The sequence below is a fragment of the Lethenteron reissneri genome, chromosome 17 (assembly GCF_015708825.2).
Source record: "Lethenteron reissneri isolate LAM-NWPU_2019-01 chromosome 17, ASM1570882v1, whole genome shotgun sequence".
NCBI classification, from domain to species: Eukaryota; Metazoa; Chordata; class Hyperoartia; order Petromyzontiformes; family Petromyzontidae; genus Lethenteron; species Lethenteron reissneri.
The window spans coordinates 12,387,298-12,531,476 of record NC_083795.1 but is presented as its reverse complement, the minus strand read 5'-3'; the positions used below and the strand labels follow the sequence as shown (position 1 = coordinate 12,531,476).

The 144,179-nt window shown below is 51.6% G+C and overlaps 3 protein-coding genes across 3 annotated transcripts; 1 reads left to right on the top strand and 2 right to left on the bottom strand.

Moving 5' to 3' along the window:
* The first annotated feature begins 43,939 nt into the window (after positions 1-43,939).
* On the top strand, positions 43,940-50,203 carry LOC133343503 (early growth response protein 1-like). Its single transcript, XM_061553163.1, has 2 exons — positions 43,940-44,664; positions 46,387-50,203. Exons 1-2 carry the CDS (start codon positions 44,487-44,489, stop codon positions 48,147-48,149), a joined length of 1,941 nt encoding a protein of 646 aa, XP_061409147.1. The 5' UTR covers positions 43,940-44,486; the 3' UTR covers positions 48,150-50,203.
* A 20,649-nt stretch (positions 50,204-70,852) lies between these two features.
* Positions 70,853-140,599, bottom strand: FBXO41 (F-box protein 41). Its single transcript, XM_061552680.1, has 19 exons — positions 140,563-140,599; positions 139,830-139,877; positions 138,431-138,470; positions 138,237-138,253; positions 136,963-137,615; positions 136,184-136,224; positions 135,069-135,512; positions 113,907-114,162; positions 112,779-112,879; positions 103,521-103,903; positions 103,054-103,175; positions 100,986-101,078; positions 100,341-100,456; positions 100,063-100,215; positions 85,736-85,831; positions 81,315-81,433; positions 78,357-78,518; positions 76,793-76,908; positions 70,853-75,374 (listed from the first exon to the last, which is right to left on the bottom strand). The coding sequence occupies exons 1-19, from the start codon at positions 140,597-140,599 to the stop codon at positions 75,315-75,317; spliced, it is 3,057 nt and encodes a 1,018-aa protein (XP_061408664.1). The 3' UTR covers positions 70,853-75,314.
* On the bottom strand, positions 90,617-96,565 carry LOC133343502 (uncharacterized). The gene is made up of 2 exons (XM_061553162.1): positions 94,704-96,565; positions 90,617-90,897 (listed from the first exon to the last, which is right to left on the bottom strand). The coding sequence occupies exons 1-2, from the start codon at positions 96,003-96,005 to the stop codon at positions 90,883-90,885; spliced, it is 1,317 nt and encodes a 438-aa protein (XP_061409146.1). The 5' UTR covers positions 96,006-96,565; the 3' UTR covers positions 90,617-90,882.
* Positions 140,600-144,179: the final 3,580 nt, after the last annotated feature.

Sequence of the window (144,179 nt, the reverse complement as noted above, 5' to 3'; positions counted from 1 at the left end):
CCCTCACGACCCGTCTCGAATGACGCCACGGGATCATCAGAGTCCGCTCGTGAAGCAGACGACGCGTAGTGCGGGGAGGCTTTTTCAGTGATCATACACCCGTGGTAAAATACTAAAAGCGAAACTTAACGATGTTGTTTTTTTTATATTTCCCCAGGTAAGGTCCACTGAGCAATATAAGTAAATTTTCATCAGCGACCTGGCGATCACAAATGATAGCTCCACCAAGTGGCTTCGAGTGTGGAAGTTTATTGCGGCCAAATACTCGAAGCGCGTGATGTTGATTCTAAATGCGGAGGGGGAAAAGACCCCGAAGAAATCCACGCGACCACGAGGAGACAGAGACACGCAAACTCCAAGTATACAAGGGTTAGGGTCGGGATCAAACCCACGAACTCCTATATACCAGGCGGGGTAGTTAACATCTCGACACCTGTAGCGCCCTGTGACCAGGGCGGCCTGCCGTGTTCGAACCGCGAGCCTCTGCATGGAGCAGCGAACTCGCTACGGCGAGGTCACATTACCGACCCCCGCCCTCGCCACGAACACACACAACCCCAGCGCGTTTTAAATTCCAAAGCGTCATATCTCGGACGACAAATCAATGGCCATTGACATGCAGGCTGCGTTGAAGGGTGCGAGAAGAGAACGGATCCAGCGCCGGGCAATTCTCGCCGTTCAACGGTCAATTGCCGCGTGCAACCGTGCACGCGCCTCTATACACGTGCGCACGAAATGGGGAAGTATGGCGAAAATCGTCCGTGACCTCTCAGTTGTGTTTTGCGGGCCGCTGCAATGCGTCACGTTTAGCATGCGCGGCGATGAAAGCGTGGATGTTGGTGGACGGAGGGGGGCTGGGGTGGGGGTGATGATGGAGCAAGCGAATGTTTCTCTAGCAACGGATCACGTGTTCGTGCCCCCCCTCTCTCTCTCGACAGATCCCTGCTACCCCCCCTCTACAACCCCTCCCCTAATCCTCCCTCACCCCCGCGCAGCCCCTCCCCTCGGTCGTAAATACAGCGCAGGAGCAGGAGTCCTCCCGGGGGCAGTCCGCCCGCGCACGCATGCGCAGTAGCGAAAGGGCTTTCCCGTGGATTCAATAATAAAATAATTTACAAAGACAAAGGTGCCCCGTATAGCCTTGCTCCGCAACGCGCTGCTGCTGCTGTTGTTTTTTTCTGGGGCAAGTCGCTGTTCGCGAGCGCCTATGAAGGCCGGCACGGCGGGGGCGCAGCGTCGGTGTTGCGGTGGTCAGGGCACTGCGCTCCCAACCCGGCTGCACCCAAGTTCGATTCCAGGCTCATGACCGACAATAATTAACGGTCGGCACAAAAGTGCCCGTGGCGTCACCACGGCGCTTGTGCCAGGCTAGGTGCACCTTGAGGTCACGTGAAGTGTCGAAGGCTCCGCTGCTGGTAGGGGGTCATTGGACAGAGCCCAGGTATCAAGGGTTGACTGACCGAGATGACTGGCAGATTAAATAATATACACGCACACATGCAGTACACATACACACACTCACACACGTACCGTATACCCAACCCACACATATCGGGGCACGTACGATGATTTATACTTAAAATGTTGCTATTACTGTTATTACACACATGCGCATATGTACATGCGCGCAGATCCACGCATATGGGTACATATTCTGCGGCGCATGTGTCTGTACAAATGTCATGTATACACATAAAACACAAAGAATGCCACATGGCTATACCGGGGAACACAACCCCGCGTGGGAGGCGAGTACCACACCGTTGTCTCTCCCGTGCTGATGTTTACACACCGTAGCAGGTACTCATTTTAAGGCCGAGTAGACCCAGGGGAGACCCAGCACCGATTCAAATATTCGTCAACTGAAATTGGCCGTTCGCGTGAAATGGAACCCGGGTCGCCGGGTTCGTAGTGCAGCGCGCTAACCACTGCGCCACCGCTCCCCACATGACAAATACCAAAAAATCCCATTCAGCCTCAACAGGCTTTTTGGGCAAGTGCTGTTTGCGAGCACATATGCAGTTCGGTATGGCACACGAGTGGGTGGGTGGGTGGCCAGCACCACGCCCGACCTCCTCTATCTCCCCAGTGGCGATGTTTACACACCGCAACATATACTCGATTTAAGGCTGAGTCGACTTAGCGGAGGCCCATGACCAGGATCGGTTCAGATAATTGTCAAATGATATTGGCCGTGTGCGGGAATGGAACTCGGGTCGGCGGGTTCGTAGCGCAGCGCGCAAACCACTGCGCCACCGCTCCCCACTACGGTGCACGTACGCATAGACACGCGCACACGAAAGCCTTGCCCTGTGGTGCTGCTGCTGCTACTGCTGCTGCGGATGTTCTTCCAATGAGAGCAGAGCGCGCGTGTTCCCCCTATTGCTCATCGCGGACGGGACGTGATTGGGTTATGAATGACGCGCGCGCGTTGTAACCGCACTCCACACGCTCAGGTCGCTGCTTTACAAATTGAGCCGGGTCATTGACAGTCATTGATCATGCTCAGCGATTACCGTCGAATGTGGTAAAATCATTCAAAACAAAAATTTAATTCTCGAATGTAAGAATTGTTCGCGCACCGTGTGCAATGCAGTCAGAACTGCAAACGAGCGCGCGTGCCGGGGTTTCGTGTGATTATATTTATATACAACCAGCGTTCACTCAGGATGACTCATTGAAATATTGAAATGTCAATGCGACCACCGCGTACTGCGTGAGTTTAAGATAATGGCGATGCAAGTGGATGCTATTTGATGGTGATGCAATTAATGATGATGATGATGGATCAATGTATGAGGATGTCGATGGTTGTCGTGGTAGTGGTGGTGGTGATGATGATGCAGTGAATAATTATGAATTACACGATTATGTAAAATTGCACGATGTGTCATTGAAATTTTATCATCATTCTCATCATCTGCTGCGGTATCATCTGCATCATTATGAGCAAACATCGTCAACATATACTTGATACACATCATGAATACAAATTTTATATGAAGATAACGCGGTGCACTTTTGAGATGGTGATCTGTAATGTATTTATTTATTGTGATTATCATAATAAATAAGGCATATAACGTCGCAGCAGATGAATATGATGATGACAATGATGCTGATCGTGAGTCGCAACCGAGGCTTTCCCAAATCAATAACTCAATAAATAAACCACGGTGATTCCAATTAACACGATAAATAATTTATATAACTCCTAATTACCATTACAGTGAATTCCAGGCAATCTCGAGAGGGTATGAGACCTCCTCCTCCTCCGCTTCCCCGTGCATTCCCTCACCAGCAACTTCCACCTTCGGGACTTGGCAACCCTAAACAAAAATCCATCGCTCCATTCTGCCGCACTCCCACTCACGTCTCCCATCACCACCACTGCCACCACCCACCTTCCTCGCCACGTCCCGCCGCCATCAGCAGAAAAAGAAAACGGGAAATAATAAATAAAGCAATGCAATTCACCGACCACGCAAAACACAACCGGGCGGACAGACAGACAAACACAACAATAACATTCGCCGGTGCGTCGCCCTCTTTTTTGTTTTGTTTTAAGCTAAAGGGCCTCAATGACATTCATACACCCACACAATTTCTGCCTTCGGAGTTTCCACGCGATTCTGTGCAGGGCCCGGGGGTGGCGCTTTGTTCATCACCACCCCGCCACCACCACCACCACCACCCCGCTCCCCACCAACCCCCCCCCCCCGCGGCCCACGCTGCCCATTAATCAAGAGGCTACGCTAGGGGTCCTGACAGCTCGAAAACAATAGTTTCGCGGCGAGGCGCGTGTGGGTGGCTGCCGTGGCTTGCTGGCTCGCTCGCTGCTGCTGCTGCTGCTGTTTGCAAGGTGCTCGGCGTACAAATCCCACGGCGGCAGCGTGAACACCCTCGCTCGCTTTGATCTCTCGGCTCGATTACTCTGATGGATAGTTGGTACATTTAACGGTTTTAGTGAACAGCTCCCCCCTCCCCTCCCCAACCTGATAGCCGTGGCTCTAATTGTTCATTGATCAATTGATCGAATGTGTTGCCAAAGAATGCGTGAGAGAGAAATACAAAATTATGTTGGTGTATTCTGTAAGTTTTGGAGCGTTAAAATGTGTACGCGTTGGAAGTTTAGCCATGGCTTTGCTGCCCCCCCCCCCTCCCCCGAGCTCTCTCACGTCCCTTCATCTCTCTCCGGGGTCGATAAATTGAATATCACTTAGTGAGTACACTAGTCAATAGCAGTTGTCCTACGGATTAACGCACTCTGGGCATAGGAATGTGGAATTGCCAACCACTTGTTTAGAGTTGGAAACGGGAGGCCAGCCTCCACCGCATATCTGGTTTGATATATATAACTATAAATTGTGTTTGAGTGTACGCAAAATATTGTCGTGGAATTGCCACCATGGCGAGCACCGTCCCGTGTTTGATTGAGTAGAGAGACTCTGAGTGTTGAGTTTGATGCGAAATCCACATTTACACCCCCCCCCCCCCAGCGCTTCTAAAGACGTTATTATTGGCGTGTCACGGTTACAATTTAACTTATGATGAGAACATGAATACATAAAAATACACAAGCATATGTATTCCGTAAGTATAGACATTTTAACATGTTGACGCTGAGTCTAAAACATTAACTGTACGCAGCATCACATATATTACTAATACAAATCCGATAAGCAAATTTTAATTTTTTTAAGTGTGCACTGTTACTTGTCTCTATGCAATGCACTGCATGTGTTGTTTAAATAATTCTGCAATTTGAATAAAATTCATTATCGGATAATGATTTGTCCAGCCCATTTCTCCCCGATCGCGTGCGGTGTCTGTGTGTGTCTGCTCTGTTGAAGAGCCACACACGCGAACGGAGGGATCCTACTGGTGGTGATGGTGGTTGTGGTGATGGTGGTATTGGTGGCAGTGGGCAGCGGTGGTGCAGCGGTTAGCGCGCTGCCCTACGAACCCGGCGATAGTGGGTTCGATTCTCGCTCACGGTCAACGCCAGTGACGATTATTTGAACCGGTCCCCGAGGACAAATCAACATAAAATGTAGTACCTGGTGCGGTGTGTGAACATCGCCAATCGGGAGACAAAAGCGGCCGGGCGTGGTGCTGCCAACCAACCCCCTCGTGTACCGTGCCGGCCTTCATAGGTCCTCGCTAGCAGCATTTTCTCCTACAGTCTGTTCAGGCTAAACGGATGATCTTAGTTTTTTTGATGGTGGTGGTGATGATGATTCGTGGTGTTGTGTGGATGGTAGTGGTTGCGGTGATGGAATTGGTGGCGGCGGTGGTGGTGAATGTGGTTCAATGAAGGACAGCTGTCACATGTGACACTTAGTGGGAGGGCGGAAAGGGGGTGAGACGATGGGTAGGGGGGGGATGGGGGGGGAGGGTGCGTCCGTCAATCGGGAGATGCGGACCCCACGGACTGCGCCCGGAGGCCACTAACGCTGCCGATGTCTCTCTCCCCAAAGCCGTCACTCACGCACCCTTTAATTAATCTGAGCGGAGCCCATAAACTCCGCAGTGCCACACAGTAACCTGCAGCTGCAGCGTCTCAATCCCGTCTCTCCCCCTCTCTCACCGCTCGTGTCTGCCGACTCAGTCAACATCTTCTTCACATACACAGCCACTCTCTGGACTAGATGGCGTCTGACTCTTGGCCCACAGCCATAGTCAACTGGATGTGGTGTGCCGCGCGCGGAAACAATATCCGGGCCGCCAACGCAGACAGCCCCGGGCTAAAATGAAGGTCCGGTGACCGCCACGCACAATAACGCAGACGCGCAGACAATGTCTCATTCACACATTCGTCTCCCCACGTGGATAACGAAACAAGACATTACGCAACCCATCAGCGCCGCACCGCCTTCTTCCGGGAGCGCGCAATACCAGCAGAATTCGCTCAAGACAAGCAACAAACTCTGAGTCGATATCGTCATACCGTGCAGAGGCAGCAGCAGCAGCAGAGCCATGCTCCATTGAATCATTGCTGGTGAACTGCCGATTTTAACAGGCAAGGGGGGGGGGCCTCTCTGTACAATACAGGTGCTGACATTATTGATGCACAGCGGATTGTTATAGGCTGCCGCAGGGCTATGTGGAAGGCAGTGCAGCACACGCTGACGTGATGGTTGTACCGCTGTGAAGCCCCTGTACGTCTATGCGGTGACACTGGCACCTCGCTAGCGCGTTCGACGCCTGTTTTGCAGAGGTTCGCGGTTCGAGCCCGGTGGAGCACCCTGGTTAACACTGCGGTGTGTGTGCCAACCATGAACGTACTGCTGCCACGCGCCGTCTGCTTCGCTCACAGCGGACGTCAGAGATCTCGTGGCGTCATTCGCAAGAGTCAGGCAATCGTGTGCCGGCGTGGTCGTCTGAAATTTGGCACATTTGAAAGATGACTCCGCAAATGACTCGGTTGGCAGCGACCATCGACATCCCGACTGCGACATTAGTTTAGTTTTAGTTTGGTTATTCATTTCTAGTAATTTACTCACCTTTCCTATATCATTCGTTCTCATCGTTTGTGTTGCCTTGTTTGTTGCTGAAACTTTCTGACTCGCCCCGACTCGACATCTGTGAAAAAGAGCTGCATAGCTCATCGGATTTCTCCAGGATAAATAACGAATCTGATCCTAAAAACCAGGTCGGACCCTCCTGGAAACGAAAGCTTCATCTGTCTTAGCGACCACTGAACTCCAGTCGACGGGGACACAGTGAGACTCAGTGAGACACAGTGAGACGCAGTGAGACACAGTGAGACTCAGTCCTGTCTCCTGGGACACAGTGAGACTCAGTGCTGTGTGCTGGGACACAGTGAGACACCGTGAGACACAGTGAGACACAGTGAGACTCAGTGCTGTGTGCTGAGACACAGTGAGATAAGTGAGACACAGTGAGACTCAGTGATGTGTGCTGGGACACAGTGAGACACCTTGAGACACAGTGAGACACAGTGAGACTCCATGCTGTGTGCTGAGACACAATGAGATAAGTGAGACACAGTGAGACTCAGTGCTGTGTGCTGGGACACAGTGAGACACCGTGAGACACAGTGAGACACAGTGAGACTCAGTGCTGTGTGCTGAGACACAGTGAGATAAGTGAGACACAGTGAGACTCAGTGCTGTGTGCTGAGACACAGTGAGACACCGTGAGACTCCGTGCTGTGTGCTGAGACACAGTGAGATAAGTGAGACACAGTGAGACACAGTGAGACTCAGTGCTGTGTGCTGAGACACAGTGAGATAAGTGAGACACAGTGAGACTCAGTGCTGTGTGCTGAGACACAGTGAGACACCGTGAGACTCAGTGCGACGCTCCAACTTCTGTATTGGCGACCGGTGACAGATGTCCGGACTGACCAAGGCGAGCGACCCGCGCCCTGGCTTCACCCTCCCAGCTTGCCCGCCACTCACCCCGCCACTCACCCCGCCACTCACCCTCCCAGCTTGCCCGCCACTCACCCCGCCACTCACCCCGCCTCTCACCCCGCCACTCACCCCGCCTCTCACCCCGCCACTCACCCTCCCAGCTTGCCCGCCACTCACCCCGCCACTCACCCCGCCACTCACCCTCCCAGCTTGCCCGCCACTCACCCCGCCACTCACCCCGCCACTCACCCCGCCACTCACCCTCCCAGCTTGCCCGCCACTCACCCCGCCACTCACCCCGCCACTCACCCTCCCAGCTTGCCCGCCACTCACCCCGCCACTCACCCCGCCACTCACCCCGCCACTCACCCTCCCAGCTTGCCCGCCACTCACCCGCCACTCACCCGCCACTCACCCGCCACTCACCCCGCCACGCTCCTCGCTGGGAGCCCCCCGAGGTGGAATCGCCACAGTCGGGGCACCCATCGCTCACTCCGCCGCCCCCCCCCCCCCCAATCTAATTACAATTTAATTACGAGCCCAAAGCCGCGCCCACGTGGTTCGCCAATAACCGCCGAGTCTCGATGTGGCCGCGTTAAATCAGCGGCGCCCCTCGGGACGGTTGAACCCAATTAGGCCCCGGAGCAACGTTGAGACGACGTTCATCTCTCCCTCCTGGGTTGGTTTACACGCGCCACTCAGTCGCGTTGGTTTTAATGGGGGCTCGTGGCTCAGGGGAATTCGTAATGGCCGTGCCAGAGACACTGAACCAGGACCTCGGGGTTCCGAGATTCAAGCCCCCAATTTGGGTATCGGAGGATTCATGTTGGCCGTGTCAGAGGCATTGCGCCAGGACCGTGGAGATTCCGGGCTGAAACCCTGGATCTGGGTGTGTGTGTGTCTCTCTCAGATGATTCATATTGGCCATATTAGAGACATTAGCCAGCACCGCTGAGAATCTGCGCTTGACTCTGGGTTAGAATCTGCGTTTGGGCTGCCCGTGCTTAAATCAAATTGATGGTTCAGGCCGGGTCACCAGTGACTGTAGAGACACAATAAATATTTTTTTTTATTAGATTTTGATGCGATTACTACTTTTGGCTGAGAACATAAATCGTCTTCCTATAGTTTGCATTCAAATGCCACTTAAAGGGAAGTCGGAAGTAATTCTGTGTTCACATCTTCTGGGGCCCTTGTCCAGTACAAATTCACGAAACAGCTCCATAAACTATAAAATACAAATTTTTATTTTACCAAATAAGGCCGATTGAGACATACATAGCTCTTTTTCAGAAGCGATCTGGCTATAAATTATAGCTCAACGCGTGGACATTTATAGCAGCCAAATACTCTAACGCGTGCTGGTTATACACGTGGAGGAAAGCAGAGGATCCGGAGAAAAATCCACACGACCACGAGGAGAGAGACTCGCAAACTCCACATATACAGAAGCAGCAGCAGGCGTCAGGGTCGGGATCGAACCCACGACCTCCTGTAGACCAGGTGAGGTAGTTAACATCTCCTAGCCACCGTGGCGCGATAATTATGAAGGGAATTTGTTGAAATCTCACGATAACACGACGCCAAACCATCACGGGGGGGGGGGGTGGTGGGATAACGTATCGGAATTACTGTGGTATCGAAAATCATATTTGTTCAAATATTTATGAAATGTTCAATAATGTTGGGGCTTTTTAAAATATAAAATCAGTTTACGAGCACAGGTGCAAAGGCCTCAAACGCTAAACGGTCAGCAACAAACGAGAGTTGTAATCGATCAGCGTGTAACAAACACGTTTACTGAACTGAGCACGGTTTTTGTAAGAACTTTGGAAAGACACGATGAGAGGTAATCCCATAAAGGAAGCATTGCGAGTGAACACATAAATCATTACATTCTTGGAGGTTAAATAAACTGTGCTGCGTTAAACTGACGTTGATACAAACATTACAATCATGTTATTTATTACTGTCTAAAGAGAGTGCAAGTGGTGTGAATACGACTACAGTGGAGATGGAGCGATAGAATCAGCTCGTGCACAGGAGGCTCGCGGGGAGTGGCGACGGCATGGGGAAGGCCTTCATCCAGCGGTGGATGGACCATGACCCATGATGTTGTGATGATCACCATGAGCGGGATAGTCCACACCTATACAATTTATGTCGGGGGGAACTAAAGCCTGCCGAAGATTATCGACTTAATTCTCGCCCCGTCTGTCTGTCTGTGTGCGTCTGCTTGCTCGTCTGTCGGTCTGTGTGGGTATCTGTCTGACTGCCTGCCTGCCTTCCAGCGTGTCTGTCCATCTCTCGACCTGTCTGCCTCTCTGCCTGTACGTATGTCTGCTTGCTACCTCTCTGTCTCCCTCTCTGTCTTGTCTGTCTGTATGTTTGTCTGTCTGTTTGTATGTCTGTATGTCTATCTCGCTGTCTGCCTGTCTTATCTCTCTGTCTGTCTTGTCTGTCTGTCTCTCTGTCTGTCTCTCTGCTGGCCAGCTGCTACAACTGCTTATGTATTCGCAGTTTGCTGTCCTTCCCCCCCTCCCCCCTCCACACCTCCGATTGGCACGGTTGGCTACGTAAGGCGCGAAGGAAGTTCAACATATTGTACTGTACATACAGCTGGTGTGTATGCTTCTCTGCATGTCTATCAGCTTGTCAGCCTGCCTGTCTGTCTGCCTGTCACTCATCTCTCGCTCTCTACCTCTCCAAACTGCCTCGTCGCCCATCACGGATCATCGTGGAGGTGTCCATACGCAACAGATGGACAAAGGCGGCTCACATAATCGAGTTGTCGGGACGACATGACAGACTGAAAATGTGCTTCTCGTGGTGATGGTAATGTGATGAGCGTGGTGGGTGGAGGGCTGCACATAGGGGGAGAGGGGCTGAGTCATTCATCTTTATTTCTGCAACACCAGCACTTCTTCTCTGCCAAAGTGACAACGCGTAACTACTGCGGTTTGTTGCTCTTACTTTAAAAAAAATTGGTAATGAAAACCAAAACACATATAGTATTAAAATAAACCGCGACCTGCATGAAAGCAATGAATACATTTGATATTGATATCATCATCATCACGATCATCAGCAACATTATCATCATCAGCAGCATCAGCAATCAATAGCAGCAGCAATAATAGCAGCATCGACATCCGCAGTCGTTCGCATCGTCATGGCCAGAAGCAGCAGCAGCCGCCACCGCCACCGCATCCTCCACTCAGGGTAGGCGTGGGGCGCTCACGGGGTTAATCCCGCTCGCTGTCGGCAGGGGCGATCTCCACAGACCGCACCGCCCAGTTCGCGCCCGGCCACTGGGTTCTGCTGGTCGCGACATTTATTTTGAACACTTTGTCCGATATAAGCAGCCTTGTCTCTCGCTGTCTCTCAATGTGTCCCAGCACACATCACTGAGTCTCACTGTGTCCCAGCAGACAACACTGTGTCTCACTGTCTCCATGCATTGTCGCAGCACACATCACTGAGTCTCACTGTGTCCCAGCAGACAGCACCGTGTCTCACTGTGTCTCACTGTGTCCCAGCACACATCACTGAGTCTCACTGTGTCCCAGCAGACAACACTGTGTCTCACTGTCTCCATGCAGTGTCGCAGCACACATCACTGAGTCTCACTGTGTCCCAGCAGACAGCACCGTGTCTCACTGTGTCTCACTGTGTCCCAGCACACAGCTCTGAGTCTCACGGTGTCCCAGCTAAGACAGATGAATCTCTCCCATTCCCCTTGGCTGTAGCTGGCATGTAAGCCGATTGCTCTGAGTAAGCATTGCCAGAATGAAATCTGGGGCCAGGTCCAGGGCAGGCAGCGTGTGTGCGCGCGCGTGTGTGCGTGATGAGCGGTGGCGCAGTGGTTAGCACGCTGTTCGAATCCCGCTCACGGCCGACATCGGTGACGGATGTCTGAACCGGTCCTGGGCCTCCCCTATGTCGACTCAGCCTTAAATGAATACCCGGTGCCTTGTGTGAACATCGGCATTTGGGAGATAAGGCGGCCGATAGATCTACCCCATTGGTATACCGTGCCGGCCTTCATAGGTGCTCGCTAACAGCACTTGCCCCAAAAGTCTGTTGAGGCTATACGGGCGTTCTTTGTGTTTGTTTCCGTGGGACACATGTGCCACACATACCACAGATACTGGAATGTCCTAATATTTTTCAAGGCCAGCATGAATGCAGTGCGGAGATGGAATGCGTGGGTCAGTAGCTGAATCAGCGGAGTAATTTACAATACAGTAGTAATCAGCTTGGGTTGTTACATTCAACTCATTGTCATTTATTGAATCAGAAAATATTATGAAATGTCATTTTATTAATCAGAAAATATAATAAAATGTCATGTATTGAATCAGGAAATATAATGACGTCATTTATTGAATTAGGAAATATGATTAGATGTCATTTATTAAATTAGGAAATATAATGACATGTCATTTATTGAATTAGGAAATGTGATGAAATGTCATTTATTGAATTAGGAAATGGGATGAAATGTCATTTATTGAATTAGGAAATATGATGAATTGTCATTTATTGAATTAGAAAATGTGATGAAATGTCTTTTATTGAATCAGAAAATATGATGAAATAGCATTTATTGAATCAGAAAAAATGCTGACACATCAACAAGCCGCACGCATTGACCAGTGTGGTGAAGTATGGTCAAACGACCCCCCCCCCATCGCCCCAACAAGTTGCTCGCTGGGCGGCCGTCATCCATCCAGCAGTGGACTGACACTGGGATAAAATGTACAGATGTAGCTCAGTGAAGAGTCAGCAGCTTCTTTACGACATAGTCAACGTTTCGGGTTATGGTCCCTCTGCTACAAACGTCGCCCCAAAAACGTCGCCCATGCTACATGTGTTCGTTTAAGCGCCGTGCTATTGACTCGCGTGTTGAGTTCATGTTCTTGTTTGCTATTCGCCAACGCTAAGTTTCGACGAGAGCACCACAGAGGGGCTTGAGTAGCACGAGATCTGTCTCGCGAGACACGTCCGTGCGTGCGGTTTATCTTGATGCTGCATTCACATCGCGTCAGCACGTTTCCCAGCTCAGAGTTAACACATATTCTTCAATCCACGCGCAGAGATCCACTGCTAATAATCAGAAGAACAATCTCAACTTGACACGTGGCACCAGCAGATAATTCGCTCACTCTCGACGATCGAACGAACGACCCCGAGGCGCGAGGAGGCGATGGCCCCTGCTTTGTGTATTGAAGAGGGGCCATTGGCCGAAACGTCGCGGATTATATTTATGTCTTTCGGTTTAGGCCACGGTATTGTTGACAAGTGTGTTGAGTTTGTTATTGTTGTTGTTGTCGGTATTCAGCGTCCTGATTTTTACAGTCCGCGATTGAGTGAAATCTATAAGCGGATTGTCGACTTTAAACTCTTTCCTTGAGTCCGTGTTCCCGGAGTCCCAAACGCATGTTCTTGTTGTTCTTGTTGTTGTTGTTTTACTGGACGTCGTAGAACGGACGTGCACGTGTTTACCCCTGTTCGCGAGTAGGATAACAAAACAATATACAGGGTGCTTCAAAACAATGTGAACACTTCCGATAATTTACAACAACACCACGAGAAATGTGCCGCCTCTGGGCTCTGGAGACCACCTGGAGAAGATTCCAGGCCACGCGCTGACAACGATGGCGAACGAGTGGAGACTCTTTGACTTCGTGAAGCTATTAACATTACATTTGTTATCACGTTACGATGTATTATGGGCTCTTCTTCCATTAAAAACGATAGTTCCATATAAGTTTTAAAACATATTTTGAAGCACCCTGTATATTGTTCGGAAGCATGTATAAATATAATTTATATCAGCCCTGTCGAGATCACAAACAACTGTTGTAGAAATAAATGGTTGTGGATGACGAGCCGTCCTGCGAAAGGCTTCATCGTCAGCCATTGGTCCATCCACTGCTGGATAGAAGGCTCTGCCCAAACCGTTGCCGCCTTTCGCGATCCCGCGATGGGACGACAATCCACCGATTTCATTGCTTCATCTCCTCGGTGGACGCGTTCCAGTAACTAATGTCATTAACTCCGCCGAATTCTGGCTTAAAACGCTAAAAGGATATTGAAGTAAACTTCATACGTATAGGTTTTCGAGGCCAGTATCATATTTGATTAATGTGTTTCTTTTTGCTGTAAATGGCGTGCATATAAAGTCCCATTTTGGAACAATCCTCCAGGTGTTCACACGAGAGAGCTGAACTTTTGTTAACGGCCTGATGAAGCTTGGTGTAATCTCCAGCGAATCGTTGGACAACAATCGGTTTTGCTGAAAAACCAAATAAATTGTCACATTTGCCCACGTGACGTGCCAAATTCATTTGATTGGCTCTGTCGGGTGGTGGAGGATTATTTAGTTAATTAACTTCACGTTGTACCGACACGATCCGACCCAAAATATACTAATTATGAATGGTAAAATATGTTTGAAAGTTGCTATGCAATAAGCCATAGGCAAGCAGAAGTAGACTTTAACATAACTTGTACTTATTCAAACATTCAAATATATCAGTTTAGTTTAAATGTTATGGGTTTACTCTTCAACACACCGGTGTGCTGTCCTAGTAATGAATTGACACGTTTTGTGTACGTGACAAACCTTACTAATTGGCTGTGTTTAGTGGTGGCGGGTTTAACGACACATTTATATTTACGCGACGTAACCCCCCCAAAAAAAACTCAATTATATGGATTCAAATACATATATCAATAGCTTCACACGCCAGCAATAGAGAGGAGATGTTACACAAACAGGAAACCCATTCGATGTTGCAAAACACCATTCACAAAACGCACACACGTGCACAACAAGTGAACGCGCCTTGACGACGTCAATTGGGAAAGTCCAGGTTCAGTGGTGGCCTGTGTATACCTCGTGACGGCTCCCCAACATGGGGCATCGAAATATTAACCCCCCCCGCCCGCCCGCCCGCCCACTCGCTCCTCTTCCTCCCCACAAAAAAAAAACCACCCCACAAACGTCCCAAAAATAAAATCCTGACGCTTAAAATAACCTCGAGGCAGCGTGGAAAATAGCCACCGCCTCCTGAAATAGCAGCTATTTCTGGCAACGAGCATCCAAAAATGAACTCGGGGCGGATATATATAAATAAAATAATTAAAAAAAACTATTTTTACCCTACCCCCCGTTCCCAAACCAACAGAACAAAAAAGTTGCGGCGAAACCAAAGAGGAAAAAAAAAATTCGCGTGGGTTTTAGTGACGTCACCCGCAAGGAAAGGGTTAACCAAGCACGCGGTGGGGGGTAGTGGTGGTGGGGGGGTAGTGGTGGCGATTGCCAGAGTTCAGTGGTTGGCCGGTCCCTCTCCGTGCCTTGCCAACGTCACCGTTTCCTCCTCTCTCTCGAAGTGAAACAGATCTTATCGGCATCTCTCTCTCTCTCACTCAACACTATGGCCGAGTTTTATGTTAAAAATGCACAGATCTACCGACACGAAACGTCGTACCCGTGCAGAAAAAAGGGCCGATTGTCGTGGGCGGATTGCGTCTGTCACACGTGGAGCCAGCAGCTTGCTCGCTGCTGCTGCTGCTGCTGGTGGTGGTGGTGGGGATGATTTTGATCCACAGAGACGACTGCGTGAAGAAAGAGGCGCGCCAGAGGAGGATTCGGCGATCTCGGTTGGGACGTTTTGCTGACTCTGTGTGTCGATCTCGCGAACCGTCTTCTCACGCAGGTCTGGGTGGGGTAGTAGTGCCAGCATGGGTCACAACGATTGTCCTGCCCCCGCACTTCTGATTAGCACGGTTGGCTGCGTACGGTGCGAATGAAATTCAACATGCATCCATAACAGGTGTTATAGGACTTCGGGGTTGGTGGTGGTGGTGGGGTCTACAGAGGACACTCCTGCAAAACGTATTGTTGTACTGCACGTACATGCCCCCGCGTGTATCATGTACCTCTCCGTCGATATCTGAACGAGTTTTAGAGGCCTCCCTTCAACCTGCACTGACCAGCGTGGTGAAGTATGGTCAAACAGGCCCTTATAACCGACACGGCGTGGGTGGGAGGCCTTCATCCAGCGGTGGACGGACGCGAGAGCGAGGCACGCGTGCTCTGTTTGATGAGCGAGCGAGAGTGATCTTTGTTTAAAAGCCTTGAGGAGCCCCCGTTGAGTCTCCGAGTCTCTCTCGACCTCACGGGAGTTCTGTGATGGCACACAATGTCCCTGCTGCTGCTGCTTCGTCGTTGGCAGTGGTGCACAGGCACAGTTCATAATCAACTCAACACAATCGTCAATAACGCTGCGACGGTTCAGGCAATGACCCTTCATACAAATGTTGCTTATAATACATGTGCTATTAAGAAGAGCCATTGCCAGAGGCGGCGCCTATTATATATATTTTTATTTGAATGATAATCATTTTTATATTTATATTTATTATTTATGCACGAGCGCCACGCTGAGTCGTACGACTCTTTTTCAGCGGGATTCTGAATTGGGTTTTTTTTTATTCTTTTAAGATGTTTGCAGTCAATTAATTGTGAGTTGTGAACACCCGGAGAAAACCCACCACGCGTGCGCGAGGGGGCAACACTCTATCCCCGTCCGTACAGATGGAAACAGATGGCGATGAATTCAATGTCTGTTTAACAGCGTAGTAATAGGGCTTTCGCGACCAATATTATCTATAGTAATGGGTTGTTTTGGGTTAGATCGCGTAAATATAACTGGGTCGTTAAACCCGCCACCACCCGATACGTAAACACAACGTGCCCATGAGTTGCGACTTCAACACATCCGTTGTGTGTTGGAGAGTAAACCCACGTCATTTAGAATTCGAGTCCGACGTTTCGCTGACGATTACAACAAGCTTAGTCGCGCAATGCAACTGTTGACGTGACGACCCCTTAATTAGTGGCTGTGTCGGGTGGTGGCGAGTTTGACGACGCATTTATTTTCACGCGATATAACCCCAACCCCCCCCCACTACCCGTACCCCCATACAACCCCCTTCATTGTGGATTCAATCTCCGTCCCAAGGGCCCACGCGAGGTGGTATTGAGGAACGCGTTGAGTTTGAAAACGAAGAACAGGTTTCGCCTATTCGCGTGTTGAGTTTGCGTCGAGTTTGTCGTTTGTTGTTGTTTTTGTTGTTGTTGTTGTTAATTTGGACCGGTGCAGAACGGCACGGCGTGCCACGCGAGACGCAACACCACGGGGTGGGGGGGGGGGGCACAGAATCATTAAGGACGAAGGAAGGCTTCGTCACACTCACGGACTCAACTGGGTCGCGATTGAACGTGAAGACGCAGAGGAGAGCGAGACATTTGCTCAAACGCCCGGTGATGCAGCAACAACAACAGCAACAACAGCAACAAGAACAAAAACAGCAACAACAGCAACAACAACGCAGCAGCAACAACAACAACAGCAGCAACAACAACAAAAACAGCAACAACAACAACAGCAGCAGCAACAACAACAGCAGCAGCAACAAAAATAGCAACAGCAACAACAGCAACAACATCAAGTGCTTTAGCACATTCCACAACCTGAGTTTGGATTGCCCGGCTAACGTCAGTGGCGGAGCGACGCGTCTGTCGACACCGGCGCTGAGCCTCCGCCAGGTCGACTCGGCCTCAATCCAGTCAGTGGCTGGAGCCGTGTGCAAAACAACAGCTCTGAAGAAGGTATATTGTCTGAAACGTCAGACAATTTCTGTCAGAAAGCAGCGTTGGCGTTGTGACGCTTGTTGTGTGATGTGCGTGCGTGTGTATATATTGCCGATAGTGTTTCGTAATAAACGTTTTCTTCGACGATCAACCTCAAGCTCATCATGCCTATGGCGGTCGATAAAATTACCTACCATTTTGTGGGATGTCAGCGGCGGTCGTGCTGTGGCCGGACTGGTCCTGCCATGGGAATGTGGAATTGTCACCAGGGAAGACGCTGTGTACTTGTGTACGCTTCACAATGACGATTATCTGAACCGGTCCCGGGCCTCCCCTAGGTCGACTCAGCCTCAAATGAGTACCCGGTGCGGTGTGTAAACATCGCCACTGGGGAGACAAAGGCGGTCGGGCGAGGTGTTGGCCACCCACCCCATCGTGTACCGTTCTGGCCTTCATAGGTGCTCGCTAACAGCACTTGCCCCTACAGTCTGTTAAGGCTATACAGGGGATCTTTGTCTTTGTATGTCACGTACGTCGTGTCGGCCTAAAGGCTTGAGCACAGTGAGCCAACCTATCCCCTTGTGGTGTGGTGGCCATGAACGTCAGCGCTTGGGGCCGGTGTTGGGGAGGGGACACGCAAAGACGTGCCTCGAACCGCAACTGCTTAACTACTTCCACTTCGCGTGAGTCGAGCCGAGCCTAAAATAGGTGCTCGCTAACATCATCTTTCCACCGGTCACAGCTTCTACGTAACGGGGGAATATTTGTCAACAACCAGCGTCGGGCGTGTGACTTATAATAGAACACCTCGTGCGGCCGACAGGGAAGCTGTTACGGCGTTTATAGCTGCTGCTGCTGCTGCTGTTGATGTTGCGTTATATATATAAAATTCCGTTTGCAATCATTTTCCCTTCTCGTTTTGCTGAGGAAGTTACGAATGAGCGACTGGACGCGCGCACCAAACGCCCGAAATGGTTCAGTTCCACGAACAAAGCCCCAGCGGGGACTTCTTCTTTTCGTGACGTTGTGACACGAGGCAAAGACAAAGATCCCCCCGTGTGTAGCCTTGGCATCATTTTGGGACAAGTGCTGTTAGCGAGTAGCAGCACCTATGAAGGCTGGCAGAGTACACGAGGGGGTGGGTGGCCAGCACCACGCCCGACTGTCTTTGTCTCCCCAGCGGCGATGATTTACACACCGCACCAGGTACTCATTTGAGGCTCATCCCTAGGGGGTGGCCCAGCACCGGCTTAAATAAATCGTCACTGGTGTTGGTGGCCGTGAGCGGGAATGGAAATGTAATCGCCGGATTTATAGCGCAACAACGCTAACCACTACACGACCACTCTCCACATTGCGACACAGACACGCAGCAAGACACCGAAAAAGATTTCGCAAGCCTCCAACCAGACTAGAAAGTTGCCATGACCACCTAAATATGTTGTTGTTGTTATTGGTAACCCGACGACCTCTGCACCAGTACTTGACTTCAGAAAGAACAAGTCCGGAACGCTTTTTCCTGCGACATCAACTCTCATCCTGTGTTGTCCTAAACCTGTTCATCGAATTATAAGAATATATTGTCCAACGGTAAATGATTATTATTCATCGGCGTGCCTTGTACTGTAGTGGTAGTGCCTTACGCTGATAGTCTCTTACTCGCAAACCAGCCAGGCAGTGAGGCAACGTTCCGGAAAATATCGAGTGAGACACGAAGCTTTGCTTCCATGACGTGTGGATCAGCAGTATTGCCACGAAAGGAGAAGGTGGAACAAAAACTGCAAAGGGTGTAAATCATCGATTTAGAGCTTTCGTGTTATGTTATTATTTTATTATTTCCCTTCTACGTGACTTTACCGAAAGAACCAATAAGATGAATCCCTGCAGTCACGAAAGCTTTAGAATGGAAATAATAAAATAATATAAATTAAACATAATACAATATTTTATTATGTTCAATTTTTATTATATTATTATTTCCATTCTACGTGACTTTACCGAAAGAACCAAGAAGGTGTAAATCATGTAAGCAGGAACGCATCCTTGGAATGATCTTGAGAGACGCATGGAGGAACACGTGGATTAGAGGACACGCGCAGGGTACAGGCACCGGCCGAACTGTTAGGAAACGCAAATGTGCTTTGGGGAGGACGTTAGTGATGCCACCGGATGGGACGATGAGCGATGGTCGAGGATAATCTATCGATCTTTATTACCTTTATGCGACCAGGTAAGGCCCACTAAGCTATAGAGATCTTTTTCAGAAGCGACCTGGCTATCACAAATGATAGCTCAACGAAGTGGCTTATCGTGTGGAAATGTATAGCAGCCAATAATCTAAACGCGTGTCGATTATAAATGTGGAGCGAAAAACCAGAGCACCCAGGGATAAACCCACGAGACCACGGGCAGAACATGCAAATTCCAAATATAAAGATGTCAGGCTCTGGATCGAACCTCACGACCTCCTGCATACCAGGCGAGGTAGTTAACATCTCGACACTGTGACGGCCTAGATGGCACGATGAGCGATGGCCGAGGACAATGACGGAGCGGGCAACAGAGGGTGGAACGCGCTTGAGAGGACGTCTTCTTGCGACGAGCGGTGAACAAGGGAATACAATCTCAACGTGTGTTATACAGACACATTGGCGATCCACTGCTGGATGAAGGCCTCCCTGTGTGGAGGCGTTGTCTGACCATGCATGTGGTGAGTGGGTGCTGGTGAACAGCGGGTGGGAAATCCAAGCCCAGTTCAGATGACACTCGCCGCCGATGTGAGCCGTGACCGGAATCCAACTTAGGAATCCAACTCCCGTTAGCTTTGTGCGCTAACCACTACGCCACTGCATCCCCTTAAAAGTAATGACGACGATGACGATGACGACGATAACATTAGCTTATCTAGGGAAGCCTCACTTCGTGTGAGGATTGTGTATCAGGAGCGCCCTGCTGCATGGCGATGCTTTTGTCCAATTCCTTTTCAAACAAAATCTTGTACTCAGCGTGGAGGGTAGAGAGCCATGAGACCCGGAGAAGCCCCAGTAAGCCCACGGGGGGGGGGGGGGGGGGAGTCATTCTTAGAGTTCCGTACGAACTAACTCGCTGTACCGCAGTCTCCTGACCGTTACCGCGACTCAGTGAGGTTTGGGAGTTTCACAAAATCACGACGGGACCCACCAAAGCCACCGCTCACAAAGCGCTCGGATCTGCCGCTGTCGCGCACGCCAACGCACGAATCGCCCGGCCCCATCGCGCGAGTCGTCGAGGGCCCCGCTGGGACTCATTACCTCCGTGCTCCGGTGATGTGCGAAGATGCCCTCGTTAAATTTTAGATTTGTAGTCGCAGCGTAATTGTCAAACTCACAGCTGGAGCGATGGCCTCTCTTGATAACGATGATGACTACAACAATGCGCTCCGTGAAATGCTTTGGCGATGAGGGTTCGCAATCACGTCGTAATTAACGATTCTCTGAAAATCTCTCTGGGATGCCGAGCTGGCACCAGGAGATGGTTTACCATATACACATCTACGTGGGGCTTTAAGCGTTACCTCTTGGTTTGTGTGCATCGTGGGGGGTGTGGGGTTCCTCCGGGTACTCCAAGACTCCAGCTTTCACCTCGCCTGGTATACAGGAGGTCGTGGGTTCGACCCCGACCCTGACGACTGCTGCTGTATATTTGGAGTTTGCATGTTCTCCTCGTGGTCACGTGGATTTTTCTCTGGGTCGTCCGGTTTTTCCCTCCACATTTAGAAACGTGCATTTCGAGTATTGGGCTGCTATAAATGTCAACACGATAATCCACTTCGTTGAGCTATCGTTTGTGGCCAAGTCGCTTCTGAAAAAGCGCTACATAGCTCAGTGGGCCTTACTTGGTAAAATAACAAATTGTTTGGTTTTGAGTTACAATTCTGCAGCTATTCACCAATACTAAATAACTACCAATAACAACAACCGCCATTCGCCACTAACTGGTGGTGACGTCACCACGACGCTTGTGCCAGGCTATGTGCACTTCGAGGCCACGTGAAGTGTCGAACGCCCGCTGGCAGGAGGTCACGGGGCAGGCCCAGCAGGTGCCACGGGTCGACTGACTGAGATGACCGAGATGACTGGCTGATGCACCACCTTTGCCCCCTACTGTGCCAGCTAACTACCAATGATCACTGTTCATCAGCCACTTCAGGACTAAATCAGGACTAATTCATCCACAACTGAATTCAAACCTTTATTAATTAAAATACGATGTCTATCAGGGACCCGCGGTGAATCCCGGGTGACTCTGCAGCCTCACAACAACAACTATTATTCGTCTTCACTCGAGGCCCCCGCATACCTCGTGGCGCCGCTCAGTTGCGCACAAAGACGCGCGAGTGAGCCGCTCGGCCCTGGCTCAGGCCCTGGCTCAGGCCCTGGCTCGAGATGCGCCTCGCGGGAGTCGCGAGCGCGGCTCGCAGCGCGCTCAGAGCCGGCTCGCTTGACGCCAGTCCGCAGCCTGAGCCGAGCCCGTGATTCAGAATACGGTGCTTCGATGCCTCTCTATTTCTCTGCTATGAAGAAAGGCAATTTGTCCGAAACGTCGCTTATTGTGTGTGTGTATATATATAGTTTTCCTTATCGGGTGCAGGGTTATTGACAAGTGAATATTGCTTCTTTTTTTCCAAAGAGTTTGTCCGAACCACCCGATGTGAGCAGCATCATCGTGGACGAGCGCCCTGGGGACTCGGCGAGGCTCTGCTGGACGAGAAAGCGACAACGACGACGCCGCCTCTGCTGCTGCTGCCGCTGCTCGTGAACCAGCCCCGGCACCGACAGCGCCGGGCAGCGGGCGCACCCCGCAGGGCACCGCTTGCAGCGACGAGGTCGTGGTGGTGGTGGTGATGGTGGTGGCGATGGTGGTGGTGGCGGTGTTGGTGGTGGTGGAGGTGGCGATGGTGGTGGAGGTGGTGGAGGTGGTGGTGGTGGTGGCGGTGTTGGTGGTGGAGGTGGTGGTGGTGATGGTGGTGGCGGTGGTGGTGGTGGTGGCGGTGTTAGTGGTGGAGGTGGCAGTGGTGGTGGTGGTGGAGGTGGCGATGGTAGTGGAGGTGGTGGAGGTGGTGTTGGTGGTGGCGATCCTAATTGTGGTGGTGCACTTGGAAACCGTGTAGAGAGCGTATCACTATGCGGCCAATTGGCTTGGCGAATGCCGACAATAATATAATCAATAAACCCGGTAAGTGACGACAAAAACCCATCGCAACAGAAACTCCAATTATAACCCATCAACAAAACTACGAAACGAAATTTTTATCTCACCAGGTTAGGCCCACTGAGCTATATCGCTCTTTGTCAGTCATTTAAGTTGGAGGTGGTGGTTAACGATGATGACTATGATGGAGTTTAGTAGCTGATGAGGAGATAACCCCGTGCTAATATGAAAATAACGGCGTGACCGGATTCCACGGGAGTGACGCAATCGTGTCACTCTGGTGATGACCTATTTCCTTAAATGTCAAGCTCTCACCACTACTTCTGCGTGAAACTTCAGATTCAACTTCTTGCATTTTTATTTTGTCTCTGTGCTTGTCACGATCATGACGAGGGTGTAGCGATTCAGACGACGTGAAAGCTCAGCGGGAGAATGGCCAAACATACGGACTGGCGAATAAACGGACAAGTGAACGGACTGGCGGGTGGATGGCTGAAAGGGCAGACAGATGGAATCGTTGGATTTTGAACGGATGGACAGTTCGCACGGAGAGACGAAGGGCGTATGGGCAATGCTCTGTGCCGTGTAACCCATCAAGTAGAGGCGAAGTCTTCATCCAGCAGAGGTGCTGTGATGTTGCCGTCTGCAGCGGTGCACGGGCACAAATAACAAACATTCGTCACATCCCTCAATAGCGCAGCACCTACGAGCAAACACGCAGAAATAGCGCGACGTTTCGTGCAATGGCCCGTCTTCATGGCTCTCTGCTAACTGCAGGCGACGTGTGTTGAGTTTGGGATAAGCCGTGGTCGCTGTGACCGGCAGCAGCAGCGGCTGCCGCAGCAGCAGCGGCTGCCACTATCTCGCCTCGTCTGACTTGAGTCACCCCCACCCCAACACCCACTCAGTCCTCGTGATATAAACCGAAGCGATAGTGACAACGCAGCTCTTCCCTTGCACGACAAGCTCGCCCGCTCGCCCGCTCGCTGCCCAGTGGAACGCGCGAAAGCAGCAAACCCGCGCATTAATCATCGCAGGAAAACACCATCGCCCCGCGCAGAATCGATGAGTGTGAAATGATGTGAGCCGCGTGACGCCACGGGTCTGGATGTGTCTCGCGACTCGTTCACTCGGCCGTTTCATTCATTCAGAGGCGGTTGTCTACAGCGGCTCGTGCCGCCGCCGCCGCTGTTGACGCCGGTGTTGTGCATCTGATGTGAATGTAAGTTGCTGCTGGAGGTGGTGGTGACGGTGGCGACGGCGGTGGTAGTGAAGGAGGTTTTGGTAATGGTATTGGTGGTGGTAGTTGAGGATTAGGTGGTGTTTTTTGTCGTGGTGGTGTTTAAAGTGCTGGTGGTGGTGGTGGTGTTTAGAGTGCTGGTGGTAGTGGTTGGTGTGCTTCTGATGATGATGATGATGATGGAGGGTTTTTTTGTGTGGTGGCGTTGGTTTTTGGGGCTGGCGGATGAGTTTGTGATGGTGGTGTCGGTTGCGCTGGAGAAGGAGTAGGTCGTGGTGGTGTGGTAGTGACGGTGGTGAAGGCAGCACTGCTAGTGGTAGTGCAGATGTTGTTGGAGGTAGTTCTCGCGGTAGCTGTGGGTGTGGTTGTAACGGTGCTACTCACGATGGCCAGGTGGGAAGGTGCTCGCTACCAGCACTGCGTCAGTAGTGTCCGTCAAAGGCGATAGGGAGATGTGTGTATTTTGTTGCTGTGGTGTTGTTGCCTCTGAACAAGACCAGGCCTTCAACACGGAAGAGATTCACGCTTTGACCGGGTCACGACACGAAAAAAGTCCACCACGGTGCTTGCGTAATAGTGGTGTGGGTGGTGGACCCTAGGTCGGCTCAGCCTCAAATGAGAACCTGGTGCGGTGTGTAAACATCGCCACTCGGGAGACAAAGGCAGTCGGGCGTGATGCTGGCCACCCACCCCCTCGTGTAGCGAACCGACCTTCGTAGGTGCTCGCTAACAGCACTTGCCCCAAGGTCTGTTCCAGGCTATACGGGTGATCTTTGTCTTTGGTGGTGGTTTGGTGGGTGGTGATGGTGGTGTGGGTGCAGAGAGAGAAAAAAACCGGGGGTGGGGGGTAGTTGGAGGGGGGGGGTAGGAGGGGGGGTGTGTGATAGAAACATCTCAAAAGTGTGCGCGCCTTTCTGGAGGATAATCACTCCCCGGCATAATCGTTCTCTCTCCCCCAGGGGCTCTCGCTCGAGCACCGCGCTCCAAGCAAGGCTCCTCCACCGCGCTCCGGTAAGGCGAGCCCCGTCCGTAGTGGCCAAGAACGTGGCTGAGGGCGGTGGCGTGGGGGTGGTCTCAAAACCCGCACTTATTTGACTGTGGCACGCCGCTCAAGCAGATTTCTTAGAAGCTGCGCCAGGGGATGGTGACGCGGCGTGCGAATTGTGTTCTTCTGCTTTTGGTTTTTTTTCCTGTTTGTTTAAGAAATCGTCCTCGAAGCCAATTCCGGAGGGCAACTAAAACTTGAGTTACGAAATCCGCGTTTGCAAGTGGTGACTTGAGATTAATTCCGCTGCTCGGTGCAGCTCTGCTCATTTCTTAAGGCGGGATCGTGCTGGATGATTGTATAATTTGCGGTGACTCGATTTCAACGTCGCTGCTGGGTGCAGTACCACTCATTTATTGGTATTATAATAATAATGATGACCATAACGATATTACAAGAATGTTTTTCCTAAGGATTGAATGCATTTCTGAGATCTTTGTTGTCGGCGTGCGACGAACGTCAAGGGTGACATTCTGGACGCAACCACAACGCGTGTTGTGTTTCTCTGCCTATACAACAACAACAATAATCACAGTACTCGTCGTCAATTCATATTTACTATGAACAAATCTATACGTGCACGTGACTTAATTTTTTTTAATGTACACATGCCGTGCGCGTGTGTGTGTACGATGGAAACACAAAGACAAAGCCGTACCCCCGTGTACAAACACAACTAGCGGTGAGCGCGCATCGCCGCACTGATATCACGCGCGGTATGATCTCGTGCTCGCGAGGATGTAAATGTACAACGGCTCGGCACGGCGCGGCGATTACTGGCATGAGGGGAAACAAAAAAGCCACGACCCCTCGCACTCCGCGTGTTGTAGACGTTGCTGGGCGTCGTAGGGACTCCTTCAGTCGTAGGGGACACGAGGTGGAAGCCATTAAACATGGACCCCAGCGCGGTCGGGGTGCAGCAGTGGGATTTTTTACTTTGCTAGACAATAGCCCCCCCGCCCGCCTCCTCCACTCGTCGCCATGTTCATCATCATGAGCAGCATCACCGTCATCATGAGCATCATCATGAGCATCATCATCATCATGAGCAGCCTCGTCATCATCATGAGCATCATCATCATCATGAGCATCATCATCAGAGCATCATCATCATCATGAGCATCATCATCATGAGCATCATCATCATGAGCAGCATCATCATGAGCAGCATCACCATCATCATGAGCATCATCATCATCATGAGCAACCTCATCATCATCATGAGCATCATCATCATGAGCATCATCATCATGAGCATCATCAGCATCATCATCATAAGCATCATCATCATCAATAGCAGCATCATCATCAATAGCAGCATCATCATCAATAGCAGAATCATCATCAATAGCAGCATCATCATCATCAATAGCAGCATCATCATCAATAGCAGCAGCATCATCAATAGCAGCATCATCATGAGCATCATCACGAGCAGCATCATCATCAGCACGACACGGTGTAAAAATGCGTCCGTGCGGTGTTTTTTTGTGAGCGAGCGATCCGAGCGCAGTGTTAACAAGTTTTGAACGCCTCTTCATGAGCAGCAGCCTCGCTCACATCCTGCAATTGATTATATTCCAGGTCCCGCGTCGTATGTATGTGTATTGAACTTTATTCGCACCATACGTAGCCAATCGTAATAATCGGAGGTGCGGGACGTATTATATCGTGTTATAGTGTACGTGTGTGTGTATAAATTAGATACTTGAAAGTGCGTGTGACGAAACGCTTTTTTATATATTTTCCTGTTGGTGTTTGTCGATGGTGATTATTTGTAGGCTTTGACGAACGCGTACACAGGCACGCAAACTGGTTTGGCTGGGCTCGTAGCCGGATGCTGCTGATGACGATGTTTAATTTCTTTTGATTGTGCGAAGTCGTTTCTGCCCCTTGGCTCAATGTGCTCATGGCTCATTCATAATGAGCACGGCGACTCACGGGTTCGCGCCGCTTAACAAGTTGAGCAGGCGGGGAGTTGTTGATTTAAAATATAAAAGGAGGGCAAAAGTGAATAATTATTATCAATGAATGCTGATGATTATTTTTTGTTGCCAGAGCAACAGTAAGAAACACGAACTGATTGTCAAAAAAGCGATCAGATTGGAAGTTGAATGTTCTAAATCGCGAGTGGTTAAACGTCTTCAATGCATCGCGCGGTGAACTCCCTTGTCAATGCTACCGGGATATCCAAAGGGAGATTGAATAGATGTTTGCACGCGATACGGATATTGTTATTTATATTCGCCGTACCCAACATGCAACATATGAGGCCGTGCAAAACCTTTGACCTGGTCTTTTTTTATATATATATTTTGAATGGCACATTTGTACAAGTGAAAAGTTAGAAGCAGCAATGTGACTCGAAAAAAATGTTGGATGGTTGTGAATTACCTGCTACACGTATGTGTGTTGAACTTCTATCTTACGTAGCCTACCGTGCTAATCGGAGGTGCGGGGGGACTGACAACAAACGAAAACACAAAAGTCGCTCTGGCGGCGTTATGAATCAGCAACTGGGACGGTGACATAGAGAGTTGAACATAAGTCGGGAAGGGTGCAACGGTGAGGCGTGGGGAGAGACTCTCCGTTAAAACGAGGAGCAGCGTGCATTCGAGAGCAGGTCAAATACGAAATGTGCGTAGGTATGTTCAACTTCTAATCGGAGCTTGCGGATGTTAACGTTGGGACACCGTAAATCGTGTTTTTTTTGGCGGTAACCCGTCGATAGCTAGCGGCGGGGAATGGTCGCCGGGGGTCGAGACGAACAGCGGAGTGTCGGCCAAGCGAGAGAACGCGTCCCACGATGACCCGACCGAGAGGTGGTCCACGCAGGAGAGAGAGAGCCAAGGGAGAGAGTTAGATGATTGCATCGCGTGAACCGCGAGAGATGGCGACGACTCGGGGAGGCATTCATCCAGCAGTGGATTGACCAATGGACGAGGGTGACGATGGTGATGGTGACGATGATGACCGGCCCGATCGCTCCCCGTGATTAGCGCGTCCCCCTCGCGTTCACGTGGTCGCCGCGTGAACGCGCCTTGTGTTGCAGTGCCCGTCGACTGCTGATAATTACAACATTAACAACAACAACTACAACAACAACAACAAATTACAATAACAACAACCAAAACAACAAAAACTAAAGATTACGGACAGGTCCAACAACTCTGACGCGTGTGGCGGGGCCTTGACATCCGTGCACAGATAATAATCATAATTTAAAATACTTATTAATTACGACCGCATATTTTTCAGGAAAATGTCCGGTGATAAAACATTTTTTTTTTATTATACAAAATATTTAATTTGCAACAAACATGTGTTTTTTTTCTATACACGCTCTATATGATACAAGGACAAAGATCCCCCGTGTAGCCTTCACAGACTGTTGGGGCAAGTGTTAGCGAACACGTGTGAAGGCCGACCCGCAGCCGTCTTTGTCTCCCGAGTGGCGATGTTTACACATCGCACGATTTACTAATTTGAGGCTGAGTCTACCTAGGGGAGGCCCAGGATCGAATCAGATATTCGTTACCGATATTGACCGTGGGCAGGAATCGAAAACTCGTACCACTCCCCACGTGTGAGTGTGTGTGAGAATATATTTATACACAAGACAAATATCCCCCCGCGCATAGCCTTAACAGACTGTTGGGGCAAGTGCTGATAGCGAGCGGCACCAATGAAGGCCGGCACGGCACGCACGTCCGCTTTCGTCTCCCTGAGCACTGACTCACTCACACACGCGCGCGTGTGTTTGTGTGTGAACCAATCCTGGGCGGCATTGTAGCGGTTAGCGCGTCGCGCTACGAATCCAGCGGCCCCAGTTCGATTCCTGATCACGGCCAACACCCAGTGACGATTATCTCAACCGGTCACGGGCTTCCCCTAGGTTGACTCGGCCTCAACTGAGTACCTGGTGCGGTGTGTAGACATCGCCACTGCAGAGACAAAGGCAGCCGGGCGTGGTGTTGGCCACCCACCCCCTCGTGTGCCGTGCCGGCCTTCATAGGCGCTCGCTAACAGCACTTGCCCCAACAGTCTATAGGCTATACGGGGGATCTTTGTGTTTGGTTCTCTTTGTGTTCTCATCACGTTACTGATATTGGGGCCGCAGGCTGGCTGGTGCTGTCAACGTCTCGCAACAAAGTAACCACCCCTCGTGGTGAATGGGACGCGCCTCCTCCGTGTTTTCAACACGTGTGCGTGTTGGCACTGCGTTGCCAGAGGAGCACACACACTAATGAATACTGTAATAAAACATCGCGACGGCATACGGATCATAAAAAATGGATGGTGACCAAACTAAAATATAGGGGGCTAAAAAGTTCCGAAAGAACTCAGAGGAGATGTTAACTACCTCGCCTGTTCTGCAGGAAGTCGTGGATTCGGTCCCGACCCTGAGGCCTGCTCTATATTTGGAGTTTGCGTGTCTCTCTCCCCGTGATCGCGTGGATTTTTCTCTGGGTCCCTCCACATTTAGAAACGTGCGTTTAGAGTATTTGGCTGCTATAAATGTCAACACGATAAGCCACTTCGTTGAGCTGTCTTTTGTGGCCTGGTCGCTTCTAAAAAAGAGCTGTATAGCTCAGTGGGACTTACCTGTTAAAATAGAATTCAACAAAAAATAGTTTAGCTTTAGAAGTAATGTTCCTGCTTAGATTTACACCGAGACAGAGACAGGAGGAACACGTGGATTAGAGAACTCGACATCAGCAAGGCCTTTGGCGAGACACGACCTCTATTATTATGCTGTACTACTGTGTCATTTTATGTTTCCTTTTAGGGCAATAAGTGTTATTGATGGACCTGTTGAGTCTCTGTCTATATTAACATTATTCATGTGTGCTTAGCTGAAGGAGCAATTCAATGCTTGCCAAATCTGCTGTACGCAAAGAAAGACAACGATGCCACACCCCCCGTAGCCTTTTTAAAAAGTGTGTGTTGAGCAAGGGCTGTTCGCGAGCGCCTATTAAGGCCCCAACGGCGCGCAGATGAGGTCCAGGGACACCTTCGGATATCACTCGTCGCTAATGTTAGCCGTGACCCCAGGAATCGAACTTCAGTGGCTGGGATCGTGGATGCGGTGCGCTAACCACTGCACCACCGCTCCCCATATGTACACACCGATTCACTGTGTAGATAATCGCTATCACTGGTGTTAGGCCATGAGCGGGAATCGAACTCGGGTCGCCGGATTCGTAGCGCAGCGCGCCAACCGCTACACCACCGCTCCCCACACACACAAAGACAAAGATCCCCGTATAGTCTTATCAGGCGGTTGGGGAAAGTGCATCCGTAAACTCACGCCCTCTATTTCTATTGACAATCTTTTTACAAAGTAAGGCTCACTGAACTATGAAGTTATTTTTCAGAAGCGACCCGGCCACAATTGATCAAAGCTCCACGTAGTGGCGTATCGCGTGGAAAGTTATCGCAGCCAAATACACTCAGCGGGCGGGAAATCGCTTTCGATTTAATGCACGACGGATTTTAATAGTTTTTGAACGTCAAAGTGATATAATGTCGAGCTAGATATAAATATTGTTTATGATATTTGACAAGCTATGATTGTTGTTTTTTTATCATGATTACTATGTTATTATATGACTATATTAAGAGTACGTCCCACAGAGGAGAGGGCGCGATAAAGGCCGTGTTACTCTGCAGGGCAGCGCGAGGCGGATCGCAGGGGAGGAGGAGGAGGAGACGGCGGCTTGGGGCATGAGGCTTTCATCCAGCAGTGGATTGTCGGTGGCTGGAATAGTGATGGTTGTGTCAAACAGAACATGTACGCAGCAGTAAAAGCGCGCCTGCAGGGTAACACACCTTGAAGACCACAGAGGTCGACAGCGTAAAACATATTGCGTAGTAATACGTTCGTTTATATGTGGAGATAAGGGACAGATGGCGCGATATGCAACGTATTTGTGTAACTATGTTGGCGTGCAAGCTGGTGCAAGCTGCTGCAAGCTGGTGCAATGGCGAGCACAACGAACTTGCAATCTCCAGGCGCGGCATATAGAGTCCTATCATCAGTCCCCAACTCGGGCCGAACAAGTTAGAAAAATGTCTTAGTTATAAAAAAACACATAATCGCTCCTGTGATAATTCACATAGTCAGATTAACAATTAAATTTCTGCTGAATATGATTGAACGTTGTGAAGTAGATCCTATTAATGTAATTGTTATCATTAGCGAGTGCACGTACTTGTAATAAAGAGATTTCCAAATGTGATCGAACTGACCTTTGTGTGCTACGAAGAAGGGCCATTATCCGAAACGTCCCCGACTTTATGTATATATGTAATTGTTATTTTAAGGCCAGAGTGCTATTGATGAATGTGCTGAATTTGCTTGGCTAACTGTGACCGTACACCACTGCCAACGCAGCAGCCTCACCAAGAGGATTTGTTTGACATTATTCTAATACGTTTTTCGGAGCCCAGCCCTGGGCAGCTCCGGCTAAAAATTTAAGTAAAGATTTGCGATAAAACGATTCAACCCCTCCTCCGCTTTGTGCGGCAAACTGAACGCCACAGGCTGTGGTCATCCTCACCAGCGCATGCAGCCACGTGTTCGATGCGCCACGCGCGTGAGCGCACCGAGACTGAGCCTCCATCTCCAGTTAGCCTGGCCTAGACCTCCCCTAGGTCGACTCAGACTAAAATAAGTATCCGTAACAGCAGTTGTGACCGGAGTGTGTGCTCAACGATACCAATTGGGTCGAGGGGGGGGGGGGTAACAAAGGAGTCATGGCGAGGCGTGCCTATCTGTGTGTGCGCTGGCGTGGTGCTAGGCCATCCAACCCCCTCGTGTGCCGTGCAGGCCTTAATAGGTGCTCGCTAACAGCACTTGCCCCAACAGTCTGTTCAAGGCTATACGGGGGGGGGTCGTCTTTGTCTTTATGTTCATGAAACCTCACGTTATCCCCATTATATAGGTTTTTGGGTTATCGTATAAACATGTTTTATTTATTATTTACGCGACCTAACCCAAAACCTCCGATGGATAATATTGGTCACGAAAGCCTAACCACGTGTTAAATAGACCTCGCGTTGCATTGTTCTTTGTCGATATCCGTGTTTCTGATTCTCTACGTCGCAGCAGGTAGAACACATTTGATTACTATCCAGGCACATCGATGCGTTCTTTTATTTAAATTTGCATTTTTGCATCAAAATAAAGTGATTTTTTTACAATAATGACGGAAAAGAGCTAGAAAGTGCGTAAACAGGCATCATGCACGTGTCCTCAGGCACGGGGACACGTGGATGATGGAACAGGCGCCAGCTCGAGACGTCGTATTGCCCATTGAGAAGAGGCACCGGGCATTGGGAAGGACCCCGCGTCGTTAGAAGGAGGGATGATTAGTCGAGTGTCGAGACTGAGGAGGAGGGAGAACACGGTCGATGAGACGTCCACGATGTTTGTATTATTGGGCGATGCCGTGGACAAGGGGCCTCCGACGCCATATTATCGTCTGTGTTGATGATGATCGTGGTAAAAAAAAAACGAATTCGATGAGTGTAGCATGAGTGTAGCAATACAAGGGCCGGCACCAGTAGTTCAACTCCACGTGTCCTGCCCAGAGTTCACGTATATGCGTGCAGATATCATTATACAATATTCGTGCGCGTGATGGCAAACAATACGTTCGGCAGCTCAATGCGAGCGTCAATGGCTGGTGTCCACGACGAGAGGGCTTTGGGAGAGTGCTCTGTGTCGCTTTTCTTCCGTTGAAGGAGCGGCGACTGCAATGATCACTCGTTTAACGCAGTCGATGCATTCCCGATAAGCGCGGCGTTAAGCGAGGAATTACTGCGCCGTACTGAATCATATTTTCACTTTAAATCAGCCTTGCGGTCATCCCATGGCAGAACAAAGACTTGAGCTGAGCTGTATCATTCCACGTACTGTACCAAACCGCTCAGCCGCGCAGCTCAAGGAAGTAGTTCGTCGTCGAGCGCTGAGAAACCGCGTTATAACGGTTGCGTGTACCGCGTTATAGCGGTTGCGTATACCGCGTTATAACGGTTGCCTGTACCGCGTTATAACGGTTGCGTGTACCGCGTTATAACGGTTGCCTGTACCGCGTTATAACGGTTGCGTGTACCGCGTTATAACGGTTGCGTGTACCGCGTTATAACGGTTGCCTGTACCGCGTTATAACGGCTACGTGTACCGCGTTATAACGGTTGCCTGTGCCGCGTTGTGGAAAAACAAAGTTTCCCAATACAACAACCGTGCTATAGCAATAACGCATTAAGCTAAAACTTACCGTACGATGGTTTACTGTATGTTCCATCGTTTGGATTGCACGGCCAATTGAGTTATACAGCACGCGTGCTAATTCAAATGCCACACGTAGCATGCAAGCAGATACGCAAGCACGTGAACGTTAGCTGGGACAACAGTTAAATATGACCCGCACTCAAGGCCACGATTTCGGTCAGTTACATAGTTGTGCTGCTTGTGCAAAATATGATGGCCCCGTGTAAGCGTACAGAATGCTCGGTCCTGCGCTACTAGCGAGCACCTATTAACAAAACTGCAAACGACATAGACGCACTCCAACAACAAAAGACAAAGATCCCTCGTATCGCCTTAACATACTTTTGGGGCAAGTGCTGTTAGCGAGCACCTTTGACGGCCGGCACGGCACACGCACGGAGCACACCAGGTACTCATTTGAGGCAACCTCGGACTCAGATCATTAATCCGTCACTGGTGTTTGTGGCCATGAGCGAGAACCGAACTCGGGTCACCAGGTTCGTAGCGCAGCGCGCTAACCGCTACACCACCGCTCCCCTTACAGAGAGGCAACATGCACATACGCGCGCACACAGAGGCGCACAAACACAAGAAACACAAATACACATATCCACAGTACAGCCATACAGCACTGACTCTTTGTGGCAAGTGCTATTAGTGAGTGCCTATTAAACATCACAAGAAGACAAAGACAGAGTTCCCCCATTTAGCCTCGAGCAGACTGTTGCAGCAAGTGCTGTTAGCGAGCATCTATTTAGGGCAGCACGGTACACGAGGGAGTGGGTGGCCAACACCACGTTGCCTGCCGCCTTTGTCTGCCCACTGCTGATGTTCACACACCGAACCAGGCACTCATCGACAGCTTGGTCGACGTCGGGCATTCTTTGCGCGGTATAGCGTGGGTGTGTGTGTGTGGTGCGGTGTGAAAACATCGCCACTAAGAAGACAAAGGCGGCCGGGCGTCGTGCTCGCCACCCACCCCTGGTGTGCTGTGCCGGTCTAAATAGGTGCTCAATAACAGCACTGGCCCCAAAAGTCGGTTAAGGCGATACTGGGAATGTTTTATCTTCGTTTGGCCGTCCGCGTGTTTATACATATACATGGAGGAGCGGTGACGCAGTGGTTAGCGCACAGCGCTCCGAACCCATTGACCCGAGTTCGATTGCTGCTCACAATAAATAAGAGTGGCGAATCTTTAAATCAGTCCTGAGCATTCCCCAGGTCGACTCAGTCTCAGACGAGTAGCTGGTGCGGTGTGTAGTAAACAGCAGCACTGGGGAGACAAAGGCGGCCAAGCGTGGTGCTGGCCACCCACCCCCTTTGTGTGCAGTCCCGGCCTTCATATATATGTTCTTGCTATCTTCCCTGCCCCAACAGTCTGTTAAGGCTATACGGGGGGGGGGGGGAGGGGCTTTGTCTTCATACATCTGTGAGTTTGTATGGATGTGTATATTTGTGTGTGGAGCGGAGACGAGCTCCCTGATCGGTTAAAACGTCACGCTTTTCGCTCTGAACCCGGCCTGCCGACATTCGAGCTCCCGGTCACGGCTAACATCAGTGGCGAGCGATGTGTGAACTGGTGCTGGCTTCAGCCTTCCACCAACCGGAAGGCGTTCGTTCAGAAGTGTATCGACAAAAGGGGCTGACCACGAGAAAGTTGAGCATGGACATCGCTCGCTCGCTCGCTCAAAACGCGAACACTCGCGCGATTTGAGAGTTTTTGGCAGATTTAAACTTCGATTTAAAGCTTTCGTGACTGCAGGGATTCATCTTCTTGGTTCTTTCGGTAAAGTCACGTAGAAGGGAAGTAATAAAATAATAAAAATAAAACATAATAAAATAATTCTCACGACGTTTCGGCCACAACGCAAGGACGGCTGCTTGCGTTGTGGCCGAAACGTCGTGAAAATTATTTTATTATGTTTTATTTTTATTATTTTATTACTTCCCTTCTACGTGACTTTACCGAAAGAACCAAGAAGATTTAAACTTCCACGCGAAAAGCCACTTCGTTGGGCCATCGTTCGTGGCCAGGTTTGTTTATGCCAAAAAGAAACGAGCTCTACAGCTCGGTGGGCCTTTAGCTGGTCAAGTAAATAATAGTCGGAGGAGTCGTTTCGACCTCCGTGTGTCGAATGAGGACGGCACGCGCGCAAGTGGGACTCCGGGCTTGTCTGCCGAGTGGGGAGAGTCCGAATAGCACGCGGACGTCTCTGCAGCGTGGGGGCGCTGTTGTCTGCCGCATCCAGCAGCGTGGCAGCCGCCCACGGCGTCACGACTCCACATTCCTCTGGACACCAGCAGCGTCCATCTCGGTAACGCCTCGCGTTGGTATGAAAATTTTAAAATAACAAAAAAACGGAAATGGCTCTTTTCTAGTTGTTGCCCAAGGCGAACACGACGCCGGCGTTAACGATGGGGAAAAAAACAGGCTTTGAATGTAGTTTTCATATTTTATTTTTATCCAGTTCATTTATTAAGCTTGGGCAGGACACAGCATGGCTGGGAAGAGATGGCGATGGTCCGACGGTCGAGACCTGTGACAGAATGGCAGCCTTAAGGACAGAGTTGCTCCCGAGACGACGACCAGCGTTGGAGGAGGAGTAACCAGATCAACCTCGTGCGGGAGTGCGATCCTAGGACCATTCATCCAGCAGTGGACAGAGCGTGTCTACACGATGACGCCGCTAATCTCGACCCACAGCAATCCTCACGAACGTGCCTACGACCCCGTACACACGAGAGACGTGGACAGTTTTAACTGGAAACTCACAAGGATGATTGTTGCTGGCCGCTTGGCGTTTTTTTTGGGGGGGGGGTGGGGTGAAAGGCGACTGATGAGCGGGGCCGGTCATCTGTTTGGCGGGCCTAGGTCCAATGGGTGGCAATTCCACATTCCTCACGGCAAGAATCTATCTGTATACGTAGGAAACCACGCACGCGCGTGGATTCAGGTCAGCGTCACATATCCGACCTGTCGCATATCCGCCCTGGTCCAACGAACCGCGCACACACACACACAGTGAAGTTGCTGTGTGTGTGTGCGTGTTCACGATGTATCGTTCCGGCCTTCATAGGTGCTCGCTAACAGCACTTGCCCCCCAACAGAGTCTGTTGAAGGCGATAGGGGAATGTTTGTCTTTGTTCACGATGCAATTGCCATGGTCTGTCGATGTTTCTCATTGCCCGTCTCCACTCGGGGGTCGGCAACTTGCGGCTCCGGTGCCGCATGCGGCTCTGGGAGGATTGCTTCGTGACGTCGTCTCGTATTCACCACACAGTGCATTGCAGCCTTGGAAATCTTGAGTTTGTTACCGAATTGAAAGATTTAAAAAAATTGGCTCTTCTTGTTGTTTTGGTTGCCAATCCCTGGTCTGCGAAACCTTCCGTCCCGCAGCGAGGCGGATATGCGACAATACTACGATGTACCGTATACAGTATTTTGTTTTCTTTCTCTCTCTCTCTCTACTTCCTTGAGTGACCAAGGGACCTTGTGTTGCGTGGCCAACGGGGTCCGACCAAGCGTGCTTTTGTAAAATAAAACAGCATCGCTCCGACCCCCGACATAGGCACGCACGCACGCGCGCGCGCGCAGGCGCAGGGTATAAGATGCCACGCACGGCTCCCGAGTTAACAATGAAAAGCGAAAACCACAACATCGACCCAAAACATCGCAGCGATGTTTATCTCTGCACATTCGGGCAGCTTTCCCCCACAGCCCCCGCCCCGCCTCCATATACCCCCCCACAACCCCCATCCCACATCCCCCCCACCGCACACCCCGGCGCACCTGAGCAAAGCAATGCTCAGGTGTATGCGGGTCACCGTTTATATCTGTATGGAGCTCACGGCGCTGTGGGTTCAGTGTGTGAGCGAAAGCGTGTGTGTGTGTGTCGTCTTTGTCCTTGTGCGAGCGTGAACTAGTCTGCGTAAGCAGGTCTGTTCTCAGCGTGTGCGTCTGTGTGTTCGATAACAGCACTTGGCCCAACAGCCTGCTAAGGCTATACAGGGGATCTTTATCGTTGTCTTTGTGGTCTGTTCTGTGCGTGTGGGAGCGGGTTTGCGCGCGTGTTTGTGTTATGTCCATGTGTAAACGTGTGTGTGTGTGCGTGTATGTCTGTATGTGCGTGCGTGACCGTGTGTGTGAGCTTGTGTGGTGCGAGTGTTAGTGGGAGAGTGTGTATATGTGCGTTTGTCTTTGTGTGCGTGGCTTCTGTGTGTATGTATGTGCGTGTCTAGGTCAGCGTATGTTTGTATGCGTGTTGTACTGTGTGCGTGTTTGAGAGTATGTTTGTGTGTGTATGTGTACTGTGCGTGTGTTGTGCTGGGTGCTCGTGTGAGTGTTCGTGCGTGCCTTTGTCGATTCACCCTTGGTATCTTGCGCGGTGTGAGCATCATCAACCCGAGGCTACGACACAACCTCCCTTAATAGGTGCTCGCTAACAGTCCTTGCTCAAACAGTCTTTGTCATCGTGCTCGTGTGACCTAAACAACATCAAAAACACCAGGAGCACTCCTGAACAAGAGGCTTGAGACGCATTGATGCTTTCCTTGATTTACAAATATAGATATATGGCCAGATTGGACAGTCTGACGCCTCCAATATTCAATATCGCGCCACTCGCCGGCCACTCTCAACGCAATTTCGCCAGCTGCTCAACTCCAGAAGAGGTCTGTGCACAGATCAGTGGATCCGTGGTACACGGTGCGGACGTGTACACGTAGGAGTACACGTAACGATTAATTTCATGAATCCGGGTCAGAACATATTTGCCCACACGACACAGCACGTCCAGTAAACCATCTCGCTATGGATGTGTCTGCTATTAAAGTTTCGCCCTAAGCCAGTCTACTAATTAGCGAGCCGGAAAAAAAGATACGGCGAGAAATTAAGCCCAGAGTACAGATATTGAGTGCACTTATATACAATGGAACAAACATTGAAAAGTACACAAAGAAGCACGTAGATAATAAGTGTACTTGGAATCACATTGACAGACCGAAAGAGGACCACGTTGATTAGAGAACATAAGCAAATACAAAAAAAAAAACACATTAATTCTATAACACTGTGACCTTAACAGGAAATGTATGTATATAAAAGAGGCCACGTTTCGGATCATGAAGTATCCACTCTCAGGACACGTCACTGATTAGAACAGGCGATGGTCGAGAAGATTGACGGACGTGGCAACCAAGGGATTGAACGCGTCCAAGTGGAGATGGAGCAGTGAAATCATCTGATGTGCATGGGGACGAAGTGGACTATCACATCCCAAGATCGCGTGAGATGTGGCGACGGTTAAGCAGAGGCCTCCATCCAGCAGCTGATTAACCACGGCTGCTAAATTATGTAAAACTATAAACTAGATTTTGTTTCCCCCCCAGGTAAAGGTCCACTGAGCTATGTAGCTCTTTTTCAGAAACGATCTGGCCGCAAATGCTAGCTTAACCAAGTGGCTTATCATGTGGAAATTAATTGCAGCCAAATACTCTAAGCGCATGCTTTCTAAATGTCGAGGGACAAAACCGGAGGACCCGGAGAAAAAACCACGCCACCACGAGGAGGGAGACATACACATCTCAAGTGTGCATCAGGCGTGAGGGTCGGAATCGAACCCACGACCTGCTGTATACCAGGCGAGGTAGTTAACATCTCCTAGCCACTGTGGCGATGAAGGTTAACTGGCTGTCCACTGTCCCGGTCCGGTCACCACGGGCCCTGGCGAAACAGGTTCTACACCGGGACAGGGTCCCCGTATGTGGCCGACCTCGCTCGACAGCTTGAGCCGATGCGAACATCTCCTTCATGAATTAAAAATGAAAGACAAGCCACAGTACAGTCGTGCGATTGCGGCCATGCGATCTAAACTATGGACCCTATAATAAAACCCATAGAGACACATGCAACATAGTGACGCATAGCGACACAGAGGTACATTAAAGACAAGTCACAGTACTGCGATTGTGGGCATGCGACCCAAACTATGGACCATATCGTAAGCCCGAAGAGACACAATAACATGGAGACTCGTAAAACCCCAGAGATACATTAAAAAAAATCAAGCCACCGTATATAGTAGTGTGATTGTGGCCAAGCTACCCAAACTCTGGACAGATAGAGTTAAACGGCTGTAGCCTGCGCTCCTTCACCGGGGGAACAGCGAAGCGACACGAACTTTCTCTCTCTGCTGAAGCCCTCTCGCCGTGGCCGGCAGCAAACATTGACATTCGCATCGAGCTCCTGAACGCATTGCAGCCACCATGCACAATAGTAGAATATAGCCTGGGACCAATGCGACCGCTACAACCCCACTCAGTGGATGCGGTCAGCGACAGACCGCGTCACGCATTGCGAACGAGTGGCCCGTGACCTGACCCGAACGGTGGACCCAGGGCTCTGCCTCCCTCTCACACCGCTGATGATCGAGTTTTGCTGGCTGGCTGGCTGGCAGGACATCGCGTCCGGAGGGACGAACGGACGGTTCGGACTCGTCCGAGGGGATGCTAGTCATAATAATAATCGTAAACGTGTGTCCACAGACGTGTACTTGGGCAAGACGGCCAGGTAAGGGGTCACGGAGAGGCTGAGTCGCTCGTAAAACCGCAAAAACTGGCGGCTCGGAGAGCAGTAAAAACGTCGAGTCGAGCAAAGGTCTCCTCTATTGACACACACGCGACCGTCGCCACTGTACTGATTTGAAACGTGGGAGGAGGAGGAGGGAGATTCGTAACGAGCTGATATCGATTACAATAGATTCGTCGGTTCATGTAAGATCACGCACGACACGTGCACAACGATACATCGTTGATATCTATAAACCCTTCTTTGTCGATAAGTGCGTATAGGATCGACATTTTTTGCAGATTCATAGATAAACGAAACTTTTTATCTTACCACGTATGGCCCACTTAGCTGTATGGATATTTTTCAGAAGCGACCTGGTCACAAATAATAGCTCAACGAAGTAGCTTACCATGTGGAAATGTAGAGCAGCAAAATAAATACTCGAAACGCATGTTGATTCTAAATGTGGAGGGAAATACCGGAGGACCTGGAGAACATGCAAAATATGTAGAGTAATGGGTTCGCGTGAGTCCCGCAGCTACGAGTGGCCGCTACATTTACGACGGTGTTGAACCCCCCCAAAACAACCGATTCTTAACTCAAATTTAATCTCTAATTCGTCAAACCGACATTCATCCCTACTTACAACGAGGAGTGTAGCGGCTATATAAACAAAAAACACATCACAGAACCCTCCTAAACATTCAAATCCCGATTCCGAAATCTTCATAATTAATCGAATCGCGAGGATGGGAGGGAGAATCGTTTCGGGCCCACGATTTGCCTCGGGTTCACTCGCGCGCGCCGCCACCAACGATGCCGTGACGAGCCAGCCGATGCCCCAGCAGTCCGCGTCGGACGCGTGGTATCCACAGTAGGTGCTCGCAAAACAGCACTTGCCCCAACGGTCTATTGTAGTCTACACGGCGGGGGTCCTTCGTCTGTGTACACACGCAGCCAGCTGCCGTTGCAGTGTCGTGATGCGTTGAATTCTGACAACTGGCCATGAATAAAACTTGGAGGTAGAGGCGGCATGGAGATGATGCGCGCGCATGCCTGTGGTGGCATGGAGACACAGAGGAACACGTGGCTTAGAGGAGGTTTCGCAATACGTAAATGTAACGGTGGAGAAACGTGGGATCTGTGGCTTTAAAGTATCTCTGTGGGTTCATTCTCGGCGAAGAGACGCGAGGGGCGATGGCAATTGGGTGAGTTGAACGTCGGAGTGGCAGCCTGAAGTGGGAACGAGCCCAAAGGGACGTCCGTGGCTGAGACGGAGGGAGGAGATCGCCTCGTGTGCACGTGCTGGGTGGATTGTTGCATCTCGCGAAGGATGGATGGCGGCGATTTGGGGAGGCCTTCGTCCAGCAGACATGCTAACAAGTAGACTACGGAGTCGCTTGGTTTACAGAGATACCAACAAGTAGACTAATGGAGGCACGTGGTCCAAACAGCGTACTGATGCTGTATATTCATATCCAGGACCGAGACATTCATGACGCTGTAGTGTCCTATTGTGCCGAATCTCGGCACACAATAGGTTTTACAAAAGTGCATTGTGCCTTGTCAGTAATCCATTGAGACGAGACATCTCTTTGTGAGGGAGACCTGGGATAAAGGGAGGGATATACATCCAGGGAAGGCTACATCCAGAATCAAGGCGATTATTTTTCCCTTCAACAAAAAAAAATGTCAAAGGAATGCCACCAGCCGTGTGATGGTGAGCACGCTGGACTTCCACCCAGCAGTATGACTGTGTTCAGAGTTACTCGGCAGGTCACGTGTGGTGGGATAAACTGGACATCTGTGAAAACGGAGCGTTGGAGCTCACCGTGTTCCTCCAGCATAAATACAGATTCCTGATTCTGAGTATTCGCACCTTTTCAACAAGTCTAGCCAGCGTGGAAGAAGGGTGGGCCAAAGGCCCTTTCTTTAGTGGAGCACTATGCACCAACAGTGGAGAGAGCAAGCGATGTCAGGGCTGCATCTTTATATTGTGTTATTCTTCTGATTGTTATTTAAAGCTAGATGTGTTTTAGGTGTATGCCCGGCGGTCATTGTCTCACGCGCAGTGCAGATTTTGCTCACAGCGCTGCTCCAGCTGGGTATCAATTTAAAGAGAAGATTAATCGAACCCAGGTTGTCGGATTCGTAGGGCAGTGCGCCAAACGCTGCACCACAGTTCGTCCATATACATAACGTATGCATAGGTATCGAGTATACACAAAGACATACCCCTCCCATTGCACCTTCAACAGACCGTTGGGGCAAGTGCTATTAGCGAGCATCCATGTGCGCACACGCACATACAAACACAGGGACACACGCACACATACACCCACCCACCTGCACGCACATACACACCGACCCAAGCACACAGACACACTCACGCGACGCGTAACGTACGCATTGACGAGGTAAGAAAACAAATGTGAGCTCGTCAGCGTGCTGCAAGACTTGTGGTTTACAGAATCTCCGCTCTGTTCCATCTCTCCTCCTCCTGCTGCTGCTGCTTGCACGGGCATTTCCCTGCCTCTCCCACTCTCACCCCCTCCCACTCTCCCCATCACATCCCCCGCTCCGCCGAGCAGAATTCGGATCACGTAGACAAACCCGGAGGCTCCTTTGCCGGTCTCGAACCCAGACATCGGTCCTTAAAACGCGGAATATCCCGACGAGGCAATACGTTGTTTTATTTTCTGTTGACATCGGGTTTTTTTCTCGTTTATATAATCACGCAGCGTCTATTGAGATGCGAACGTGTTTTACATAGACATCGCATCGAATCGAAAGGCTTGCCAAATGCTTGGCTTTTAAGAAGGGGGTTGTTAGCCCGTGACCAATTATGGCAGAGAGTTTAGAATCCGCGTCATTTTCTCCGATAATTATAGGTATGCAAATCTCGCGTGAGTGTGGCTGCACGTCCACATGCTGCTGGCTTGCTTTGAAATCATTGCCACGGAGGGTACGCGCCCTTGCCATAGTGCCGTGCCATCGAAAGCCCGCGACGCGTGCGTCTGGTGTGTGTGAATGTATTGTGTTTGTTGTTATTTGCTGTCTATTTCTGTAGAAGATGCAATGCAGTGCAGGGAACACTCGCGCGCGCACGCGCTCACGAAGATGCACGTACACGCGTGTACACACGCGCACGCACGCACACATACACACGCGCACACGCACACATACACACGCACACACGCACACATACACACGCACACACGCACACATACACACGCACACACATACACACGCGCACGCACGCGCACACACGCGCACATACACACGCACACATACACATGCACACATACACTCGCACACACGCCCACGCACACACGCACACATACACACGCACACACGCACACATACACACGCACACACATACACACGCACACATACACACGCACACACACACGCACACACACGCACGCACACATACGCACGCTCATGCACGCACGCACACACGGGTCCTGTCAGCGCTGATCTGATGCAGCATCTAACAGGGGGTTCCCACATCAGCCATGCAAACGTTGAAAACACAAGAATAATAATAAAATAATTGTCGTGATAAAAAGGTGAAGATTGCCCGATTGCGCGTTATAGAGACTGCAGAGTTTACATAACGATCCTGTTAGCGTGCACGTCTTAAGAGGTGAATGACGGAGCAGATTGTTAATATGTAATTATCCTTGTTTAATCGCCCTTGCATCCCGATGTGTGAGCATTTTAGGCTGAGCTGACCTAGGGGAGACTCAATAAAAAAAATTGTCCTACGCACGCAAATACGCGCATAGATACCGCTACACAAAATCAGTTCATATACACATGCACACACACACACAGATATATACCCACAGCCAAACACGTACACACCGCTGACATACATTCACACAGCGTACACCCTACACACGCACCCCACACACACGGATTCCCTGCGCCCCCCGCTCCTCCCTCCCTCCCCGCTCGCTGCTGGCACGGTGCGTGACGTAGCGGACGTGAGCTCCTTATAAGGATATTTCCGCCCGCGACTCCTCTCGCTGGGTCCCGCGCCCCTGCCGGAACCGACTGCCATATAAGGATCCCGCCCCGTTTCCGGCGCCTAACCATATACGGCCAACGGACTTCCGAAATCGGACGAGCCCAAACGACGAACAGGGGACGGGTGGGGGGGGGTACCGACATAAACGAAAGCGTGCGCGCGGCGTAACAACTCGCCTCTATTTCCATCGACAACAACGACGGCGTCGGTCAGCGACAACGCAGCAGCTCAATGCGATCTATTTCAGCAACGGCGACAAATCTCGCGATTGCCGCCACCGTCTCCAGTAGGCGTATCCTTCCGTACCCCTCCCTCCCCGCCGGCGGCCAGTGGACTCGTCCGCCGCTGCTGGTGGGGGGGGGAGTGGCGCGTGAAGGCGACGTCACGCGCACCGGCGGCGGGTGGGTGGGTGGGGGGAGGCTCGGGCGCGCCGGGGCTCTCGGTGCGCCCGGGCCTCGGGCCTTATATGGGCATCTACGTCACGCCCCGCGTCGGGCGGGGGCCGCGGGTATAAGTAGCGGCCTCGTAGCGCCGCTCGGCTCATTGAGGAAAATTCTCTCGCGGAACGCGGTTGTAGTTTTTAAAGTTTTTAATTCCTCGCTCGCTCGCTCGCTCTTTGACGCGGCGTGCGTGGGTCGGGGTGTGAAGGGGTGGTTGTTGATTGTTGGTTTTCGGGGAGGTTGCTTTTTGGAGGGGTTAGTCGATGCGGTGGCGAGCGGCTTGCAAGCAGCAGCAGTCGTATTTACCAGCAGCAGTTGCAAGGTGTCCCGTCATTTAAGCGCCTTCAAGGGGATAATAATTGATGAAGCGAAACAACGCAACAACAATTCGCGGGACGAGTGTGATAAAATGCGGCCGATTTTTGCACCGTAATAATTCAACAACAACAACAAAAATACCCGCAATCGTCCTTGAAGCGAACAGCGCTAGTTGATTTTACCATAAAAAAAATACGATAATAGCGCATGTTGACAAATCACGCAAACGACAAAAAACAAACGCCACGGCTCGGCACCAGCCGCAGCAGCAGCAGCAGCAAATCAAGGCGAAGCCAACCGAGCAATCGTCCGCCCTGCGGTGATGTCAACCCTCGAGGCTGAGCGGGTCCCCGTGTCTCTCAGCAGCCTCGCCATCTCCCTGCCCGACCTCGCCGAAGCCATGGACCACGGGCAGCAGGCGTCCGAGCCGGCCGGAGGGGAGCCAATGTTCCCCGGAGATTCCGCGGACGCCTACGACCACCTGGGGCTTCAGGGCTCAGGTGAGAGAAAGAGAGAGAGGTGACATGTGGGGTGGGTGGTGGGGGAGTTGACACGTGTAGGTTTTGGGTTTGATGCTGCGCGAACCGAGCAAATTGTCATCCTCCACCCTACGACTTCATCATCATCACCACCCTCTTAATGCGCTCTCCCATGGGATAAGGGGACGTGGAACACGTGGATGATCGAAAGAGATGGAACGAGGACCCCCCCCCCCCGCCGGGGGAGGGAGGAGAGGGGTAATCATTATACGGAATATATTACAGAATGTGGATTGTATTTTGAGTGTTTTCTTTTTTGTATTAACGCATTGCGAATGCTACGCCGGTTTGGAATAAGGTGGAGCTTTGCATCTTAAATATGCGATTGCTACAGAAAGAGAGGAAAAAAAGTTGCATCGTTTCGACTGTATGCGTGCCTTGTAAGCCGGTGCATTGTAAAACGTAGCTAAGTGAAACACCGGGACGCAGTTTTAGGCTCCCATTTGTAATATCCATGTCTACTGTGTGTGTGTGTGCGCTGATGCACGTGTGTGTGTGCTGTTGACACACACACACCGCTGATGCACACGCTGGATGTGAACACGCCTCCCATGTATTGACACATTGAATAACAGGTCCATTAACCATCGCGGATAACAGGTCATTAAAACGTGACGGCAGGTGTTTTTGCGCTGGTTAAAGGGGGGGGGGGGGCGGGGGGTCTTTATTTTGCTCCAATGGACAGCAAAACGCGTCTATTGACCCGCTCGCTCATTCACCTGCGGTGGTGCGTGCACAATGTGCTGCGTTGTGCATAAGCCACGGCTGCAACATGCACGCGCATTGCCGTTTTGGTGTCAATCCACTGCTGGATGAGCGCCTTCCCCGCTCGCGTTATTTTGACCATACTTCACCACGCCGGTGAGCACGGGATTGGTGAAGGCGGGGAGCAGCAGCAGCAGAAGCTATGCACAGTATCCACAATTCGAGCAGCAATACACCACCAATGCTGCAGCACTGATGAATTCGCGTGTTAGCTTAGACGAACAGCAGCCGCAAGTGGTGTGCTTTATGCGATTGGTGCTGAGTGAGTGGGATTGCAACTGGCAATGTCCATAGGTTTGAGAGTGGGGGGGGTAGCGAGAGAGGCGATGATGAGGCATTAACCCCAGGTTCACTCTCCCGAGAGCCGTAAGAGCAATGCACGTGTCACGAAGCGCGCCGCTCATTCCAATCAACACGTGCAGCGGCTCAATAGCCGCGCCGTGCAACGTAACGCAGATTGAATTGTTTTACACAACGCCGCCTTTTTTATGTGTAGGGTTTATATATATATACAGTACGCTAGCTATGGGGGAGCGGTGGTGCAGCGGTTGGCGATATAAACCGTGTGGACCCTGAGTTCGATTCCGGGCCATGGCTGACACATCACTTGATATCTCCACCGGTTCTGGGTGCTCCCTCGCTGCTATCTCCCCGGCGTCATCCCCCCCCCCCCCCCCGCTCCATTCCATCACCGATACTCGCAATGACCACCATGGTGAAGTATGGTCAAACAACCATCATAACCAGCATGCAGCAGAAGCCTTAATCCAGTATTGTAGGACAAAGGGATGTAAATGTACTATTACATAAATACACGGCATGTGTCGTGCGTGCACGTGTGTATGTATGTACGTACTGTACGTGAACCGAATTTGACATGTCCTAACCTATACTGTATCGTGACATGTGCACACGCAGACGCGATGATTGACATCACCGTGAACCCAAAGCTGGACATCTACTCGTCCAGCTTCCAGTGCGGAAACCAGCTGTCGGGCCTGTCACAACCCTTCAACTACATCGCCAAGATCACGCTGCAGGACAACGGCACTGGCATGCAGAGCTGTCTCACCGAACCTTTCTTCAGTTTCCTCCAAAACGCAGCCGGGCTTGCCGTGAGTCAACAGCAGCAACAACAGCAGCAGCAACAGCAGCAGCAGCAGCAACAGCAGCAGCAGCAGCAACAGCAGCAGGGACAGATGCAGTCCATGCAGTCACAGGTGTCTCCTCAATGTCCCAGCGTGTCTTCAGGCTCCCTGTCTCCCAGCGAAGCCGACGAGCTGTACGGCGTCTCGAGCTCGGGCTATGGGGACACCATGGAGTTCACGCCACCCATCTACATGAACAGCCCCATGGTCGGCGGTGGCGGCGGCGGCGGCGTTGGCGGGGGTGGCGGCGGAATCATGCACGCGTATGCGCCTCCTCCCGAGTACACGCTGGCAGGCGTCAAGTGCGCCGACTCGTCCACCGCGTTCACCACCGTGAGCGACTTTGCGCAGATTTTCCCGATGCAGGAACTGGGCCTCCCCGCTGACCTCAAGAGCGTGTTCTCCGAGCACAAGCCGCAGCCGGCGCTTACTCCGCTCAAGGCCATCAAGGCGTACAGCAACCAGAAGTCGCTCATTCCCTTCCCGCAGAAGAGTTGCAGCCCGTACCCTCAGCCAGGGTCAGTCGGCCTCTCAAATGCTGTGCAGCAGCAGCAGCAACAGCAGCAACAGCAGCAACAGCAACAACAACAGCTTCAGCAGCAGCTTCAACAACAGCAGCAGCAACAGCAGCAGCAGCAACAGCAGCAGCTTCAACAGCAGCAGCAGCAACAGCAGCAGCAGCAACAGCAGCAGCAACAACAGCAGCAGCAACAGCAGCAAGCCATGCCACAGATGGCTCAAGCGCCACCGCCGATGGCACCGCCGCGCAAGTCTGCGCAGAGGCACCAGCGCGCCAGCCGGCCGTGCAAGACCCCGCCGCACGAGCGGCCCTACCCGTGCCCGGCGGACGGCTGCGAGCGTCGCTTCTCACGCTCGGACGAGCTGACGCGCCACCTGCGCATCCACACGGGCCACAAGCCCTTCCAGTGCCGCATCTGCATGCGCAGCTTCAGCCGCAGTGACCACCTGACGACGCACGTGCGCACCCACACGGGCGAGAAGCCGTTCTCGTGCGACGCGTGTGGCCGCCGCTTCGCGCGCTCCGACGAGCGCAAGCGCCACACCAAGATCCACGCCAAGCAGAAGGAGAGGAAGGGCAACAAAGTGGACGATGCCGGGCTGCAGGTCTGCGGCGGCAGCGCCACCGCCTCGTCCTCGTCCTCTTCAGTCCCGTCCTCCACCACCTCCTCTTCGACCTCTTACTCGACCTCCTCCTTGACGCCGTCCATCTCGTCGTCGTCATTGTCGTCGTCGTTGTCGACTCCGTTGCCGTCGTCGCTGACGTTGGCGAGCGGCATGCTCTCCTCGAGTGCGTGCGGGCCGATGCAGATCAACTTCGGCACGGCGTCGCTCTCGCTGATGTCCTCATCGTCGGTGACGTCGTCGCTGTCGTCGTCGTCGCTGTCGTCTGTGTCGTCACTGCCCAGCCAGCTGAGCTCGGGGCTCGGCGTGTCGTTCGGCAGCTCGCAGTTCGGGGGCAGCACCCTGTCTTCCCTGCCCTCGGCGTCCATCGTGCCCGTGAGAACGTGCTGAAGGAAGGGAAAGCAGCAGGCCGTGGCGACGGCCTTCGCGTCCGCTCTGTTGTGGTCGTTTGTTCAGTTTTCCCATTTTTTTTGAGTTCTCGTCTCCCACTCGCCGAGAGCCGGGGGGCGGTGGGGGCAAGGCCGCTCGGCCACCCACGTGCCCCTGCCCCTCTGCCTCGACCTTGGCAGCAGCAGCAGCAGGAGGAGGTGACAAAGTCGTGTGAAGACACTCTTGCGGGCAAGACAAGACTCCACGAAGGAGAAGGGGCTCTCCGGGTAGACAGAGACTAAGAGAGGGGAGAAGCAGCGTCGGTGCGCAAGTGGGCGAAGAGGAAGAGAGAGGGTCTAAGAGACGGAGAGAGAATGTAGCCTGGTGGGCAGTGGGCACCGGGTGAAGTTGCACTGCCTGCGCACTCGACAGCTAACGACGCTGTGGAAAGAGAGGCGGAGAAGGGAGGCAAAAGAGACTGAGAGAGTGTCAGCAGCGCACAGTGGCTCCGATGTCGCGTCAATGTCGCATGCGGTTTGTGCACGAACTTTTGAGAACTCTTTAACATCTCCACCGCCACGCGCGCACGTGCGTGCGTACATGTGAACGTGTCTGTGTGTGTGTGTGCGTGCGTGAGTGAATGAATCCGCATCGCGAACCACGCTCAGAGGAAAAGAAGCCAGCTTGTGATCGACGCACACCGCCATCGGCTGCACCCCTAACTCCTCTCGCCCCATGAAAAATCGACGAAGCCGATAGAAACGCAAAATAGGGCTGCAACGATGAACATTTTACCACTGCCTTCGCAGGTACTATCGTCGACTGTACTCGAGTGAAAATGCAAGTCGCTCGGGTCACCCACGTGACCGGTCCTCGCCACAAACCACTTCTACACTTTAAACTTTCGGTTCCTCGAGTGGACGGTTGAATAAAAAAAAAAATCGTCATCATCGTCACGATCATTGATGCACCCTCATCAATTGTCACGCAAAGGTACTCGGAGCCTCCATGGAACTCTATGAGTTGTCATTTTATTTTTGCCGTTTTTTTTATTTTTCTGCCGTCGGCTTTAAGAGATCGTTTTGCCAACTTCACACCAGCCGTGCTGGCGCGCGCATCTACGATCCAGTGCCTCGGAATGGATGGTTAGCGGATCACGCAGAGAGTTGCGTGTGAAACTCCCAAGCATGCTCGCGGTATTCGCGAATCTTTCTACGCGGATTTTTTTTTTAAATCGTTCTTCCCCCCCCACCCCCAAGAGGGGTGTCCTACGGGTTTCTCCCACTCACACAAAACCACTCCTTTATTTGAAAAACAGGAATTGGCCAAAAAATCCCCAGAATACAGCATCCTCGTGAAAAAAAGACTGAGTCTTTTGAGACTCGGAGGCTTTCTTGGATGAATAATTTAAGTTTGTATTATTATCGTCGTTGTTTTATTCCATCGTCCAGTCAGTGATTGTCCGAGTGGAAGCCACTACCCGTGATTGCCATACCCCTCTCCCCCACACACCCCCTCTACACAGTCCTCTGTATATATAACAAAAAAATGTGTATTTTTGTTGTGTACATATTAACTAGACGAAACTAACGCCATGAAATGCACACGGAGACTTTAAGCGGGGAGAGAGAGAGAGTGCGTGCGATGAAGAGACAATTACATTTACACACGAGAACGTAACACGGAAAAAAACACAGCCAAACTTATTTTTGTATGTGGAGATGCAGTATTGTGGCTATGTCATTTGCTATGCCTTGCAGACGCGTGCTGTATTTTTGCTATGCGCGATTGATACGTGAACGTTTTTCTTCTGTTTGGTTCCCCGCAGTTTTGTATTCGCCGCTTTGGGTTTTTGTATAAGCGACCCCCCCCCACCTTCGCCCCCCCCCCCACCTCGCCCCCTCACCTCGCCCCCCACCTCGCCCCCCCCCCCTCCCGCCACACGGCATGAATGTACAATACGGTACGAAGCGACCCCCCCCCTCCCCCCAAATACCCCTTCTTATTGTGTACTGTACATATTTTTAAACAGAAAATATGAAGCAATTGAAAAAATAAAACTAACTCGTAAATGATTTCTATTTCCCTTGCCTCGTGTTTGGAGTGCATTCCGAATGCGCACGCGCGTGCGTGGTGTGGGGAGCGGTGGTGCAAGTGGCAAGCGCACTGCGCTATTGTGAACCCGGCGTTCCGTGTTCGATTCCTTGCTCACGAACGACATCAGTGACGATGAACTGGACCGGTCCTGGGCCTCCACTAGGCCTTAAATGAATACCTAGTGCGGTGTGTGAACATAATTACCAGGGAGACAAAGACGGCCGGGCGTGGTGCTAACCAACCACCCCTTCGTTGGGGTGCCGTGCCGACATTCAAATATGCTCGCTAACAGCACTTGCCCTTAAGTCTGTTAAAGGCTATATGGGGGGGAACTCTTCCTGCAGCTTTTTATCTCGGTTGGTGGCTTCAACGGTTTAAGTCGTCGTCATCCTCACTGCTGGGGAAGGTTGTGCGGGAGTAGGAACAGGTTCGAATATCACTCGCCACTGATGGTAGCCGTGGCCGGGAATCGAACTCGTGGGTCGCCAGGTTCATAGCATAATGCGCTAACCACCGCGCCACCCGCCCAAACATTATTAGCACGAGTACTTTGTATAATAATGCTTACAACTATTATATCTGGCAATGTGGATTGCCTTGAGTGTTGGGAGTTACTCAGCCGCTGGCTGCGTTGCGACAGAATTTCCTCTGCGGGAGGTGACTGGGTGGGGACTACCCCTAGCCCCCCCCCCACCGGAGACAGCGCCTGTGCTGCCCAAGATCATCATCGTCATCATGTGAAGCTGATTTGTTGAACCACGTGAGCGCTCAAGAGACCGGGATGAGAATCTCATTTGCAAAAGTTGACTTTTATCACGAAAAAGGCTAATTAAGTGCAGCAGCAATGAAGAGCAATTGGAAATCAAAGAAAAAAACAAATGCGTCACGTGAGACGTTTCAAATACAGCACAGTATTGGAGAACGTCAACCCATTATGTTTAGATTGATCACGGCCGAGTGACAAAAGTAAGTTGCAGAAACATTGAACGGATGAAGGGGATGGTGTCAACTGCAATTTGAACGTGAGGCTGTCGTAGGTTAAGCAAACGATGCGACTCGTAATGCGTTTCCGGACCATGCCCGCAGTGGTGCGTGGCGAAAGTCGAGGATGAGACGCGTTCAACGCGCGTCTCAATCCGGAAGACCACGCTTGCGTTCAATCGATACTCTTTTAAAGAGCAGGAGATAATTCCGTGGAGGTTTAAACGTCTCCGTTTCAAGCGAGCCCTAGGATAGACGACAACAAGAACATCCGCACGCGACATCGAGAAGGCAAAACTGGCACGGGACACAACGCAACGGGACGATACATGCTGGACATTGTGTGAAAGAGCGTTGTGGCTTCCATAAGAGGTTTTTTTTTGGGAGGTTAGATCGCGTAAATATATAAATGTGTCGTTAAAACCCGCCACCACCCGATACAGCCAACTAGTAAGGGTTGTCACGTAAACAGAACGTGGCCAATTCGTCACTAGTACAGCACTAGTGTGTAGTGTAGTGTATAATAGTGTAGTGTATAGTAGTGTATAGTGTAGTGTACTAGTACAGCACACCGGTGTGTTGGAGAGCCAAGCCACAACATTTGCAATCTGAGTACGACGTCACGCCAATAATTACAACTAGCTTCATCAGGCGACATAACGGGTGATACATAAGCATTGATGCAATTAACACACACGAAGACACGTGATACACAAGAACGTAGAAGACCCCCCCCCCCCCCCCCCCCGTGAATAGCCGTCGCAGGTTTGTTGCGCCAAGTGAGCAGCTACCCCATACGAGGGGCGTGTAGTGGCCAGGACCGCGCTCGGCCGTCTTTGTCTCTCCCACTGCTGAGGGTCTCGCACCGCACCAGGCGCATGCACCTCAGGGGTTGAGTCCAACTGAGGGCAGCGAGGCCCATCGCTTGTCACCGATGTTGAGTGGCCCTGATCGGGAATCGAACTCAGGCGGGCCGAGTTCGCAACCCAGTGGCCTAAGCACTGCGCCACGAACGGGGGCGTTGGTGAGCGTGCGTATTCTACCTCGAGCTTTAACAAACGAATCGATCGGTCCGAGACCGAACCAACCACGCAAGGAGCGTACCCTTAGCACGCTCGCCTTCGAGACACCAACCTGACCCACAGCCCCAACAAACGAGGTAATGAAGCACTATCTCTAACCTACACCACACACTAGCTGTACATCAACGACACGAGTCAAACAGACACTCACCCCACCCATAGTCCTAATCAACCGCGCACGAGCAGTAACCCCACTCCTGCCTACCACTACCTGGCCCTAACTCTACCTATGCCTACAACTAACCCTGGCTGTAACTCTAACATTACCCATGCATATACACCTAATCATAACCCTAACCCCTGCCTGTTGCCCTACCAATAACGCTAAGTTGCTCCTAACCTTATCCCTGGCCCTAACTCTGTTCCTGGGCTACTCCTGGCCCTAGCCAAGGGGTCGCAAACCTGCGGCTCTTTAAGGACTGCTTCGTGGCTCCCAGCACGATAATTGCAAAGTGAAAAAATAAAATCCTCCTAATTATTCTCGATAAACGGTGAACGTCTAAAAGGCCAACAATGGCTTGTAATACGGCATTATAAGTCGCCGTGCGTGTGCTCGTTTTTAAAACAGTGATTGCAAAAAACAAAGATATGGTTTGACGTTATTCATTAAGTTGTATTCAACACGCGCAGTGCGGCTCTCGAAACATTTGCGTTTGTTTTGTTTTACCGAATCCGAAAGAAATGTTTCGTTTTTCTTCATATTTTTGGTTTCCCCCCCACCCCCACCCCTGTGCCCGAGCCCCCACCACTCCTGTGCCCGAGCCGACCCCCTACCTCTGGCGCCCCGTGCGTGCTGTCGCTTCTGCCGGCGGGGGAAGCAGCAACCACCGCTGGCCACATCAAAAACCATCGTCTCCATCATTCACGCGCCCCCTACCGCGCCATTAATATTTAACGCAGCGCGGCTGTTTGGTTTTGTGGGATTTTGAAGGCGTTCTATTTATTTTCTTGCCGTTATTATCGCTCTCTCGCTCTGGCCTTTTGTTTTTAAGTGTTAGTAACACGTCAGAGTGAGCGCTCGCCGTGTCCGAACCTGAAGACGAGTTTTGAGATTCGGTGGGGCTCACCCAGATAAATACGACACGGTAATATTGCTTCCTGAATTACCTCGTCCATTCTGTACTCGTCCCGAGTAGTACTCGAGCCAGGAGTACACACGTGTTGCCATCCCATTGCGTTCAAAGACCCCATACAGGGCCTGGCTTCCTTTAGCCGCAGTAGCGAGATGTTAACTACCTCGCCTGGTATGCAAGGAGGTCGTGGGTTCGATCCCAACCCTGACGCCTGCTGCTGTATATTTGGAGTTTCCGTGTCTCTTTCCCCGTGGTCGCGTTATTCCCCTCCACATTTAGAATCGACATCACGCGTTTAGAGTATTTGGCTGCTTAACATTTCTACACGATAAGGGACATCGTTGAGAAATCATCGTGTCGCTTCTGAGAAAGAACTATATAGCTGAGTGGGCCTTACCTGGTAAAATAAAGAGTTTAGTTTAAATTACATACATCATCATCACAATGTCTCAACTACTTTAATTCAACGTGTTTATATTCCCTCTATCAATTAGAATTGTATGTTTATAAGTGTACACGTGTTTAATTTTTATACAGCATTGCTATGTGTTTTTGTTTTCACTTTGTCTAACGTGTTCTGCCTTTCTGCTGTAACTATCTCGGATATCCGTTGAACAGGAAGCCCTTTGAATCATCTCGATGGGGAATACATTGGTTGTTCATAATGCACATGCATCGTGATCACCGTCAACCAATTATCTACATGAATGAACCATCACCATCAATCGTAATTAGTCAATCATCGTCATCATTCGCCAATTTTCATCACCATCGATCAGTCACCATTATCAATCATCACCGTGAATCGAACCATCGCCATCAATCATCATTACCGCCAAGCATCGCCATTATCCAATTATCATCACTAAGTCATCATGATCATCAATCAACATTACCATGAGCCAGCGATCACCATTAAACAATCATAACTACGTCAATTATCATCACCATCAGCCACCATCAATCATGACCATCAACAATAAAGCATCAAACATCGCCATCAGTCAACCCTCATCATCGCGTGTGCTTGAACTGACAGCAGCTTTAATTGTACCAACATTTCGCGTTGTCCAAGACCTTTCGGAAAGAGCGACCCCCCCCCCAAAATCCCGAAAGAGGAGAGGCAGAAAGAGGGGGCGGCAGAGTGGGGGGGGGGGGAGTGTGGGGGGGGCGAGGCATCAACAACACAAGCGCCCATTGAGGCCCTTGGACCCCACCCGAGTGAAATGGGGGGCGGGGAGGAGGGGGTAAGCAATGATGGGGGTGGGGGGGGCATGTACGGCTGGGAAATGCGGTTCCACAAACTCACAATCCGCCTCTTCATCGCGTGAACTTTATCTGCATTTAACGATCCACGTCAAAATGTCTCTTTGGACAGAAGAAGTCATTTAGTGTCGTTTGTACACGCCCGGGAATTTTTTTTGTTAAAGTGCTTCAATTTAGCAGGATTTATATATTTATATACATGTGTGTGTGTTTATTTTTTAATATCGTCCCCATGCAACCAGGCCTTCGGTCGCGAGCGAGACGTCGGATTGGACCGCGAGTTTGAGTCATGCGGTCGGTGCGACCGACCGGCCGGCCGGCCGTCACGTGACTGCGCAAGGCATCTTTGGTTCAGTCGGAGGTCGACTTCCATAGCCAGGAGCGACTTTGGTGGCGACTTGATACAGCAATCGTGGCTGTGACGGTTCCACCTGAAGACGGAAGCTTGTGTTGCCTCCGAAACGTCGTGATTTTTTTAAATTTTACTTTTTATTAATTTAAATTTTCATTTTTTACCTACGTGACTTTACCGAAAAAACCCAAGAGTATGACGACAAAGTAGCTTGCTTGTTTACGCTAAGAAGGGACGAACACGGTTACCGAAAGTAAGAGTCCACTTATCACAGACTCAGAAGAGAGGAAACACATGTATTAGTGTTTGGCTGCGATTCATTTCCACGTGATAAGCCACTTCGTTAAGCTATCATTTGTGGCCAGGTCGCTTCTGAAACAAGAGCTACATAGCCCAGTGGGCCTTACCTAGTAAAATCAAAATAGTAGTTAGTTCGATTATAGAGAACATACGCAAATTGTTGGAGATATCACGTTGATGAGAAAAGCCAGAGGGGCTTGGGCAGGACGCGTCGCTGGTGGCCGCTGGTGGAGAATAACCACGGAGTGGCAGCCGGAAGGATGAGGGATGCCCAACAGGGTGTCCACCGCGGAGATGGAGCGGTGGAGCGGTGAAATCACTCGGTGCTGGGTGTATCGATACCATTGCGAGAGATGACGACGGCTTGGGGGGGGGGGTCTTCATCCAGTGGACTCACCATGGCTAACGATGATGAATGTCCTAGACGCGTGAATTAGTACATTGTGACGAAATGGCCAAAACCCATCACCGCATCGCCCTTGACGATGTGCTCCACTGTTGGCGGTGGAGACATCGCTGGCTCTAATGTACCGTACGCTCTCGCTCGCGGGCCAGATGACACCCGCCAAGGCTCCCGGAGAGACCCATGGAGCTTCGACCTTCTGGAATTCTCTCTCGGAGACCAAACAAGAGTAAGATTAACAATTTGACAAGGTTGGACATTTATTTTTCAGGAAAGCACCTTCAGCAAAAAATATCACCGATAACAATTTTATGGCACTTTAGAAATCCACTACAAGATGAAGGCCTCCCCACGCCGTGTCGGCCATGGGGGGGATTTTCGACCGTACTTCACCACGCTGGTCAGTGAGGGTTGGTGCAGGAGTAAAGGAAAGAACCAAGATCTGCTCAGATATGCCTCGCCGCTGGTTGTTGACACAGTAATGCATCAAATTAATTAATCGCGCTCACAATGATTGCATCCTTTGCAGTCACCAATCTCGCTAGCCCCCCTTTAAAACAATTGGCCACCTCTCCCTCCATTGCCTTCTCTCATGAAGCCGATGCCCCCCCCTCGCCCCTCCTCTCCCTTTGTGACCTGGCGCCTGCAAGGAATGGAACGCGTCCGAGAGGACATCAACCGAGAGGATGGGACCCGCAGGCGATAGCGTCGGTGGATCATTGCACCACAGGACCATGAGAGGCTGCGGTTAGGAGGCCTTCAGCCAGCAGCGGATCGACTATCTGACGGTGGCAATGACCTGGGAGCAAGGCAAAGCTGTTTGTGCCGTTGTCTTCTGCCACTCAATGCCCCCTGGCGCAGCGATCATCAGCCGTGTTTGCGTTAATTCAGTTGAATCGCTTTCCTGTGCTGGGGCGCTTTTCCGCCCTCAATATCGGCCATGGTTAATGGGTCCTTTGTGAATTCATGTTTTCCTCTCTTATTATTACATCGCTCTTCGTATACCCCCCTAGCCACCCCTTCTCTCCCATCAATTGGCTCTGCGCATGGGATTGGGTGGGGGTGAATGGAGGAAGAGACGACGCTTCTTGGCTTCTCGAGAACAAAACGAGCATTTATGATGTTTTCAAAATGTCACTAAACGACGCCAGTGTCTGTAGCTGGCTTCACTTCCGAGCGCTGAGACCGTGTGTGCGAGTCGTGCCCATGGCTGCTGCCACCGCCGCTGCTGCTGCTGCTGGATCAGGAGGTCAAGGGTCAGGGAAGAGAGGACATTTACCCAAAGACCAAGCGGCTTCTGGAAACTTGCAGCGCAAAGATAATGCGCGATATTTACAAGAGCAACATAATACAAATGCCACTCGGGATGTGGCCGGCCCTGGGTTTTTATTTTTTAACAAGAACAGGGAGAAGACTCAAGTGCAATTTGTTGTCCCGTACTATCGAGTAGCAACCGATCCCATCGTTTGGTTGTGTGCATTTTCTACCGCCTGTACCCGTCATCAGGGCATCTGATGTCCCGATGCTCTCTCTAGCTCTGTGGTTGTGTCCGCATACGCAATTCCACGAGGCCTCTCGTGTCGTGAAGTGGCCCTTCGTGCCGTGAAGTGGTCCCAATTAACGCGTCCTCACAACAACACGAACCGCCCGAGCTGCCGGCCTCGTGACGAAGGCACTGCCGACGGCGGCCGCGCGGATATTTATAGAGCCTTCTACGCACGTGGGAAGTGGACGTGGACGCTCGCTCAGGTTTTAATTGAACTCCGTGTGGTTTTCAGCCGAAGCCAATCAATGCGAGTGCCATATTTATCAATGAGAGTGCCGTATTTATCAATGGGAGGAGTGCGAATTTGCTAAGGGTTTTTTTTAGCGAAGAGAGGAGCTGCTCAGACCCGTAAGCAGAAGGCGACGAATTTAAATGTCTTCCCAGTTATCATCAATCACCATGATCATCATCATCATCATAACCAATCTCTGCAGTCCTCTATATATGAACCCGTTATGTTCCGAGACCACTGCAGGTTGTGAAGTGAATCCCATTCACCGCTGAATCTCGGAACGCGCAAGCGGTTAGTGTCGATTTTATTTAGAGAGGCATATCGCCGTTGTTTTTCATCGCAGAGAGCTGTAGTGACACCACTGCACTCTATGATAGCTGGCACCAAACTGGGCCACACGCACACTGACGTGACCTTGTGAGAGCCTCGGTACGATCAAAGTTATTTGTTTTAGTTTATTTCTTTTAGTTTTCTTCCGTTTTGTTCACGTACGTCATCGGAAACGGGCAAGGGTTAAGATATTTTCACCCTATTAATGAGTGTTCATGCATGTGAATTTGTCCCATGTTTCACCCGCATTAAAGGGCCTTTCTCAATCAGTTGCCGGTTTGAGTGCAAGAGATTTTTTGTCCAATTTCTCCCAACTTCTGACTGGAAACGCGGGGAGAGACATCGGTGGGATTCCTCCCTGCCCGGCCCGGCCCGGCCCAGCTCGGAACGAGAATTTTAATTTCGGCCCGAGACCTCGAGTCACGGCGCTTAGCAACGACATTTTATTTATTAACTGTGGAATCGCGGGGCTAAATACAGCGACGTGTTTACGCGGCGCGCACACGCGCGTACACACACACGCACACACGCACGTACACACGCACGTACACACGCACACACGCACGTACACGCATGCCCTGCTTGGGTTTATTTTCTCCTTGTGCCGCATGAATGAAACGTTAGTCACCGAAGAGCCTCGCCTGTGACGGACACGCAGAGTGATCTGCGGTTGGCATTGCTCAGATATTTTGAGAAATCACTCGTAGCGCACATCGTTGTGATAGGGAAATGTACACTCGGCTGACAATTTAGGCAACGGCACTTCTTCAGGGTGGAAAGACACAGAGAGAGAACAGGGAGATCGGTGGTGGCAGTGTTTGCTGTGGTAGTGTTAGTGGTGATGATATTCGGAAGGTAGCCGTGATAGTGATGACGCTGTGTGTAGAAATTATGAAGTTAGTTATTGACCAGCAATCCTATATGGTAAAACAAATCACAATTGACACGGATTAGGGTGGGGGTGGGGTAGATGTCATCCCGTAGCGTGTTAACAATTGTCTTTGATGATTAATAATTATCATTACATTTGGTCACGGTCAAGAGGTCGTGACGGCCAATGCCGTGGATGCTGCCGTACGCCCAGCCACCGGTGCCTTCCTCTTCTCCTCGCTCCTCACTTGAAGGAGGGAGTGCCTGGAGGAGCACGGCACGGCGAGGCAGAGAGAGAGAGATGGAGAGAGACTGGAGAACCCGAGCTGCACGAACATCGCCGCTCGCGCCGCGCGATTATTTTTGGACGCGCTTCGGCTCTCGTTCCGCAGACGGCGGTGGCAACTTACACCCCCCCCCACCACCACCGGCCCCCCACAGACCCCCCCCCCCCCACAACTACCCCACCCAGTGCGATCAAATTTCAGTTCAACAGCCAACGACGCCGACGGGCAATCGCCGCTCGGAGGCGATAAGAGGCTCTCCCGAGAGGCACGGCGCGGGGAGGGCGGCCCCGAACGGCATTTGGGGTCACCAGACGCAGGTTCAGGAAGCCTTCACCTGGCCACAGTCGTGTCCCTCGATCGACCCTCTGTGGCAATGACAACGGAACAGAAGCTAAAGAAGCACGGGGAGGCGCGCGCGCTGGGAATTGCACCGCAAGGCAGAAAGAGGAACATGTGGATTAGAAAACAACGACAAAGTTCCCCCGTATAGCCTCAACAGACTGTCGGGAAAAGTGCTGTTAGTGAGCACCTACGGAGGTCGGCACGGCACACGAGAGGGGGGGGGGGTGGGTGGCCAGCACCACGCCCGGCCGCCTGTGTCTCCCCAAGTGGCGATGTTTACAAATCGCACCAGGTAATCATTTGAGGCTGAGTCGACCTAGGGGAGGGCCATAACCGATTCAAATAATCGTCACTGGTGTTGGCCGCGAGCGGCAATCGAACTCGAGTCGCCGGCTTGTTAGCGGAGGGGGGCGCTCACCGTTGCGCCACCGCTCACACACGCAGGGGGGGCCCAGGCGCGTCACGTGGGACGTTGAGGGCTTGGGCAAGGGGCACGTCGCTAGGAGGGGTGAGCAGAACGATGGAGGGGCCGCAGCCGAGAAGACCTTCGCCGTTGTGATGGAGCGACGGTGAAATCGGCTCGTGTGCGGGCGCCAGGCGGATTATTGCATCGCAGGACCGCGACAGATAGCGACGGCTTGGGGGGAGGGGGCGATCATCCAGCAGTGGAATGAACGTGTCCAACCCCACCAACTTGGACATATATTTATTGTCGTGGGGCGTCCCGCAGCCCATGGTACCAGAGCGGAGATATATTATGGCCGTCACGTTTAAAATGACACTCCTGTTGATGTATCGAGGGATGTCTGCGAGTTTGTCTTCCTGTTCATAACTCGGGACGCAAGAGTGATGCAGGGATGAGCAAGGCACGCGTAAGCAAATGAGCGCAAAATCACGATTGGATGATTTTTTATTTTTAAAGAGGACACAACCTGATGAACAGCGAGCAAGTACAGGGCTGCACTCTTAACCATCGATTGTTGTCGTGTTCTTGCAGCACGTCACTGGTTCTCGTTTGAACTTAGAGCCACGTCTTACCCATCCCCACCCGATGTGACCGATGTAAAGTGCCTTCAGATAGTATTAAAGGCGCTTTCAGAGCTGCGATTATTATCACTGTTACCAACGGGCCTTCCGTAATGGGATCTCACCTGGCGGCATAAGCGATCGATCGCTCCGTCGTAGCGATCCGCCGCACGGTTAAACAAGTAGGGCACGCTTGGCAATGACGGGGATGTGATAGAATGAGTAGAGAGATAAATAGCGGGCGCAGGGAAGAAGAGAAGTCTTGTTCGGATCGTGAACTCGGGACAGAGACCAGTGTGTGAGCGCCGTCACAGGCGCCCCCCTTGTTCGATCGCTCCGTCTTTGAAGGCGGAATTGAAGCTCCCATTGAGCGCGGTTCGGAGTCGGCGGAATAAACGACGAGGGTGGGAGGCCTCTCCATGGTAAACACTCTCCGTGTTTGTACCGCAGGATTTGGAACGTTATCGTCGTCATCATCGTCATCAGTCGTGGTGATTGTACCGCCGGGTAAAGGCCTCCCCCCCAACACCCCGTCACAAAGCCGCCGCGCCATCTCTCAGTCACGCAGCGCATTGCATCGAGCGCCCGCACACCACTTGATTCCGTTGCTCCATCTCCGCGAGTGGACGTCCGCACTCGAGAGCCGTGCCTCTCTCGTGGCTGCTGCTCCGTCGTTAGTCTTGACCACCGGCCGCCGTGGCCCCGCTGGCGATGAATCGTGCTGCCCAAGCGCACTTTTCTGAACGTACTTTTTGTGACAACGGAGGGCCAAAAAACCGGTTCAGATATTCATCACCGATGTTGGCCGCGAGCGGGGAGTCAAACTTGGGTCGCCGGTTTCGGAGGACAGCGTGCTAACCAAAGCGCCACCACTCCCCACTGCACACACATATATATAACACACACACACGGCAGGCATTGAGGTGGAACATGCATGAAGGTTTAGCTAAAGTGGAGATGGAGCGATGGAAAAAAAATTCGGCAACAACACAATCTGTGTTTGAATACAACTCCACCGGCGTGGGCGCTTATTTATTTTATACACATTTTATTTTTACGCAGAAGCTAAATTTAGCGCCGTATCTGATTGGGCATGTTTTGGCGAGCGCGACACAGCAATGCCGTCGCAAGGAGGAGTCATACCTGGCAGAGATTCATTTCGATAAGAACGGCAAGCTCGGGGACCTCTGCGGGGGCTGTTCGGTGGGGGGTGGGGCCGAGGGGGGGGGGGCACACAGAACCACGGGGGCACCCTGGTGGCACTTGCGGCGTTTCAGAAAATTAAATTCCACGAAACTCATCCCCGCCACAACGCCGGGGGAGCGATGACGATGCAGTCGCCACTTCCGCGTCAAAATTGTCAAAGTGTCGACGTCTCAAGCGCCAGTGCCCCCCCCCCCCCCCGCGTCTTCTTACGTCTTCCTCCCCTGCACCAAGCGGACAGGAAGCAGGTGGGACGGGGGGAATTAACTCCTCGTCGTGAGAGACAGGGGGGGACGCGGCACGACAGGCGGACGGGCAGGCGGGCGGGGGCACGAGATGGATGAGGCTCGCCGCTCGGCAGGGGCCGTCGGAGGAGTTTTTGTTGGCCGTGATGTACGAGACGTGCGGCCCCTTTGGCCTGTCGGCTCCCCGCCTGCCCTAACGCTGATCAACGAGCGGCGAGATCTCAGAGGGCTTCCCCCTCCCCCCTGCGAGCACGCGTCCCGATCCCCACCCACCTACACACGCACGTGTGTGTGTGTGCAGACGCACAATCCTCTCTTTCTGACTAACAACCATAGACTAACACCGGGGCCGGAGACGAACATAGGGCCCAGAGACGAGCGTAGGGGCCGCACACTTCACGTTTGTGATCCGCGAATTCTCTTTTATGAATCACAATCTTTTCCAAAATGGGCAGCAACTTTTCCCGCACCTCCGATTAGCAGGGTTGGCTAAGGACGGTGCGAAATAAATGAAACTTACACACATCGCCCAACCGCTAAGAATGCAACACATTTTCGTTTAATCGGGTGAGGTTATAGGGACTTGGGGAAAGGGAGGGAGTTCCAAAGTGGAGCAGTGCGAGAGGAGGAAAAGCTGCATCTTGCACGGAGCGGTCACTCTGGAATCACGGAGCGGTCACTCTGGAATCACGGAGCGGTCACTCTGGAATCATAGAGCGGTCACTCTGGAATCACGGAGCGGTCACTCTGGAATCATAGAGCGGTCACTCTGGAATCACGGAGTGGTCACTCTGGAATCACGGAGCGGTCACTCTGGAATCATAGAGCGGTCACTCTGGAATCATAGAGCGGTCACTCTGGAATCATAGAGCGGTCACTCTGGAATCACGGAGCGGTCACTCTGGAATCACGGAGCGGTCACTCTGGAATCACGGAGGGGTCACTCTGGAATCACGGAGGGGTCACTCTGGAATCACGGAGCGGTCACTCTGGAATCACGGAGCGGTCACTCTGGAATCATAGAGCGGTCACTCTGGAATCACGGGGCGGTCACTCTGGAATCACGGAGTGGTCACTCTGGAATCACGGAGGGGTCACTCTGGAATCACGGAGTGGTCTCTGTGACCCTCACTCTGTAAACAGCCACCCCCGCGTATATGGCAGACATGGCAACCGAGAAAACTGAGAGAGGAGTCACGGCGCGGAAAGGATGACGCATTATATCCAGTCTACTGGGATCATTTAACACCAGCCCTGACCCTCACCACTAGCACCAGCCCTGAACACAAACCCTCACCGTACCCATAGCCCCAGCCTGACTCCTAACTACAACTCTAACCCCAAACCTCTGAGTGGAACCAGAGCCCTATCCCTGCGCCGTTAAGTAACGCCCACGCTAATTGCAAATTAATGCTCTTTGGTTCTTTCGGTGAAGTCACGTAGGTATCAAATAAAATAAATTTAATCACGACATGTCGGGGCGCAACACAAGCGTCCGTCATCAGGTGGGACAACCACAACAATTGTTTAAAACAATTGTTTCTTGCTGTGTTTCAAACAATTGTTTCAAACAATTGTTTCAAATAATTGTTTCAAATAATTGTTTCTTGCTGTGGTTGTCCCACCTGATGACGGACGCTTGTGTTGCGCCCGAAACGTCGTCATTTAATTCATTTTATTTTATACCCACGTGACTTTACCGAAAGAACCAAAGAGTATGGATCCCTGCAGTCACGAAAACTTCAAATCTAGATTACAAATCAACGCTCACGTTTACCGTAACTACGGCCATCCATATCTCGGTTGCACGGGACGAGAAGCCTCGGCGGGCTCCTCCCGCCTGGACAAGGCCCCGGCACGCCGCGTCACCGCGTGGCAGGGTCAGCCCCAACGCGCGCGTGTCACGCGGCCCCGGGAGAGGCGTGCTTTGGAGGGGCTGCAAAGCCGGGGGGGAATTCCCAATAAATAAACATTCCGAGCGGTTTCTCCGCTCAAAAAATCGCGGCACCACGATTGCTCATTTCCCCCTTTACAGCCCCGAGCCAGTGGTGTAAATTCCACATTCCTATGGCCAGGGGCGGTTAAATCCGCGGGCCGCTATTCTTCGCCACCCAATTCCACAATTTGCCGTGCCACACTTTTTCACCATTGCGGTGCCAACATTCAACAGCAACAGTGAATCGGTGTGTGCTGCTGGTTAGTGAGGCCCGCCGGAGCGACCTCTCCAACACAGGGTGATGCACTGCTGGCTCCGCAAGCTGTGATTGGCAACGTCCCCGTCTCGTGACGCGAGCCCCACCGCACAATGGGAATTTAATTGGGGGGGGGGGGGGAGAGAGAAAGAAAGAATGGATCAGCGGACCCCTTGGCCGGCACAGCTTTAGCCGTAAGCCGGTGTGTGCTGGGCAAAGCCAGACGCCCCGTAGAGACAAAATCTCCCCCCCCACCCTACCCCCCCACTCAGATGACACCTTTTCATAGGATCTTTCTGTCTCTCTCTCTCTCTCGGCTGCCACTCGTCTGTCACTTCTGGAGTCGGTCCCAATCCCCCGCCCCCCCCCCTCCCAAGAGACAAGGTTTAAAATCTCACTTTAGCCCGAAGTCCAGTAGATGCCATCTGCATCGGCTAAGAAGTGGCCGGGTGACTCAGAGGTCAGAGCGCAGAGCTGTGAGCTGGCACCGCCTGCGATAGAGCTACGTTGTGCCATGCACATACGTACGCATGCGATGTATGTTGAGCTTCTTTCGCACCGTACGAAGTCAACCGTGATAATCGGAGGTGTCGGGAACAACGAGCCGGCGCCGCTGACAGCGTGAGTTTCCGATGCGGGTTTCGACAGAGATTAAACGTGGTTCTCACGATGCCGGTCACCAATGGAGTACCGTACAACTGTGGAGTTTGCTGCGCTGCATTTGCGAGCTACAGGTGGATGTTTGCATCGTGAAGCCGTAACAATGGGTTGGGAAATAATGCATACAGAAGTGGACTGATCACGGCTGGTGATAATGATGATGATAATATTGATGAAACTGATGATTAACCCCGACATTAATAAACACTGATCCTCGATAACATCTTCCCGGGCCTCCAATGAATAAGAGGCGTAAAAGATGCCTCGCTTCGATGAGCCCTTACATGGTCGTAAACCATGTAAGAGGGGGTGGAGGGTGGTCGTGTGTGCTACTGGCGTCACCTTAAAGTGAGATGGAAAAAAATCCATTCAAAACATTCTCAGAAAGCGGCGCATCGCCCTGTGTTAGAGGATGGCGCCTGGAAGATGACACTCCAGAACTACTTCTGAGGTCACAATGATTGCCTCCTACCCCCGCTAGGTGGCACTGCACCTTCTCACGCGTCCTTCTAGACGCGTGTGGCAGTCCACCCGAAATGTTTCGTCCCAGTGTTTCCTGACACCACGGCCACTGTGAACCCCACCGAGCCACTCGACCACCCGAGCACACTTGGCTCGCGTGAGCTCGCGTCTCTCGTACTGTGGTGAGCCTCGCACCAACAAACGTTCCCTTTAACCCAGCCCTAAGTTCAATTACATTTTGGTACACGAAGCGCCGCGTCGACCCCCCCCCCCCCCCCCGCCTGAGCGAAGTGTGTTCGGGTGGTCGAGTGGCTCGGTGGGGACACTGAGGCTGGCGCCGCTGAGATCCTGCGTTTGAATGTTGGTTTCAAACGGCACAAGGTGAAGTTCTAAAGAATTGCTTTTAACAGTTGACGCGCGCGCGCCCAAGAACGATCTAAATCGTCGCGCACAAACGCCTGACGAGGATTCCACCTGTAGCCCCCCCTCCCCCCCACCCCGTGAGGAACATTCGTCTCGGACGGTGGATCGACGTCAAAAACCAATGGGCCATCGCTCGCCGCCCGTGTCCACCACCGTCATCCGCTCCCAGCAGGGCCCGCCGCACATGCGGCTCACTCATTCAGCCGCTCGCCACGCGACGGGGTTTTTAGGCGCGGAGAGTTTGAAATTTTACCCCCGAGCAGAAGCAATGTTCCGCTGTCAATGTTCCCTTTAGATAATTAGCGAGGCCTCGGCAGGTTTCCTTGACAGCGCAATCTCACGTTTGCGTCACAACACTCGTCACGCATGCTATTGGGGGGGGCGAAATGTTAACTCCCTCGCCTGGTATACAGGAGGTCGTGGTTTCGATCCCGACCCTGACGCCTGCTGCTGTATATTTGCAGGGTGCACGTTCTCCCCATGGTCGTGCGGACCTTTCTCCGGATGCTCCGGTTTTTCCCTTCACGTTTATAAACATGCGTTTAGCCGCGTATTTGGCTGCTATAATTTCCACGCGATAAGCCACATCGTCGAGCTATACCATTTGTGGCCAGGTCGCTCCTTTGTAGCTCGGTGGGCCGTACCTTGTCAAATAAAACATTGTTTAGTTTAGACTGAACAAGTGCAGGTTGGTTGTAGTAATCAAGGCCTTATTCGAGACCCAAACATCGCAACCCCTGGCTTTGACGTTGCTCCTGGAAGACGCTGGTCGAACCATCAACCTCATCATCAGAACATTCCGTCACCGATGGAAAATGAAGAACAAGCCACAGTGCTGTACCGCACTGCGCTTCTGGCCATGTGACACGAACTCTGGACCACACAGTAAACCCATAGAAACCCATAGAGTCACAGTATCTGGAGAACCAGAGAGATACTTTAAAGACGAGCAACAGTACTGATGCGAGTGAACACCTATTCAGGCCAGCACGGTCTAGATATATAATAAAAGCATGAGCAGTATCAACGACAGTAATGGCTACAGCATTGACGGAAGCAGCATCAGCAATGGTATCAGCAGTAACAGCAGCAACGGAGACAGCATTAATAGCAGCAACAGCAGCAGAAGTCTCATCCGCAGTGGCAACAGCATTAATAATAGCAGCAGCACCCAGCAACAGTAGTAGCAACAGCATTAGCGGAATCAGCAGCAAATGCAGCAAGACCAACAGCATTTGTAGCAACACCATTAATAGTAGCAGAAACAATAGTAGTATCCTCATCAGCAGTAGTGACCAAAGATCACCCGTATAGCCTTAATAGCCTTTTGGGGCAAATGCTGTTAGCGAGCACGGCACACGCCCGGCCGCCTTTGTCTCCCCAATTAGCGATGTTTAGACACCGCACCAGGTACTCATTTGAGGCTGAGTCGACCTAAGGGAGGCCCAAGATCCGGTCCAGGTAATCGTCACTGGGTGGTGTTGTCCGTGAGCGACCTGACCCGCTGGCTGCAGCAACGGCAGCAGAAGCATCCTCGTGAGCGGCCGCAGCAGCAGCAAACATCATTAAGAGCAGCAGCAGCAGCAAACATTTTAAGAGCAGCAGCAGCAAGAGCATGAACATCAGTAGGGGTAGTAGTAATAATAACAATAAACAGCAGCAGCGGCGCGGCGGCTACTAAGTGACGGAGCGTGCCGGCTCCGTGAGATGGAGTGATTCTAAAAGCTCTTCCGCGTGTTCCGCGTGGCGAAATGACGGCTAGATGGTGGGGGCATCACCATCATCACCACCATCAACATCATCAACATCATCATCATCACCATCATCACCACCATCACCACCATCATCCTCACCATCATCACCACCATCACCATCATCACCACCATCACCACATCAGCATCAACATCATCATCATCACACATCAATCGTCAACATCATCATCATCACCACCATCACCATCATCACCCATCAACATCATCAATCATCATCACCACCATCACCATCATCACCACCATCACCATCATCACCACCATCATCACCACCATCACCACCATCACCACCTTCATCATCATCATCATAAACCCCGGCGGTGTGCGAGCGAGCGAGTTTGGCAACAATTTGCGTTCGTATTCAAGTACTTGCACTGCGTGTGCGCGTGTGTGTATTTGAACCGGTCCTGTACCTCCCCTAGGTCGACTCAGCCTAAAATAAGTACCTGGTGCAGTGTGTAAACATCGCGGCAGACTTATTGGGCGTGGTTGCTGGCCACCTCGTGTGCCGTGTCGGCCTTCACAGGTGCTGCTCGCTCACAGCACTTGCCCCAACAGTCTGCTAAGGCGATACTGGGGGATCTTTGTCTTTGTGTTGGGGAGTGGTGGTGTAGCGCTTAGCGCGCTGTTCGATCCGAGTTCCATTCCTGCTCACGGCCAACACCGGTGACGATTCGTCTGAACCGATCCTGGACCTCCGCTAGGTCGACTCAGCCTCAAATGAGTAAACCTGGTGTTTCGCACCTCGTCCGTGAATGTGTGTGCGGCAGACTTATTGGGCGTGGTTGCTGGCCACCTCGTGTGCCGTGTCGGCCTTCACAGGTGCTGCTCGCTGACAGCACTTGCCCCAACAGTCTGTTAAAGCTATACGGGGGGATCTTTGTCTTTGTGTGTGTGTGTGTTCCCGTTCAAAGCCAAAGACCAACACACCAGTCAGTGACGATTATAATCTGAACCAGCCGTGGGCCTGCCCTAGGTCGACTCAGCCTTGAATGAGTACATGGTTTCGGTGTGTAAAAACATCATCGTGTTTCCCTTGCAGCCTTCGTGGGTGCTCGCTAACAGCACTTGCCCCAACAGTCTGTTACAGGGCACGTGGGATCTTTGTCTTTGTATAACTTTATCGGTTGCGATTTCTCTATGTGGCCAATACCAGCGGATCATGTGATCACCCATTTGAAATAAGCGGAGGATATCAAATGATCCGCTCGTATTGGCCGTGTAAATGAGTCGGAACCACTAAAGATTGGCTACCTTGGGTGGGACCAGTCCCTGCTCTGGTTGCCACCTGTTAGCGGGCAGCTTTTAAGACGCTTACCACCAGTGGTGGAAATTCCATATTCACATGGTGAGGACCTGTTCATCCATAATTGAACAGGGTAATAATACATCTGTTTGTTAAAACAGAAAAAAACGAATGAAAAACAAAATTACTCGAAAGACGAACACGTAAATAGTTGTTGAATTATTTTCATATCTTGTGTCATTCCACTGCTGGATGAAGGCCTCCCTCACACGCCGTGTTGGTGATGAGGCCTGTTTGACCATACTTCACCACGCTGGTCTGTGCAGGCTGAAGGGAGGCCTGCAAGACTAGTTCAGATATCGCCACTGATGTTAGCCGTGACCGGGGATCTAACTCAGGTCTCCAGTTTCATAATTAACGCTAACCACTGCGCCACCTCTCTCCTATACAGGATATAAAAGGTTCACATCAAAGAACAGGCAATTTAGTAAGTACATTGGTAACAATTGTGATTTGAAGCCCGCGGGCTGTAAGGCCAAACAATGAACCTATCACAGATCCCCGATGTATCTTCAGAGTTACCGCGTGTCTTTCGGCATGGTGTCCGACGTTTCGCTCCGCGTCTTGGGGGCCTCTTCGAGAACTGAACTCAATTCTGTTGAATCCAGGTACACCCCGTGAACGCACCGGAGAGCTACAGAGGGCAACAGCGAACGCCCTCCGGCACCCGTAAAGAAAACAAACAAGAAGACAACACGACCCCTTCATGTACTTCGCCTCTCCACATTAAAAAAACTAAGTTATTTTTACACAATCCCATCGGCCTCACGGCCTTCTGCGAGTGCGTCGCTTTTCAGCAGCATTGCTTCAGCGCAAGCAAACTAACTCCGGGACGGTTTCGGCAAGCGGGTGTCTCTCTCGTCGTCGTCGTCAGCAGCAGCAGCGCAAGTCACGCTCGCCACTAAACCTGTGCAATGCCGGTGGCCTGCCAGATGCTGATAAGGCAAGGACCCTCTCCGTGAGATGTACAGTACTTGTAATGGATCCATCAAGCCAGACGGAGTGAGACCCACTCCATCCACCAGCGCTGACAGGAGCCCCCCTTTGTCTGGGCCACGCAAGGGGGGAATTGCCCGCCACTGGGCCACGATCCCGGTTAATGTTTTACGGGGCGCGCAGTGGCCAACTTCCTAAACGGTGGGCCCCTCTGATGGTGCCGCGGGTCCCCCTCGGTTAATGATCCACTCGCCTGCGTTTTGTGCGCCGAGGTGATCGGACAAGCCGAGACAAGAACTTCTGAAACGAAATTGTTGCGCCAATATCCGACAGCGTGTCCGCCTCCTCACAACGAAGTGGGGGGGGGGGGGGGATTGAGGGGGGGGGGCATCAATTTGTGAATGGACAGAGGGACATGGGGAGATGCTGAGAGGACGGTGGAAGAGGAGGGGGTGCATGTGGTTCGATAGAGGAGCTGGGTGGGACACGGGTGGTTGATTTGGTGAGATGCCTGTTCACCTTGATGGGTTGTCTTGTCTTTTTTTTTTTAAGACGTTGGCTCATCAGTATCTGGGGGAGACAGTCAGTGAATGCACGTGGGACGTTTGAAGAGCGTGGTCGCGACGTGGGCGCTTCCTGCCCGCATCTCTTTGATGAGGGAGATGGATACAGAGAGAGAGAGAGGGGGGGCATGGGTGAGGATATTTGAGCGACGCACGGTGGATCGTGAATGCTGTTTAGGGACTCCCATCGTAGCCTTCGGCGATGTTGTGAGACGGGGGCAGATTGTTCGTGGTTGTTTTGTTATTGTTATTTTGTGTATGTGTGTCAATCCACTGTTCGATGAGGGTGTCACGAACCCGTGGCGAGAGGGTGACCATAATTCACCACGCTGGTAATATGCGTTGGTGAAAGAGGAGAGGGAGCGCATAGGACGATAGAGCATAGGAGTACGGTACAACTGTGGATTGTAGTGAATTGCCCACAACATAGCCTCGCAGCAGCAGCCTATGACCATGCTTTTTATCCAATCCGAGCACGAGGCAGGCTCAAGTCTGCTTAGCTTCTGATATCCGACGAGATCATGCCCATTCCGATCCCCATTATTTTGCAGCATGTCGTTTTAAAAACGAGTCGAAGTGATGTCCTGCTGAACGAGTATTGAGGCGGTGCTCATCTTTCGTTTATAACCCTCAACCAGTGATGGAAATTCCACATTCCTATGACAGGAGTAAGTATATCCATACGACAACCAGTTGACTTTTGCACAAAATGGTACTTGTTTTATTTACCCCGAAGGGATGATGGACCGAATCAATCCCTTACCAGAATTTGAAATAATTCCAATTGTGCTGTTATCTATTTTATGTTAAGAAAACGTTGACATTTGGAACTGACACGAAACGTCGGACATCGTGCAGAACAACACACCACCCAAAAACACATCACGGCTGGTTTGTTGAGCAGCCTTCCTATGAAGTGATCGTCATTCTTTTTACCATTCCACGTCGGAAGATGATGGTGGGCTGGCAGCGTGTGGACCTGAAACGAAACGTCGGACATCTTGCCGAACGACGGACGGCACAACCCAGAGGTCGACATGCGGCTCTTTTAAGGACCGCTTCGTGACTTATCAAGGAACCACCGTTCTCGTGTTCACGTGCACTGCGGCTCTTTAAATATTGCGGTATTATACCGAATTCGAAAAAAACAATGGCTCTGCTTGTTATTGCCAACCCGCTGGTACAACCCAACCGCGCATCGTATAGCCACCACAGCAGTACAACCGCAAGAGGCTGTGTAAGCAGTAGTTTTGTGTCTCGGGTAGGGAGAGAGAGAGTCGTTGCGAGCGATGGCAAGTTTAATATGCAGAAATTAACCAATCTCAAGCGGCGATTGCACACTAAGACACTTTTTGGCACTTTCATGAGCACGGCGCAAAGAGACAAAGCTTGCTAACGAAGCCGGACAAGCCACGAAACGCAGCAACCACAGCGCGAGAGCACACGTCCGCTCCTCGCTTGAGATAGAGCCGGTGGAACCCTGACTTGGCCAAGCCGCAGCAAAAACAACAACGCAGATCACACTTCTCTCGCGAGTATCATCAGCGCAGTGGGGCCATGAGCAACAAACGCCGCTGGGTTCTCACACTCCAAAACATATCTAAAGATTCAGGCGGTTTAGAGACAATTCAAAGTTTCGTACACACATCTTGAATCATTATTACAGGATCATCTTTGCCCGTAATAAATCTGCTGCTGAATGAAGGCCTCCCAAAGCCGGTGCCATTACTTGCGTCCCTGCGATGTTATCAATCATTCCGTCAACTGCGCACGAACTGATTTCATCTCCACGGTGAATTATATTAGCAGTGAATTTGAGTCGGCATGAACGACTGCTGCTCGAATATGCATGTTCAGGCTGTCTGCCGAATGGGATTATGCTTTTTAGCAGTTGTAAAGGGTTTTTCTTTTTTTTAAGTAACTGTGATTTTCCTTTACTTTCATTAAGAGTTCAAATCTTATAGGCAAGAGCCATCATATGCATGCAAGTATTGTGGATGCACTGTTTCAGAAGGCCCATCGGTTCATGGACTAAACGGTAGTTTATTTTTTAAGTGCTGAAGACTCCCATTTCATATTTCTCACAGTATTATTATAATACATTTGTTTACCATAATCCACCACGACAGCGTGTTATATATTCCATTACATCCGACTGTGTATAAATGTATGGGTAAAATTGTGCATGATTTATTTGAATGTTTTTCAATTGTTGGTGCATATTTCATGTAGTAGCCAGGTGAGACTCAGAACTCACCACATTCTTCATTAACACTGCCTTATCATAGAAACATATATATAGTAGCCTGACGTTTCAGACACTGGCCCTTCTTAAGAGCAGAGATAGGGCAGATATATTGACCCAACTGTTCGATTATTTGCTCAGTTTCACCGTAAGCCCAAACAAACAAAAAACAATGTAATCCATCAGCCTCGTGGCTTTCTGGAACAATGTTTACACAGTCTTCCTGGAGTCCTCTCCCCTGCAACACCAGGCAACCCAGCAGTAATTGTTCAACGGCTGATGAGACCCAAAAAGTAAAAAAAAACCTTCCCAAAGTTTCCCTGCTGATGGACAAAAATGTGGTTTTAATGACATTTGTGAGCATTGAAACCGCCCTGTAAACGTGTAACGTTGGCTCGACGTTGGGCCACCGGTTACAACCACATACCGACGTTGGCCCAACGTTCCATGTTTACTGGGCAACTCTTGGCTGTTGACGTATTGATTATGACATCGAGATCGGGGGGTCAGCAAACAACATAACAAAGAAGAGCCGTTTTTTTCGAATTCGGTAAAACAACGCAATATTTCAGGAGCCGCCGATGCACGTGAATACGAGTCGATGGGTCCCTAATAACTATCACGAAGCAGTCCTTACAGAGCCGCACGCGGCTGCCGACCCCTGACCTAGATGTTTTCATGGCCGTAGCCGTTGATGCCACCACCACCACCACGGCCACCACCAACCCCTCGCTGCCATCGCTTCTTCCCTACCCTCCCGCCAGCTCCCGCTGGCAGCGGCTGGCTAAGGGGACCCAACGGTTCACAAACCGCACGCACAAGGTTCGGCGTGCTGACTTGGGTGCCACCTCGGCAAGGGGTGTGATCCTGGGGGGAACCCGAGCAGCGTGTGTCCGCGGTCGTCCGGAGTGTGACCGCGGGCACACGGGTACAGCGGTTGGCGCTCTCGAACGGCACAACAAAATGCCGAGTCCCAATTTTTCGCAAGAGTTTATGTTTTCGTTGGAGCACCCTGTGTTGTAAGTGCGCCAGTGAGTGTGTGCGTTGGTTGCATTCCCCTTTGAGCACATACTATTTAATATATATATATTTTAAAAACATTTCTTTGCACGCCACGTAAGCCACGACCACTGCAGACACTGCGATGTAAAGTGCTTGAGTGTGCGATGGAGTAAAACACTGGATGCGTTTCTTTTACATTCAATACGGAAATACGTCTCTATGTATATATGTACAATGCATATACATAAATCATGAGTTACATATACAAGGGAGGTCATTCGTTTTGAGGATGAGACGGTGGCATTATTGGCAGGACGATTCATTACGGCGTATTCCAGTGGTTTACCAAATTCATGTGTTAAGGTTAGTCCAGATTTAGTTGTTTACGATTCTATGTAGCTACTTAACATAGCTCGATGTCGACCAATGAACGGGCAGACTATAGCCTCCTTCGCATATCCATCCCTTCACCAAATAAATACAAGTTTTTACACATCCCATCAGACACACAGTCGTCTGATTGTGACATACACCGTCTCAAAAGCAGAATCAGGCTTGCTCGAACCACTCCCAGTGGCGACGTTAATATGCAAGGACTCTCTCTCTGTTAGATATGCGTCCTATTTTGATAGAAAACTATAAAATGCAACACGAAAATAGTAGTAGCTCCTGTAGTGAGTAGGAGCGCCTCTGGTGGTTAACGGGTTGGGCATGAACATATCACTCGCAGCGTCAACAACACACGCGATTCGACGCGTGCATCCTGACCTTAAGAACCAATTTTAAACGATGCGCATCGATTCACCCCAAATTCAAAATAAGTCAGGATTATTTAATGTTTGATTTGATCTGTATATTTAAAACAGCATCAGCTGTACCACGATTAAGCAAAACTAAAATCTGCGGCTATCATCATTATCCTTGTTTACCCTTGAAAGTCTGAATGCGTCTCGGGAGTAGGGGTTGATGTTGCCAAGTTTCCACAGTAGGGGGCGATGTTGCTGCTGTGCGGAATCCCAATTGAGTCATTTGCAGTGTACATTTTCCAGCACTTGAATGTTCTGCATTGTCGTTATTTTTTTTGTGTTTGCTGTGAAAAGAAACGGGTGAACACGAAGGCAACCCATGCAGAAGAGGGACACGATACGCAAACTTTACCACATGAAGGTCCCCGAGACGGGGATCGAACCCAGGCCCTTCTTGCTGGTCAATTGGCCGCTGAGTGAAGGCCTCCTCGCCAAGCTGCCACTACATCTATCGATGAAAGTACAAAACGATATCTAGTTTTCTCAAAACTTTCTGACCACTCCGAATTACAACACACACACACACATAAATTACAAACAAAACTCACACCTAATTTTAAAGAATGAACACTATTTTGGCATTTTGCAAAACATCTGAGGCACAATGTGTGAACGTTCGTTTTCTGCTTCGGAACAAACTAAATACTGGAGCAATAATAATACTGTAAATATAATAATAACAATATTAATAACATTCGTACGTGGAATTTGCTTGGATGCCATGTTTGAGATGGTAACAGTTGCCATGGTTGCAGGAAGAGCAAAGGCTCCTGGGTAATGACGCATCAAGGTAACGAGACTACAAAGCACCTTTGATTTTGTGCGACGCCCGTTGACACGGTAACATGCACGGCACGGGTTAACACACACACCACCAATCGGCAGGCTCGTATCATACGTTGGGCCAACGTTGATCCAACGTTCATCCAAATGTTCCAACCACGCGCCAACGTTGACCCAACATTAGCCCAAAGGTTGCAACCACGCGCCAACGTTGACCCAACGTTAGCCCAAAGGTTGCAACCACATGCCAACGTTGGTTCAACGTTGGCGAGTTGGCCGCGACGGTTTTTATTTTAAACGAATTCGCATTTTGCGAGATGGACGTCGTGGTTCTTCTCTCGCGATTGATGAATTCCTCCCTTCACCCCCCCGTAGGAATTGTGTTCCGTGCTTCCTCAACGCCCTCAGCCATAGTCCGCCTTGATGTGCAACACGTTGGCCAGTTCTGGCCTTTTCTTCAGTGCCTGTGCAGTTCAAACACAACAGAATCGTGGTCACACACAAAACAAAAAATCATGACAAAATAAAAGAATCCACGATAAAGGTTTTTCTGTTTGTTGGGTGAGATCGCGTGAATATAAATGTGTCGTTAAACCCGCCAACCATCTGACACAGCCAATTAGTAAGGTTTGTCACATCAACAAAACGTGTCAATTAGTTACTACTTCAGCACACCGGTTGTGTGTTGGAGAGTAAACTCACAACATTTAAAATTCGAGGACGACGTTTAGCTGGTGATTACAACCAGCTTCATCAGGCGATGAGCCAGAATTGTGAAAGCCTACGTGTTAAACAAAATAAAATAACTGATACGAATTATGATTAAATGACGGTGCAAAACACACGACTCAAAAAAATAACTCCGTTCCTATAACAGTGCACCTACTTGACAGGCGTAGGTTTCATGTTAGCGTGCTAGAAAATCGGCCTTATTATTACGATGGTAGAAATCGAAAAAAATCTTCAAACGCTAAAAAAAACGACCCTAACAGCTAACAGCGACAAAAAAAAAAACCGCTGGAATAAAAGGCGGCGCTCACAACAAAGCGGGCGGGACCGCTGGCGAGGGAGCTGCCGCAAAAAAACGACCGTTCAATTTCCCTGAACAGCAAATGTTTTGTGCCGGCTGTCATGTCCCCGCTTGATCTCTGAGCAATTACGCTTCGTCCGTCTTCGCGCCTGCCCCCTCGTGCTGGGAGGGGAGGGGCGGCGAGGCGGGGGGGGGGTGGGGCAGTGGGGGTTGCGGGGGATCCCTGCTCGACGTGGTCTCGCTAACGCAACGAGCCTTCCCCCGGCGAGCCACCACCCATCGGGGCGCGCGGGTGACGGATTGAGATTAAACAGACTGCGACGACCGGCGTATTCCATCTCGCCTCCCCTTAGCGGCTGTCGCTCCCCCCCTTTCTTTCCGAGTGACGCTCCCCGTGCCTCCGCCCCCCGCCCCCCCCCCCGTCCAGGTTCGCACTCGCGCTTTGTCACGTTCGGCGTCGTCGGGTTTGTGAAGCGCCTCTCGTTGCCCGTCGTTGTTGGCCCCGCTCGTGCGATCGTAGCGAGGCGCAGCCCCCACTTTGTTGCGCTGATTTATTGTTTCCTACGGCTGCCGCCGCTGCTGCTCGTCCCCGAGCCTCACGCGGCTCCGCACCGGCCCACGTGGTTCCTATCTCAGCCCGCAACCTGGTTTGGGATTTTAACTCAACTGTTATTTTGTCAATTCCCCCTCATTTTATACCGATTGCGCTACGGGACGTGGCGTCACGGGACCAAGGAACCGATGAGATCTCTCGGGGAACAGCCCACGGAAGCGGCAATCACGGAGAGCCCCGGCTGGCGTGTGTTGCCGTGGTGGCCACTGCGTGTGCTGGGGTTGTGTAGCGGGCGCCACCTGCAGCTTGTCCATGAGCTCCCTGTAGAGCCTCTGGCTCTCCGGGTCGTCGGCGTCGGTGAAGTAGTCGGATATCCCGACGTGAACCAGCACCGACTTGAGCGAAGGGCAGCACTCTGTGTGGGAGAGAGCGGCGTGTGTGTGTGGGGGGGGGGGGGTGCAAACGGGCAGCTCTGCCCATCACGGCCTCTGGTGGTGACCAGCGCCCGGTTTCTTTCCCGGCCAGGTCCGTCCGGAGGTCGATGACGACCCCACGGAATATACCTCCACATCCAGCAAGCCGCATCAAGCGTAACCGCTCACGGTGGCCGTGGACCTCTGCTACTTAGCCACGTGCAACCACACCGCACATGCACCGCACACTCAAACACACACCGCACATTCAAACACACACCGCACACTTCAAACACACACCGCACACTCAGACACACACCGCACACTCAAACACACACCGCACACTCAAACACACACCGCACACTCAAACACACACCGCACACTCAGACACACACCGCACACTCAGACACACACCGCACACACTCAGAGATACGATCCGGAAAAATTGTCAGCCAGAAATTATGCCCTGGCGATGATCTACAGCTCATTAATACTCTGGCTCTCAATGATTCATCCGACCCTGAGACGGGACAGATTGCCATGATTCAGGGTCCCAAGTGGATTTCAAAGTTGATTGTTTTGTCTCATTTGAACCGTTTCTTTCTTTTTCTCCCTCGTTTGTTCTGTTGCCTTCGCTCCTTTCAGATGTGCTTCTGCGGCCGTCTGGAACGCTCTTCCTTGCGATATTAGGAAGCCGCTGGAGTTATGCACTTTATTAAATAAAGATTTAAAAATAATTTCTTTAGAGGTGTTTTTTGTGCTTAGTTTGTTGTCCATCCCCCACACCTCCGATCAGCATGGTTGGCTACGCACGGAAGGTTCAACGTACGTATGTTCATTATTACAAGTGTCACATATTGGCATTTTGCTCGTGATGAACATTTCCAAACATAATCTCGATTACTGGGGCGGGGATCGTGGGTCAGGGATCCTGTCGGTTTTGGTGAGGGTTGTCACGGTGCCGGGTGGGAGGGGAACGTGCATCATGGATCAGAGATCAGCAATCATGGATCACTGCAGTGGGGATCAGGAATCGTGGATCGCGAATCATGCAACGGGGATTGGGGAGGGGATCAGGGATCAGGGAGGGGGATCATTAGTACGCCTTTTGGCGTCCTCTGGTCTAACACCGTCTTGAGACGAAGCTCAAAAGAAAGCTGTCTCTGGTGTGGACCAATCAGTTTCAAAGACAATGCATTTATTATCAGAGTATGTTTTTTGCATTCTGACCACAAGTATTGTGGTTAATGCAGACATGATTCCTTGCAAAAAGGTTTCAGTTTGGTGTTTTAACATCTTAACACCTGTTTTGTTGCCAGAAAAAAGGGGGAAAACCTATTCTCATATTAGGAGAATAGTGGAGTGGCAGTCGGGTAGGAAACCGTGTCGGTATTGGGGATGGGATCATGGATCAGGGAGCGGGGGGGGGGGGTAGGAACGGCGTGGGTACCGGAGAAGTGCAGGAGTGCGCGCGGCGTCACGGGCGTGAAGACGAGCGCCAGCACCTCGAGGCGGCGCAGGCCGGGCGGCTCGCACAGCGCCGCCGCTCCCTCCTGGCTCAGCTCCAGCACGCGGTCCAGCTCCAGCCCCCGCAGCTCGCCGCAGCTACGCACTGGGTGGGGGGGTGGGGGGTGGGTGGGGGGGGGTGGGGGGTGGGAGTGGGGGGGGTGAAGGGGGTGGGGGGGGGTGGAGGGGGTGCGGGGGGTGGAGGGGTGGAGGGGGTAGAGGGGTGCGGGGGGTGGAGGGGTGGGAGGGGTGGGGGGAGTGGAGGGGGGTGGAGGGGGTGGGGGGAGTGGAGGGGTGGGGGGGTGGAGGGGGTGGGGGGAGTGGAGGGGGGTGGAGGAGGTGGAGGGGGTGCGGGGGGTGGAGGGGGTGTGGGGGGGGGGAGTGGGGGGGTAGGGGGAGTGGGGGGGTGGGGGGGTGGGGATGCGGGGGGTGGGGGGGGTGGAGGGTGGTGAAGGTGGAGGGGGTGGAAGGGTGGGGGTGGTGGGGGTGGAGAGGGTGGGGGGTGGGGGGTGGAGGGGGGGCAGAGACGACGAGTTGAGGGGGGCGATGAGGGTTGGGGAGAGCGAGGGATGAACGAGGTGTGTGTGTGCGTGCGTGCATACCTTGTATGTGATGTGATGTGCACATGCATGTGGGTGTGTGTGTGTGCATAGGCCTGCACTCTGGGTTGTTCTTCGTGCTTTCGGAGTCCCTGACCCTCTGCTCACGATCATTAAGGACCTTCATGATGGTGAGCGGGCCCGGGTAAAACTACGTGGCCGGGAGTCAGAGCCATTCCCTGTACACCTTGGGGTGCGACAGGGATGTCCTCTGGCTCCCACATTATTTAACATCTATTTTGACCACGTAGTTCGTGAAGCCTTCAATAGCTGTACCGAGGGAATTTCCATTTGGTACAGATATAATGGGAGGCTGATCGATGCCCAGGTGCGATCAAGGGATGGCTCCCTATTGGTCAACCACGTTATGTATGCCAATGATTTGGTAATAGCTGCTCATTCAGAGGAGGAATTGGAGACGCTGCTGCTGAAACTGGAGCGTACCACTAAGGGGTGGGGCCTTACCATCAGCTCCACCAAAACTAAGCACCTGCCTGGGTATTTTATACCATCGGACACTCCACCTATACAACTCCCAATCGGTGATGGGGCAGTTGTGGAGAGTTTCCCATACCTGGGCAGTGTGCTTATAACCGGCTCCAGTTTGACAGCAGAGGTCTCACACCGAATCAGTCGAGCGGCAATATATTTTCATCGGTTGCGTAACGATGTGTGGAAGCTACCTGGTCTGTCGCTCCGCACGAAGCTTCAGGTCTTTTCGGCCACAGTCATTCCCTCCCTTCTCTATGCTTGCGAAACGTGGACCCCCCTAATGGAGCATCTTCGCCGGTTAGAAACATTTAGGCTGTCCTGCCTACGATCCCTCCTGGGTTTAACCAGGCTGGATTGTGTGAGGAGCCCACAAATCCTTGAAAGATCTGGGCAAAGTTCCATCGGCTGCGTTGGCTGGGTCATGTAACCCACATGCCCAGCCACCGCATGCCTAAACAGCTTTTGTTCAGCCGGATCGACGGGGCTAAACGGGCGCGGCACGGGCTAGAGAAGAGATGGAGTGATGTGGTACAGGAGGACGTGGAGCTGAGTGGACTTGCCGATGACTAGGTACCAGCGGTGTCAATATCGGCCTCTGTGGAGGAGGCTCGTGAAGGACGCTACTGGGCAGTTGGAGGCAGTCGCCCTCCAGCAACAACGGAGGGCGGAGGAGCGACGCTCATAACAACGAGCGGAGCGCCGGGTGGCTAAAGCACAGCAAGTTGGCACAGTAGGGGGCACAGGTGATGCATCAGCCAGTCATCTCGGTCATCTCAGGTCAGTCGACCCGTGGCACCTGGGTCTGCCCCGTGACCTCCTGCCAACGGGCGTTCGACACTTCACGTGGCCTCAAGGTGCACTTCGCCTGGCACAAGCGTCGTGGTGACGTCACCACCACTTAGTGGCGAATGGCGGTTGTTGTTGTTGTGAATAGGTGTGTATACATGTGTGTGTGTGAATGAGTGTGTGCAGCGCTACGAACCTAGCGACCCAAGTTCGAATCTCGCTCACGGTCACCACCGGTGATAATTATCTGAACCGGTCATGGGCTTCCACTAGCTCGACTCAGCCTCAAATTAATACCTGGTACGGTGTGTGACCATCAGCACTAGGGAGACAAAGGAGGCCGGGCGTGGTGCTGGCCACCCCGTCGTGTGCCGTGCCGCCCTTCATAGGTGCTCGCTAACAGCTCTTGTTATACAGTCTGCGAAGTCTAAACAGGCGATCTTTGTGTGTGTAAGTGTATATGCTGTGTGTGAAAGAGCGGTAGAAAAGTGGTTAAGACACCGCTACCAACCCATCGATCCCAGTTTGATTCCCGCTCACAACCAATAACAGTGGCGAATATTTGAACCGGTTTTCGATCTCCCCAGGGTCGACTCAGCCTCAAATGAGTACCCAGCGCAGCGTGTAAACATCAGCATGAGGGAGACAAAGGCGGCCGGGCATAGTGTTGGTCACCCACCAGTACTTGCCCCAACAGTCTGTTTTAAGGATAAACGGGGGGGATCTTTGTCTTTGCGTGTTTGTGTGATGAGTGGTGGTGGTGGAGCGCCTGGATCTTTACACACGCCAGCTACGATCCCAGCGGCCACGGCAAACGTCAGCGGCTGCCACTTCGTCTGAACTCCCAAATCCAACGTCGTCTTTTTCGCGACGCATTCTTCCCAATCACGATCATCTCAATCGCGGTGCTGTTGCCACGTCAGACCACGCAATCGTCGCGCCCGATACAATATAGGAATACAAGATATATATATTTTTTAAATCAAGCGACGCAACGAGAGCCCAGCTCGCTCTTGAGTGCTCACCGAGAGCAGCCAGGCCCTGGATGTCACAGCCGCGACCTCCGACCCCCAGCGCCCGCAGGTTGGGCCAGCAGCGACCGATCATCTGCAGGCAGCCGTTGTCGAAAAGCTCCTCCTGGGCGCTGACACGTGCAGAGCAGCCGGGGAGAGCGTGGGCCGTGAGCGTGTGCCGTGAGCGTGGGCCGTGAGCGTGTGCCGTGCACGGCGTGTGCCTCGTCTCGTGCGTGCGTGCGCGGTACATTTGAGCGTGTTTATCGAGCGTGTGTGTGGCATAGGGGTGTGAATTGCGTGTACGTGCCGGTGGTGTGTGTTTACAAGGGTTGTGTGTGCACGTGCCTGGTGCAGTGTGTGTTTGAGCGTGCAGTGTGTGAGTGTGCGGTGCACATGTGTGGTGCGGTGTGTGTTTGAATGTGCGGTGTGTGTTTGAGTGTGCGGTGTGTGTTTGAGTGTGTGGTGTGTGTTTGAGTGCGCGGTGTGTGTTTGAGTGCGCGGTGTATGTTTGAGTGTGCGGTGTGTGTTTGAGTGTGCGGTGTATGTTTGAGTGTGCGGTGTGTGTTTGAGTGTGCGGTGTGTGTTTGAGTGTGCGGTGTGTGTTTGAGTGTGCGGTGTGTGTTTGAGTGTGCGGTGTGTGTTTGAGTGTGCGGTGTGTGTTTGAGTGTGCGGTGTATGTTTGTGTGTGCGGTGTGTGTTTGAGTGTGCGGTGTGTGTTTGAGCGTGCGGTGTGTGTTTGAGTGTGTGGTGTGTGTTTGAGTGTGCGGTGTGTGTTTGAGTGTGCGGTGTGTGTTGAGTGTGCGGTGTGTGTTTGAGTGTGCGGTGTGTGTTTGAGCGTGCGGTGTGTGTTTGAGTGCGCGGTGTGTGTTTGAGTGTGCGGTGTGTGTTTGAGTGTGCGGTGTGTGTTGAGTGTGCGGTGTGTGTTTGAGTGTGCGGTGTGTGTTTGAGTGTGTGGTGTGTGTTTGAGTGTGCGGTGTGTGTTTGAGTGTGCGGTGTGTGTTTGAGTGTGCGGTGTGTGTTTGAGTGTGTGGTGTGTGTTGAGTGTGCGGTGTGTGTTTGAGTGTGCGGTGTGTGTTTGAGTGTGCGGTGTGTGTTTGAGTGTGGGTGTGTGTTTGAGTGTGCGGTGTGTGTTTGAGTGTGCGGTGTGTGTTTGAGTGTGCGGTGTGTGTTTGAGTGTGCGGTGTGTGTTTGAGTGTGCGGTGTGTGTTTGAGTGTGCGGTGTGTGTTTGAGTGTGCGGTGTGTGTTTGAGTGTGCTGGTGTGTGTTTGAGCGTGCGGTGTGTGTTGAGTGTGCGGTGTGTGTTTGAGTGTGCGGTGTGTGTTTGAGTGTGCGGTGTGTGTTTGAGTGTGCGGTGTGTGTTTGAGTGTGCGGTGTGTGTTTGAGTGTGTGGTGTGTGTTTGAGTGTGTGGTGTGTGTTTGAGTGTGTGGTGTGTGTTTGAGTGTGCGGTGTGTGTTTGAGTGTGTGGTGTGTGTTTGAGTGTGCGGTGTGTGTTTGAGTGCGGTGTGTTGAGTGTGCGTGTGTGTTTGAGTGTGCGGTGTGTGTTTGAGTGTGCGGTGTGTGTTTGAGTGTGCGGTGTGTGTTTGAGTGTGCGGTGTGTGTTTGAGTGTGCGGTGTGTGTTTGAGTGTGTGGTGTGTGTTTGAGTGTGCGGTGTGTGTTTGAGTGTGCGGTGTGTGTTTGAGTGTGCTGGTGTTGTGTTTGAGTGTGCGGTGTGTGTTTGAGTGTGTGGTGTGTGTTTGAGTGCGCGGTGTGTGTTTGAGTGCGCGGTGTATGTTTGAGTGTGCGGTGTGTGTTTGAGTGTGCGGTGTATGTTGAGTGTGCGGTGTGTGTTTGAGTGTGCGGTGTGTGTTTGAGTGTGCGGTGTGTGTTTGAGTGTGCGGTGTGTGTTTGAGTGTGCGGTGTGTGTTGAGTGTGCGGTGTGTGTTTGAGTATGCGGTGTATGTTTGTGTGTGCGGTGTGTGTTTGAGTGTGCGGTGTGTGTTTGAGCGTGCGGTGTGTGTTTGAGTGTGTGGTGTGTGTTTGAGTGTGCGGTGTGTGTTTGAGTGCGCGGTGTGTGTTTGAGTGTGCGGTGTGTGTTTGAGTGTGCGGTGTGTGTTTGAGCGTGCGGTGTGTGTTTGAGTGCGCGGTGTGTGTTTGAGTGTGCGGTGTGTGTTTGAGTGTGCGGTGTGTGTTTGAGTGTGCGGTGTGTGTTTGAGTGTGCGGTGTGTGTTTGAGTGTGTGGTGTGTGTTTGAGTGTGCGGTGTGTGTTTGAGTGTGCGGTGTGTGTTTGAGTGTGCGGTGTGTGTTTGAGTGTGTGGTGTGTGTTTGAGTGTGTGGTGTGTGTTTGAGTGTGCGGTGTGTGTTTGAGTGTGCGGTGTGTGTTTGAGTGTGTGGTGTGTGTTTGAGTGTGCGGTGTGTGTTTGAGTGTGCGGTGTGTGTTTGAGTGTGCGGTGTGTGTTTGAGTGTGTGGTGTGTGTTTGAGCGTGCGGTGTGTGTTTGAGTGCGCAGTGTGTGTTTGAGTGTGCGGTGTGTGTTTGAGTGTGCGGTGTGTGTTTGAGTGTGCGGTGTGTGTTTGAGTGTGTGGTGTGTGTTTGAGTGTGCGGTGTGTGTTTGAGTGTGCGGTGTGCGTTTGAGTGTGTGGTGTGTGTTTGAGTGTGTGGTGTGTGTTTGAGTGTGTGGTGTGTGTTTGAGTGTGCGGTGTGTGTTTGAGTGTGCGGTGTGTGTTTGAGCGTGCGGTGTGTGTTTGAGTGTGCGGTGTGTGTTTGAGTGTGCGGTGTGTGTTTGAGTGTGCGGTGTGTGTTTGAGTGTGTGGTGTGTGTTTGAGTGTGTGGTGTGTGTTTGAGTGTGCGGTGTGTGTTTGAGTGTGCGGTGTGTGTTTGAGTGTGTGGTGTGTGTTTGAGTGTGCGGTGTGTGTTTGAGTGTGTGGTGTGTGTTTGAGTGTGCGGTGTGTGTTTGAGTGTGCGGTGCGTGTTTGAGTGTGCGGTGTGTGATTGAGTGTGTGGTGTGTGTTTGAGTGTGCGGTGCGTGTTTGAGTGTGCGGTGTGTGTTTGAGTGTGCGGTGTGTGTTTGAGTGTGGGGTGTGTGTTTGAGTGTGCGGTGCGTGTTGAGGTGCGGTGTGTGGTTTGAGTGTGCGGTGTGTGTTTGAGTGTGCGGTGTGTGTTTGAGTGTGCGGTGTGTGTTTGAGTGTGCGGTGCGTGTTTGAGTGTGCGGTGTGTGTTTGAGTGTGTGGTGTGTGTTTGAGTGTGCGGTGCGTGTTTGAGTGTGCGGTGTGTGTTTGAGTGTGCGGTGTGTGTTTGAGTGTGCGGTGTGTGTTTGAGTGTGCAGTGTGTGTTTTGAGTGCGCGGTTGTGTGTTTGAGTGTGTGGTGTGTGTTTGAGTGTGCGGTGTGTGTTTGAGTGTGCGGTGTGTGTTTGAGTGTGTGGTGTGTGTTTGAGTGTGCGGTGTGTGTTTGAGTGTGCGGTGTGTGTTTGAGTGTGCAGTGCGTGTTTGAGTGCGCGGTGAGTGTTTGAGTGTGCGGTGTGTGTCTGAGTGTGCGGTGTGTGTTTGAGTGTGCGGTGTGTGTTTGAGTGTGTGGTGTGTGTCTGAGTGTGCGGTGTGTGTTTGAGTGTGCGGTGTGTGTTTGAGGGTGCGGTGTGTGTTTGAGTGTGCGGTGTGTGTTTGAGTGTGTGGTGTGTGTTTGAGTGTGCGGTGTGTGTCTGAGTGTGCGGTGTGTGTTTGAGTGTGCGGTGTGTGTTTGAGTGTGTGGTGTGTGTTTGAGTGTGCGGTGTGTGTTTGAGTGTGCGGTGTGTGTCTGAGTGTGCGGTGTGTGTTTGAGTGTGCGGTGTGTATTTGAGTGTGCGGTGTGTGTTTGAGTGTGCGGTGTGTGTTTGAGTGTGCGGTGTGTGTTTGAGTGTGCGGTGTGTGTCTGAGTGTGCGGTGTGTGTTTGAGTGTGCGGTGTGTGTTTGAGTGTGCGGGGTGTGTTTGAATGTGCGGTGTGTGTTTGAGAGTGCGGTGTGTGTTTGAGTGTGTGATGTGTGTTTGAGTGTGCGGTGTGTGTTTGAGTGTGCGGTGTGTGTCTGAGTGTGCGGTGTGTGTTTGAGTGTGCGGTGTGTGTTTGAGTGTGCGGTGTGTGTTTGAGTGTGCGGTGTGTGTTTGAGTGTGCGGTGTGTGTTTGAGTGTGCGGTGTGTGTTTGAGCGTGTGGTGTGTGTTTGAGTGTGCGGTGTGTGTTTGAGCGTGCGGTGTGTGTTTGAGCGTGTGGTGTGTGTTTGAGTGTGCGGTGTGTGTTTGAGTGTGCGGTGTGTGTTTGAGTGTGCGGTGTGTGTTTGAGTGTGCGGTGTGTGTTTGAGTGTGCGGTGTGTGTTTGAGTGTGCGGTGTGTGTTTGAGTGTGCGGTGTGTGTTTGAGCGTGCGGTGTGTGTTTGAGCGTGCGGTGCGTGTGTGGTGCGGTATTCCCCCGTGTGCCTGGTCTCTCTTCACCATGGGTAGCCGGGTGCCACCTGCAGGGAGACGACATCCGGGCAGCCGGCGCTCAGCGACCACAGGCCCTGGGCAGTCACGGGGTCCGTGCTGCTCCTGCAACAAGCACACGGGCGCCGTGAGCACGCGATCGCGGTCCAACTTCCACGTTCATTGTGTTTAACGAGGTGGGGAACTCGGGAGACCAGGACAGAGTCATCATTTGTACGTACATACGTAGTCAACTGTGCTAATCGGAGGTGCGGGGAAGGACAAGACATTTGCAGGAGAGAACTGGGTCGTCAACGTGGCAAGAGCAACAGCACATGAAGAGAAGTCCCAATGGCGAAGCGAATAGAAAACAACCGGTTTCGAAGGCAGAGGACAAGCATACATCATTATAAAATAAAATACGTTGCAATGGAAATATTTATTTGGCTGTGGCCTGGTGGGTCAGAGGTCAGAGCGCCGAGCCAGTACCACCGAGCTCTGGGACCCATGACTTCATTAACAACATGTTAGAACGTTTTTGCTGGCTGCCTGCTGGCTGGCAGGACGTCACGTCAGCAGGGAGGGAGGGAGGGTCACATCCACGTAATGTGTGGGCTGCTAGTTAACATTAAGAAAGTCGCTAAAGTTACCAGCGCACCAGCAGGTACACCTCGATAGCACTCGTGACCCGTACGTCAATACAGCGATGTCGCTATCATGTTACGGGTGGCGTTCCTGAAATGCAATTTTAAGTCTTTTTTTGTCGTGAGTGAAGTTTAAAACGCAGGTGGAGTAGAGGAGACCACGTGGCTCACAGGTCAGAGTGCTGAGAACCTGGGTTTGAACCCAGGATTTGTCCACCTGAGAAGATACCACGTTCTAATTTGTCGCGAGATGATGGCCTCAACCCAGCCACCGGTGACTCGCATCAAGACCCATGGACTCGTTTCGTGGTCCACAGACTCATCCATTGACACACCCAATAGGCTAACACATAGACCCACAGACTCACAAAGTCCTCGTAGACCCACACAGGGACTTACAGACTTCCAGAGATCAAGAGAAGCATAGGCTCGCAAAAAAACACAGTCATCTCGAGCCCTGGGAGATGACTTCACAGAACTAGTTCTGAAATTCCTCCAACTACCCATACGCGCATTCCTTGTTCATATAAAATTAACAGAGCTGGAATAAGTTGAGGTAAATAAGCAACTAAATTGAGTTGTTTTGTTGTTGCGTGTGTAATCATCGGTATCCGGGCAGAGGCTATCAACTTGAGAAACCGGTTGAAATCACTGGCGGCTTTTAAACCCGTAATCGAATATCCAAATATCTTAGCCGTGCCGGCTCAGTGCTCCGACAGGGCCATTATAAAGCCCCACCACCCCGAGCCACGTGCTTGCCACCACAGAGGCGTGTGGCCTGGTTGGCATGGACCCCAAGGCAAAAGGATTGAAATTGTGGAGCCACTCTTCTGCCCTCCAATTGCCACCCCCCAGAGGTCGCAACCGGGTACCCGATACCCGTACCCTACCCGTAGCCGTTTGCGACCCTGGTGCGGCCGGGTACGGGTAGGCCGTGAGTCACTGGTGAGTAACCATTTGTCACTCATTTCTGGTAGGGTACGGGTAGGGAACGGGTACCCGTACCCTACTCGGGTACGGGTACCTACTCGGGTACGGGTACCCATTTGCGACCCTTGTGCGGCCGGGTACGGGTAGGAAATCAAACCCCATTTGCGACCTCTACCACCCCCACTCCCCCCCTTTGTGGGGGCAGTTGCACCGCCTGCGCACTCCATCGCCGCCAACCAACCGCCTTGTTGGGCTGCCGTCGATGAGTTGCACAGCGACGAGCCGCGTGGGTCCTGGCCAATGGGAAGTGAAACCACGGCGGTGACGTACTGCCCTCTAGTGGTCACCTGGCAATGGCCCCCATGTGGGTGCGGGCGAGGTGACTTTTTAATGTGCGAAATTATATCGATCATGGAGAGTCGCGTGCGGTGAATAATCGTGTATGAATCTGCCAATATAAAATAACGACGATAAAAATGTAAGTCCATACGGTAACTTAGAACGATATAAAACACCTTTCTAAAGTCACTGATTGTAAACAGTGTTGGTTTCCAAGAGTAACCAGCGAGCACGAACTGATTGCGTCACGCAATGCAGAGCTTCCGTTGATTTTTTTTATTCGCTTGCTAGTTAGGATACCTCACGGAATGGACAATTGGTTAAATTGTTGATGTTCATTATTCATGCATTTATTTCTCAGAACCATGTTGGGTCAGGAAAGGGACTGTATTCGGTTGAAACAAGATTCAACAAGGGGGGTACAGTAGCCAAAATAAGTAATATTTAAAAAAAAAACGTTTTAAAAACACGCTTTAATTAAATGTACCGTACTAGTAATGGCAGAACTCCACGACTCCAGGAAGTGGCCCCGAAGCTTGACATAACGTAAGGGACCGTGGTCATTTACAGCCAACGTCAGTTTACCGTGGACAATAAGACCCAAGCCGAAACACAACATGTAAAAAGAATGTTTAAAAATGCGTCTTATTTTTAAGATAGAATATAGTATTGTCATCAGTATGACATAAGTATACCAAGTTTGCAGTCGATACCACATTGGGAAGTGGGTTAAAATCGAGTTACAAGATTTGAGGATACAACAACGACAACAACAACAGATGGAGTGAGTTAAATAAAACCGTGTAATAATAACAAGACTGAGAACCAAGTGGTCTGAACTTGATCTTGTGTCCAATTTTCAGCTTTCGAGCCCATGTGGAACATCATGAATGTTGACATCAACTCGCCCAGTCACTCATGACCGGCTCCCGACATGATCACGCATGTGCAGTGGCTGCACATGTCCATAGCTCATGTCTAGAATGCAAGCCATCATCAGCAGCAGCAGCAGTCATGATCAATCTACTGCTGGATGAAATCCTCCCAAAGCCATTGCCATGTGGATGTGGATCAGCCCTTTTATCAATCCACTGCTCTACGGGATTAGGGGGTTGTACGTATGTTGAACTTCTTTCGCACCGTACGTAGCCAACAGTGCTAATCTGAGGTGCGGGGGAAGGACAACAAACTAAATGCGAAAAGCAGTTCTAAAGAAATTAGCTTTCAACCTTGATGATTTAAAAGTGCCTAGCTCCAGTGGCTTCTTAATATCGGTAGGAAAGAGCATTTTAGATAGCGGCAGAAGAAGCGAATCTTAAAGTAATCCCAGTTGACAAAATGTTGACAACAAGTGTGACGTGATAGCTATTTTTTATTATTTTACCAAGTAATCTCGCTAGGAAGGTATTGCTGGGGGTGGGGGGTTTAAAACATTCTTAGTGGTCCTTGGCAATTTGAACATTTCTAATTGGTACCATTCAAGGAGGCCAATGCTATCAAATGTTCTCTTGAATATTTCCTTCTCTAGATCACAAATCTGTGCGATAGCAAAACCTGCGTGGTAGCTTTGTATGACATGAATGTCTTTAAACGGCACCAGAGTATGTCGGTAGAGAAGAGAGTTCGGCAACAAACAACAAGAATGTGATATGAGGCAAGTACGGAATATGGGAAGTAAACATTCCGTTTGTCTTCCAAACTCAATGTGGACACTACCGATGGTGGACACTGCCCATGATGAACACTGCCTATGGTGAACACTGCCCATGATGAACACTACCGATGGTGGACACTACCGATGGTGAATACTGCCTATGGTGAACACTGCCCATGATGAACACTACCGATGGTGGACACTGCCCATGGTGAACACTGCCCATGATGAACACTACCGATGGTGGACACTACCGATGGTGGACACTACCGATGGTGGACATTGCCCATGGTGAACACTCCCCATGGTGAACACTGCCCATGATGAACACTACCGATGGTGGACACTACCGATGGTGAATACTGCCTATGGTGAACACTACCGATGGTGGACACTGCCCATGGTGAACACTACCGATGGTGGACACTACCGATGGTGAATACTGCCTATGGTGAACACTACCGATGGTGGACACTGCCCATGGTGAACACTACCGATGGTGGACACTACCGATGGTGAATACTGCCTATGATGAACACTACCGATGGTGGACACTACCGATGGTGGACACTGCCCATGGTGGACACTGCCCATGGTGAACACTGCCCATGGGGGACACTGTGGTAGTGTAGTAAGTATATATGGAGGCTTGACGACAGGATCGGAGGCACACTTATTTATTACACCAACACAGTTGTACAGGTCACTTGGCTACAGGGATTCTCGACAGCTAACCCCTCTAACCTATACCAATTCCTCCACTACGGGACTAGGGGAGGCTATCTGTCCCAGCTTGGTTAAGCTGGGATCCCGGCTCCCTGAGTCACCAGACCAGCTTCGTCTGGGCTCTCGGGGCCACGCCACCGGCTTGCCCTGGTCGGCCCTTATAAGGACAGCGAGCCAGGGGAGCTCTGGGGCCTACACTAGCTGGTCTTCCGTCTTCTCTGGTTAAAGCTGAGTCCCGACCTCGAGCCCTCGAGCTCATCACCTTTTATAGGACTCGCCCCCGAGGGGGGGCCCGTGGGGGATACACATGCGGACGTCGGTGCTAGCGCCACCCTTGTGTACGGCCGTAACCCCGCCCATTGTGTTTGTTGGCCATCCGTGGCCATGCATAATCACACCTCAACATTCGTAGCCATGCGCAATTACACCTCTACATCACCCCCCCCTGTACAGCTCGCAGCCGTCCCTGGCTGCAAAAAAAAAAATCAGAATAAAGGTGCATCCCTCACAAAAACCCCGTGTGTGTGCCTCGCGTAATTTTTAACAAGAACAAGAGAACCTTAACAAGAACAACAACAGGAAGAGAGAGAGAGAGAGAGAGAGGAAAAAAAATAACCCGACGCACCCCCCCCGAATAAATACCCCAAAACCAACATATATACACACACTCCGGACGCCACCCCTCCCATTGTCCGCAAGGCCCCCCAACGGCCGACCTCACAATAGTCTGCGCGTTTTGGCGCGCGTCCGCGCGGCGGGCCCATCACAAGGGCCCGTCCTGGCACGCTCAGTGACGGTTGTTGACGGTCCGGGTGCAAGAGAGTCAGGCGTCGCTGCCGAGTGACCCCCGACCCCTCCGGGAGGGGTTGGTGGGTGTGGACCCGTCACTCCTGTTTCACCTGGGGACGGAACAGTTGGCGTCAGGTTAGGCGAGTGCAGCGACGACGGGGAGTCGGCGACACCCTCACACGTTTGGCCATGCGTGTGTGTGTGTGAACCACGGGGCGGCGCGACAAATGGTTTTAACCTTGAGGGGTGCACATACCACCGGCGCCTCCCCCATTTGACGCGAACACATTGCGGCCGCAAAACCTGCACGACCTCCACTGGCCCCCGCCACGGCCGTACCAATTTCGACGAGGTTGCCAGCGGCACCTGAGGACAGTGCAACCACGCCCTGTCCCCTGGTTCCCATTTGACCACCTGCACCCGCCCCAACCGAAGCCTCTCGTTCGCCTTCTGGCGGAGTTCAGAATTTTGCACGGCCGCTTCCCGCGCCTCAGACAATTTAGCGATGTTAAATTTAATGTGTTCGGACAAATTAGACTTCGCCGGGAGCGCCGAGAGCTTCAGCTGGGTCGCCACAGGGGGGTTAACTTCGCGCCCATACATTAAAAAGAAAGGAGAAAATCCGGTGGCCGCATGAGGAGCCATTCTGTAGGCCTGCAACACACCGGCTATGCGGAGGTCCCAATCCGTCTGGGATACCGACACCTGCTGGGACAGCATGGACGTGATGGTCCGATGCAGCCGTTCCACCATCCCGTCAGTTTGTGGGTGATACGGAGAGGTCCGAACCTTCTCCGTACCCAAGAGGTCGCACACCTCACGTAGGAGTTTACCAGAAAAATTCCTACCCTGGTCAGTAAGCAGCCGTTCCGGAGCACCTTTGTCGAGGACATAGCCCTGGACAAAGGCCTCCGCGATGGCTGCTGCCGACTGGTTCGCCAGGGGCCAGGCCATAGGCCATCTCGTGAAGTATTCAACCCCCGTTAGTAAATACCTATTGCCCCTGGGCGTAGCGGGAAATGGCCCAAGTATGTCCAGAGCGACGAGCTCGTTAACCCGGGAAACTTTTATGGACTGCAGCGGAGGGTTGGACCCCCTCGCAGGCGGCTTTCTCTGCGCGCATTGCGTGCATGACCCCAAGAGATCCCCCACGTCCTTTTCCATGCCCGGCCAGAAGAAATCCAGCTGGAGCGTGGCAAAGGTCTTGTGAACCCCCAAGTGCAGAAGCCGCTCATGAACAGCCCATACCACCTTACCCCTTAAAGCAGCAGGCACCACAAGCCGCTGGCGCCGGGTTTTTCCATCCCAGTGCATCAAAAGACCCTGGAACAACCCCCACGAGTCAACGTTTTCCACCCCCTGACCAGCCCCCCCGACGCGACGGCGCAAAGCGAGGAGGGAGGTGTCCTCCATTTGGAGGCGTCCCCATTCCGCGACCGGCAACCCCAGCAACGAATCCCTCCCTTCTTGCTCGATAGGACCCGAAGCCGAAGGTGCATCGGTAGCGGCCACGAGGACCGAATCGGTGGTGACGTTCGGGGGCCTACAACGCCCCGAACCCAACAGGCACGCGCACTCCGAAGTGGGTGGCAATCGTGACAGGGCGTCAGCGTTCGTGTGGCGGACACCCTTACGATATGTGGTGACAAAGTCATAGTCTTGGAGGATCTCCAACCATCGAGACAACTGGCCCGATGGTTGTTGAACCCGCAGGGCGTACTGTAGGGCCGCATGATCTGTACGGACGGTGAACCGCCGACCGTACAGATACGGGCGGTACTGCTGAATGAAATAAACAATGGCCAATAATTCCCGACGGGTAACGCAGTACCGCTGTTCGGCTGGAGACAGTACCCGACTACCGTAAGCCACCACATGCTCTACGCCCCCGATGAGCTGGGACAGCACACCCCCGATGCCCGTGTTACTTGCGTCAGTATCGAGCAAGAAGGGTTGTGAAAAATCCGGGTAATTCAACGGCGGAGCTCCCACCAAAGCATTTCTGAGGGCGCGAAAAGCAGCCTCCTCCTCCGGCCCCCAATGAAACCTGACTCCCTTGGACGTCAAGGCATGCAATGGTTTCGCAATCGTAGCGAAGTCAGCCACAAATCGCCGATAATACGACGCGAACCCAATGAAACTCCTGACCTCTCCCACAGAGGTGGGAGTCGGCCAGGAGCTGACGCATTCCGTTTTGGCGGGATCAGTGGATATCCCCGAGCGCCCAACAATGTGACCCAAATATCGCACCGATTCGCGGAGTAAATGACACTTCTGTGGTTTAAATTTCAAATTGGCAGCCCGCATTTTGAGGAAAAACAGCACGCAACCTCTGGAGGTGTTCCTCGAAGGATTTGCTAAAGACGATGACATCGTCTAAGTAAATCAAACACGAATCCCATTGCAAACCTGCCAAGACCAATTCCATTAACCGCTGAAAAGTTGCCGGCGCAGAATGTAAACCCATCGGCAAACGGTTAAATTGGAAGAGGCCCTGCGGTGTACGAAAAGCAGTCTTAGGTTTCGATTCGTCATCCAGAGGAAGCTGCCAGAATCCAGATAGCAAATCAAGGGTGGAAAAGAATCGTGCACCGGCCAAGGCGTCGAGCGACTCATCCATCCGAGGAAGCGGGTACGCATCTGCCACAGAGATTTTGTTGAGACGCCGAAAGTCAACACAAAATCTCAGTGAGCCGTCGTGTTTCTTCACCAAAACGATCGGCGCGCCCCACGGGCTGGTGGAAGGGGAAATGATATCGGCGGCTAGCATGTCATCAACAGCCGATTTGACATGATCCTTTTCGGCGGGACTCAACCGAAAGGGATTTTGGCGGATTGGCGCGCTGTCACCCGTGTCAATATGGTGTCGCAGCAATTTTGTACAACCAATATCAAATTTGTGTTGACTAAAAACGTCAGCAAATTCGCTCAGGAGAACTCGCAGCTGCGCGCGCTGCGAGTCAGACAGGTCCACTGAACCCGCGCAAAGCGCATCCAGCCATCCGTCATCAGAGTCCGAATGCGGTCGCGACGGAGGATCGGTGGATACCTGACCCACGAGTGGTTCCTCACAGGGCACCGGCGTTGCGTGTGCAAGCACGGTCCCTTGAGGAACCACGGCCGTTCGCGATCCCACATTAAGGACTGCAATGAAGGGGTCCCCATCCCCTCTCACCATAGTCTGAGCCGCGAGCAAATCGGGTCCATTGACCCCGGCCCGAGATGGACCCAACAAGACCCCCCGATCCGCAACCCCTGCATCAAACGGCCGACGCAACCTAAGAGGGACGAGCATCTGAGCCCCCGGAGGCACGCGCACAGTTTTTGTGACGAGCGCCTGCACGGTGGCAAACGCCCGACGCTCCGTGGTGGGGGAAGACAGAAATGTAACGCGTCGGCCCGATGGGAGCTCAATGCACCCTTGGTCAATAAGGATACGGATGGGCATTTTGGCCAGAAAATCCGTCCCCAACAGGCACGGAACCGCGAGTGAGGAGGAAACCAAAACAGGGCCGGATAATTTAATGTCCCCAATGCAGATAGTGGCGCGGATTTGGCCAATAATGCCCAGAGAGCCCCCGTTAGCGGCATAGCACGGCACGTCAACAGGGAGCAAGGGACGACTTTGAACGGGAAGGATGTTATAAATTAAATCAGATATAATGGTCGCCGATGCCCCTGTGTCAATTAAAATCCGCACCTCTACCCCATCAATGTGACCGACCACGACCGATGATCCCGCCGACGCAGCAACGACACGATGGGCGAGCTCCGACCACTGACCCGGTTGGAGCGCTCGCCGCATTACCGAACAATCGCGCGCGACGGACGGGGAATTTGGAGCCCTGTTTAGTTTAGCGCGTGAGTGTGTGTCGGATGTGTGCGTGGGCCAAACGTGTGAGGTGCCGCGACTCGCCGTATTTCTCTGCTGGAGCTTGGGAGGAGACGGCGTGGCGTCCTGACGAGGTGTCGCCCCGCGCTGACGGGGAGCCCGGCATCCAGACGCAACGTGGCCTTGCAGGCCACAGTTGTAGCAGCGTGTGAGCGCCCCAGATGACCTGGGCTGCTCCTGGCGGCTCGGTCCATTCCGAGCCTGCGGTGCCGCCGATCTCCATTCCCCTCGCCGCTCCACCCCGCAGACCTCCACTGATGGGAGGGCGGTGGTCGCCATGGCATGGCCGGCCGCCCCCTTTGCCGCCTTCCGACGCAGGGACCGCAAGCCCCCGTGGATGTGGCGCGCGACCAGCAGGGACGACATCTCCGCGTCGTCCTGAGCCAAGACGTTGACGTCCAGCTCGTCAGCGAGTAGCAGCAGCTTCTCAGCCACCATGGCATCCACTCCTTCCTCGTCCATCCTTGGGAAAGCAGCCTTTGCCAGAGCCAGGAGAGCCGTCCGGAAGGCCAGGGGTGACTCGTTGGCGCCCCGACTCCGATCGTGGAACAGCTGCCTGCAGTCCGAAGGCGGCCCATAGACGGCTGACAGCAGCTGCAACGCCAGGTGTAGAGTGGCGCGCTTTTCCCTCGGCGCCGAGGTGAGGGTAGCCAGGGCGTCGTTGTCCAGCATCGCTGGCAGCGCGCGTAGAGCCTCGGCGTCCGACCAGTTCGCCATCTCTTGATGAGCGATGAACCGCCTCTTGAAGCCGCCCCAGTCTCCGTCAGCGCCGACAAATTCTTTAAGAGGCGGCAGACGCTGTTGTAAGGCGGCGTCCGTGGCCGCAGAACGCTCTCCGTCGCTCCCCGCCGATGATACAGTGTGGGCGGGCCGTGCACATGGCATCGCCGGTCGCTCTGATGTTGACGCGCCGGCCGGCGTTGATGATGTCACGGCTTGTGCTTGGCGCTCAGCAGACACGTGACGCGGGCCGGCCCCGCCCTCCGCTCGTACTGTAGAGATGGCGGGAAATTTGACCGCGAGCCGCGTCGGGGTGGCGGGAAACGTCGCCCCGCGCCGGCTGCCGTCGTCGACCCGCGCTGCTCCTCCAGCCCCCAGCCGCATGATCTCCTCCAACGCGGCGGCCGCGGCGTAGAGCAGGTCCGCCAGGCGGGAGTGGGCCAGCCGGAGTCCTTCGGCCGACGCATCCCCCTCCACCTGTCGTAGCGGCGCGGGCGTACTCGGCCCCGGCTGCTCCGATTCGACCCCGGCCATCACTGGTGGAGATTCGGCCGCGGCGTCTTCCATCTCCGACTCCCTGGTACGTGTCGTCCCTCGTGTGTCCATCGTTGGACGTTTACTTCTGACACCAGATGTAGTAAGTATATATGGAGGCTTGACGACAGGATCGGAGGCACACTTATTTATTACACCAACACAGTTGTACAGGTCACTTGGCTACAGGGATTCTCGACAGCTAACCCCTCTAACCTATACCAATTCCTCCACTACGGGACTAGGGGAGGCTATCTGTCCCAGCTTGGTTAAGCTGGGATCCCGGCTCCCTGAGTCACCAGACCAGCTTCGTCTGGGCTCTCGGGGCCACGCCACCGGCTTGCCCTGGTCGGCCCTTATAAGGACAGCGAGCCAGGGGAGCTCTGGGGCCTACACTAGCTGGTCTTCCGTCTTCTCTGGTTAAAGCTGAGTCCCGACCTCGAGCCCTCGAGCTCATCACCTTTTATAGGACTCGCCCCCGAGGGGGGGCCCGTGGGGGATACACATGCGGACGTCGGTGCTAGCGCCACCCTTGTGTACGGCCGTAACCCCGCCCATTGTGTTTGTTGGCCATCCGTGGCCATGCATAATCACACCTCAACATTCGTAGCCATGCGCAATTACACCTCTACAGTAGCATGAGCCACTGCAGGTGGCACCAACCAACCTGTTTGCCTCATGGCATACCGGGCCCCCAATGGGTGAGCCCCACTGCTACACATTGACCTTTGACTCCCGGCCATGAGAGATGCTCCCGAACCTCCCTCAACCTCCTATCCCCCCCCCCCGCCCCTTCCCCTCCGATGACGAAAGAAACACGAGTGGGGTTGGTGACGCACGCACACAGGTCGTGGAGGCGAGGCACTCTCTCCAGAATAGATCCCCTGCCCGCCATCGATCTGCCCGGCTCACATCGACCCACGCGCAGCTGCAGGCCACGACACAGGAGCCGGCACGGACAGATTTGTTTCGGGGCGAAGGCGGCACAGCGTGTACCTGGGCCAGGACCGGTAGCCCCCCCACCACCCAAACCTACTGCCACCCCCCCGCCCTTCTGCCTACCTCTGCCCTTAAATGTGTTTAACTCGGACATCACGACACGGCTCCCGCCTGAACGACGACGCGTGGATCCAGTCACCCATAACAAGAAGTGAACGCTCCACGCGTAGCTCCATGTAGGAATACGCAGGCGGCCGTGATTGATCCACTGCTGGATTGAGGCCTCCCCACGTGCCTCTCGGACAAGCTGGCCTCGCGTCAGTGACTCGCTGCTACGCCCGTCGCCACTCATTATGTTTCGATTTAAAGCTTTCGTGACTGCAGGGATTCATCTTCTTGGTTCTTTCGGTAAAGTCACGTAGAAGGGAAATAATAAAATAATAAAAATAAAACATAATACAATTTTTCTCACTTTAAAAATTATATTATTATGTTTTAATATTATTTTATTATTTCCCTTCTACGTGACTTTACCGAAAGAACCAAGAACACTCATTATGCGTCAATCGCCTGATGATGCTGGCTTAGAATTATGTTTTTGCAGAGAACGCTCGATCCGCATTCGCCGCTGAGGGGTCGGAGCAGCGTCGCCATGGGAGCCGCTCCTCTGCATCCACCGGGAAAAGGCGAAGTGCGCTTTCAACTTCATTTATTTCGTGCATTGTTTACCGTGTTCTGTGAAAGCGGCCACTGATAAGCGCGTTGCGACTATTTGGCACCATTTATTTTGATAATTTACTCGTAAATTACTCCGTTGGGACATTCACAGCGATCGTCGCCCCCCCCAACCCCCCGCGTTCCCCTCCCCCTCCAACCCCCATTTGCGAAGCTTATCCAGGACCCTCCTGAGAGCGTCCTGAGACTCAGCGAAGCTTTCCCGCGTAAATCTTGAACTTCTTTCGCACCGTACTTAGCCAACCGTACTATGCAGAGGTGCAACCTCGGATGTTGCGTGCCATGGTCAGTTATTGAACCAGGCTGGCCGGGACCATAGCGCATTGCATTTCTTGCCACACGACTAAGTGCGTGTAAGAAGTATCAAACCAACTTCTGCCGAGAAGCGTTGAGAATCCCGTCATAAAGCAGCAGACATTGCGCCTCCTTCCTGCGATATTTGTCCCTCAATGTAGTTGTTTTTATTTTCTACACATCACATCAGCCACACGGCCTTCTGGGAGTGCATCGTTCCACGGGCGTTGGTTCAACGCAAGTGAAACTCTGGACACCCGGTGCGCCTCATCAGCGGTCAGCGTTGCTTTGCAAGAAAATGGTTACATGCACAAGAATGCCCCATTCGATGTGCTCGGAGAAGATTTCATGCGGGCAATAATGGGTAGATGCACGCATGCCTTGGCGCTGACACCACGCAGTGGCGCTTCCCGTTACTAATTCGTGGCCCCGATGTTTCCACCGGACCCTAGAGCCCCCACGACAACACGCCTGCTGCGGTCGAAGCCATGGCGATAAAATTCTAGCGGGGAAAGAACGCCACGGGCATCGCAAAACAAAATGTGAACCCACAGCCGGCGTTCGACTGCAGCCCGGTCGACGCAAACAGGATGGGACGGCCTCCCGTTCCGGCTGCCACTTGTCACTTTCTCGCCCCTTCCCCCACCCTCCCGCCACCGACAGCTCCTCACCGATCCATACAGCGGCCTCACTGAATCTCACAGCGCCTCGCCAAATGCAACAGCATCGACCTAATCCTGCCGAGTGGCGACGATCCGGGCAACGTCGCGCGTCCTCGGCCGCTTTGTTCGTACACGCGGTGAGAAAACTGCGAGAGGTCAATCTCATGACGGGAACGGCGCGGACCGAGTCGTGGGCCTCTAGCAACGTGCCAATCAACAAACAGCCGATTAGTTAGCGAGCCCTCCACCAGCACACCGCCTGGCTTACATCACGCGAACGTGTCTGTATGTGAGTGTGTACGTGCGTACACGTGATCTTACCTGTAGGTGAATGTGTGTGTGTGTACGTGCGAACGTGTCTGTATGTGAGTGTGTACGTGCGTACGTGTGAGCTTACCTGTAGGTGAGCGTGTATTTGCGTGTATAGTACGTGTGAGTGTGCCTGGCAGATTGAGTGTGTGTGTGTACATGCGAGCGTGCCTGGGGATGTGTGTGTATGTACGAGTGTGCCTGTAGATGTGTGTGTATGTACAAGCGTGCCTGTAAGTTTGTGTGTGTGTACGTGCGAACGTGTCTGTATGTGAGTGTGTACGTGCGTACGTGTGAGCTTACCTGTAGGTGAGCGTGTATTTGCGTGTATAGTACGTGTGAGTGTGCCTGGCAGATTGAGTGTGTGTGTGTACATGCGAGCGTGCCTGGGGATGTGTGTGTATGTACGAGTGTGCCTGTAGATGTGTGTGTATGTACAAGCGTGCCTGTAAGTTTGTGTGTGTGTACGTGCGAGCGTGCCTGTAGGTGAATATGTGTGTGTGTACGTGCGAGCGTGCCTGTAGATGTGTGTGTGTGTGTGTACGTGCGAGTGTGCCTGTATGTGAGTGTGTGTTTGTGTGTACGTGTGAGTGTGCCTGTAGTTGAGTGTGTGTGTGTGTACGTGCGAGCGTGCCTGTATGTGAGTGTGTGTTTGTGTGTACGTGTGAGTGTGCCTGTAGGTGAGTGTGTGTGTGTGTACGTGCGAGCGTGCCTGTATGTCAGTGTGTGTGTGAACTCGCCTGTAGGTGAGTGTGTGTGTGTGTACGTGCGAGCGTGCCTGTATGTGAGTGTGTGTGCGAACTCGCCTGTAGATGAGTGTGTGTGCGAGCTCGCCTGTAGATGAGTGTGTGTGCGAACTCGCCTGTAGGTGAGTGTGTGTGTGTGTGTACGTGCGAGCGTGCCTGTACGTGAGTGTGTGTGTGTACGTGCGAGCGTGCCTGTATGTGAGTGTGTGTGTGTACGTGCGAGTGTGCCTGTATGTGAGAGTGTGTGCGAGCTCGCCTGTAGGTGAGTGTGTGTGTGTGTACGTGCGAGCGTGCCTGTAGGTGAGTGTGTGTGCGAGCTCGCCTGTAGGTGAGTGTGTGTGTATGTACGTGCGAGTGTGCCTGTAGGTGAGTGCGTGTGCGAGCTCGCCTGTAGGTGAGTGCGTGTGCGAGCTCGCCTGTAGGTGAGTGTGTGTGCGAGCTCGCCTGTAGGTGAGTGCCTGCAGCTTGCGGCTGTGACAGCCGGCGAGCCACAGCACGCGCTCGGTGAGCACGTGGGGACAGTCGGACACCCTCAGCGCCAGCAGGCGGGGGCCAGCCACCTTCATCAGCGCCTCCAGCCCAGCCTCCAGGCAGCCCCTGCCCACAACAAGGTACTGATTTTAAGCTGAACAGACCTCCGTGTGCCGGCGTTCCGGCGTTCCGGCGTGCCGGCTTGCCCATGCGCCGGCGTGCCGATGTGCCGTTGCGGGGAGCCCAAGTACCGCGTGGTGGCGGCGTGCTCCTCGCGGCTCTCCCCCTTGCGCCGCGGCCGTGGCTTGAGGTTGTGCAGCACGAGGCTCCGGCAGAGCGAGCAGCGTGCGGACAGCGACGCCAGGAACTGTGGCCGGGATGGCGCGGTGATACGGGGGCATCGCAGGAGACCGGCGCAGCACACATCATCATCGTCATCATCACCGTCGTCATCAGTTTTAATTCATTAAGCGCTAAACGGCTGTAACAGCTCTCAGAGTGCAAAAGATACACACATTATATATATAGTGTGAATATCGCACATCCGACTCACTGGGGACTGTGAAATAGGCGAATATGTGAAACGGTGAGATGCGTAAACATCGATACAGAAATGACGGTGACACCCGCACAAATACACCACTGGATGCGGGTGGACAATTGGTCAAGGTGGACATTTGAAGGTCGGATTATGCGTCGCCGCACGGCCTACACAGTATGCGTATGATTCTTTCACATTCATCCTGAACCGCGACAGGTGGAAAATTAACCGGCGGCAGGACCAAAATAAACAAGCGCTAATGACTGCGACGTGGGGCGCCTTCATCGTGACGCGTGTGCGTGCTGCGTGCTGCGTGTGCGTGCTGCGTGCTGCGTGTGCTGCGTGTGTGTCTCACCTTGGAGGAGACGCGCGCGTTCTCCAGGACGACTCGGGCCCACAGCCTGGGAGTCCGCGCCAACGCGTTCCACTCCACGCACACTTCCCCCGCCTGGCGCAACGAGGGCGAGGCTCTGCATGAGCGGCATTGCTAGAGACAAACCTCGGCACCCAGAGGGCAGACTTTGCGGCGGTGAGCAGCGGCGACTACACCGTGCTGACGAGTCCCAGCGAGGACGAAACCCCGTCCACAGTCGACTATATCGCTGCTGCTGCTGTCTGTCTGTCGGTCACATTTGCTCAAATCGATTTCGATGGTGATCTTGGAAAAACAGGGCCACAGTGCACTTCTTCAGGAAATACTGATGGCGCAATAGCCGCGTGCCGTTTGTATGTACGTACAGTACGTATGTTGAACTTCTTTCGCACCGTACGTAGTCAACCGTGCTTATCGGACGTACAGGTGTAAATACAACGGACTGTTTACCCATTTCTTCCGTGTGTCATTTGAAACGAATGGATTCCCCGGCCTGCACGACGATTATTCTGCGGTGCTGGGTTTTTTTTTCTCGTTGTGCACAGATTTGATTCGTGAGCGGTATCGCTTGAACGTCAACATTTGCAGTGCACACGTACGCCCGGGATGTGGCCTATCCCCCACTCCCCCCTCCCACCCCCCGGATAATGGATTTTTTTATTAAACGATTTGAAAAAAAAATCCAAAATCAGGCATAGAGACAACATTTCAGATGATTCGAAAAAAATGTACCGTTTTGGATTGATCAGAAAAATGGAAGTGACGTCAATAAAACGATTCCGTTCCGAGCACAGGAGTGCGTGACATTGGATTTTGCTGCACGACCCTCCGTTACCTACCAACGTTTAGAACGACGATTTCAATTACCGCGTCATTCATTTATTTATCTACCCGGGGGGAGCACTGCCGCGTGCGTGCATTTTTCACGACATCTCACACCTCGGCCGTCTTTTCATTTAGTCGGCGCATTTACTCCGCCAAGGACAGGGGTCGGCGACCAAAATAGCACAAAGAGCTATTTTCTTTTTAATTCGGTACAAAACTCAATATTTCAAAAGCCACAATGCATGTGAATACATACACACATACAAAGATCCCCCGTATAGCCTTAACAGACTGTTGTGGCAAGTGCTGTTAGCGAGCACCTATGAAGGCCGGAACGGCACACGCGGGGGTGGTTGGCCAGCACCACGCCCGACCGCCTTTGTCTCCCCAGTGGCGAAGATTACACACCGCACCAGGTGCTGATTGGAAGCTGAGTCAACCTAGGGGAGGCTCAGGACCGGTTCAGATAATCGTCACTGGGTGTTGGCCGTGAGCGGGAATCGAACCTGGGTCACCGTGTTCGTAGCGTAGCGTAGCGCTGACCGCTACGCATCTGGCTCCGGAGCCACGTGTTGTGTAGGGGGGAGCGGCGATGCCGTGCGGTTAACGCAACGTGCCAAGCGAAGCCGAGTGCGATATCCGACCGCAGCTAACATCACTGGCGAGTGAGTGCCAGGACCATCCCTTCACCAACCCCGGGCAGACCAGCGTGGCGAGAGATGGTCAAACAAGCCCCATGACTCACGTGGCTCGGGAGTGTGGATTGTCTGTTATAAACTAAGCTAAAACTAAACTATGTTTTATTTTACCAGGTAAGGCCCAGTGAGCTATACAGCTCTTTCTCAGAAGCGACGTGGCCATAAACTACAGCTCAATTAAGTGACCGATCACGTGACATTTGTAGTAGTCAAATACTCTAAACGTCTGATGCTGATTCTAAATGTGGAGGGGAAAACCCGCGGACCTGGAGAAAAATCCACGTGACCACGGAGAGAGAGAGAGAACATGCAAACTCCAAATATACAGCAATTGCCAGGGTCGGGATCGAACCCACCGCCTCCTGCATACCAGGCGAGGGAGTTAACTTGATGTTAACTCGACACCGAGCAGCGGGTGGGTCTAATACCACGAGGAGGGAGCAGACATCCAGGTAAGGTGTCTAGTTAGCATCTCCTAGCCACCGTAGCTATGAGATTTTCACTAGCAGCGAGTGAGTCTGTGATACCACGAGGAGGGAGCGGACGTCCAGGTAGGAGAAGACGAGGCAGAGGGCATCCTCGCCGCGTCGCGAGCGGCCAGCTCCACGCGGCAACCCAGCGGCCATGCTCGCCGGGCAGTGCTGGATTCCTGCGAGCAGCAGCAGGAGTAGCGGCAGTAGGAGAAGCAGCAGCAGCAAACATTAAGATGGGTGTGAACAACGTGCAACAGCAAAGGTGAGACTCGCATCGTCTTACAGGAAGATGTATCCCAATAAAACACAAACCGCTCCTATCAGGCTGAGTGTGTGCTGGGCTGCCCCACGCGAGCTTGAAGAAAAGGTAAATAAGACTTTGAAGTGTCTGGCAGTGGCAATTGAGTGCTGACGCTACATTGTATTGGATATTAAAGATTTACATTGAACTCAAGTGGCACAACAGAAGCACTGCGGTGACGTCACGAGAACGGCTAATTGGGGCCGCTGCAGTGGATCACCCGCTGGTTCGGAGCGTTGCCGCGGATCACGGGGACCACCACCACCACCACCGCCACCACCGCCGCCGCCGCCGCCGCCGCCGCGACTGCCACCGGGACTCCCGGAGCCGGACCCCGACGCCTCGGAGACTCCGCTCTCCGTGCCATCGGAGAGGGCCGCCGAGCTCCCCGCGGACGCGTGGGGACACCGCGAGCCGGATTGCGAGCGAGACGCCGGGGTCGCCGCCGCTGCCGCCGGGGGGGGCGCCACGCGCAGCGACGAGGGGGGGGCGCTCCCCCCCCGCCCGGCCCTGCCCCGAGACCCCCCGGCGGCCTTGCCGTCGGCGTCGCCGCCGCTGTCCACGCCGCTCTGCGCTGCCGCGGGGCCCTTGCTGGGCTGGGGGCTGTGGCGGTGGCGGAGGGGGAGGAGGGGGAGAAGCCAACGTGAGAGAGGGGAGCGAGATGTGGTGCCGAACAACGCTGCGCGTCGTCAAGCGCCGGGGTAGAAATCATTCCGCTTCATATTAATTTATTTAGCGCAAACTTTGAAACATGACTTTAACACAGTTAGCGCACGAGATGCACGAGAAAAACTATTTAATTACTGAATACATCTACGTGTGTCGATGTTGTGTTTTGAGTGGACGTCAGCCCACATCGCCACAGGGCCGTGCAACAGCCTCCTCCTCCTCCAGCACATGCAGGGCAACCAGTCCGCCCAGCACGCCCTGGCACACTTCGCAGCCGAAGATATTAATAATTCGTGATGACTTTCAGCCAAATGTCAGAGCACTGTTGTATGAAGGCCTCCCCGCACTGTGACAGTAATGGGGGTTGTTTGACCGCACTCCACCACGCTGGTCAGTCCGGGTTGGCGAGGTTGCGGGAGAGAGCGGGCAAGACCGGTTGAGACATCACTTGACGTCGGCCGTGACCGGGAATCGAACTCGGGTTACTCGGTTCATCGGGGCGGCACATATCTCCCGTTGGGAGCCCTGAGCCAGTGCCGGAAAATTCTACGTTACTGTGGCAGGGGCAAGTTTATCCAAATGACAACCGATGACGACTTCCCACCAAGTTGTACAATAATGTATTGACCCTGGCCAGGATGATGAGCTGAGTCGACCCTTGACCAGGACTTGAATTTTGAATCTACTCAATACAAGTCAACGATCTGACCAGAGTGCTCCCCGTCCAGTGAGAAACGGGACAACTATGGGATACAGAAAGACATCAGCCATCATTCAAGACGTATCATCAGAGAGCAGGTTTACAATGCTAAAAACACAACACACTAACGGTCGTGTGAATATTTGATCGTTGTAAGTTTCTCTCTTTCATATGGAATTTGAAAGGCCACTGACAAAACATGGACAGCTGCGTGTTGAGCCTGGTACTGGAATCCATGCACAGCATCCCTGCCCCCCTGTGTAACGTAGAATGGGCAGTTAACAAAACAACACATTGGTCAAAACACCATGGCCAATAACACCATCAGAATCAGAATATGTATTCATACTGGAGGAATCCGATGAGCGAAGAAGCTCTTTTACTCAGACGTCCAGTATTAACACCATATATTATAGGTGACGTTTCGAGCAATGGCCCTTCTTCACAGCGCAGAGAGGCCAGGATATTTAAGAAAAAACTTTCTCAACCTTTCAGCCAAGCAGTTCAAACTGCTGTCCCATTACAAATATTCTATGAGCGATGACAACATCACGTGTAATCCAATTGTACTACATTTCAACCGATACAGATACTGTACTTAGCACACACACACACACATCGACCAGAACTTGGCACTCGTGAGCCATGCAGTCAACTTCCCTTCCAACATGCATTCCCCGATGACCGAGGAATTCATTTGCACAGAAACTTGGTGCGAAGTGCAGCGGCAGGAGAGAGGGGTGTTGGAGGGAGGGCGGGCGGGCGGGCAGGCCAGTGAGAGGTTCCGGGAAGGGTGCTATTTGCATGATGAAGATAACGTCTGCACCACAAGAATTCGCCCAGCAACCCATATAGATATCCAGTGTCAAATATGTTCGTGGAGAAGGGAGCGCCTGGGTTTGTTTTTTTTGTAGAGCCCATACGGAAATGCTGGGGGTGGCGTGAGGCTTTGGTCACGTCGCGATGGTTTCCTGCTCGAACGTGCAGGGAGGCATCGCTCCCCATCTCCTGATTTTACAGCCCTGTTGCAGAGCCAGTGGTGGAAATCGCACATTCCTATCGGGGAGGAAAGTCTCTCCATGAGACCCCGTAAAGTGCGTAAAAGCAAAGTTTGTGTGGTATAAGAGCCATTTTCTATACTTTTGAGGCATAAGCAATTAGAAAATAACACTTACTACCCATGAACAAAAATCGTGTTACAGAGTGAACTTATCACACCCCCCTCCTCCTGGCAGACTAAAGCCAACTTGCAGACCACATGGAATCTAGTCACCTTGTACCACACAGGGACAGCTGCTACTGGGGCTGGGGTGCCATTCGAATGCTTGAGATGCGATGCAAGGCGTTCGATTAGCAAGACATAATCGATTAACGTACATACATTATTCATTCGATTAGTCAATTAACATATCTATTTTCAAAACACACAACCTGAATGTTATTTGCACAAATTATCGACGTGCCCACGACTAGGATGTAAACAAGTCTGAGCGGCACTCGAGGTCGGGTGGCGAGGCGGGAGTGGTGAACTCATTGCCTGTCATGACCGCGTCGCGATTTCAGCGCCACGCGGTGGCAATCGCTGGCATGCGCGTCCTCGAGGTGGAGATTTCCCGACATCGCAAATGGCTTCGTAAGAAGCGAGCCCTCCATCGGTCAAAACATTCCATTCCCCGAGTGAGCGAGAGAGCTATCACCATGTAGTCGTCATTGTCATCATCATCATCAGCAGCAGCGGCATGAGCCATGACTGCTGAATGAAGATCTATCCGAGCCATCACCACCCCCTCGCGGTTTCGCAACGCCACAATCCACCCGGCACAGCACCAGCCAATCTCACAGAGCTCCGTCTCCCCGGATGACGTCCTCTTGGGTGCATTCCCTCCTTTGACTGCCCCTCCTTTGTTCGTCTCGACCACCGGCCATCATCTCTTCTGGCTGCGTGTCCTGAGCCAAACCCACTTTTCCTGAGGTTTCTACACGATGCCTGTAACGTGCGAATGTTTTCCAATCTACGTGTTCCTTTTTTTTTTTTGCATTTCTATAAATGTCATCATCATGGCTTGGCTTCGCGAACGAAGATCTAGGAAGGACATCCACGTCTTCTGCAGGCACGCTGGTGGCTGAAGAGGCCTATGCGGGACAGGCAGGTCCTGCCACAACAGCTGCAAGTGAAGGTCTCATCTGGGATGGGTGCTGAGGGATCATGGTTCTTCCTCCTTCTCCTTTTGTCCTCCATACGGGCCCTGCGGGTATCTTCGAAGAAGGAGGTGGTCTGGTGGACTGTGTGCCGCCAGGAGTTGCGATCAGCTGCTTGTGTTGCCCACTGACGGTGATCGATGCAGCAAGCAGTGAGGGACTTCTTCAGGGAGTCTTTGTATCGCTTTCGTGGTGCCCCTATGTCGCGATGGCCAGAGGACAGTTCCCCATACAGCACAATCTTAGGCAAGCGGTGGTTCTCCATCCTGGCGATGTGCCCTGCCCAACGAAGCTGTGTCTTGAGGACCATGGCCTCGATGCTGATGACCTTCGCTGACTTGAGGACTTCAGTGTTGGCGACGAAGTCACTCCAGTGAATATTGAAGATTGTGCGGAGGCAGCGCTGATGGAAACGCTCGAGGAGACTCAGGTGACGACGGTACGTGACCCATGACTCAGCGCCATACAGGAGAGTGGTCAGCACAACAGCTTTGTAGACGTTGACCTTTGTGGCTCTTTTAAGGTTTCTGTTGTTCCAGACACGTTTGTATAGTCTGCCAAATGCACTGTTTGCCTTGGCCAGCCTGTTGTCGACTTCGTTGTCGATCTTGGCGTCAGACGAGATGACGCACCCCAAGTAGCTGAACTGGTGGACAGCTTTCAGTTCTGTTTGTTCAATGAAGATGCTTGGTGGATGGTGCTCCTCATGGGGTGCGGACTGATGAAGAACTTCAGTCTTCCTCAGGCTGACTTCAAGGCCGAAGATCTGAGCTGTTTTCGCGAAACAGGACGTAATTCGCTGCATAGCTGCCTCTGTATGAGCAAGGAGGGCGGCATCGTCAGCAAAAAGCAGCTCCCTAATCAGTTGCTCCATGGTCTTTGTGTGGGCCTGCAAACGCCTCAGGTTGAACACGCTCCCGTCGAGACGAAAACGGATGTATACGCCATCAGCGTCGTCGAGGTCCTCTGTATAAATGTATTTCTACACATTCACCTCTCCACGTTGTTCCGCAATCGTTTTGGTCTCAGTTCCACATGTACTGATAGCAAAGATTCTTCTTGAGGCCACAATGTGAAGTGGCTTTTGATTATCAATAAACCTCACACATTCGTCAAAAACACTGTTGTAGCCTTTAAAGGAAAAAATAGGTAACAGGTGATTCTCGGACAAATGCCATAGCACATGGATAGAGGGGCCAGAGGGTTAGATTGGATCCATGTGCTATGAAGGAGGACCATTGCCCAAACCGTTGGCAATTATATATGTTTCCTTTGAAGTCCAGAGTGTTACTGACAAATGTTTTCAGTTATTTGTGCTTGTGCACTCCTACCAATGCAGCAGTAGCATCACCAAATCATTTGTTTTCATCGTAAGGTTCAGTTTTGATCTGAACAATGATGAAGTCCTCCCCCGTGTCTTGTTGTGTTGGTGGTGGTTTGACCACACTTCACCACGCCGATCACAGTGCGCGTTGGCAGAAGGAGGGGTTACCCAGCACCAATTTTCAGATATCCCTCGCCACCAACATTAACCTTCACCGGGGAATCAAACGCGGGTCGCACACCTTGGTGTCTCGTTATTGAGCTCAAAATATCCCCCCATCCTTCGCGCTCCCGGCGTCGCGTAGCGCCACGCCACGATGCTTATCGCACTCCCGCTCCCAACCCGCGAGGTAGTTAGTTAGACCTAAGAGAGGCAGCGCCAAGCTTCTCACAGTCACGGTGGGGTTGGCTGTGTCAGGAGGGGTGAGAGGGGGGGGGGGGAGTTGAGGGGCGGAGGCCAGAGTTGGGGTGGGGAGTGAAATCTGGCAGAGCATGGGGACAAAGTGCGAGGCTACAAATTCAAACCTTTCCGAGAAGTCGTTCTTGCGTCATTTATTTGACAGCCGCTGAGAGTGATGTGCACTGGCGGAGGGGCCGCTGCTGGAGTAAAGACCACGAGCGGAAGAATATCATCGATTGTGATGACGACGACGACGACGGCGGCAACTAAGCCACAAAACACACGGCGAAACCGAGTTCGTCGAGTGGCTGGCCTGGTGATAGTTATTGGCAGGGGGGGAGGGGGAGGAATTACACAACCCTCACACTAATATTTGACAACTGTTCTATTCCCACGCACAGCAATATGTTCGAGAGCTGAATGCCAATGTGGAAGACTGATAGCCACGGGAGGGCTTCATAAGGCGGTTTGTGCAGTTTTGCTATTCGTCCGTTGACAGAGCGCAGACTAGTGGTTTACTATACCGTGCCGTATTATCGACTGAGAGTGTTTGACTAAATTGTCGACTGCATTCTCACTAACATTTTATTTTAGCAGGTAAGGCCCACTGCGCTACATAGCTCTTTTTGAGAAGTGGCTTATCATGTGGAAATTTATTGCAGCCAAATACTCTAAATGCATGTTTCTAAACGTGGAGGACCCGGAGAAAAGTCCACGCGACCACGGGGAGAGAGACACATATACAACACGCATCAGGGCCGCAATGGAGCACATGACCTTCTGCATACCAGGCGAGGTAGTAAACATCTCGCCACCGTAGAGCGGACGAAGAAGAGAACGACGACACCGTGAGATACACAGACTCGGACTCGACCAGAATTCTGGAAGTTGTCATCGACGAGGCCAAAGCCAGCCAGGTGGTGACCGCACGGCAGAACGAGAGGCTCGCAAGTGGAAGGTTATAAGTTCAAATACTTTTGGAGGGGGGTCGAGGGGGGTTTGACTCAGCCCATCATCCCACTGGGAATTAATACGATAAATACAACTTTGTGCAGTCGTACTAGGCATGCTGAATTTCCATCACTGGATTAGGGGCTGTCAAAAAAAACAGCCGCAATATTCATTTGAGCAGGAAATCACTTTAGATGTTTAACTTTTTACACTCAAGACTAAGAATCTGAAATAAAAAACATCAATAAATCAACACAGAAGCATGCTAAGTGAAGCCCCGGAATTGTGGTCGCCTGTGCAACTCACATTCGTGGCATCATCACCACGCACGCCACTTCTGTGCCAATGTCGTTCCCACGAGCGATGGAGGATTGCGCAACGCCACGGTGCACTCTCTCCTCTGCATGCAAATCGACGGTTTACGATAAACGATTCGCCGCACCCACACTCTGCTTTTCTTGCCAAGCCATCCCCCAGTGTCGGGTTTGTTTTTCACCACCACCACCACCACCACGCCCGCGAAGTGTAGTGTAGCGTAATAAAATCACGACGATTTACGGCGTATATATGCCCTCTCTGTAAATGTGCTGATGTCCTGCTTCCGTAAAATAAGCGCTGTGGCCCAAATCTTGATGCATAAAACCTCGGTTGGATCTCTTGGGAATGTATCCTCAAGTGGAATCGTCAGACTCACGACAACCCAGATGCTGGTTTCAGTCCAGACTTGGCCTTAAATCTGTATTTCAACCGAGGGCATGGGGCTAGTCTTCAAGCAGCAGTGGATAAATAATGGCTAATGATGATGATGATGCTAGAAAGACATCCAAGGATTTGAATTCATAAACAGAGCCGTGCTCGCTCAGCCTCACCGACACGGCCATTATGAACCTCATGAACCACTCGGCCGGATATTGTCCGGTCCACACCTGGCAAAACAGCGGAGCTCTCTAGCGCTCACCATCTAGTCGTGGCGTGAGCAAGGCATTGCAGGACTGATCCTTTGAGGGGCCATCCATTGAGTAGGTACGCCAAAATCTGTCAAAACTTGACCCCTCACCCACTCCCTATTTTTACACCCCCCACCTGCGTGCGTACGCTTGACGCACCCCCCCCCCCCGAATCCTATAGAACGGCCGATATTTAATCCACGCAGAAACGATCAAGGATCAAGGATTATTAATAATGTTAACGTATTTAAGCAAACAGATAGTCCACCGCCGGCTGCATTAAATAATTAAGTTGTGTACCTTGGCCACTGATGTCGCTGAGCTGCGTGACAGCTGCAGTCAGGGGCACGGTGGCACACGAGTGACGCCTCTCCCAGTCCCACTTCTCCAGGTAGTACTCGTTGTCTGACAGCTGGAGAAACTCAACTGTGGCTCACTTGAAGGCCAATGTAGACAAATTATTATCGAGGCTTCACCCCCCCCCCCCCCCGTTTCCTATGCGTACATTGTCAGTAGAACCCCCCATACGCAAGCGTACGCATTTGGGTTAACACCCCCTCCCCCCTCCATGCATACGCACTAAATGGATGGCCCCTTACCTTTACACGTCTGTATGTGTGTCGAACTTCTTTCGCACCGCGCATAGCCAACTGTGCTAATCATAGGTGAGGATGTGCGAATGTGCGTGTGATTTGGATTGCTCCTGGGAGAGAGACTGGGGGAGAGACTGGGAGAGAAACTGGGGGAGAGACTGTGGGGAGAGACTGGGAGAGAGACTGGGGGAGAGACTGGGGGAGAGACTGGGGGAGAGACTGCGGGAGAGACTGGGAGAGAGACTGGGGGAGAGACTGGGGGAGAGACTGGGAGAGAGACTGGGGGAGAGACTGTGGGGAGAGACTGGGGGAGAGACTGTGGGGAGAGACTGGGAGAGAGACTGGTGGAGAGACTGGGAGAGACTGGGGGAGAGACTGGGAGAGAGACTGGGGGAGAGACTGGGAGAGAGACTGGGAGAGACTGGGAGAGACTGGGAGAGACTGGGAGAGAGACTGGGGGAGAGACTGGGAGAGAGACTGGGGGAGAGACTGGGGGAGAGACTGGGGAGAGACTGGGGGAGAGACTGGGGGAGAGACTGGGGAGAGAGACTGGGAGAGAGACTGGGGGAGAGACTGGGGGAGAGACTGGGAGAGACTGGGGGAGAGACTGGGAGAGACGACTGGGAGGAGAGACTGGGGGAGAGACTGGGAGGAGAGACTGGGGGAGAGACTGGGAGAGAGACTGGGGAGAGACTGGGAGAGAGACTGGGGGAGTGACTGGGAGAGAGACTTGGGGGAGAGACTGGGGGAAGAGACTGGGGAGAGAGACTGGGAGAGAGACTGGGGGAGAGACTGGGGGAGAGGACTGGGGAGACTGGGGGAGAGACTGGGAGAGACTGGGAGAGAGACTGGGAGAGACTGGGAGAGACTGGGAGAGACTGGGGGAGAGACTGGGAGAGAGACTGGGAGAGACTGGGGGAGAGACTGGGGGAGAGAGACTGGGAGAGAGACTGGGGGAGAGACTGGGGAGAGACTGGGGGAGAGACTGGGGGAGAGACTGGGAGAGAGACTGGGGGAGAGACTGGGGGAGAGACTGGGGGAGAGACTGGGAGAGAGACTGGGAGAGAGACTGGGGGAGAGACTGGGGGAGAGACTGGGGGAGAGACTGGGAGAGAGACTGGGGGAGAGACTGGGGGAGAGACTGGGGGGAGAGACTGCGGGAGAGACTGGGAGAGAGACTGGGGGACAGACTGGGAGAGACTGGGGGAGAGACTGGGAGAGAGACTATGGGGAGAGACTGTGGGGAGAGACTGGGAGAGAGACTGGGGGAGAGACTGTGGAGAGAGACTGGGAGAGAGACTGGGAGAGAGACTGGGGGAGAGACTGGGGGAGAGACTGGGAGAGAGACTGGGGGAGAGACTGGGAGAGAGACTGGGGGAGAGACTGGGAGAGAGACTGGGGGAGAGACTGGGAGAGAGACTGGGATAGAGACTGGGGGAGAGACTGGGAGAGAGACTGGGAGAGAGACTGGGGGAGAGACTGGGAGAGAGACTGGGGGAGAGACTGGGAGAGAGACTGGGAGAGAGACTGGGAGAGAGACTGGGGGAGAGACTGGGAGAGAGACTGGGGGAGAGACTGGGAGAGAGACTGGGAGAGAGACTGGGGGAGAGACTGGGGGAGAGACTGGGAGAGAGACTGGGGGAGAGACTGGGAGAGAGACTGGGAGAGCAGTGTGGGCGGATGTGCCGTCGCCCACCTGTGTCCACGGGCCCTGTCGTGTCGTTTCTTGCCGGTGGTGGTGAAACTGCTGCCCTTGGTCTCCTCTTCCTCCTCGCCACTGTTCAGGCGAGCGCGGGCCTGCGTGGCCCACGGTGGTGGTAGTGGGCCCAAGTGTCAGAGTCGCTCACTCACATACAAAATCTGACGGTGAGAATATTCTATGGGGGGCTGAAATAATTGTTTTGGGGGGAGGGACAGAGCTGAAATTGCCATCATGAATATGAAACGAAATTTTCAATACGTAGAAATATTTCGATTTAAAACTTTCGTGACTGCAGGGATTCATCTTCTTGGTTCTTTCGGTAAAGTCACGTAGAAGGGAAATAATAAAATAATAAAAATAAAACATAATAAAATAATTCTCACGACGTTTCGGCCACAACGCAAACAGACGTCCTCAGTTGAAGAACAGGTCTGTCGGAAAGACAGTGTCATTCATTTATTATTTTATTATTTCCCTTCTACGTGACTTTACCGAAAGAACCAAGAAGTAGAAATATTTATTCAATCCGTTTAGAAATGTTTCCAAAAGCAAAAGGAGCACAAGGCTGCCACTAGCAGAGCATATGGTGCACAAGGTTGCCGCTGGACATCTGTGAAAAAGAGCTTCATAGCTCATCGGATTTCTTCAGGATAAATAAAGATTCTGATTCTGACATGGTGGATTGGCGCGTCTCGCGCAGGGGCTTTACCGATAGCGTGAGTCTACCACACGGACTAACAAAGTGCTTGAGCGTAACGTTACCACGAAAATTGTTGCCAAGTTTATTATTGTTCTCAACCAGCTCATGTGCAGGTGGCTGTGTTAGATGGCTACATCGCATGACCACGAGAGATGGTGACGGCTTGGCAAGACCTTCATGCATCCTGCAGTGGATTGATCATGACGAAGATAGAAACAGATGTATCGTTTTTTTGTCTTTTAAATCAATCACTGCCATAAATGCATTTTTATAATTCGCAAAATTAGGCGATTTACAATTAATCGATTCTGACATTTACAAAGCAAGTGCCACGTCACATGGAAGTCCCGGTGTCTACGGTTCAGGACAAGTCACGGTCTGTGTGTGTAACGTGACTTCCTATATCAAGGGTTCAGTAGTACCTGCTGCTCAGAGCCAGAAGTCGCTGTCTCTGGCCCACCGGTCTGGGCCACCGCTGCGGGCCTGGCATCGGCGCTGGATGGCGCGGGGTTGAGTCCGGCGGTGGTGGTGGCGGCGGTGGCGCCCAGAGCCAGGAGTCGACCCTCGGCCCTCTCGGCTCGGTCGAGCAGCCCCTCGATGAATCGCTGCAGCTCCACCTTGGCCTGGCCCTCGCGCTCCGCCGTGGCCTGCAGGAACTCGGTGAGTCGAGCCGCCTCCCTGCTCACGCGCACACGCGAATTCTTATTATTACAATCCATTCTCCGGACGTATTTGGCAGTATAGCAAAATTACCGTAGTTCACGCACACGTAATTGTGTTAGCAACGATGTGTTTGTTTGTCATTGCGTAGCCACCACAGCGGCCAATGGGGGGCTCTGGACGGGTGCGAGGGGGCCGGTGACCCCTTACACTTACTTACCACTAAACAACGTAACGAAATCTTGACTCAGAGCTTTCGTGACTGCAGGAATTCATATTCAGTGGGTCTTTCGGTAAAGCCACGGTGATGACGATTGCTTGTGTTGCGATCGAAACGTCGTGATATTTTCATTATATTTTCTATCTACGTGGCTTTACCGAAAGACCCAATGCAAACGTCCCGAAGACTTCAGCTTGCCGACACTTCACGTGGCCTTAAAGTGCACATAGCCTGGGGCACGAGATCCGAGGTGACGACATCGCCGCCACTTAGTGGCCAATGGCGGTTGTTTGTTGTTGTTGTTGTGTAGAGATTGGAGATGGAGTGTCAGCCGTCTCCTGGCCACCTCACGTTGCCACTGCAACGAGCGCCTCGGACGCGAGCGAGGGTTGATGGATCACATCGAGATTCGTGACTCTCCAAACCCCACGAGGAAGGACAACGAGCTGGTTTTGTGAACCTCTCTGTGCGGGCTTGTGGCGAATATTCGAACCGGTCTTGGGCCTCCCTTAGGTGGACTCAACCAGAAGCGATGTGTGAACATCGCCACGAGGGAGACAAAGGCGGCCGAGCGTGGTGCCGGCCTTCATAGGTGCTACTCGCTCACAGCACTTGCCCCAAAAGTCTGTTACGGCTACACGGGGGATCTTTGTATGTGGAGATTGGAGGTGGTGGTGGAGTTCCAGTCTCTTGACAAACACAGATGTCTACTTGCCAAGACTTTTTTTTCTTCTAAATAAGCTTTTGATTCTCGCTGTGGCGTGCGACTCACATGACTCAGAGTGCTGTTGTTGTTGTCGCTGCTATTCTCTTAAGTCAGGCCGATTGCATCACAACGCAACGAGTCGTCCCTCATTCTGAGGCCACAATCTTGAATCGTGCCAAAACGCCATCGTCACCTGCCCTCCTCCCTCGAAAACTAATTTTTTTTTTCCAACTCGGGGCGATGTCAAGCAGCCAGACATGAACCACACCTCGCGAAAGAAGAACGAGACTTCTCTGAGCAATCGAGATTCGTAAAACGATGGCCAACACATGGGGGTTCCGAATCCGTTCCGTGTTTTGGTTGTTAAATTACAAAAACACGCATGACATCAGACGTTCGTTGGTAACTTCTCCTTTTTTTTACACAACCAGACCTTGGGGTGAGGCAATGGCGCTTGAACGCAAATGCCACGCGAATAATCTGGCCGCACGCACATTGTACGCGAACCTCTGAAAACCGTGACCACGCTGACGACATGTGCGTACCACGTGTGTGTCATGCGCGTGGTACAGCAGGCAGTGAACACGAGGTGTGCCATCATCATCAGGCACGCTCAATCCACTGCTGGATGAAGGCCTCTCCCAAGCCGTCGCCATCTCTCACGACGTTATAACAATAATCCAGCCTGCACACGGTGGCGATTTCCTCGCTCCATCTCCTCTGTGTACATATCTTCGGATGCGTTCCGCTCCTGGGCTGCCACTCCGTCATTTTTAATGACCATCGACCGTCGTCCCGTCTGGCTGTGACGTGTCCTGCCCAAGCCTCGCCTTTCATAACAGTTTCAATAATATTCTTGGTTCTTTCGGTAAAGTCACGTAGAAGGGAAATAATACAATAATAAAAATATAAAACAATAAAATTCTCACGACGTTTCGACTGCAACACAAGCAATCATCATCAGGTGTGAAATTCACAGCAATGATTTTTTTTCTTCAAATGTTCTTGCTGTGGATTTCACCCCTGATGATGATTGCTTGTGTTGCGGTCTAAACATCGTGATAATTTAATTGTTTAATATTTGTATTATTTTATTATTTCCCTTCTACGTGACTTTACCGAAAGAACCAAGCATACGAATCCCTACAGTCACGAAAGCTTTAAATCAAAATTTAGTTTCAATAATGTCATTCATGTCCGTACATTCTGTAATCCACGTAATCCTCTTTTTGTCTCTTCACTTTCATTCACGCATTCGCTCCAAGCATGCATCCCTCTCACAAGATGCAAGTGCTGTACGTTGAACTTCTTTCGCACCGTACGCAGACAACCGTGCTAATCGGAGGTGCAGGGAAAGGATAATTAACTAAACATAGCATGCAGTTCTGAAGAAATTAGTTTTCAATCTGGGTTTAAAAGTGGATTTCTAATATCGGAAGGAGTGTTCCAGACGGCCGGAGCAGTGCATCTGAAAGCGCGCGATGCAGTGGCCGCTTTTGTTATATGGAAGGTGTGCACCGTGGCGTATATATTAAGGGCTCAGTATCTTCCCTACTGGCTTTCAACACTTTTCAGTTTTTCCCTTCACATTTAAAAACACGCGTTTGGATTAATTCGATGATTTGGCTGTCTATCAATTGATATGCAACTTCGTTGAGCTATCATCTGTGGCCATGTCGCTTCTGAATAAGAAGCTAATGGCTCAGTGGTGCAGTAAAATAGTTTAGTTTAATTTGCAATTTTTTTTATTTTCTTACCTTTCCTATACTTTGCACTCCTGTCGTTTGTTTTATTGTTTGTTGTTGCAACATTCTGATCTGTGTTAAAGAGCTTTACATCGCATCGGAATCCTCCCAAATGTCATAAATATTCTGTTTAAAGGTCAACTAATCCGTGTTTTATCGTTGTATGAACGCATTCGTAGACGCTCCAGGCAGTGCAGACTTGTGCATGCAGTTGGCACGCTGAGTAAAACTTTTGCTGAAGCCGTGCCAAAAAAACAAGGCGTCTCCTGGAAAATCCACCCCTGACTCACCGAGCTCCCCTTCCGAAGGGGTTTCACCGGCGAATTACTGCAAAGCGAAGGCAATTCTAAAAGTTGGATTCTCAGAAAAAAGAATGAAAAACTCGCCCACGATATGACTCAAGTGCGTGCCTCAATTCACGAGACCACATTACGGCTTCCCCATCGACTGCCCTCGACAGCCCCAGCAACGTTTGCAGCTGCTGCGCAGAGTACAGAGTTCAAGAGCATCTGGGTTTGCTTCCGTTTTTCTCTTGTTTCAACAAATAAGCATGTGTATAGGCTCGGTACTTTTGTAAATCCGCTGTTGGATGACGGCCTCCGCCGCCCCGTGTAGGCCGTGGTGGGTTGTTTGACCATATTCTTGGGTTTTTTCGGTAAAGTCACGTAGGTAAAAAAATAAAATAAAAATTTATAAAAAATAAAATAAAAATCACGACGTTTCGGAGGCAATACTTGATACAGCGAGCGTGCTGTGATGGTTCCACCTGAAGACGGAGGCTAGTGTTGCCTCCGAAACGTCGTGATTTTTAGTTTATTTCTATTTAACTTTTATTAATTTTAATTTTTTTACCTACGTGACTTCACCGAAAAAACCCAAAAATATGAATCCTTGCAGTCACGAAAGCTAGAATTTTTTGACCATACTTCACCACTCTGCTCAGTGCGTGTTGCTGATTTGAGAGACCCTCACAGGACCGGTTCAGATGTCAACTCGCCACTGATGTTAGCCGTGCGCCGGGAATTGAACTCAGGTTACCGGATCCAGTAGCGCGATGCCCTAACCACTGTGCCACCACTCCACCCAACATACTTCTGAAGATGGCATGTACACAAACACAACGATAAGGTTTCTAAATGCTCAGACCAACGATAGGCAGTTTGCATTAACACTGTTTGGAAATTACGTATTGTTATGACAGGAACTAGGCCATCTGTAAAACAATCCCGCATCGACGTTTACTTGGTGTAGTTTTGAAACACATGGTAGGTTGCTGAAGGCCGTAAAACCGGCGTTAACTTTATTGGCTGCAGAACGTAAAATAAATAAATACAACATTCAGATTCAGGTGTGTTCGGTGCGGAGTGCTAGAAATCTGCGGAAGCTCTCACTTCGGCCACGACATATTTCAACCATTCACAGCTTCATGCTTATCCACTGCCTCTCCCACGTGGAGTAGATGATGGGACCTTGTTTGACCATACTTCACCAAGCTGGTCAATGCTACTTGGTGACAATGCACAGCCCTTCGCTGATCCACACTGCCTCTCCCATGTCGAGTCGATCATGGGGACTTGTTTGACCATACTTCACCACGCGGGTCCGTGCAGGTAGGACACAAAGTACCGTTTCGGATATCACTCGTCGCTGATGTTAGCCGTGGCCGGGAATCGAACTTCTCATGGTCGAAAGGTTCCGAGTGCAGTGTACTAACCACTGCGCCACTGCTCTGTTATGTGTGTGATTAAACCGGGTTGTCACGTGTAAATGAGCTGATGGTCTTAGACCAGTCACCAATGGCTGGCATAGACACCCAGAGACATACATAGGCTGATTTATTTTAAACCAGGTCTCAAGTGTAATTGTTTGACCTTTAGCCCAGTCACCATGACTATGGGAAGCAAAAGTATTGGCTTGCTGTCATACGAAGAATAATTCTCTGTAACATGATGGGTGGGAATGCGCTGCCCTCTAGCGAGGATAATAGGACAATCGCAGGAATCTCGGGAGTAGCTCAGTGATGTCTGTCTCCACGGACCGTTCTCTAACACGGGAGAGACGCACTCCTCTCCTCTGCAAGAGTTCCTAATTTATTCTTCGTCACAGTAGCACAACTCAGAATATTTGAAAAACACTCAAAACTAATTATAAGAATTCCACTAACATCGTTATAACTCAGTTGGAATATGCAGAGCACGGTCGCCCCCTAGTTGCGAAAACTTGACAGGACCCCTCCTGGCGACGAGGCATGCCACTCAGCGAGGCTTAACAATAATCATCATAGTTATATATCAACAGCCAGTTTCTATCAACTGCGGGGTAAAGGCCTTCCGCGCCATCTCCACGGCGGGCATTCTCGCAGGCATGTTCCCTCCTTCGGCGTGCCACTCCGCCACCAGTCTCGACCATCGGCAACCACTCCTTTGAGCCACGATGTGTCCCACCAAAGGCCACTGAATACCCATAACAAGAGTCGCCATAATGTCCCTGATTTATAATTGTTCCATAGGAATGTGGACTTCCCATCACTGGTTCAGGGTCGTCGACAAACGCGAGCCACATTCTTCGTTCAATTCAGCAGTGGGGTGCTTGCATTTGACTTCTCACATTTCAGATTCTTCTTACTTTTAAAATACTTTCTTCTTTAAAACGAAACATTCTAAAACGCTGACCCTTGCCCGGTTGGGCAACGTCAACGTTTGGAATGGCAATGGCGTTTCTGACCGCTCTGTTTGTTCTTCTCCTTGTTTTGCTATTTGTTTTTTGGCCAGTACACGTGCTCCTGGATTCTGAGTCTGTTTCACTTTTCAAATCACGTCTTAAAACTCACATATTTGTACTGCAGGCTTTCCCTGTAACTAAAGATGTAAAAAGCAATGTTGTCTAATTAGATTATTCTTTACTTATTCGCTTTCATCATAGCTCTTCATATTATTGGAATTTCGGTAGTAGTCATTGATTTCGTTATAAATCAGATTTCGCTTATATACTTGTGAGTGTAGTTTCGTACAACGCGTTGAGTTACTTCAATATGAACGGTGCTTTATAAAAAATAAGAGATTATAATTATTACATTCACCCTTGCTTCACCAGTGCGGCCTTGCACGACTAGGTGAGGTCACCGTGTTGTGTGCAGCTTTCTCTTCCCTTAGAACGAACGATTGTGGAGCCGTAGAAGCGACGCTTCGGGGCGCGCCACTCGCACAACACCGACGCCGCCGATGGGCGGGTTGGCGTTGCCACCACAAACTAATAAATCAAAGGGCTTCTGAGAAATTCTGCTGAGAGGAAGTGTGGCATCGTCTGGCCTTCTTCAGTGGTTGCGGTGATGCAACACGAGCAGACGCGACCCGCGGTGTTGTTTCCGGTCAGAGGCGAGAGAAATTGCTCTTGGACTCCACACGCAAACTCAACAGCGTACGGAGAGTCGGATGAGATGAAATCTCGTGTCGGAGTGAGACCAATTGTGACATCGCAGGACTGACCATTTCAGGGGTGGCGACGATGGCATGGGGGGGAGGGGGCTTCACCCAGCAGTGGATAGACCAGGGATGGTGGTGGTGGTGATGATGACGGTGTCAGGAGACAGCTCTCGCAATGACTAAACTGGTGTAGGCGTTTATTAGCGGTGGTTCGCGCATTGCGCTACGGACTCGGTGACGCGACTTCGATATTGTCGGAACGGGGCTATGATCATCGGCGAGTGATACATCAGCTGGTCGTGGGGGGCCCCATCCCCCCCCTTCACGAACCCGTACCTGACCAACGTGGTGAAGTATGGTCAAATTAGCCCCATGACTCGCATGTCATTTGAGGAAGCCCTCATCCAGCAGCGGATTGACAGAGGGCTTTACACGACTACGAAAATATTTTTTTTCTCTTTTCTTCTCATTCACCATCATGCAATAAAACGTTTCGATTATGTAACTTAGGCGTTGCAACAATGCATCCAATCCAAGAGTCGAGTGGGTTCCAACATTGACGATGCACACAACTGCGTCACGCGCGAGGGAGACCGCGTTACGGTACCGTAAGTACAAGCACAAGTTGTTTGCGAACGTCCCATACCCTGTGTCGGCAAAATTAGCAGACAGAACTCAGCCACACGTGGGGAGGAGACCGGGGGAATCCCCGGAGAAACCGCACTCACCACAGCCATCTCCTGGCCACATGTCACCATCCCCCACGTCCTACAACACCTGGCAAGCCCCGAATCGTGGCCGCCCATCCCAAAGGACCGGCACGCCTCCACCTCGCTTGAGATTCCGAGGTGAGACGATATCTAAGCGCCTGTTTAGAAAACACGTTTAGAAACGTGCGTTTTTTTCTTCACCTGAGGACGGCTGCTTGCGTTGTGGCCAAAACGTCGTGAGAATTGTATTTTATTATGTTTTATTTTTTATTATTTTATAATTTTTCTTCTACGTGACTTTACCGAAAGAACCAAGAAGATGAATCCCTGCAGTCACGAAAGCTTTAAATCGAAATTTAAACGTGCATTTATTCGAAATGTGGCTGCTATACGTGTGCACGTGATAAGCCACTTCGTTGAGCTGTCATTTGTGGCCAGGTCGCTCCTGGAAAGGAGCTCCAGTAGCTCGGCGGGTCTTAGCTGGTAAGATAAAAGATGCCGGGTGCATTCAGGGTGACTTGGTGTAGAGGCGAACTCTTAAATTAGACGTGCGAGCAGGTAATTGGAATGCAGCGTGGTGCGTCAATTAACGTTTCACACCAAGCATCTCCTCTTCCTCCCCATCTGCACAGGGAGGGGGCCCATTGCTGTGGGGGACATGGGGAATTCGCTGACACAGTCTTGGTTAACGAACGATTGATCTTGGGGGGGTTTCTGTTGTTGTTTCAGATTTGTGAATATTAATTGAGGACAATGTCTTTAAGCGAGCAGGTGAGTGTGCAAGATCAGTTTGATGCGTGTCGTGGTTCACGTAGCTGAAGGCAGACGGCCCAGGACTTTGAAAGTGTTTCGCAATCACTGTATAGGGTGGGACAGACGTCTTGTGACCCCCATTTAATTCTCTAAAACTTCACGTCTTTTTTTAAGGAAAGGTTTATTTAAAAGATAAAATATGCAAAGGAAAAATAAAATATTATTTGGGTCTTTCGGTAAAGTCACGTATATAGGTAAAAATAAATAAATAATAAACTACGACGTTTCGATCGCAACACAAGCGGTCATCAGGTCATCATTGTGTTGCGATCAAAACGGCGTAGTTTTTTGCAATTTATTTAAACCTATCTACGTGACTTTACCGAAAGACCCAAAGAATATTAATTCCTGCAGTCACGAAAGCTTTAAGTCAAGAAAAATCGAAATGTTACAGGTAAATTAATTGCGGGTCACAAGACATCTGGACCAGCTTTTACAATCTAAAATAATCATGGAAGTCGTTCGTATGGGTGTTGGACTTCTTTCGCACCGTTTTTCCAACCTTGCTAATCGGAGGTGCGAGAGAGTCGCCTGATATGTTTCAAAAGTAGCCACATGACTTGGTGCTACTGGGTTGGCAGTGGAGAACCCCCAAAACACTCAACACGAACCTCAATAACACAGCGTGGCCTTCAACGGAAAAATATATAATAGGCGACGTTTCGGGCAATGGCCATTCTTAATGGCACACTTGATGATTCCAAACAAAGATGTGCAGTACACAAAGTGCCATGAGGAAGGGCCATTGCCCAAAACGTCGACTAATATATATTTTTCCTTCTCAGAAGTTTTTTTTTATACATTGTCAAAGGGCAAATAACTCAGAATTGAGGTCGAGTTGAGACTGCCTGGAACTTTGAGAAGTCTGCCTCAATTTGTAAGATTTTCCGCTCAACATGCCTGAATTGTATCGCTTAAAGTGCACAGTTAACGGACGTAATACTTGACTGTAAACAAGCGGAGTCGGCTTGGGCAGGATAAATGTGGGCAGAAATCAGGATCGATGGGGGCAGGATCGATGGCTCCATGTGAGATGGCTCGAGTTAAAAAGGTCTCGATGTGAGTTGATGGCCCGGTAGTGGCCGGGGTTAAACTCTGAAACAAGTCTGAGAGGCCGTCCACCGCGGAGCTGTATGGAGCGCTACATCACAATCAGAATCAGCATTTATACTGGAGGAATCCGATGAGCTATGAAGCTCTTTTCCACGGATGTCCAGTAGTTTTCACAGATGTCCAAAATTCGTTAAGTGTGGCGGCGGCGGTGACTGCTCGCGGGATCAGGCCTTCGTCCATCAGTGGATAGATAATGTCTCACGATGACGATGGTGACAATAGTGGCAGCAGTCTCAAGAGCAGTCGAGAGGAGTGATGCGAGGTCACGCTGACAGAGAGAGAGAGCGAGACCTGTGTTTACTGCGCCGAGACGCCCCGTGATGGAGGAATTCTGACATTTCCAGTCGAGCGGGTTGCAAGGCGAGAGAGTGAGACGCGGCGGTGTTTGCGCAGCTAACGCACCCCGGAGGATGCCAAAGAGAAGGCGTACACTCGTACAGTGATGCCGCCACGTGAAGTTTGTCGGTTTCCCAACCGCCCAGCGTGGAGATCTCAACTCCCAACACTTGGTCACTACGAATGGAGGGTGCAGGGAGGAGGTTGGGTGGGGGCAGGCACGGTTCCCACCGTCCATCCATCCATCCCTCCCTCCCATCCTTCCGCCCGCCCCGTGGAATTGACACCGAGTTGTGGTGGACGTGTGTGGGGGGCCTCCCCTAGGTCGACTCAGCCTCAAATTAGTACCTGGTGCGGTGTGTAAATGTCATCACGAGGGAGACAAAGGAGGTCGAGCGTGGTGCTGGCCACCCACCCCCTCGTGTGCCGTGCCGGTCTTCATAGGTGATCGCTAACAGCACTTGCCCCAACAGTCTGTTATGGGCTATACGGGGATCTTTGTCTTTGCCTTGGGGGGGGGGGGAGCGGTGGCGCAGCGGTGAGCGTGCTGCGCTTACGAACCCGGCGACCCCTCACAGTTCAAATCCCAAATTCACAGCCAACACCGGTGACGAATACCAGAACTGGTCCTGGGCCTCCCCTAGGTCGACTCGGCATTGAAATGAGTACCTGCTATTGCGTTGTAAACATCGGCACTTTGGAGACAAAGGCGGCCGGGCGTGGTACTAGCCACCCCACGGTGCTGCAAAACCGGCCACGTGATGTTGTACAGCTCTTTGTGTCGACCCACGGCGGGATGAGAGCCTGCCCATGCCGTGCAAGTACATTTGACCACGCTTCAGCACGCTGGTCAGTGAGGTCTGGTGAAGGCGGGGAGCATAGACGTGGGAGTGTAGAGTACAGCACGAAAATGAGATTGTCTCCACTGCCCTCTGCTGCCCACCGCATAGCCCCGCAGAAGTCCCCGTGACATTCTAATTTGTGTATGATGGTCAGTTAATCAAGGCTCTAGCCAGGCTCAAAAAACCCTGCTTGGCTTCGGAAATCCGACGAGAATCAACACAGTTACGGGTTCGCTTTGCTCACAGGCTCCCATTAGCAGGGTTGGCTACGTACGGTGCCCCGAAATAAGTTCCAACATAGTACCTACATTGGCAATCGAGTGCCGAGAGCACGTGTTTGTTGTAGTACGGAGTAAGACTGATGGCAAAGTCACGTAGAATGGAATTAATAAAATAATAAAAATAAAACATCATAAAATAATTCTCACGACGTTTCGGCCACAACGCAAGCAGCCATCCTCAGGTGGAGAGCAGGTCTGTTGAGTAGACAGAGTCTGTCTACTCGACAGACCTGCTCTCCAGTAGACAGAGTCTCTCTACTCGACAGACCTGCTCTCCACCTGAGGAGGGCTGCTTGCGTTGTGGCCGAAACGTCGTGAGAATTAGTTTATTATGTTTTATTTTTATTATTTCCATTCTACGTGACTTTACCGAAAGAACCAAGAAGATGAATCCCTGCAGTCACGAAAGCTTTAAATCGAAATTTAAGACTGATGGCCTTAATCTAAGTTGTCTTGTGGTTGTTGTTGTTGTTTGACTTGCATCCCACTGGGATTTTTGCACACAGCGTTGGTGTACGGTGTTTTTTCTGCAATATTTTGCTGTCTTTTCTTGGATTTTCTGTTTGCACTTGGTCACATATTCACTTTAAGATGTTTTCTTGTTCATGTTTTAGTTTTTTGTTTGTTGTGGTTGCACCCAATTCAAGAGCAGAATGGCTCACAGGGCTATACCTAATAAATGAAACTTGAACTTGAACGTTCCGTCGGGTGAGTCTCTCGCCAGCACGACCCGGACTTAGCGTGACTCTTTACAGAGCTGACGTGATTTGCCCCACCACGCAACTATGATTTACCAGGAGTTATATGGCTTTGAAGTATGGCACAACGTCTGATCTTTGTCCACGTGTTGTCGCATTCAACGGCGGCGGCGGCGGAAACTCGAAAACAATAATTTTCTCTCCAAAATTTGAAGGAAAAAAATACACCGCAAATTACTGAAGTCGCTTTGGAACCTAAATGGCAATCATCGCCCCCTTCTCTCCGCAAACTGCAGAAACTTGGCAAGGACCGTCATGAAAACGAGTCGCCTTGAGACTCAGTGAGCCTTTCCTGGCTACATAAGCGAAATAATAGTAAATAATGATACCATAGCGGCGCATCGGTTCTTCATTGCAAGGCCCGCAGGCCATCGGCGGACCCTGACGGCCTGTAATGCGGCCCCTGACGCATCCCATCATCGTGCTGCTGTCAAATCCCAATGGTTTCAAATGTGTGGCGGCTCCCCTCTGAAAATTCGCTCACAATCCTGCCTTAACGCGACTGCCATCGGCACCACGCAGGGCCCGGATTTCATACCAACCGCGTTTAGTTTCTTCTTTTATACACACCACGTCATTTCCGCGACATTTGTAGCTGTTGATGAAGCAAACGTCGAAGTGATTTGTGTTCAAACGCGTCTCGAGGCATCGGTGCTCATCTCCTGTCTGCAACGCTCAAAGAATAGTGGCCTTCCACATTCCTCCGGCGTGTGAAGAGTATTTCCGTTTGCATATGACAACCACTGTTGACGTGTCCACAAAGTGGTTGTAGGTTTAACGACCCTGGAGGGATGATGGACTGTATGGCAAATCCGGACATCTGAATTCAATTCCTGACCTCGGCTAACATCAATGGCAAGTGGTATCAGAACTGGCACCGGGCCACCCCTAGGTCGACTCAGCCTTAAAAGAGTACCTGGCGCCGTGTGTAAACATAAGCACTGGGGAGACAAAGGTGGTCTGGTACGGTGTCAGCCACACGACTCCCTCGTTGTACGTTGCTCCTACCTTAATAGGTGCTCACTAACAGCATGTATAAGGTTACACGAGGGGTATTTATCCTTAATACCGAAACTGGAAGACTTATTTACAATTCTGGCAAAGGCCTGATGAAGCCGGTTCTAATCAGCAGCGAAACGTCGTACTCAAATCGTAAATGTCGTGGGTTTACTCTCTCCAACACCGATGTGCTGAAATAGCAACCAATTGACACGTTTTGTTTATGTGAAAACCCCCACTAATTGACTGTCTGGTGGTGGCGGGGTTAAGGACACATCTATATTTACACGATGTAACGCAAGCCTACTACGTGTTCAACTGATAGCTATCCTTGTTTGTTTTGCTTGTTAAAGGGGGGGGGGCTGTTTATATGGCATGCCACAAAGGGAACCTGCTACCTGGCCAGTCGCAACTGCCTTGGCCTCTGTCGCCCTCTTGTGACCGCTGGCCGCTATGACAAATCCCTGCCCCACCACCGTCTTGCCCAGTGTTGACATGGGCGAGGTTCAGTTTGTTGTGTGGGCCACCGTGATTGAGACTGCTGCTCCTGAAGCGGACTGCGCACACGAAGGTGGAAGAATTCAACTCTCGCCTCTGCCTCCCCGCCACCTCCACGCCACAAGTGACTTGGTTTTCTTCCGTCGTTTCGGTGACGCCAGGCAAAGTCTCTCACATGAGACTCGATCGATCTCGCTGGCCTCTTGAGTTCTCATCTGGTTCAACAAAATAGACTCGGGGGCAGTCCATAAATGACGTCACGCGATTTTGGACGATTTTTGACCGCCCCCCCCCTTGTTGTCACACGGCGTCAAAAAAGTCAGACCCCCCCCGTCAAATATGACGTCACAAAGCTCTGCCCCCCCCCCCCAAAAAATAAAACATGCTTCAAATCGCTTTAAACTATTGTCATTGTAGTGCGTATTTAATGTGGCGCTGAACTCTGATGTTGTAGGAGAAAACATTTATTAAAAAGTATATTTAATTAAGTAGAACGTGTTGTCTATATTTATTTAAAGATGCAACATTTTGATGTGACGTCACATTTCTCAAACCCCCCCCCCCACTCGTCATACATCGTCACAAATGTCTGACACCCCTCCTAGGTGCGTGACGTCATTTATGGACGGCCCCTCGCCCTGACTTGGTTTCGAGGGATTGTCATGACTCAGCATTGGCAAATCCAAGTGGGAAGGGGGGGGGTGATATTATGAACCAACTAATGTATGAATTATAAATAATCACAATAATTGACAGCGATTTGTCAATACACTCCCCACCCACTGGCATTCTGTATTAGTCATGGGAGTTGGTCAACCATTCTTCACCATGATGGTCACTGCGGATTGGGGAAGGTGGAGACCCAGAACCGGTTCAAACATCACTCGCCACTGATGGTAGCCGTGGTCTGGCATTAAACTCAGGCCTCCGGATTCATAGCGCAGTGCCCAAACCGCGGCACCGCCGCTCCCTTTGGGAATCCCAAATCCTCAGCGTCTCTGTCTCTCACTGTGTGTCTCCTTTTCTCTAATAAACAAAACATTACGTTTCTGTGTTGGCAGTGGTGTGCTGGTACCACATTTGATTTATAGCGGAAGCGTTCTTCTGTATTAAAACAACTCCGTCACAATTTGAGAAGTGTCTTTTATGAGCAAGCGTTGATTATAAATAGTATTCATTTTCCTGTTTGTCTCTTTCAGGGTCTGTGTGCCTTTGACTGTGTGTGTCTCCATCCATATGAATGTGTTCGTCTCGCTTTCTGTGCCTGTCGCTGTATTAATTGTGTCTCTCTGTGTACGTCTGTCTATCGCTGTGATAGTCTGTCTCTTTCTCTATGCCTTCGTCTGTCTCTCTCTATTGCTGTGTGTCTGTCTCCCTGTGTCTGTTGCTCTATCTGCCTGGCCCTGTCAGTGGCTTTCAGTCTGTCTCTGCCTCTCTGTCTGTCTCCACGTGTCTATATTTCGCATGAATGTGTCTGTCTGTATTCATGTTTTTCTGTCTCCGTGTCTCTTTCTCTCTTTGTGTTTGCCTATATCTATCTGTGTCTCTAAATATGTCTCCTCCTCCGTCAATCTGCACAAGAGCCACTCAGTGTTCAGACGCCTCTCTCAATGTGCCCGATTCACGCCTTTGCAGAAAGGCCCGTTGCCAGTATTTAAACTACAGAACTATAAACAGCTTTTATTATACCAGGTAAGGCCCACTGAGCTATACAGCTCTATTACACACGCAACCTGCCCACAAATGATAGCCCAATGAAGTGGCTTATCACCACGCGTACATTTATAGCAGCCAAATACTCGAAACGCATGTTGATTCTAAATGTGGAGGGGAAAACCGTAAGACCCGAAGGAAAATCCACGCGACCACGAGGAGACGAGACACGTAAACTCCAAATACACCGCAGGCGTCAGGGTCGGAATCGAACACACGACCTCCTGTACACCAGGCGAGGTAGTTAACATCTCACCACCGCAGCGCCAAAAGCGCCATTGTCCCATCACATATGAAAAGCACGTTTGTGTAAACGTGCGGCTCTTCCGACGGCAAAGTAAACCGTGAGCTCACAAACCGCCGGGGAATGATGGAACACACGGGGGGACGTGGCGGCAGAGGCCCTTTCATGGTCGTCGAGCCAACACTAAACAACTCCGGCTCGCTTTAGAATCGTCATCGTCGCCGGTCACTTTCCCTCCTTTGACAGAAGGCATCCCAGGAGACAGCGTCCGAGCGTTGCAACTCCGATATCCCTCACGCAATCATCTGGTTCACTGGCCACCTCAACGCTAAGTTACGCATGATACTCACAATAAAGTATTGTTGGGTTCGATCGCGTAAATATGAATGTGTCGTTAGCCCAAAGCCACCGGACACAGCCAATTAGTAAAGGTTTGCCGTGTAAACAAACAGCGCCAATTCGTTACGACTTCGGCATACACCGGAGTGCTGGAGGGTAAAAGCCACAACATTTACTATTTGAGCACAACGTTCCACTGGTAATTAGAACCGGCTTCATCCGGCGATTTAAAATGATAGTTGATGCTCGACATCAACCTCAGCCGTACGACGACGACGACGAAGAACAACGGACTGTCTCTTCAAGAAATTTCGTGCAAATTTTTTAAAAAATGTGTAAGTGCAATTCACTTTCTCGTTTAGCCTTATTCACATTTTTTTAAATATCGTGGACTTCATCTGTCTTCATTTTAACCCGGGTAGTATGTATGTTGAACTTATTTTGCACCATACGTTGCCAACCGTACTAAACCCTAGCAAGAGAGGTGATGCTATTTGCGTGAGTCTCAACTGGGTTGTTTAATCTCCTGGTTAAATAAAGAAGTAAAGGCTGATTCGTAACCATGCCGCTGTGTTTTACTCACCCATCACACAGGTCGGTCGTGTTTTTTCCTTCTCATATTAGTCACAACTGGCAGTGGGTAAAATTCTAACATGTCACTAATCAGGAGTGTTGTAATTACTGGGCATATTTTATACACTTTGTCATGCTCTGCGCTAATAAGTCGCTTTTGGGCTAATTATATTACAACGTTGCCCACTGCCGCCACGTCTTTGAGACGAAGCGAATGTCCATTGCAGTGCAGTCCGCTTATTTCGGGCGAGGCCCATTGATCTAAGAAGCGACCCGGCCAAAAACGGCCGACCCGGCAGCTTGAACCAAAAATAACCCTCGTACAAAGCACAGAGCGGTTTCTGGAAGGCCGATGCTACAGAACTACAATACAGTCTGTTCTCCTGTAACGCGGTAGTGGTTGCGTTCCTGAAGAACACCGCTTTATGGGAAAATCGCGTTATAATAAATAATATATAATATAGGGCGAAGCACAGTCTGCGGTAACACGTAAGATGCGCACGCAGGCTAAACAAAAACTGAGGCGTCTGGGTAGCACTCGCGAGACGTAATTCCGTCCACTCCATTGCCTTGTATCCAGCTCGCATCCACGTTATGAACAAATGTGTTCCCGAACGCATTCACCGCGTTACATCCAATTCGCGTTATGAAAATAAGACGCGTGGCAGGAGAACAGACTGTAACCTCCAAGGTCGATCCCTTCGGGTGACCTCTCACGCACGCCAGGGGGTCGCCGTGCTGTCCCACACGCCCAGCTGCTCGCACGTGGCGGTCACGTGGCGAGTCAAACCGACGTTTGTTTTTCCTTCTTGGGAGCTGCAATAATCGGGCAAGTCAAGTGAATCGTTCAGTTAAATTAGGATTTAAAATTTCGATTTAAAGCTTTCGTGACTGCAGGGATTCATCTTATTGGTTCTTTCGGTACAGTCACGTGGAAGTGAAATAATAAAATAATAAAAATAAAACATTATAAAATAATTCTCACGACGAATCGGCCACAACGCAAGCAGCCGTCCTCAGGTGAAGAACAGGTCTGTCGGGAAGACAGCGACTTCAGAACGCTGTCTTCATTATTTTATTATTTCCCTTCTACGTGACTTTACCGAAAGAACCAAGAAGTTAAATTAGGATGTCAATGTTGCAGTCATCGGTGACCAGGTCAAAAACCATCAACTCACTGCACATGAGAACCTGGTTTGTAATCGCGGGCAACTAGAGCCCAGCAAGTTTTCATTTCATTCATTTAATTTATTAGGTACTATGCCCTGTGAGCCATGCGGCTCTTAAGTCGGGTGCAACCGCAACAAACAAAATATGAACAGAGAACACCTTAAAGCGACGACACGCAACAGAAACATCCTGAGATAAACCAGCAAATCTTCAACAACAACAAAAAGCACGTGGGAGTTTGCGACGTCGCGTTGACCGTTCAGGCTATCGGTGAGGGGGGGGGGGGCGTGGGGAGTGAGGGCACAAGGACGCGACCCTGGAAGAGAAGCGGCGACGATGGCGAGCGGCTGAGAGACAGAGCCGAGGCGGTGGCAGCCACAGACAGGGACGGCACGCGCCAGGGAGTGTCGCGTCCGCCACGGAGACGGAGCCAGTGAAATCAACCACCGTGCAGATGGAATATTATTACAGCGCAGGACCATGAGCGATGGCGATGGTGATGGCTTGGGGTGGCCTTCATACAGCAGTGGATTGATCATGGCTAATGACGATGGCTTACATCAGGATTTAAAGCCAATATCTCAGTGCTTTTCGTCTAAGAGTGTCTCTGTTGCCCTGATGAACCACGTGGCCGCCTTGCAGCAGTGATTTCTAAAGGAGATCACTTTGTCAATAAACGCACATCATCCCCTCGTGTTGAATGGAAGCTGCACTCAGGGGGAGTGTAAACAGGAGGCGATTTGACTTCTCAAGTGCTTCCGTGACGACATCATCTTCCACGGGATTTTCCTCTGAACACCACGTGATGTCAACCCCCAGAGCCGGCCCAGCCACTAAGCGACCCTTGCAATTGCAAAGGGCCCCGTGGCCAGCAGAGGGCCCCCTAGAGTCACTGCTCGCGAGTGGGTGAAAAAAATCATACATCAAAGGGGCCTCCAACCAAATTTTGCTTAGGGCCCCCAAAGGTCTAGGGCCGGTTCTGTCAACCCCCTACAGCCAGCCATACCATTAAACAAAAATAATTCTCAATGAAAAATATTCGTCTCTTGTCAATTTTGCGGACATCACAAATGGTATTAAAATTGTGATTGAAAACATATCTACATCAGAAACAATACACAGGAGATTATAAGAGAAAGCCATCACTAAAATGGCAGACGTGGCGCGGACGAAGTAACTGCGCCGAGGTTAACGAGGTGGGAGTTTGAGGTTATCGCACCGAGGTTAACGAGGTGAGAGTTTGAGGTTATCGCACCGAGGTTAACGAGGTGAGGGTTTGAGGTTATCGCGCCGAGGTTAACGAGGTGAGAGTTTGAGGTTATCGCACCGAGGTTAACGAGGTGAGAATTTGAGGTTATCGCACCGAGGTTAACAAGGTGAGAGTTTGAGGTTATCACACCGAGGTTAACGAGGTGAGAGTTTGAGGTTATCGCACCGAGGTTAACGAGGTGAGAGTTTGAAGTTATCGCACCGAGGTTAACGAGGTGAGAGTTTGAGGTTATCACACCGAGGTTAACGAGGTGAGAGTTTGAGGTTATCACACCGAGGTTAACGAGGTGAAGGTGTGAGGTTATCGCACCGAGGTTAACGAGGTGAGAGTTTGAGGTTATCACACCGAGGTTAACGAGGTGAGAGTTTGAGGTTATCGCACCGAGGTTAACGAGGTGAGAGTTTGAGGTTATCACACCGAGGTTAACGAGGTGAGAGTTTGAGGTTATCACACCGAGGTTAACGAGGTGAGAGTTTGAGGTTATCACACCGAGGTTAACGAGGTGAAGGTGTGAGGTTATCGCACCGAGGTTAACGAGGTGAGAGTTTGAGGTTATCACACCGAGGTTAACGAGGTGAGAGTTTGAGGTTATCGCACCGAGGTTAACGAGGTGAGGGTTTGAGGTTATCACACCGAGTTAACGAGGTGAGAGTTTGAGGTTATCGCGCCGAGGTTAACGAGGTGAGGTTCAGAGATTAACTTCTCACGCGATATTAACGGAACCTTGATACGCTGTCTGGTGTAGTGTAAAATATGTTGGCGTAAGTCACTACTACTACCACTAGAGTACATAATGGATCGCTTATCCATAATCGGATATTATCGTACCCTACAATTTTCTAATCATATAAACAGGATTTAAGATGTATGTATGTTGAACTTCTTTCGCACCTGCACATAGCCAACCGTGCCAATCGGGGGGTGAAGGGCAACAAACTAATCGCGAACAAAAAAATATCCAAAAAGGAATTCAAAAACACAAGACGATGTGGAAAGCCGTGGCGTGGCCAAAAAATCATCCCCCCGGGGGGACAGCGTTCTGGAATGTTCCGACTGCAGTTCAAGCAGTGCCGGATGATCCTAGTAGCACAAGTAGCTACACGTGTAGTAGCTACTACATATATATAGTAGCTACGGTCCCCGCACTTTCAAGGGCCCCGCACTAAATGCGTTCAAGCTATAAATTCCAGTTCAGTGATTCTGCACTTGCTCTATTACTATAGTACTATACCGCCTTCAACTTTTATGAACGACTGGGTGTGCTTAAGGTTAGCGATTTGTCGTATTATCTGGCTGTATAGAAAATGAAAAAATACAATTACTTTACTATGCGAGTTAAAACATTTGTGCTTTAATATTCAATGTTTTTTTTTATTTAGGGCCCCTTCATAACATGTGCTACAGGCCCCGCACTCGCTTCATCCGGCACTGGGATAGCCGGCACTGGGTGCTAAACGTTGAACTCAACTCTGGGGCGGACAATCAATGGCGCAGCTGGCGCAACCGTCCCCGCCAGGGAACACGGTGGCCCTCACTCGACACCGTAGATCCGGCCTTAACGCAATGCCACTTCACGACCCCTTCACATACTTTGAAGCAGATGCAGCACATGCAGCGGCAGTAAGCAGTTGAAAAATCTGCAGCAAAAGCAACAGTGGAAGCAACAGTAAGAGAAGAAGCAGAAGCAACGACAGCAGCAGAGGCAGCTGCGTTGAAGCCCTGTGTAAAGTAAACATTCGTCCAGAATTTAAAAAAGAATGTTTCCATGCGGGTGTGTAATTTGCGAGTGAACGACTGCTGGCTGTGAGCCTTTGGTACGACCTTCCTGTGGCGTTTTAACCGTGTGGTTTTCGGGCATGCAAGGATTATTTTTTACTTTCCGTTATGATGATGGCGGTGGTGGTTTTATGGCGAGGAATGGAAAATCTGCAGGAGCAGCAGAGGGCGAACATTAATTCGGATTCCTATAAAAGGCAATCCGGTATATTCAACAACACTGTGGTCCGAAAATAAAATATGTATAAAAATGACTGACGTTTCGGGTAATGACCCTTCTTTATCACACATTATTCATATAGCTTACAGCTGGGAATTACACTTTTTTCCTTCAAATGCTTCTGGTTTAACGACAATTTTTTTCCCAACCACCGGCTTGACCAGAATAAAAGTCACGATGAATTGTCATTCCGTATCACCCAGCTCAATTGTAGCCATGCTTCACCTTCGCAATCCCAGCAGTAGAACTGTGCATGACCATTGTGTTATCACGGACGAGGTGTGAAGCTCCTACAGCTGGCCTACGCTGTGGGCATCAGAGAAGTATACTGCAGATCGACATCAATCGTCGTACTGTATTGTCCTTCTATGCTTCCCACCTTCGCCAACCCAGTCCCACGTACGTGTGTCTGTGTGTATGTAAATCTGCTGCTAGTACTGCTTCAGCTAGCGTCATCACCGATACATCAGCCATGGTCATTCCTCTGGTGGATAGAGGCCTCCCCGTGGCTGCCGGCAGTAGCCTCCCTCTCTCGGTCCTGTGATGTAATTCGGTGGGCTGGCACAGCAAATGAGGGGTTATTTGAAATGATAGCAGGGATTTCCACCGTTGGTGAGATAAAAATATAAACAAAACTATTAAAAAACAAAACACCCTGTTATTATTGCAAAATGACCGTCATTTTACAATTAAACAGACGTGCCCAGGCTTGTCAAGAATGAATGGCATTGAACATTTATAATGTGGTGATATCGTCGAATGAGATTGAAATTGATTATTTAGGCATGAGACACATCATGAGTGAGGATCAATCATTGATTATCATTTATCCCAATTATATTCTAAGGATATGGAAATGTTACATTTAGGGCAACGGAACAAGCAAAACTGTGGAAATGAGAAAGAAAAATGACAAACAATATAAGCGGGATGGAAAATATGAGACTCGAAAATGAACTGATTCTTGAATTGAATGTTGAAATAGAATTACGACAATGCAAAGAATCAGTGCGGTGAGCTCGATCGCTGCTCAACCACACATACACACGTATTCAGAATGTCACTGCTCAATCACTGTTCGATCACACAGACACACAGTATTCAGCATGTCACTGCTCAATCACTGCTCGATCACACATACACACGTATTCAGCATGTCACTGCGCGACCACTCACTGCTCCTTGCTGTGCAGCTCCCTCTCCTTGCGCAGCAGCTCCTGGCGCAGCGCGGCGATCATCCCGGCGCTGGCGTCCACCTGGCGAGACAGTTCCTCCACACGCCGTGCCAGCTCCTCCTTCTCGCGGCCCAGCTGGCGCGAGCGCGCCTGCGCCTCGCCCAGGTCGGCCGCCTGCCGCACCAAGCTCGGCCTCCAGCCGGCACGTGCGGACCGCCGGCCCCCGGCCTCCCGACGACTCGCTTGCCGCCTCGTCCTCGTCCCGGTCGTCATCGTCCTCCTCCTCCTCCTCATCCTCGTTCTCCTCTTCCTCCTCTCCTCCCGTGCCGTCGCCGCGGCCGCCGCCGCCGCCGCTCTCACGCTTACGGCCGTCGTCCCGTCCGGGCGCGGGCGGCGCCGCAAGCGGTCGTAGGCGTGCCGCCGCGCGGTAGTGCTTCTCCGGCGGCTGTGGGGGGGGGGGCAGGGGGGGTAATCGTGACGGGGGGTCCCCACCTTTCACCGCCAAGAGGAGGGTCGGGGTTAGTGCTTGCGAGAGTCGTGGTTGGGGGCGAGAGGGCTGGGCTGATGGCGCCCCGGTGAAGTGGACTTGGCTACGGCAGGAGGGGAGCTCGTGCAGAGAGGCTGCTCGGTTTTGCGGTTGAAGGCCATGTTTAGAGTGAGGAATTTGGTGACAGTTGTTAGGGTTAGGATCGGGTTGGGATGTGCGGCAGGTTGAGTGGACAGAGTAACTGGTGAATGTTATGGAGGTGGAGGGGGGGGTGTAATGCTGCGAGGCTGGAGGACACACCATTGGTTCTGTGCCAGGCAGGACATAATTTTAGCTCATTCTCAGAATTAGAATCAAAATATGTGTTTATACTGGAGGAATCAGATGAGCTATAAAGATATTTTTCACAGATGCCTGGTAGGGGCGCGTAAGAACGATTCTGTCTGGGTCAGCGACCCAAACACAATGTTCCTACATCCTAGCACGCCACATCCGGCACACCGCATCCAGTATACCTCTCGGTATGACTGCAGCTACTCGTCACGTGCTCTTTTTCGGGCGACCGGTAACCAGGAGAATATTAGGTGAGACATTAAGCCGCGGTGCAGGGTGGCGTTTCCATAGGCCACCCCAGTGCCCTGGGGCCAGGGTGTCCTGTGGAGACGCCACCCTGGGATGTGCACAGTGCGCGAGCCTTCAGCGGCACGGCCTGTAGCTCGCACTGCGGGGTCTCACTGCTGGGTGCTAATGGCTCAATTTTCAACAAGATTCACTTTGCACGAGAAAATTCACGCTTTGAGCAACAACTAATTTCCGAATCGTAACCCTGTGCCTTCTTTTTTTTTCATCAGGAGAGCTTCTCTCTTTGAGGAATTCCCTGGTTGTAAAATGATAATGCCACTTTTCAATTCCACTGCTGGATGAAGGCCCACCAGGAACACTCAGGCCTGGCAACTAAGGCCAAACGTGAGTACCCCCCGGGGCGCTTCAGCAGAGCTCTCGGTCAGTTCATGATTTTGGTCCGGGTGTCCGTTAGGGTCAGAAGGTTTGGACACCCCTGATACAGACGCACAATGATAAATGTCCCCCGTGTAGCCTTCACAGACTGTTGGGGCAAGTGCTGTTAGCGAGCACCTACGAAGGCTGGCACCGCACACTAAGGAGTGGGTGGCCAGCACCACACCCGGCCGCCTTTGTCTCCCTAGTGGCGATGTTTACACACCGCACCAGGTACTCAATTGAGGCTGAGTCGACCTAGGAGAGGCCCAAGACCAGTTCAGATAATCGTCATTGGTGCTGGCCGTGAGCTGCAATCAAACCCGGGTCGCCAGATTCATCGTGCAGCGTGGTAACCGCTACACTACCGCTCCCCATGATATAGACGCACGCACGCGCAAGCTCCACTCACGTCGCTGTACCACGCGTGGCGCGTGGGCCGTCGCACCAGCACCTCGCAGAGCATCTCGCCGGTCTCCGTCGCGGGCCCCACCTTGCGCACGGGCCCCTCCACCCAGAGGCGCGCGTCCCCTCCCAGCCGTCCCGCCCTGCGGCCCGCCAGCTCGGCGCCGGCGCCGGCGGCGGCGGCGGCGGCGCCGCGCTCGTACGACGAGGCCGCTCCTCCGGTCGCCAAGGCCAGCGGCCCGCGGCCTCCTCCTCCTACGCCGCCTCCGCCGCCGCCGCCGCCGCGGGAGGCCGCGCCGCCGGCCGCTATGGCCGACGCGGCTCGGCCCGCCCCGGTGAGGCCCAGGCCGCCCGGCACGCGGCACGACTTTGAGAGGACGTAGAGCGTCTCGTACGTGTGGCTGTACTCGAGGTGCGCGCGCAGCGAGGACAGGCTGCGGAAGCGCTTGTGGTCACCGCAGCGGGGGCAGCGGTAGGGCAGCTGCCCCGACATGGGGGACGGAGCACCGGGCCGGCGGGCCAGGGCAGAGGAGGCCGACGGCGGTTGGGATGGTCGAGGGGGCGGGCGCTCACTCGGTGGTGAGTGCGACGACCACCACGACCACGACGTTGTCGTCCGGGGTTGGTGGCGCTGCCAAGTCGAGTGAGGGTGAGTGGGACCTGGTGCAGGATGGCACGGAATATTAACGTGCGATTATGCACTTGTAAATCTCGATTGAAAACTCATTTCTTGAGAACTGCTCTTTCGTGTTTAGTTTTGTTGTGCTTTCCCCAGCACCTCCGATTAGCACGGTTGGATATCTACATTTGTACGTGGATGTTTAAATGTAGTCGCACAGTCTTATGGAAATTTGGTTTAATATGATGATGGTTTGGGTTTTCACAGGGATTTTCTTTTTTACTTTATAAATGTTTCTTTAGTTTACTCCCGAATGTCATCCCGATTGCATTCCTGGTACCCCGCCACCGGCAGACAGAGAACCCGGTCACAACTCGCACACAGCACCGCGTCACCCCGCGTAAGGGAATGGTCTGCCGAAGGAGATATCGCAGAACTACAGTGATACCTCGGTTCACGAACTTAATTCGTGAACTGACTCTGGTCGTGAACCGAATTGGTCGTGAACCGAGGCACATTTTCCCATAGGGTTCAATGTAAATCCGGTTAATCCGTTCTGACCTTTTTTTTTGGTTTTTGAAGCACAAAAATATGAAACAAATGACAATACACATTACTGTAGTACTGTACAGTATAGTAATGTATAAAGAAAGAACACTAACCTTGCTTGAGATGACTTCTGGCATGGAGGAAGGCAGGTGGGAGGCGGGTGGGAGACAGTAAGCACTCAAACAGGTGAACTGTGCAATACAGTAAGTACAGTATTGTACAGTACAGTAGTACAGTACAGTACTGTATGTGCTAAAAAGCACACCAAAAATCAAAAAGTCACTGACAGTGTCTTCACAGTACTCACAGTACTTCTTTCTGTGTCTCTGCTTCTCTCCACGATCTTCCTACAGGAAGTCACGACCATGTGACAGCCTGGAATTAGCATTAAAATGGCCGCAGCTCCTGTTCGTGAACTGAAGCGGAGTTCGTGAACCGAGGTATCACTGTATATCCGAATTCTGGCAACTAACTAATGATGCTTATTGTACTTACCAGTGAAATATCCGTACCTAAGTGTTAAGTGTGTGTGGATCGCTCCCCAATGTCACTTGCGGTGTGCTTCAGTGATAATAAGTTGCCACGTTTGAATCACGTGACAATTGTAATAACTGACTGCATCGGGTGAAGGAGGGCATACAACAGACGTTTAGATTATTTTGATTATTTGGCTGCTATACATTTCCACATAAGCCACTTCGTTGAGCTATAATGTATGGCCAGGTCGCGTCTGAAAAGTCATATTTAAAAAAAAGTTTTTTTTTTAAACACGCTTTTAAGAAATGTACTCGTAATGGCAGAACTCCACGACTCCAGGAAGTGGCCCCGAGGCTTGCCATAACGTAAGGGACCGTGGCCAATTACAGCCAACGTCAGTTGAGCGTGGACAATTAGACCCAAGCCGAAACATAACATATACAAAAGAATGTTTAAAAATATTTTTTTATGATAGAATAGAAGTATTGTCATCAGTATGACATAAGTATACCAAGTTTGCAGTCGATACCACATTGGGAAGTGGGTTAAAATTTAATTACAAGATTTTAGGATACAACAACGACAACAACAACAGACAGAGTGAGTTCAAAGAGAGCGTGTAAAAAGAAGCTAATTGCTCAGTGGGCCGTACCTGGTGAAATAAAAACAAAATTGTTATTTGTTTACCTTTCCTATACTTTGCACTCCCATCGTGTTTTTGTTTTGTTGTTGCAACTTTCTGACCCGCCCCTCGGTATATTGGTTACTGTGTGCCGGATGTGGTGTGCCGGATGTAGGAACATTGTTTGGGTCGCTGACCCAGACAGAATTGTTCTTACCTGCCCCTACTGGACATCTGCGATAAAGAGCTTCATAGCTTATTGGATTCCTCCAGTATAAATAAAGATTCTGATTCTGACGTGGCAACCTGACCCAAATATCAATTATGAATCATATTGACCGCGAAATGCTACGTGTTATTGTTTTAATACTAAATATGAATATTATCGAGCAATATTTATATTATTAATTGTGATTTACTTAACTACGTATTTCACAGCAATACAAGTTTTTACGACGCATTCATCACCGTAGCCAACTCACTGCGCTCCTATCAGTGCAAGCGAGTGAGAGCGCGTGTGAGTCAGCGCGTTATCCAGAGCCCCCACTCCTCCAAAAAACGAGCCAGACAAAGACAACTCAAGGCGAGAGACAAAGTTCATTTGTACCTTCTCCAAGCCCCGGGGCTGCTGGCAGTGCGAGCTCACGGGACGTGACTCAACGTCTCACATCATTGCTCACAAGGACCCCCTCTGACTGGCAGGTGAAGGCTTGGAGTCTAGACGAGGGGACGAGGGTGGGGGCTGGAAGGGGTCGGTGGGGATGGGTTCGGGGGGTGGGAGGAAGGATAACGGTGGGGTTGGGAGTAATAGAGAGAAACTTGATTTGAAGCTGAGAAAAAAAACAATTGCCATACTGGGAGTGGTGCACACTCGTCAATGGCGTTGTACCGAAGGAAGACGCGATGGATGATGGAGCGATGGCCTTTCCTTCATAGCTCCTCTGCTATGAAGAAGGACCAGAGTCTAACTTTCTTCAGGCTGGGATTGCCCAATCAGTGAAGCTCATCGACCTTTGAGCCATAATTTATAGTGGCCCAAATTCCAATGTTTTGAGCTTAAAATTAGTTTTTCTAATTGTCGACGATATTTTTACGGCGAATTTTTACTTCCGTAACCCCGTTACGACAAACATCGCCACAATTCACAGCGGTCAGTCGGTAACAATCGTCCACATACGAGTATACTAAACTGACTTGGAACAACAACAACAAAAAACAGGCAAGATTCCAACTTCGTGACAAGCGTTTATGTATGAGACACAACAGAACTGACGTTTGGGCCAACCCTACCTGTAGCCCTGCCCCTTAAGCCTCGAGTGTAAAGGGGCAGACGTCCCAGCCGGTCCCCTGCTCGAAGCGAGTCCAGTTCCCATGCATGACTCTGTGAAGCTTTCCTGTAAAACAAAAATGAGCACGTTGTTCGGCGATACTGCATTGGCCATTGAACCAAAACATCGCCCGTGGAATGTTTTGTATGCCCCGTTTAAGGAGGCCCACACACCAGTGTGGCTATTGATGTGCTGAGTTTCCTGCGAAAATCAGATCATTAAGCAGGTCATAACTGAGATGTTACACGATGAATCCGGTCACCTGAGTTCACGGCTAACATCAGTGGTAAGTGATATGTTGAACTTTGAACCGGGACTTGACCCTCCCCACCCCCGCCCCTCCACACCCCACCCCGACATCTCCTCTTGAGCAGTCTTCACCGAGCAGCCTGAAGCGTCGTCACGCAACGGCTCAGTGGATTTGCAAAATGAGTACATTATCTAAAAAAAATCCTAATTGTTGCATTATTGTTGTCATTTTTAACAAGCTCCCGTTATTCAATGCATCCTAACGGTATTATAAATATAATTGCGTGTGTGTGTGTGGTGCGTGTATATATGGCCTAGACTTTAGTTCTATATACACATTACATTTTTATTATTCCAATCCATTCTCCAAACTTATTTAGCAGGAAAACACAATTACCGTAGTATACACGAACACACACACCACACACGTAATTGTGTTACACTGCGACAATGTGTGTGTGTTAGTAACAACGTGTATGTTTGTCATTGCGTTACTAAACCCTAACCCCAACACGAGCAAAATAAAAAAATAATGCTCACAGACACACAAAGCTACAAATTTAAAAAAAAATCCCCCGTTAAGCCCTTAACAGACTGTTGGGGCAAGTGCTGTTGGCGAGCACCACAAAGACAAAGATCCCCCGTATAGCCTAAACAGACTGTTGGGGCAAGTGCTGTTGGCGAGCACCACAAAGACAAAGATCCCCCGTATAGCCTTAACGGACTGTTGGGGTAAGTGCTGTTGGCGAGCACCACAAAGACAAAGATCCCCCGTATAGCCTTAACAAACTGTTGGGGCAAGTGCTGTTAGCGAGCAGCACAAAGACAAAGATCCCCCGTATAGCCTTAACGGACTGTTGGGGCAAGTGCTGTTAGTGAGAACCACAGAGACAAAGATCCCCCGTATAGCCTTAACAGACTGTAGGGGCAAGTGCTGTTAGCGAGCGCCGACGAAAACCGACACATGCACGTACACACAGAGACATACCCCAAGGCAGGGGCGCGCACACCCACACACACGCACACACCGTGATTAGGCAACACACAAAAGCGCCCGTCAGTCACGCAGCGTGCGTGGCGCGCCGCTCCCCGCAGACTCTCACATTCCAGCCTCCCTGCGCCGTGACTCGCCCGGCTCGCGACCTTCTGACCTTTGTTTCCCACGAGAGAGGTCACGGATTCCTTTGACCCCGCGCCCGGGTCGCCACACACCTGTCGACTGCTGCTGCTGATGATGCTGATAAAGCTGATGATGCTGCTGCTGATGATGCTGATAATGCTGATGATGCTGCTGCTGCTGATGATGCTGCTGCTGATGATAATTATGCTGCTGATGATGATGATGCTGATGATGATGCTGCTGCTGCTACTGCTGCTACTGATTATGCTGCTACTGCCGATGCTGCTGATGACGATGCTTCCAATGCTGCTGCTGATGATGATGATGATGATGTTGCGACTGACGATACTATTGATGCTACTGCTGATGCTGCTAATGATGCTGATGCTGATATGGATGATGCTGATATTAATGCTGTTGCCCTGGTGATGACGATACTGCTCATGATATTGCGAATGGTAATGATACTGTGATTATGCCGATGCTGATAATATGGTTGGTTATACATATGCTGCTATGATGCTGATATCGCTGCTGCTGATGGTGCTATTGCTGATGCTGCCGATTATTAACACCGCTTTCTCATTATGATTTCTTGCTGCTGCTGCTGCTGCCGATGCCGATGTTGACGAGGCTCGCCGATGCAATGCATTGACTCACCCAACCTTGCGCATATGCGAGCGGGACTTTTCCTGCAGAACCCCCCACGTCCAACGCTGGACGTGATCGGTTTGATAATAACACCACGGGGCGCAGCAGCAGCCGCGGCGGCGGCGGCGGCGTCTCCTGACCCATACGGGATGAGCGCTTTTATTATTTTATTTTTTGTTACATTTCCCGGGTCTCCCCTTGGCATCACAAGCACGTTCACCAGACAAGTGACTTGGCCCTGCCTACTTCTTAAGATAGAAGATGCATAAGTGGAGTGGGTCATGATGATGATGATAATAATAATTGTTAAAATATAATTAGTAGTATTATTATGATCATCAGAGCTACATTTCTCATGGAATATTTTCAACTCCCTCCACAACCACCAAAGCGCCCAGACTCCACGACCCGCCACGGAAGGTGGCCGGGGGGGGAGGGGCAGGGGGGGAGGGGCGGGGGGGGGAATCATTTTCCGGAGCGCCGCCCCGGGGAGCTCCAGCTCTCGTCAGGTATTGCTGATGGTAACGAATTGTCAGCGACGAACGCGCCGAGAGGAAACCCCGGCAGGCCGTTCGTGAGTGATGAGTCACGCGGCTTCGTCCTTTCTGACCTCAAATCACCATTGTGAAGGTGTTGGCGCGCGCGCGTGTGTGTTGTGTCCTACCATAGGTCGACTCAGCCTCAAATGAGTACCTAGTGCGATGTGTAAACATCGCCACAAGGGAGACAAAGGTGGCCGGGCGTGGTGCTGGCCACCCACCCCCTTCGTGTGCCTTGCCGGCCTTCATAGGTGCTCGCTAACAGTAACTGCTCCCAAGTATGCGAAGGCAATCGGGGGATCCTTGACTTTGTGTCACTACCATAGCCTGCTCCGGATATAGGTCACCTCATCGCACTCCTCAGACTCACAGCCACCTCCTCGTACTCACAGCCACATCATCACAGCCACGTAGACATTATCAGCATTCTCAATAGCGTCCCGCGCGAGCACTGGCTCATCCTCAACAGACACCACCTCATCAGAGAACTTCTCACATCAATTCACCGCACCGCAATCACAACCTCCTCAAATCGCTCCGTGCAGCCTCTCACCCTCGACCCAACCGTGACCCTAACCCCAACCCTCACCCCAACCCTCACCCCAACCCTCACCCCCACCCTCACCCCCACCCTAACCCCAACCCTCACCCCAACCCTCACCCCAACCCCAACCCTCACCCCACCCTCACCCAACCCTCACCCCAACCCTCACCGCCACCCTTACCCCAACCATCACCCCAAACCCCAACCCTCACCGCCACCCTTACCCCAACCATCACCCCAACCCTCACCCCCACCCTCACCCAAACGTCACCCCAACCCTCAACCCAACCCTCACCCCAACCCTCACCCAGCCCTCACCCCAACCCTCACCCCCACCCTCACCCCAGCCCTCACCCCAACCCTCACCCCCACCCTCACCCCAACCCTCACCCCCACCCTCACCCCAACCCTCACCCCAACCCCAACCCTCACCCCAACCCTCACCCCAACCCTCACCCCAACCCTCACCCCAACCCACACCCAAACCCTCACCCCAACCCTCAGCCCAACCCTCAACCCAACCCTC

Coding starts and splice junctions, on each gene's coding strand:
- FBXO41 (XM_061552680.1), bottom strand. CDS start 140,599: ATGCATGGGAACTGGACTCGCTTCGAGCAGGGGACCG. Junction 103,904..112,778: donor GACAGGGCCCGTGGACACAG/GTGGGCGACGGC, acceptor CCACCGCCACAG/CCCCCAGCCCAGCAAGGGCC. Junction 103,176..103,520: donor GCAACGCTCCGAACCAGCGG/GTGATCCACTGC, acceptor TGCTGCTCGCAG/GAATCCAGCACTGCCCGGCG.
- LOC133343503 (XM_061553163.1), top strand. CDS start 44,487: ATGTCAACCCTCGAGGCTGAGCGGGTCCCCGTGTCTCTCAGCAGCCTC. Junction 44,665..46,386: donor CCTGGGGCTTCAGGGCTCAG/GTGAGAGAAAGA, acceptor GTGCACACGCAG/ACGCGATGATTGACATCACC.
- LOC133343502 (XM_061553162.1), bottom strand. CDS start 96,005: ATGGACACACGAGGGACGACACGTACCAGGGAGTCGGAGATGGAAGAC.